This window comes from Ranitomeya variabilis, chromosome 2 (genome assembly GCF_051348905.1).
Source record: "Ranitomeya variabilis isolate aRanVar5 chromosome 2, aRanVar5.hap1, whole genome shotgun sequence".
Classification (NCBI taxonomy): Eukaryota; Metazoa; Chordata; class Amphibia; order Anura; family Dendrobatidae; genus Ranitomeya; species Ranitomeya variabilis.
In genome coordinates this window covers 1,002,284,178-1,002,406,680 of record NC_135233.1, presented here as the reverse complement: position 1 = coordinate 1,002,406,680, position 122,503 = coordinate 1,002,284,178, and the positions used below count along the sequence as shown (strand labels likewise).

The following is a 122,503-nucleotide window of genomic DNA, read 5'->3' as shown; positions in this document are numbered from 1 at the left end:
AGGTCACAGGTGAGGATGTTACATTTAGTGCCATACAAACCTTTTTTGTTAACTTCTGTGCATGTTATCAGGCCAAAATCACCAGGGTATGTGAACTTTTGATCAGGGTAATTTGGATGTTTTGGGTTGTCATTATGATTTAAAAAGAGAAAACACAAGTAGTTTGACAATAAATGGCTTCACCCAACCACTAACCATGAGTGGAGAAAAAGTTTTGGTGTTATCATTCATATTCTCTGAAAAAAAAAAAAGGCCAAGAAAGCGAAAATTCTGCTGGGGTATGTAAACTTTTGAGCACCACTGTAAGTAATAACAACAAATTAAAAGCCTTGAATAAAACAAATAAAGTGTGTTGCAAACAAAAGTGCCCCCAAACACAGTATGATACCCCCACAGTGAATTCCTCCACAAGCACAGTATGAAGACCCTACAGTACCCCCCGCCCTCAATCCGACAGACAATGGTGACCCAATCACAGTATGATTCTCTAACTGTAATCCCAACACAGCCCTCCATGCAGTATAATGGCCACTAAAAAGTGCTCCACACAGTATAATGGTCCCACATAGTGCTCCATACTGTACAATGGCCCCACATAGTGCTCCATACTGTATAATGGCCCCACATAGTGCTCCATACTGTATAATGGTGCAACATAATGCTCCTTACAGTATAATGGTGGAACTTAGTGCTCCATACAGTATAATGGCCTCAAAAAATCCTTCATACAGAATACTGACCCTACATAGTGCTCCATACAGTATAATGGCCACCAAAAGTGCTCCATACGGTATACTGGTCCCACAAGGTACTCCATACAGTATAATAGGCCCCACATAGGGCTCCATACAGTATGATGGCCTTATAAGTGCTCCATATAGTATAATGGGCCCACATAGTGCTACATACAGTATAATGACCCCACATAGCATGCCATACAGTATAATGGATCCATATAGTGCTCACCACAGTATAATAGCCCCACATAGTGGTCCATACAGTATAATGGCCCCACATTAAAAAATAAATACATACTCACCTCTGCCCATTTTCCTGCTACTTCATGATATCTTCAGATCCTCTGCACATCTCGGTACAGTGTGCGAGTTGTAATGAAGACATCGCACCCACTGCGCTGATATATCAGATGCAGAAGGGAAATGATGGGATGCCCCCTCCTCCATCTTTGCTTTCTACTGTATCAGCGTCTAGAATGCTAATATAGTTTTAAGTACAATGCCGCAATTTTTAAACTTTGAAATCTTCTGCCCTTGAACCAGACAGTTATGTCATTCAAAATAGTTAACATAACTAACATTTCCACATGTCTACTTTACATCTGCATTATTTTTTAAATATAATTTGTTAGGAAGTTAGAAGGGTTAAAATTTGATCAGCAATTTCGATCTTTTCCAACAAAATTGACAAAACCTATTTTTTAGGGACCACATCAAATTTAAAGTGAATTTGGGGGGCCAATGACAGAAAATACTCAAAAATGATACAATTCTAAAAACTGCACCCCTCAAAGTCCTCAACACCACATTCAAGAAGTTTATTAACCCTTCAAGTGCTTCACAGCAATGTGGAAGAAAAAAAAAACATTTTACTTTTTATGAACAAAAATTTTACTTTAGCCTTTTACTATTTATTTTCACAGGGGTAACTGGAGAAAATAGACCCCAAAATTTGTTGTGCAATTTCTCCAGAGTACACTAATACCCACAATAAACCATATGTGGGGGTAAACTACTGCTTGGACGCATGGCAGATCATGGAAGGAAAGGAGCACCATTTGACTTTCTCAAAGCAAAAATGGCTGGAATCGAGATGGAAAAATCCCCCACTCAAGTCACCACATTTTGGAAATTAAACCGCTTTGGGAATTAATCTACAGGTGTAGTGATGATTTGACTCCATGGGTGTTTTCCAGAAACAAGCAGCAGGTGGATATTGCGGAATGAAAATTGCCAATCTGCTATTGTGGTGCCTAGTACGTTGTAGTGACCAGTACATTGTACTGCCCTGTACTTTATGCCCAGCTTCTGGAGACATGCACCTGTAAAATAGGCGGGCTATCATTGCGGTTTAGGCACACTGTGGGGCTCAGAAGGGAGGAGGGCATTTGGATTTGGAAGAGCAGAATTCGCTGAATTTCTTTTGGAGTGTGAGGAGCCATAGCATTTTTCCAGAGCCTTTGTACTACCAGTAATTTGGGCGCCCCTTATATTTCCTTTAACAGTTGACGGACTTGAGTGTTGACTTGCTTGTTTTGTGGATTCAATTGAAGCTTTTATTGGAAACATTTTACATAATGTTTGGGATCACATTTATCCTGCGCTCTGCACTGTGTGCACTTATATTGGGGTTTTCATCTAAATCTTCAAATTACGTGATTCAGATGAAATCCTCGAGAGATCCATTCACTATAATGAGGCAGCAGAGTTACTCTAGACTCTGCCTCGCCTCTGTTCAGCGGTGTCCTTCTTTTCAGAGGTGCACAAAACTGCGGCTGACGTCACTTTTATGCACGCCTAAAAAGATGGACATCATAGGCCAGATGGTCCACAGTGCCTCCATCTGCCTCATTATAGGAAATCTTCATCGGAGTTTCCGTCTGAATCACGTACTTCAGAGATTTACACTTATTTTGGGGGGTTAAATGCCGATCCATATGTGGTAAAATTGATAAGGCAGATTTATGTTTTGGGTCAGTATGATTACAGCGATACCACATTTAAATTATTTTGTTTTTTTTCGGCGCTTTTACACAATAAAATCTATTTTATAGAAAAAATTATTATTTTTGCATTGCTTTATTCTGAGAGTTAAAACGTTTTCATTTTCCACGGATAAAGCTGTATGGCAGCTTGTTTTTTCCAGGACATGATGATGTTTTCAGCTATACCATTTTTATTTACATTCATCTTTTTGATTGCGTTTTATTCCACTTTTTGTTTGAAGGTCTGATGAAAAACCATTTTTTGCCTCGTTTCTCTTAAAGATTTTCACTGAAGGGGTTAACTAGTGGGACAGTTTTATATGTCGGGTCTTTGTGGATGTGACAATATCAATTATGTGCATTTTTTTGTTTATTTTTTGCTCATAAAAATATTTATTTCTGGGTATAATATATATATTTTTACTATTATTTTGTCATTTTTTTAAAAAAATATATTTTTACAATTTTTTTAAATTTTTTACTTAGTCCCGCTATGGGACTTTCACTTTTTGCAGTCTGATCACACTTACAAAGCATTGCAATGGTTTATAAACTGTCAGTGCTGCACTGACACAAGCTTGTGAAACCATGCACTGTGCCCTGGTGAAGATGGGTCTCTGCCATGGTGATGTCGGGACAACGTCAGGTCACCATGGCAACAATCATCATCTCGCGATAACATTGCAGAGGCGCAGATCGGAGGGAAGAGGGAGCCTCTTTAACCTATAGAATAACGTGTCCGGACCAAGGCAAAAATCCCATGAGATACAGTGGGGAAAATAACTATTTGATACACTGCTGATTTTTCAAGTTTTCCCTCCTACAAAGAATGGAGAGGTCGGTAATTTTTATCGTAGATACACTTCAACTGTGAGAGAAAAAATCTAAAAATAGAAACCAGAAAAATCACATTGTATGATTTTTACATAATTAAATTGCATTTTATTGCATGAAATAAGTATTTGATCACCTACCAACCAGCAACAATTCTGGCTCTCACAGACAGTTAGCTTTTCTTTAAGATGCCTTCCTACTCTACACCATTACCTGTTTAATTGCACCTGTTTAAATGCATTACCTGTATAAAAGACACCTGTCCACACAATCAATCAATCACCGTCCAACCTCTCCACCATGGCCAATACCAAAGAGCTGTCTCAGGACACGAGGGCCAAAATTGTAGAGCTGCACAAGGCTGGGATGGGCTACAGGACTATAGGCAAGCAGCTGGGTGAGAAGGTGACAACTAGAAAATGGAAGAAACATAAGATGACTGTCATTCTTCCCGAGTCTGAGGCTCCATGCAATATCTTGCCTTGTGGGGTAAGGATGATTCTGAGAAAGGTGAGAAATCAGCCCAGAACTACACAGGACTTGGTCAATGACCTGAAGAGAGCTGGGACCACAGTCTCAAACATTACCGTTAGTAACACACTACGCTGTAATTACAATCCTGCAGGGCACTCAAGGTCCCCCTGCTCATGACAGCACATGTCCAGGCCCGTTTGAAGTTTGTCAATGACCATCTGGATGGTCCAGAGGAGGCATGCGAGAAGGTCATGTGGTCAGAGGATACCAAAACAGAACTTTTTGGTATCAACTCCACTCATCGTGTTTGGAGGAAGAATGATGAATACAATCACAACACCGTCCCAACCATGAAGCATGATGAGGGAAACATTATACTTTGGGGACCTTTTCTGCAAAGGGGGACAGGATGAATACACCGTATTGAAGGGAGGATGGATGGGGTCATGTATAGCGAGATTTTGGCCTACAACCTCCTTCGCTCAGTAAGAGCATTGAAGATGGGTCGTGGCTGGGTCTTCCAGCATGACAATGACCCAAAACACACAGCCAGGGAAACTAGGGAGCAGCTCCATAAGAAGCATTTCAAGGTGGTGGAGTAGCCTAGCCATCTCCAGTCCTGAACCCAATAGAAAATGTTTGGAGGGAGCTGAAACTCAATGTTTCCCAGCATTAGCCTCAAAATTTGAACGATGTGGAGAAAATATGTATGGAGGAGTGGGCCAAAATCCCTGCTGCAGTGTGTGCAAACTTGGTCAAGAACTACAGGAAACATCTGACCTCTGTAATTGCAAACAAAGGTTTCTAAACCAAATATTAAGTTGTTTTTCTATTGTATCAAATACTTATTTCATGCAATGAAATGCAAATTATGTAAAGATCATACAATGTGATTTTCTGTTTTTTGGTTTTTTTTTAATAGATTTTGTCTTTCACAGTTGAAGTGTACTGACGATAAAAATTACAGACCTCTCCATTCTTTGTAGCTGGGAAAACTTGCAAAATCGGCAGTGTATCAAATACTTATTTTTCCCACTGAATGTATACTGAATACTTATTTTTCCCACTGCTGAATTGTGAAATCATATTGTTGTAACATCAGACTCCATCTAAACAATTTCCCGCTGTCCTCGACTACTCTGTTGAGCCAACTCAATGGGTTATGATCTGTGATCACGGTGAAGTTGCGCCCATAGAGGTATGGTTGCAGCTTCTGCAGAGCCCACACAATTGCCAAACATTCCTTCTCAATGGTGGCATAAGCCACTTCTCTGGGCAGGAGTTTCCTGCTTAGGTACAGAATTGGGTGCCCCTCTCCTGAGAACTGCACCTAGCCCATAGGTGCTGGCATCTCTCTGCACTACAAACCTGTGAGTGAAATCTGGGGCCTGAAGGACGGGTGAACTAACCAATGCCGACTTTAGGGCAGAAAATGATTCCTCACACTGAGGACTCCAGGAGACAATTTTGGTAAGTTTCCTCCTGGTCAAATCAGTTAACGGCTTGACGAGAGCACTGTAGTTTGGCACAAACCTCCTATAGTAGCCAGCCGTACCCAGGAAGGACAGTACCTGCTTCTTGGTTTGTGGGGTGGACCAGGCTGTAATGGCTTCTACTTTCCCTGGCTCAGGTTTTAGCAGTCCTCCCCCCACCCGGTGTCCTAGGTATTGTACTTCCCGCATGGCTACCTGACATTTCCATGGCTTAACAGTAAGACCTGCAGTTTTAAGCCTTTGCAACACCTGCGAAAGATGTACGATGTGTTCCTATCAAGAATCACTAAAAATGGCTATATCATCAAGATAAGCAACAGCAAAATCATCACATCCTTCCAATAAGTGATTGACCAACCTCTGGAAGGTGGCAGCGGCACTCTTCATGCCAAATGGCATCACCAGAAACTCAAACAGCCCGAATGGCATTATAAAGGCAGACCTCTCCTGAGCTTCTCTGGTCAGGGGTATCTGCCAGTATCCTTTACTCAGGTCCATGATGGTGAGGTACGATGCCTTAGCTAGCTGCTCTAACAGCTCGTCTATCCTCGGCATGGGGTAGACCTCACATGTAGTCAGTACATTTAATTTCCTGTAGTCTACACAGAATCGGGTAGTACGGTCCTTTTTCGGGACAAGAACCACAAGCGAGGCCCAGGCACTCTGGGATTTTTGTATTACCTTGAGGATCAGCATCTCCTCTACCTGTTCCCACATGTGTGCCTTTCCCTCTGCTGACACCTGGTATGCAGACTGCCGTACTGGGGGATCAGTACCAGTGTCCACATAGTGAGTAGCTAAGTGCGTCCTCCCAGGCTCCCCTGGGAAGACTTGGGTGAACTCGCTGAGCACCCCCATCAGTTCAGACCTCTGACTGTGGGATACCTCAGGGTTAAACTCTGCTGACTCCAGGGACTCCCTATACTGAATCCCAGCCCCCACATCTAGTAACAGATCAGCCTCCCCCTCTTCAAGCAGGCTACTGACAGGTAAGACACAGGTCTCCCTGTCATGATGAGCCTTCAACATATTTACATGAAATACTATCTGACGCTTTGCATGCTCATCTAGTGTCACCACATAATTAGCATCATTTATCCGCTTGTGTAAAGGGTATGGACCCTCCCATGCAGCCTGTACTTTATTCTGTAACACAGGGACTAACACCCAAACCTTCTGCCCCTCCTCATAGGCCCTCAGTCTGGCATTAGGGTTGTACAAGACCTTCTGGGTGATTTGGGCCTGCGTCACATTCTCATGGGCCAGGTTACTCAGTTTTTGTATTCTTTCTCTGAGCTGCAGCACATATTCAGCCACTGAGACTCCCGTAGTTTTGGGGTCGTCCTCCCAATAGTCCTTAACCCCTTTCTGACATGTGACGTACTATCCCGTCGAGGTGGGGTGCGCCCGTATGCCCACCGACGGGATAGTACGTCATAGCGATTGGCCGCACTCACAGGGGGAGCGCGGCCGATCGCGGCTGGGTGTCAGCTATCGCAGCTGACATCCGGCACTATGTGCCAGGAGCGGTCACAGACCGCCCCCGGCACAATAAACCCAAAACACTGCGATCAAACATGATCCCTGAGACCCTCGGAGCAACGCGATGTGATCGCGTTGCTCCGAGGGTCTCCTACCCTCTTCTCCCTGCAGGCCCAGATCCAAAATGGCCACGGAGCTACATCTGGGTCCTGCAGGGAGGTGGCTTACCAGCGCCTGCACAGAGCAAGCGCTGGTAAGCCTGCAGCCCTGCCTGTCAGATCGCTGATCTGACACAGTGCTGTGCAAAGTGTCAGGTCAGCGATCTTACGCTATAACATGATGCCCCCCCCCCGGGGCAATGTCATAGTGTAAAAAAAAAGTATTCAGATGTGTAAAAAAAAAAAAAAAAAAAATTCCCAAAAAAATTAAAATTATTGTTCCCATAAATACATTTCTTTATCTAAATAAAAAAAAACAATAAAAGTACACATATTTAGTATTGCCGCATCCGTAACGACCCGGCCTATGAAACTGTCCCACTAGTTAACCCCTTCAGTGAACACCGTAAAAAAAAAGAGGCAAAAAACAACGCTTTATTATCATACCGCCGAACAAAAAGTGGAATAACACGTGATCAAAAAGACAGATATAAATTAACATGGTACTGCTGAAAACGTCATTCAAAAATGAGCCACCATACAGCATCATCAGCAAAAAAATAAAAAAGTTATAGTCCTCAGAATAAAGCGATGCAAAAATAATTATTTTTTCTATAAAATAGTTTTTATCGTATAAAAGCGCCAAAACATAAAAAAAAAGATATAAATGAGGTATCGCTGTAATCGTACTGACCCGAAGAATAAAACTGCTTTATCCATTTTACCAAACGTGGAACGGTATAAATGCCTCCCCCAAAAGAAATTCACGAATAGCTGGTTTTTGGTCATCCTGCCTCACAAAAATTGGAATAAAAAGTGATCAACAAATGTCACAAGCCCGAAAATGTTACTGATAAAAACGTCAACTCGTCCCGCAAAAAAACAAGACCCTGACTCTGTGTACCAAAATATGGAAAAATTATAGCTCTCAAAATGTGGTAACGCAAAAAATATTTTTTGTAATAAAAAGAATCCTTTAGTGTGTGACGGCTGCCAATCATAAAAATCCGCTAAAAACCCGCTATAAAAGTAAATCAAACCCCCCTTCATCACCCCCTTAGTTATTGAAAAGTAAAAAAAAAAAAAAATGTATTTATTTCCATTTTCCCATTAGGGTTAGGGCTAGGGTTGGGGCTAGGGTTAGGATTACATTTACAGTTGGGATTAGGGTTAGGGGTGTGTCAGGGTTAGGGGTGTGGTTAGGGTTATGGTTGGGATTAGGGTTAGGGGTGTGTTGGAGCTAGGGGTGTGGTTAGGGTTGGGATTAGGGTTAGGGGTGTGTTGAGGTTAGGGGTGTGTTTGGGTTAGGGTTTCAGTTAGAATTGGGGGTTTCCACTGTTTAGGCACATCAGGGCTCTCCAAACGCAACATAGTGTCCCATCTCAATTCCAGTCAATTTTGCATTGAAAAGTCAAACGCCGCTCCTTCCCTTCCGAGCTCTGCCATGCGCCCAAACAGTGGTTTACCCCCACATATGGGGTATCAGCATACTCAGGACAAATTGCAACAACTTTTGGGGTCCAATTTCTTCTCTTACCTTTGGGGGAAAAAAAATTGGGGGCGAAAAGATCATTTTTGTGAAAAAATATGATTTTTTATTTTTACGGCTCTGCGTTATAAACTTCTGTGAAGCACTTGGTGGGTCAAAGTGCTCACCACACATCTGGATAAGTTCCTTAGGGGGTCTAGTTTCCAAAATGGTGTCACTTGTGGGGGGTTTCAATGTTTAGGCACATCAGGGGCTCTCCAAACGTAAGATGGCATCCCATCTCAATTCCAGTCAATTTTGCATTGGAAAAGTCAAATGGCGCTCCTTCCCTTCCGAGCTCTGCCATGCGCCCAAACAGTGGTTTACCCCCACATATGGGGTATCGGCATACTCAGGACAAATTGTACAACAACTTTTGGGGTCCAATTTCTCCTGTTACTCTTGGTAAAATAAAACAAATTGGAGCTGAATAAATTTTTTGCGAAAAAAAGTTAAATGTTCATTTTTTTTTTTAAACATTCCAAAAATGCCTCTGAAACACCTGAAGGATTAATAATCTTCTTGAATGTGGTTTTGAGCACCATGGGGGGTGCAGTTTTTAAAATGGTGTCACACTTGGTTATTTTCTATCATCTAGACCCCTCAAAATGACTTCAAATGAGATGTGGTCCCTAAAAAAAAATGGTGTTGGAAAAATGAGAAATTGCTGGTCAACTTTTAACCCTTATAACTCCGTAACAAAAAAAAATTTTGTTCCAAAATTGTGCTGATGTAAAGTAGACATGTGGGAAATGTTACTTATTAAGCATTTTGTGTGACATATCTCTGTGATTTAAGGGCATGAAAATTCAAAGTTGGAAAATTGCGAAATTTTCTAAATTTTCGCCAAATTTCCATTTTTTTCACAAATAAACGCAGGTAATATCAAATAAATTTTACCACTATCATGAAGTACAATATGTCACGAGAAAACATTGTTAGAATCATCAGGATCCGTTGAAGCGTTCCAGAGTTATAACCTCATAAAGGGACAGTGGTCAGAATTGTAAAAATTGGCCTGGTCATTAACGTGCAAACCACCCTTGGGGGTAAAGGGGTTAATCAAATCAAGTGGCCCCCTGACCCTCCTCCCATAAACCAGTTCAGAGGCAGAGAATCCTGTAGATGCCCGGGGTACCTCTCTTTACGCAAACAACAGATGGGGAGGTGCCCCTCCCAGTCTCTCCCTTCAGTCTCCACCAGCATTTTGAGCATTTGCTTTAATGTTCTGTTAAAACGCTTGCAGAGTCCGTTGGTTTGGGGATGATAGGTGCTGGCCACAACATGCTGCACTTGTATTGTCTCGTAGAGGCTTTCCATCAGATCAGACATGAACTGGGTTTCCTGATCGGTTAACATTTCCCTGGGTAAACCCACACGAGAGAACACAATAAAGCATCCGCCACTTTGTCTGTTCGGATGGAGGACAGTGCCACAGCTTCAAGGTATCGTGTAGCATAGTCCATCACTGTGAGGATGTACTTTTTGCCAGAGCTGCTAGGGATTGCAAGTGGCCCTATGATATCCACAGCCACTCGCTGGAAAGGCTCATCGATCACAGGCAGTGGTATCAATGGGGCTTTCTGTATATTCCCGGACTTTCCAACTCTCTGACAAACTACAGATGATCGACAGTAATTGGCAATATCTGTCCCCATCTTGGGCCAATAGAAGTTATGTGTCAGGCGAGCTTTAGTCTTTTGTAATCCAAGGTGTCCGGCCAGAGGAATTTCATGGGCAATTCTCAATAATTGTTCCCTAAATGGATAAGGAATCATCAGCCGCCTTTCATAGTCCCTAGATTCTGTAGTATCCGTGGGGAGTCTCTTTATACAGTCCTCTGGTCCCAGTACTCTCTGTCAGAAGCAGCAGGGGGTCGGTCTGCAAGACATCTGAGCTCCTCCAGACTGACATCTGTCCGCAGGGCCTCCTGGAAGCTCTGTCAGTCTGCAGGCCCTGACCTAGTGTGCCTTCCAGACCCTGGTCTGAAGCTGAGTCTTCAGTGTCGGTTATCAGGGACCTTGGTGGGTCTGCCATGTGAGGAGGCTCTGGGGCCACAGCTGGGGCCACCCTGACTCTGGGTCACAGCTGCCACATACGTGCAGTCCTGTGCAGTGGTACATTCTCCCTCCTCGCACGAGATCTCAGGTCGGTCACTTGCTTCCACCCTCTCTGTAGCATTTACTTGCAAGGTAGGAACATAGTGGGACACCATCCTCCCCAGGTCCGTGTCTAGCAACACATTGGTGGGAATAGTCTCTGATACTACCACTTCTCTCAATCCTTTCCATGCTCCCCAGTCCAGGTACACACGGGCCATGGGCTTGGCAGGGCTGGCCCCTCCAATCCCGGTTATAGACAGTCTTTCCTGGTATGATATCGGCAGTGTTTACCATTGCTGGACGCACCAGGGTCACCTCTGGCCCAGTGTCTCTGAGGCCAATGGTGACTTTATTGCCAACAGTGACAGATTGACAGTTTTCAATAGCCCTCGCACCAGAGCCGGCCACAAAGAGGACACACGGTGGGGACACAGACAGCTTTGTGGTTGTAGTTGGGCGTTTCTCCCTATCAGGGCAGACAGCGCTAACATGTCCCACTTTGTTGCAGGAGAAGCACCGGCGTGCATCACCTAAAGAATGTCTAGTCCCCGGGATCCCATAGGAGGTGAGCTTGGACAGCACTGGTGATCGGCCGGCAGAGGGAGAAGGGTCCCCGTTTGGCTTACCTTCCTTCCAGCTGAATCCCGATAGCTTCCGCACCTCAGGCATCCTGTTAGCCACATAGCAGTCTGCAATCTGTGCAGCCTGATCCACCGTTTGTGGCTCCCGATCACACACAAATTGTCGTACATCCGTGGGGCACATGTGAAGAAATTGATCCTTGACAATAAGATCCGTTAAGTCCTCAAAACTGTTAACAGAAAGTCCCCTGATCCATTGATGGAACGTGGTCCTCAAGGTACCTACATCTGCATAGCTGTCAGTTGATCCACATTGTAGGTTCCAGAACTTCCTCTGATACACTTCTGGTGTTAGGTTGTATTTCCTGATCAGGGCCTCTTTTATGGCCTCATAGTTCCCATCTAGTTCTGGTGGGAGGCCAGCAAAAACTTCCAGGGCTTTGCCTCTCAATTATGGGGTTAGATACTGCGCACACTGCTCTCATGGTAGATTGCATTGCCTGCAGGTTTTTTCAAACCCCCGAAGGAAAGTATCTACAGTTGTGGCCAAAAGTATTGACACGCCTGCAATTCTGTCAGATAATACTCAGTTTCTTCCTGAAAATGATTGCAAACACAAATTCTTTGGTATTATTATCTTCATTTAATTTGTCTTAAGTGAAAAAACATAAAAAAGGGGGTGGACAAAAGTATTGGCACTGTTCGAAAAATCATGTGATGCTTCTCTAATTTGTGTAAATAACAGCACCTGTAACTTACCTGTGGCACCTAACAGGTGTCGGCAATAACTAAATCACACTTGCAGCCAGTTGACATGGATTAAAGTTGACTCAACCTTTGTCCTGTGTCCTTGTGTGTACCACATTGAGCATGGAGAAAAGAAAGAAGACCAAAGAACTGTCTGAGGACTTGAGAAACCAAATTGTGAGGAAGCATGAGCAATCTCAAGGCTACAAGTCCATCTCCAAAGCCCTGAATGTTCCTGTGTCTACCGTGCGCAGTGTCATCAAGAAGTTTAAAGCCCATGGCACTGTGGCTAACCTCCCTAGATGTGGACGGAAAAGAAAAATTGAAAAGAGATTTCAACGCAAGATTGTGTGGATGTTGGATAAAGAACCTCGACTAACATCCAAACAAGTTCAAGCTGCCCTGCAGTCCGAGGGTACAACAGTGTCAACCCGTACTATCCGTCAGCGTCTGAATGAAAAGGAACTGTATGGTAGGAGACCCAGGAAGACCCCACTTCTTACCCCGAGACATAAAAAAGCCAGGCTGGAGTTTGCCAAAACTTACCTGAAAAAGCCTAAAACGTTTTGGAAGAATGTTCTCTGGTCAGATGAGACAAAAGTAGAGCTTTTTGGGCAAAGGCATCAACATAGAGTTTACAGGAGAAAAAAAGAGGCATTCAAAGAAAAGAACACAGTCCCTTCAGTCAAACATGGCGGAGGTTCTCTGATATTTTGGGGTTGCTTTGCTGCCTCTGGCACTGGACTGCTTGACTGTGGGCATGGCATTATGAAGTCTGAAGACTACCAACAAATTTTGCAGCATAATGTAGGGCCCAGTGTGAGAAAGCTGGGTCTCCCTCAGAGGTCATGGGTCTTCCAGCAGGACAATGACCCAAAACGCACTTCAAAAAGCACTAGAAAATGGTTTGAGAGAAAGCACTGGAGACTTCTAAGGTGGCCAGCAATGAGTCCAGACCTGAATCCCATAGAACACCTGTGGAGAGATCTAAAAATGGCAGTTTGGAGAAGGCACCCTTCAAATATCAGGGACCTGGAGCAGTTTGCCAAAGAAGAATGGTCTAAAATTCCAGCAGAGCATTGTAAGAAACTCATTGATGGTTACCGGAAGCGGTTGGTCGCAGTTATTTTGGCTAAAGGTTGTGCAACCAAGTATTAGGCTGAGGGTGCCAATACTTTTGTCTGGCCCATTTTTGGAGTTTTGTGTGAAATGATCAATGTTTTGCTTTTTGCTTCATTCACTTTTGTGTTTTTTCATTTAAGACAAATTAAATGAAGATAATAATACCAAAGAATGTGATTGCAATCATTTTCAGGAAGAAACTGAGTATTATCTGACAGAATTGCAGGGGTGTCAATACTTTTGGCCACAACTGTAAAGGTACCGTCACACTAAGCGACGCTGCAGCGATACAGACAATGATGCCGATCGCTGCAGCGTCGCTGTTTGGTCACTGGAGAGCTGTCACACAGACCGCTCTCCAGCAACCAACGATGCCGAGGTCCCTGGGTAACCAGGGTAAACATCGGGTTGCTAAGCGCAGGGCCGCGCTTAGTAACCCGATGTTTACCCTAGTTACCAGTGTAAAATGTAAAAAAACAAACACTACATACTCACCTTCGCGTCCCCCGGCATCCGCTTCCTGCACTGACTGAGTGCCGGCCCTAACAGCAGAGCGGTGACGTCACCGCTGTGCTGTGCTTTCACTTTATGGCCAGCACTCAGTCAGTGCAGGAAGCGGACGCCGGGGGACGCGAAGGTGAGTATGTACTGTTTGTTTTTTTAAAATTTTACACTGGTAACCAGGGTAAACATCGGGTTACTAAGCGCGGCCCTGCGCTTAGTAACCCGATATTTACCCTGGTTACCATTGTAAAACATCGCTGGTATCGTTGCTTTTGCTGTCAAACACAACGATACACGGCGATCTGACGACCAAATAAAGTTCTGAACTTTAATCAACGACCAGCGATATCACAGCAGGATCCAGATCGCTGCTGCATGTCAAACACAACGATATCGCTATCATGGACGCTGCAACGTCACGGATCGCTAGCTATATCGTTTAGTGTGACGGTACCTTAAGTCCGTATCCTTCTCCATCACAGGGAAGTTTTCCAGACGTGGTCTCCTCGGATTTATGTCCTGGGAGGGGGTTAGCTGAGGACTGATACCCCTCTCTATTTGAGCCATCTGAAGCTGGAAAGCTCTGTCCTCCTGTTGTTCTGCAGCCTCTCTCTCAGCCTGGCGTTCTGCAGCCTCTCTCTCGGCCCGGCGTTCTGCAGCCTGTCGGTACTGTAGAATAAGCTGCATGCGCAGATTGGGATCACTTATTCCCAGCTGTTGTAACTCCATTTGTAAAGTACAGTCCATAGGCTCCTCAGCACTGGCATTGCTGCCACTTCCATCAGGCATCTCCGATGCAAGAGCTGGCATTGCTCGGTTTCTCTAAGGTGGACTCTCTCCTTGGCCAGATGCTTCAGCACTTTGCTCTATGTCCTGCTCGACCAAGGCGCGTATCAGCAGCTCCCTGGATCTGTCGGCCGTCTCTATTCCTCTCTGCTCACAAAGGTCGGTCAGAGCCTCTTTGCTTTGCTTCTTGTACTGGGCTGCCTAATTGATGAACAGCCTTTGCCAAACAAAAAATAGAAAAGAAAAACGGGGAGGGGAAACTGTTTGCAAGTATGTCTAAGTAAGCACCGAGTTGAACCTTGTAGAACTGGTGCACTCCTCGCAAGGATACCAATTCTTTAGTACAGGGAATAATTGCTTAAACCATGCACTAAAGTTCTAATAGAAATAATTCTATCCCACCGCTCTGCCACCAATTGTCACGGATCCCTCTCTGTGCTGCTACCAATTTGTCACGTACCCGCTCTCAGCACGCGACTTGGGGTTGCGCCTGCAAGGGTTAATGCATCTTCCCTCTCTCAGTCCAGCATTCAATCTCTGTCCTATGCTGTAATGGGAGCATAAATCACACGCCGACCCAGGCCACACACCTGCTCATACATGCTGCCACCACTCACCGAACACACGGGCGAGGAGTCCCGGAAATATTACTATTACTGTCTGTCACTCATAAGGGTCACACACCTTAGGATATGGATTCTTTAGAACATGCAAGGTTCAACTATTAAAGTTTATGCTTTAATACAAAAAGAACAGTGCTTACAGTAAAGAGAAAGATATAAAAATATGGTAATAAGAAGACACAACTATGCAAAACAGTATAAAATAAACAGGAGAAAACTTACAGAAATAGCTAACTTGTAGTCTGCTTCTGCTCCAAGGGGGGGGGGGGGGGGGGGGTGAATATGGACTGGAACACATCAGCTTCCCAGGCTGCCCTCACATGTGAACAATTTTGAATGTATACAAGCCAAATTTATAGTCACCCTGGAGGTCATATTTCTAGACCAGACCCTCAAGTTGATATTCTAATTGCTTGTTTTTGATTGACCACGGCCGCACCCCCAATGCATATATTATTTTCTCTGAGATTTGTGTTAAGCTTCCCACAGATAGTGTCAGGCTGTAATTGACATCTCTCTTCCAAAGAGCCGAAGGTGTGAAGCGCTTCCTCTCCTTCCTTATCCTAGCTAGGCCCCCTGGCGAGATTGGAGAGAGAAGTCTGCTGTCTCGGGAAAATACATACACCTGGGTGAGACCTGCAGCCTTCAGGACATGTTAAATTATTACTAGTCACACAGTAATCCTATACATAGTTCACTGCACACATATATATTTATACATACTTCACTACAATATATACTGCTCAAAAAAATAAAGGGAACACTAAAATCCCACATCCTAGATATCACTGAATTAAATATTCCAGTTGTAAATCTTGATTCTATCTATTGATTACATAGTGGAATGTGTTCAGAATAAAACCTAAAAATGATCAACGTAAATCACAACTAATATCCCACGGAGATCTGGAGTTGGAATGATACTCAAAATCAAAGTGGAAAATGAAGTTACAGGCTGATCCAACTTCAGTGGAAATGCCTCAAGACAAGGAAATGATGCTCAGTAGTGTGTGGCCTCCACATGCCTGTATGACCTCCCTACAACGTCTGGGCATGCTACTGATGAGGCGGTGGAAGGTTTCCTGAGGGATCTCCTCCCAGACCTGGACTAAAGCATGCGCCAACTCCTGACTCCTGGACAGTCTGTGGTGCAACGTGACGTTGGTGGATGGTGCAAGACATGATGTCCCAGATGTGTTCAATCGGATTCAGATCTGGGGAACGGGCGGGCCAGTCCATAGCTTCAATGCCTTCATCTTGCAGGAACTACTGACACACTCCAGCCATATGAGGTCTGGCATTGTTCTGCATTGGGAGGAACCCAGGGCCAACCGCACCAGCATATGGTCTCACAAGGGGTCTGAGGATCTCATCTCAGTACCCAATGGCAGTCAGGCTACTTCTGGCGAGCACATGGAGGGCTGTGCGGCCCTCCAAAGAAATGCCACCCCACACCATTACTGACCCACTGCCAAACCGGTCATGCTGAAGGATGTTGCAGGCAGCAAATTGCTCTCCACGGCGTCTCCAGACTATGTCACGTGCTCAGTGTGAACCTGCTTTCATCTGTGAAGAGCATAGGGTGCCAGTGGCGACTTTGCCAATCCTAGTGTTCTGTGGCAAATGCCAAGTGTCCTGCACAGTGTTGGGCTGTGAGCACAACCCCCTTCTGTGGACGTCGGGCATTCAGACCATCCTCATGGAGTCAGTATCTAACCGTTTGTGCAGACACACATTTGTGGCCTGCTGGAGGTCATTTTGCTGGGCTCTGGCAGTGCTCCTCCTTGCACAAAGGCTGAGGTAGCAGTCCTGCTGCTGGGTTGTTACACTCCTACGGCCCCCTCCATGCCTCCTGGTGTACTGGCCTGTCTCCTGGCAGCGCCTCCAGCCTCTGGACACTACGCTGACAGACACAGCAAGCCTTCTTGCCACAGCTCGCATTGATGTGCCATCCTAGATGAGCTGCACTACCTGAGCCATTTGTGTGGGTTGTAGAGTCCATCTCATGCTACCACGAGTGTGAAAGCACAACCAACATTCAAAAGTGACCAAAACATCAGCCAGAAAGCATTGGTACTCAGAAATGGTCTGTAGTCCCCACCTGCAGAACCACTGCTTTATTGAGGGTGTCTTAATAATTGCCAATAATTTCCATCTGTTGTCTAGTCCATTTGCACAACAGCATGTGAAATTGATTGTCAAACAGTGTTGCTTCCTAAGTGGACAGTTTGATTTCCTCAGAAGTTTGATTTACTTGGAGTTATATTCTGTTGTTTAAGTGTTCCCCTTATTTTTTTGATTATATATATATATATATATATATATATATATATATACATATGCAACCATTGTTTTAGGGTTTCCATTGTACAGTAAAAATGACCTGGAAATATGATTCTGTAGGACAGAATGATTACAGCAATAAAGAGTTTGAATAACTTTTTTATATTTTAGTTAAAGCACCCCTCCAGAGTTTTTTGTGCTGTTCCATTTTCAACAAGAGCCGGAGGTCACTTTTCAATGCAAGTCTATGAGAAACTCGTTCTGGCTCCCATAGACATATTGAACGCTTGTGACCATTACTTTTGGTCAGTCAGACGCTGCAGTCACGAGATGGCGCTGGAGATGGCGCTGCAGGACCTAAGTATAAGACTAGGATCAGGGACCTTGGATTAGTAATATCACTCCAGCGCTGAAATTAAAAGACAAAAAAACAAACACTGGAGTTGGAGTGGTGCTGTAAATAAGTTCTGAAAAAAACCCACAGACAACATTCTAGAGACCCATCATTGTTTTTTATGTCGATGGAGGTGTGTGAGGGCTTGATTTTTTGCGATTTGACATTTTAACTGTTTTTCATTTCAGCAATTCTTAGCAAAACACAGTAACTGAAATCCTAAATTCCGGCTCTTTGATTTTTTTTTTATCTTTTCCACGCCTACCACACGGTTGAAAGAATGTTATATTTTAATAATTTGCACTTTCATGCATGACAAAATACTAAAACTTTATTTTCTAGTCCCTTTAGGGGTCTTGAACCAGTGATCATTCATTGCCCAGACTAAACGCTGTGATACAAAATTAGATTGAAAATCAGCAGCGATCAGAGCTACAGGTGCTTCTCACAAAATTAGAATATCTTCAAAAAGTTTCACAAAGGTTTGGGGAGCCATGTCATCTGCTGGTGTAGGTCCACTGTGTTTTATCAAGACCAAAGTCAGTGCAGCCGTCTACCAGGAAATTTTAGAGCACTTCATGCTTCCCTCTGCCGACAAGCTTTATGGAGATGGAAATGTCATTCTCCAGCAGGACTTGGCACCTGTCCACACTGCCAAAAGTACCAATACCTGGTTTACAAACAACAGTATCACTGTGCTTGATTGATCAGCAAACTAGCCTCACCTTAATCCCATAGAGAATCTATGGGGTATTGTCAAGAGGAAGAGGAGACACCAGACCCAATAATGCAGACGAGCTGAAGGCTGCTATCAAAGCAACCTGGGCTTCCATAACACCTCAGCAGTACCACAAGCTGATCGCCTCCATGCAACGCCACATTGATGCAAAAGGAGCCCGACCAAGTATTGAGTGCATTGACTGAACATACATTTCAGTAGGCCAACATTTCAGATTTTAAAATCATTTTTCAAGCTGGTGTTATAAAGTATTCTAATTTACTGAGATAATGACTTGGGGGTTTTCATTCACTGTAGGCCATGAGTTTCACTTTTTGTATTGAAGAACTGAAATAAATTTACTTTTTGATGATATTCTAATTTTGTGAGCAGCACCTATAGATCTGTTTACTAGGTATCCTATGTTATTTATATGCACCAGTGCTTTTACTTACAGCAGGTTTTATGTTCATTTTGTTTCTGAATTAGGTTTTGTCTGTTTAGTGGCCAGTGTGACCAACTTGTACTCCAGTTATTTTTTTTTTCCAATTAAGAAGCTATAGTGTGTAGCCTATCACCAGTGAGAGGGGAAGTGTATACTGATCCGTGAGTCTCAGAGCAGGTCCTATGCTGATCCATTAATCAGCCACGCTAGGCTATGGAGCTCTGTGAAGCACAGATGAAACGTGGAAGGCTTCTAATTTGCATCCATGTCTTGCGGAGCTGTTGCATAGTGATAAATTTAAGTGAAGACATGTGACCTTCTAGCCTTATAGAACAGCATGTTTAGTGACCTCAAAAATGGCAGTGAAAACTGATAAGTGTATATTTAAATAATAATAAAAAAATAATAATAATGAACATTGTACACTCCATAATTCCACAAAAAGGCAGCACAACAGGTAAGGTAACTTTAATGAACGAGGGGTACACAGGATCCCCTGCAGATACACTAGGGTATTCCACTTGCTTCCATCAGTTAGTGTCTTGTTGGATATCACCAGTCATTCACGTGGAGCAGCGAGATCTGGGCGTCAGAAATGTATAGAAGATTGCCACGTCTGGCAGACACACAGGACGAACTATTTTCCTATTCTTTGCACCACCCAGTCCTGTTGGCACAATGGGCACCGGTTGTTCTGCTTCACCCACAGGGACATGCAGCAGTTGTGGAACGAGTGATTACATTCTCCCCATACCACTGTAAGAGAACAGAGCACAGTGTGAATGAGCACGTCATTACCGATCACACACGGTGTGGGGCCTGGAGGACGGGTTTACACTTACTGTCCCTTTATGGACTTGGGGGGGAGACCGGGGGATCATATTGCTCTTTTATTACAAGCCACAAGCAGGAGAAGCAGAGTGACACTGCGGATCTGTAATGAACAAGTCTGTATCCAGGGAAATAATCTCCAACTCCAAGGAAGGAAAAAGGATGAAGAAACTAATGAGTTGTAGGGGCAGGGGGATACGACAGCTCCTGCTCATAGTCTACATCTGATTCCTGACCTGGAGATGTGCGCTCCATTTATGACTAGAAATGTGGGATCTAGCCATGTACACAGTATGCTCTTTTAAGAGACTTACCCACCAATGATAATACCTTCTTAAGAGACCAAAGAGATTAAAAGTAAAGACCCTGCTAATCCTGGCAGCGCCTGACCCTACTAACCTGACCACGCTTCTCACAGCAAAATGGCCATAGCTACAACAAAAGGCAGAGAGAAGCGTCACAATGATCTAAATCTAGCGGTTGGAGCTGAGGAGAAGATTTGAGGTGCCCTGGTCTGGGGTCCAGTCCTGCCCTCCGTGGCATCTGGACCAGAGCGTTCTTAAGGTCTGCAGGTGGTATTCTTGACCTGGGATTATTGGCAGTTCGAGCCTACTAGGCTTCCGGGCCAAGGATGCCAGGCAAGATATAAGACTGGGCGTTGGACCAGAGAGGTCATCAATTCTGTGGATGGCATCTTTTGCCCGGCAGGGCAGTAAGCGCAAGAGGCGCCAATGATCCCAGGTTGAGAACTGAAGACTCTGGTCCAGATGCCACAGAGGACAAGACTGGACCCCAGACCAGGGCAGCTCAAATCTATTTGCTCAATTCTAACCACTAGATCTAAGCACCTCCTACCAAAAATTCTGTGCCACTTTTCTATGCCTCTTGTTCTAGCTATGGCCATATGGGAGTGCAAACCTTTTTGCTCAACTCTGCAAGCTATGTTTTGTTAGTTAAAGAAGTTCTCTGAGTGTCTTTTACATTGATAGCTTATATTAAGGCTAGGTCATGAATATCTAATTAAGGAGGTGGGGTGCGACACCCGGTACCCCTGCTGATCAGCAGTTCGTGGTGCCAGCCGGAAATGCTCAGCTGTCAGCGGCCTCAGCCCAGTACTGCCCCCTACTGATTCATACAGGTGGCTGCAGCCACTATACCACCGAGAGCTGTGCAGCTCAACAACTGAGCACTCCAGCCTCCACCAGCTGATCAGCAAGGGGTCTCAGACAACCCTTATCTTGACTTTAGTAATTTCAAACTTTTCTGTATCTCACAAGCGACCAAGGCTATGGATATTATTAATAATAATAATATTATTCTCCTCACATTACCTTTCCACTGGTTTGGAGTATATATAAAAAACAAATATATATAAAACACACGATACTTCAGATTTCCAAAACTCCAAGATAAAAGGAACAATTCCTGCAGTGTTTTCGGCTTGAAAAAAAAAAAAAAAGAGTCTCGGCCTGCATTGGATGCGCTATATGCCATATACAGGTGCTTGGACGCCCAGCCTGAAATCTGTTCACTGTCTCTTGGAGCAACAGATCCCCCTCGCCCAAGGATGAACTCTAAAAATGGATTCAACTGACACCAGGTATATTGTTGACATCTGTACTTACCACCCCCCAAAATAATTATTGCTTCATATTTGGACACTTAATTTTGACCCAATACAATAAATTGATTAAGAAATGGGATCCATCACTGATGGAAAGCATAGAAACCCAGTAACATACCCACACAGTCCTCCTGCTTGTTCTCAGCTTGGCATCGCAGGCAGGCATCTAGAAATACAGATAAATAGCACTTAATACAGTTAAACAAGCACGTGGCGCAGTGGCACCTGAAACATTACATTATTAAATGGATTATATTTTGCATAAATAAATAGTACAGGTGAATATAAGAAAGTATGTCTCAGAGAAATCTGCTCCTGTCTCCACTTATGAGCCACTTCATTCACTCCGTGCCTTCTGATCTCATGAGTCACTTTGATAAACCAAACCAACTCAGTCTTGATCAGAGCCAGATGGACCGTGAGGGGTGGTTACACCTTCCATTATAATTTATGGAGGGGGTGATGGGAGGAGTAAGGAGCACAATGTGAGCCAAGGCAGACACAGACAGGCAGGTCATGCTGCAGCTTCAAGCGTCTCAAACTAGTGCTGAATTTACATCTACACAGCTCACTAATGCTATACATATACAGGTGCTTCTCATAAAATTAGAACAGCAAAAAGTTAATTTCAGTTCTTCAATACAAAGAGTGAAACTCATAGAGTCATTACAAACAGAGTGATCTATTTCAAGTATTTATTTCTGTTAATGTTGATGATTATGGCTTACAGCCAATGAAAACCCAAAAGTCATTATCTCAGTAAATTAGAATACTTTATAAACACCAGCTTGAAAAATGATTATAAAATCAGAAATGTTGGCCTACTGAAATGTATGTTCAGTAAATGCACTCAATACTTGGTCGGGGCTCCTTTTGCATCAATTACTGCATCAATGCAGCATGGCATGGAGGAGATCAGCCTGTGCCTCTGCTGAGGTGTTATGGAAGCCCAGGTTGCTCGGATATCAGCCTTCAGCTCGTCTGCATTGTTGGTTCTGGTGTCTCCTCTTCCTCTTAACAATACCCCATAGATTCTCTATAGGATTAAGGTCAGGCGAGTTTGCTGGCCAATCAAGCACAGTGATACTGTTGTTTGTAAACCAGGTATTGGTACTTTTGGCAGTGCGAACAGGTGCCAAGTCCTGCTGGAGAATGACATTTCCATCTCCAAAAAGCTTGTCGGCAGAGGGAAGCATGAGGTGCTCTAAAATTTCCTGGTAGACGGCTGCACTGACTTTGGTATTGATAAAACACAGTGGACCTACACCAGCAGATGACATGTCTCCCCAAACCATCACTGATTGTGGAAACTTCACACTAGACCTCAAGCAGCTTGGATTGTGTCCTCTCCACTCTTCCTCCAGACTCTGGGACTTTAATTTCCAAATGAAATGCAAAATTTACTTTCATCTGAAAACACCTTGGACCACTGAGCCACAGTCCAGTTCTTTTTCTCCTTGGCCCAGGTAAGACGCTTCTGGCGTTGTCTATTGGTCATGAGTGACTGACACAAGGAATGCGACACTTGTAGCCCATGTCCTGGATACGTCTGTGTGTGGTGGCTCGTGAAGCAATGACTCCATCAGCAGCCCACTCCTTGTGACTCTCCCCCAAAATTTTGAATGGCCTTTTCTTAATCCTTTCAAGGCTGCAGCTATCCCGGTTGCTTGTGCACCTTTTTCTACCACACTTTTTCCATCCACTCAACTTTCCATTAATATGCTTGGATACAGCACTCTGAACAGCCAGCTTCTTTAGCAATGACGTTTTGTGGCCTACCCTCCTTGTGGAGTGTGTCAATGACTGCCTTCTGGACATCTGTCAAGTCAGCAGTCTTCCCCATGATTGTGGAGCCTACTGAAACAGACTAAGGCTGGTCTCACACGTCCTGATATTTCCGGTACCGGAGATATCTGTGTCGGTGTGTGTGTAATACGTGTGGCAACCGTGTGCCGCATCAGTACCACACGGATGGCCGCCTGGGAAGAAGCACTACAGTAAGCGCTGTTCCCCGGCGGCTGGTGCTGAAGACGGCTGTCATCGTTCTCCCCTGTTCTGCCATGTGCGGTACGTGTTTACACGGACCCATTGACTTTAATGGATCCGTGCAGCTGCACAAAAACAGACGTGTGGGTCACTTGGACGGTCTGTGAAAAAACAGATATGTGCACAGACCCATTCATTTGAATGGGTCTACGTGTGTCAGTGTCTCCAGTACGTGTGAAAGAGGCCTAAGGAGGAACATTTTTAAATGCTTAGGAAGCCTTTGCAGGTGTTTTTTGTTAATTATTCTAATTTACTGAGATAATGACTTTTGGGTTCTCATTGGCTGTAAGCCATAATCAGCAACATTAACAGAAATAGACACTAAATACATCATTCTGTTTCTAATGACTATATAATATGAGTTTCACTTTTAATTGAAGAACTGAAATAAATTCTCTTTTTGATGATATTCTAATTTTGTGAGAAGCACTTGTACATTGCCCTCCACGCGGCGGCTGAACCTTGTGCTGCAGAGAAAGAAGAGTAGGAATCCTTCTAGTCTGTTGTGTAAAGGAGACATGGCAGCTTGTCTTCACCCACTAGCTCAGAGAACTGAACATTAGGGAAATGGTGTCTGCAGAGGGGAAAATTGGTGAAAAATACAGGATACATGTCACGCAATGGCCAGAAACAGTGTTATGCCTCATTTATACACACAGGACAGATTATTCTGAAAAGTCACCTGAAATGAGAGGTACGCTTTACAGCTACGCGCACACGTTGATTAAATGGATGCAGAAGTTTTGCAGCTGCAAAAATGTGCATGCTGAAGATTTATTTTCTGCACCAAATCTGCAAGTCAAAAATACCCATCGTATGCATGACACGTCAGATTCACTTTGCTGGCATCAGGATTGCCTCATGTTTTGCTACCAAATCTGCAACGTGTGCACAAGTCCTAATACGGAGGTGTTTAAAAAAAAAAAAAAAACAACAACTAAAGCTTTTTTTGCGGTAGAGCCACTCCAGCCTTGCGAGATTACTTTAAAACAGATACAGTGGGGGAATAAGTATTTGATCCCTTGCTGATTTTGTAAGTTTGCCCACTGACAAAGACATGAACAGTCTATAATTTTAAGGGTAGGTTAATTTTAACATTGAGAGATAGAATATCAAAAATAAAATCACATTGTATAAATTATATAAATTTGCATTATGCAGTGAGAAATAAGTATTTGACCCCCTATCAACCATTTAGAGTTCTGGCTCCTACAGACCAGTTAGACGCTCCTGATCAACTCGTTACCTGCATTAAAGGCAGCTATCTTACATTGTCACCTTTATAAAAGACTCCTGTCCACAGACTCAATTAATCCGTCAGACTCTAACCTCTACAACATGGGCAAGACCTTTATAAGGATGTCAGGGACAAGATCATAGACCTACACAAAGCTGGAAAGGGCTACAAAACCATAAGTAAGACGCTAGGTGAGAAGGAGACAACTGTTAGTACAATAGTATGAAAATGGAGACAATGCAAAATGACTGTCAATCGACATCGATCTGGGGCACAATGCAAAATCTCACCTTGTGGGGTATCCTTGATCATGAGGAAGGTGAGAGATCAGCCTAAAACTACACGGGGGGAGGGGGGGGGAACTTGTTAATTATCTCAAGGCAGCTGGGACCACAGTCACCAAGGAAACCATCGGTAACACATTTCAACATAAAGGTTTAAAATCCTGCAGTGCCCGCAAGGTCCCCCTGCTCAAGGAGGCACATGTGCAGGCCTGTCTGAAGTTTGCCAGTGAACACCTGGATGATTCTGTGAGTGATTGGGAGAAGGTGCTGTGGTCAGATGAGACAAAAATTGAGGGCTTTGGCATTAACTCAACTCACCGTGTTTGGAGGAAGAGAAATGCTGCCTATGACCCAAAGAACACTGTCCCCACTGTCAAGCATGGAGGTGGAAACATTATGTTTTGGGGGCGTTTCTCTGCTAAGGACACAGGACTACTTCACCGCATCAATGGGAGACTGGATTCAGCCATGTACCGTAAAATCCTGAATGACAACTTCCTTTCCTCCGCCAAGACATTAAAAATGGGTCGTGGCTGGGTCTTCCAGAAAGACAGTGACCCAAAACATACAGCCAAGGCAACAAAGGAGTGGCTCAAAATGCACAGGCTACATGAAACAAAATATTTTATGCACTGACATTATGTGACTTTCATGCCATTCAAGTAGAGATGAGCAAATCAATCCACAGCAGCCCAGTATTCTATGGTTACCAGATGGGAGCCCTGCAATCTGTCTAACTGCCGCCATTCATAGCACCTTTTGATTAGTTGTGAGGAGCTACAAGTCAGTATTAAATGATTTGTACTCTGCATTTTTCATCACTTAAACCCATCTCAAAATTTTCAGTTGTCTCTGAGCTGGTGGAGACTGATAACGTCTTCTATACACAGCACACAGGCGTAAGGGATTCCCTGCTCTTCTGTCTTTCTGCAGCACAAGATGCAAGGAGGACAATGTACAGTTGTACGGAGACGTGTAGCTGTGACTTCAGTGTGATAAACACAACGGGCTTTTTCAGAAATCAATGATTTTCCTGGTACATAAAGGTCCAATTTTCATCAGTGTTTGGATCAGATTTACATCTAAATCTCATTTGTTATTTTCTCATATGACAAAATTAATGGCAAAGCTTCTCCTACCCATCGCAATGTTCAAAAGCGGAGATAGAATACATGAGCTCTCTGCAATTTTCAGAGGCCTGTAGACTTGCAAGGGTCGATTTGATCCGTGATTCGGATCAAAACCGGACATATTTCTAAGATTCTCTTTTTTTTTTTTTTTTAAGAAATATATGGATAAGTGAACGGCCCCACAGATTCTAATATGTACGCGTTCAACCCACGAAAATAAAAACAGACACTTCAATGATCAATGATGGCTAAGCCTACGCTCACACTCATGGTTTGATATATTGTCTCATTTTTTGGAACAGAAAGAAGGAATCAGTTTCAAGAACAGATCCATCACATACCTGATACAACCAGAAGCGGAGGGACAGCACTGGTTTTTGGGGTTCATCTGGATTCAGTTATGTGTCAGTCTTTATAACGGTTGTGCATATTGCTTATCTGTCCTAAACACATAATGGAACCCAGAAAGATCACGCAGTACTTACTGGGGCCCCTCTGATTCCAGATCAGTTGTAAAAACGATCTGTTAACTGACATTTATTCCACTTCTCCGTTTCTAAAACATAACAGACAAACAAGATGTCAAAACACAAGAGAGTGAACATAGTTTTACAAGAAAGCTGCAAGAGCTGAGAATAGAGCTGGAGTGACAGAGGCTTCAGATCTACCCACAGCTCTTCAGCATCATTTTCACATCAATATTTTAGTAATAGTGGAACGTAACAGACCAGTCATGGAAAAGGTAAAATCTACATGCACATAAATAGTTTGGGGTGTAAATCCTGGTGACAGATTCACTATCACAAATACGTTTTACATGTAACATTGTTGCATGGTCAAATGCGGTTTTAAGTGAAACCCCTTTAAAAGTCAAATGGGCTGTCCCTCCTCTTGAGAAAGCAAAGTTTAAAGACAATCTGTCACCAGGATAAACCCCTTTCTCCCCACCCCATTTCCCCAACTTTTACATGTAGCTTTCAAAGACAAGTCCAGCAATACCTTTACATTACAGAGAAATCAGTGTTCTATATGCAAATGAGACTGAAGAACTATTTGTAGATGTGAAGCCTCTGTCACTCCAGCTCTATTCCCTACTCAGCACCGCCTTCTGCTTGACTGACAACTCTTGCCTGAAGTCACAGCATAGAACAGTCATCGGTTTAAAAAAAAAAAAAAAAAAGGAGGACCACACCACAAATGCTAGAAATTACTACGGTGTGGTTTTCCTGTTACAGCTGCTGTTTTGCATGCAGGAGAAAAAAAACCCATAAAACTGTGAACATGCTCCATTCTTATAGTCGTTCGCACTAATGTGTTCATTGGGCAGTGACCGTTTATAGGGGTGGTCTCGAATGTGTGATCAGGAGCACAGCGCTCCTCTGCCTCCCGGCTGCTGCACTTCTAGTGACCGACAGTTCAGAGCAGAGACATTGCTGCGCGGCCGTTTCAAACTAAACGCTGAATGACACTGCAGAGTTCACTTTCTCTGCAGCACAGGAACTGAAGCTAGTCGGACCCAGATTCAAAACGGTGTAAAACAGAGCATGCTCCCTGCCAGAAAAATTCACTATTCAGACAGCTGAGGTGGTCGGTAACCCAGGCAACAGGCTGTAAACTATACAAATAATCCTTTCTTCGTGAGAAAGGAGAATATCTATTTATATAATTGCCTTGTAATGTTTTAATTTCATGTTCTGTCCAGATGTCACCGTATCCCAGAATTCCAAGTGGAGGAAGTTCACAGACCGCCATATTGGGACACCCAAGTGATGGGTGTCTCAATATGGAAACTGCTGCTGGTACCAACCTATTGCGCGGTAGCAGCAGTGGAACACAGTCGCACCACACACATTCTACAAACTGTACGTTCCACACTCACCCTCTTGTGCGGTACCACCAGCGGAACATCGTCGCGAACACGCTGCCGCCGTGATCAGCCGAATGATTCACTGACTGCCGACATCTTTGTACAGGAGGAGCGCATGCGCAGTTTTAATGTGACCGCCGCTATCTGTCTGCACAAAGATGGCAGCGGTCTGATTTACTGTGCCTGCGTGAACTACACGCAGGTGCAGTGAATCATTTGGCTGATCCCAGCTGCAGATGTGCGACGTGTCTACAGGAAGAGGAAGCCGGTCACATTAGAGGGGTTTTCCCATGAACGAAAGTTCATTTTAAAAATTGTCTGTGTCTGACCGTGTACAGAAAATACCACATCTCCTGGGCAGGGGAGGAAGCAAAAGACAATACTGACATTACAGCAGGGGATCAATCACAGTGGATTCAGTTTGTGAGGTAAAATATTTCACTGACTTTTTAAAAAATATTTTACCTCACAAAATGTATCCTCTGCGATCTCCTGCTGTAATGTCAGTATTGTCTTTTGCTTCCTCCCATGCCCAGGAGCTGTGGTATATTCAGTACACGGTCAGACAGAGTTTTTAAAATTAACTTTTGTTCGTGGGAAAACCTTTTAAAAAGCAAATATCAATGCCAACATGTCTCCTCCTAAAAAGTACGCCAATGACAATGAAAGGAAAGCAGCAAAGGCACAACGTCCAAGACAACAAAGGGCAAATGAGACTCTAAGAGCAACAGCATCGCTGGGACAAAAACAATGCATATAAGCGTAGGCGTCAAGCACATGAGTCCCCTGATGCAAAAGTCATTAGATTATCACAGGATGCCACTAGGCAACAACAGCGCCGCATGCCTGCCCCCATCGTGACATTACCATGCCTCCATCTAGTTTTAATAAGATGTAAATGACAAAGTTGCTTATTTTCAAAATCATTTTCAATTCTACCCATTTAAGAACTTGACACAAAGCCTTTGAAGGGAACCGGTTATGAAAAAGAGAACGGGAAAAAAAAAAAGTGTATTAACCTGCAGATAAGGTGTTAATTAGCAAGTTAACAGCGTTCTGAAGCTACCTAGCTGCTGCACTGAAAGCTCAGATACTGGAAGGAAATTACCTCGATTCCTCCCTGCAGCCTCTGGCTTTCAGTCACTGACTAGTATACAGTAAGAGGCAGCTGTAACTACACCCCAGCACTGACTGACAGCGGGCTCATCAGTGCAGTGCTGTCAGTCAGTGATTAGTTGCAGCCGCCACTCTATGTACTGGGAAGTGACTGAAGCCACGGATCTGTGACTGAAAGCTCAAGGGAGGTATAAAGTACATTTCCTCCTGGCAGCGGGGCTCTCTGTATTCTAATCTCCCCCCCACTTGACAGGCTCCTTTTAAGAGGTATTATCCATTACTCGGACAGCCCCTTCTCAATTGCTACATAACCCCCCCCCCCGTAAAATGATAACAGCCCGTCCTCCCCTTGTTTCAGCTCCGTCAGGTCTCACATGACATTGTTCTGTCACGTAAGCCCTGCAGCCAATCACTCACTCTTCCTTTGGATGAAATTAACACCGGGAAGAAGTGATGGGCGCTGCTCTCTGACGTCCTCTGAAGGCCAGAGAAAGTGTGACGGGCCACCGACTGCCGTACACGTGAGCCCTGGGAGACCAGACGCACAGCTTTCAGGAGCAGCACAGAGGGAATAAGGAATACGGCAATTGAGATGGCGCTGTCTGACTAGTGGATGACCCCTTTAATGCTCCAAGTAGCACTTCAGAAGTTATCGGTTATACAGCCGCCGCTCACACATCCCGGACAGTGTATTTTAGGAATAAGATCTGTTGTATCAGCTGCGGGAGAGAAGCAGAAGGGGCCAATGGTTATTGCGAGGTCCATTCTTTAGGGGGAAAAAAAAAAAAAAAAGGGAAAGACTTTCATGAAATCCAATTTTATTTTATTTTTTAAACAAACTAGACCCGATAATAATGGCTGGACCCTTCTGCTTCCATTTCCACAACTGATCACTTATTCCTAACTAGATGGTGGCCCGATTCTAACGCATCGGGTATTCTAGAATATGTATGTCCACGTAGTATATTGCCCAGCCACGTAGTATATTGCACAGCCACGTAGTATATTGCACAGCCACGTAGTATATTGCACAGCCCACGTAGTATATAGCACAGCCACGTAGTATATAGCAGCCACGTAGTATATTGCCCAGCCGCGTAGTATATTGCCCACGTAGTATATTGCACAGTGACGTACTATACAGAACAGAGCCACGTAGTATATTGCACAGCCCACGTAGTATATTGCCCAGTGACGTAGTATACAGCACAGAGCCACATAGTATATTGCACAGCGACGTAGTATATTGCACAGCGACGTAGTATACAGCACAGAGCCACATAGTATATTGCACAGCCACGTAGTATATTGCACAGCCACGTAGTATATTGCACAGCCCACGTAGTATATTGCACAGCCCACGTAGTATATTGCCCAGTGACGTAGTATACAGCACAGAGCCACATAGTATATTGCACAGCGACGTAGTATATTGCCCAGCCACGTAGTATATAGCACAGCCACGTAGTATATTGCCCAGCCACGTAGTATATAGCTCAGCCACGTAGTATATTGCCCAGCCACGTAGTATATTGCCCAGCCACGTAGTATATTGCCCAGCCACGTAGTATATTGCCCAGCCACGTAGTATACAGCACAGAGCCACGTAGTATATTGCCCAGCCAGGATGTCACAGGTTAAAAAAATAAACATATACCCATCTTCCGCAGGCGCGTTGTAGTTCTGTCGCCTGTGTGCGGTGCAGGCGGCAGCTTCCAGTCCCAGGGTGTGATGACGTCGCGGTCACATGACCGTGACGTCATGGAAGGTCCGTCTCCCAGACCATCCTTGCCACCGGAACGTGCCGCTTGCATGGACCGGTCACCGGAGCATTGCAAGGAGTGGGAAAGGTGAGTATATAATGATTTTTTTTTTTTTAATTATTTTTAACATTAGATGTTTTTACTATTGACGCTGCATAGGCAGCGTCAATAGTTAAAACTTGGTCACACAGGCGGTAACGGAGTGAGTTACCCGCGGCATAACGCGGTCCGTTACCGCTGCCATTAACCCTGTGTGAGCCGTGACTGCGGGGAGTATGGACGGGCCACTGACTGCGGGGGAGTAGGGAGGGACTAATCGGACTGTGGCCATCGCTGATTGATCGCGGCAGCCATGACAGGCAGCTGGCGCGACCAATCAGCGACTTGGATTCCATGACAGACAGAGGCCGCGACCAATGAATATCCGTGACAGACAGACATAAGGACAGACAGACGGAAGTGACCCTTAGACAATTATATATATATATATATAGATGGACGGTCCGAGATCACATGAGCAGATAGCGGGGGATAGTGAGGCTGAAGCCTCATGATCGGGGGGGGGGGGGTGTATCGCTGTGATCCGGGTCTGTGCCCCCCATACTATGGATCAGTAACGAGCAGCACACATATGAATGTGGCTGTGGGGGGCTGGTATGAGGCAGGGGCACAGGTGGTGGACATCATGGCCTGGCACTGTGCACAGAGGTGCATTACCAGGGATGACATGGCCGATCCGCACCGTGTGCCCTGTGCCCACAAAGCACATGTGCGGCAGCACTGCGGTATATTGCCGGCATGTGTCCTAGGGCAGGCAGCACAGGCGCACATCTGCCGCAGCACACACGGTACGCCCACCGCCGCGTTACCGCAGGGCCGGACCCCCCGTGCTCACCCATGACCTGCACCCTGCAGATGGCGCACGTGTCGCACTCCACGTCCCAGCTCCACATCGCCACCGCGTTCCATTTCTTCAGAGAAAACATCTTGACACTCGGCCGGGTGAGCTCCGCCCGCCGATCGGCCATACCGGTAAGAGGCGTAGAGGGATCTGCCCTATTGAACGGCGAGGTCACAGATGATGACCAATCAGCGATGAGGAATGGCAAGAACCGGAAACCTTACCGGAGAGAACGACCAATCAGGTAACTGGAGCGTGCGGCATTGCCTTAAAGGTCCAATGACTGCGGGAGCTGGTGACGTCAGTGTCAGAGGAGAGCGGAGGGATGTGATTACAGGATATGACCAGCAGGGGGAGCGCAAGATAAACTGAAGATGCAGGAAAACTTCTAAAAACATCATTGTCTTGAGTCAGTGTGTCCTAGAGGGGCGGATGGGGGAGGGGCAGGGTTGTTAGGTTGTTGTTATTATTATTATTATTATTATTTATTATTTATTATTATAGCGCCGTTTATTACATGGCGCTTTACATGTGTTGTATACATTATGTCTTATAAATTGGATCTGTGTCACCTGCTATAACTTAACCCCTTCATGACCATGGGATTTTCCGTGTTCGTTTTTCGCTCCCCTCCTTCCCAGAGCCATAACTTTTTTATTTTTTCGTCAATTTGGTCATGTGAGGGCTTATTTTTTGCAGGACGAGTTGTACTTTTGAACAACATCATTGGTTTTACCATGTCGTGTACTAGAAAACGGGAAAAAAATTCCAAGTGCGGTGAAATTGCAAAGAAAAGTGCAGTCCCACACCTGTTTTTTGTTTGGCTTTTTTGCTAGGTTCACTAAATGCTAAAACTGACCTGCCATTATGATTCTCCAGGTCATTACGAGTTCATAGACACCTAACATGACTAGGTTATTTTTTACCTAAGTAATGAAAAAACGATACCCGTAGCGTCTCCATTTTTCATGATCTGGGGTCAGGTGAGGGCTTATTTTTTGCGTGCCGAGCTGGCGTTTTTAATGATAGCATTTTGGTGCAGATACGTTCTTTTGATCGCCCGTTATTACATTTTAATGCAATGTCGCGGCGACCAAAAAAACGTAATTCTGGTGTTTCTAATTTTTTTCTCGCTACGCTGTTTAGCGATCAGGTTAATGCTTGTTTATTATTGATAGATCGGGCGATTCTGAACACGGCAATACCAAATATGTGTAGGTTTGATTTTTTTATTATTGATTTATTTTGATTGGGGCGAAAGGGGGTTGATTTAAACTTTTATATTTTTTTTATTTCTTTCACATTTTTTTTTACTTTTGCCATGCTTCAATAGCCTCCATAGGAGGCTAGAAGCAGGCACAACGCGATCGGCTCTGCTACATAGCAGCGATCTGATGTTCGCTGCTATGTAGCAGAAATGCAGGTGTGCTGTGAGCGCCGACCACAGGGTGGTGCTCACAGCTGCCGGGAATCAGTAACCATAGAGGTCTCAAGGACCTCTATGGTTACACTGCTGAAGCATCGCCGACCTCCGATCATGTGACGGGGGTCGGCGATGCGATCATTTCCGGCCGCCTGGCCGGATGCGGTAGATAAATGCAGCTGTCTGCGTTTGACAGCGGCATTTAACTAGTTAATAGGAGTGGGCAGATCGCGATTCTGCCCGCGCCTATCACAGGCACATGTCAGCTGTTCAAAACAGCTGACATGTCCCGGCTTTGATGCGGGCTCACCGCCGGAGCCCGCATCAAAGCTGGGCTTCTGACCTCGGACGTACTATCCCGTCCGAGGTCAGAAAGGGGTTAATAGTGATAATGTGTGCAAACTGTAAAGCGATGCAGAATATGTTAGTGCTATATAAAAATAAAGATGATTATTATTATTATTATAGCATCAGCTCATTTCCTGGTGATGTAATAATAATAATAAATAATAATAATTTTATTTATATAGCGCCAACATATTCCGCAGCGCTTTACAACTTATAGAGGGGACTTGTACAGACAATAGACATTGCAGCATAACAGAAATCACAGTTCAAAACAGATACCAGGAGGAATGAGGGCCCTGCTCGCAAGCTTACAAACTATGAGGAAAAGGGGAGACACGAGAGGTGGATGGTAACAATTGCTTTCATTATTCTGACCAGCCATAGTGTAAGGCTCGGGTGTTCATGTAAAGCTGCATGAACCAGTTAACTGCCTAAGTATGTAGCAGTACAGACACAGAGGGCTATTAACTGCATAAAGTGTATGAGAACATGATACGAGGAACCTGATTATGTTTTGTTTTTTTTTGTTTTGTTTTTTTTATGATAGGCCACACAGGGATAGTTAGGTTAATGTGCTGAGGCGGTAGGCCAGTCTGAACAAATGCGTTTTTAGGGCACGCTTAAAACTGTGGGGATTGGGGATTAATCGTATTAAACTGGGTAGTGCATTCCAAAGAATCGGCACAGCACGGGTAAAGTCTTGGAGACGGGAGTGGGAGGTTCTGATTATTGAGGATGCTAACCTGAGGTCATTAGTGGAGCGGAGGGCACGGGTAGGGTGGTAGATTGAGACCAGAGAGGAGATGTAGGGTGGTGCTGAGCCATGGAGCGCTTTGTGAATGAGGGTAGTAGTTTTGTACTGGATTCTGGAGTGGATGGGTAGCCAGTGTAATGACTGGCACAGGGTAGAGGCATCGGTGTAACAGTTGGTGAGGAATATGATCCTGGCAGCAGCATTCAGGACAGATTGGAGCGGGGAGAGTTTGGTAAGAGGGAGGCCGATTAGTAGAGAGTTACAATAGTCCAGACGAGAATGAATATGAGGAACAGTAAGAGTTTTTGCAGAGTGGAAAGTAAGAAAAGGGCAAATTCTAGAAATGTTTTTGAGATGCAGATAAGAAGAGCGAGCCAGTGATCGGATGTGGGGGGTGAACGAAGGCTCGGAATCAAGGATGACCCCAAGGCAGCGGGCATGTTGCTTGGGAGTAATGGTGGAACCGCACACGGAGATGGCAATGTCAGACAAAGGTAGGTTAGTAGAGGGAGAGAACACGAGGAGTTCAGTTTTTGACCGGTTCAGTTTCAGATAGAGGGAGGACATGATGTTAGAGACAGCGGTAAGACAATCACTGGTGTTTTCTAAGAAGGTCGGAGTGAAAGCAGGAGAAGAAGTGTATAATTGGGTGTCGTCAGCATAGAGATGGTACTGGAAACCAAATCTACTGATTGTTTGTCCAATAGGGGCGGTATACAAAGACAAGAGTAGGGGGCCTAGGACTGACCCTTGAGGAACCCCAACAGTAAGGGGAAGGTGAGAGGAGGAGGAACCAGCAAAACATACAGTGAAGGATCGGTCAGAGAGATAGGAGGAGAACCAAGAGAGAACGGTGTCCTTGAGGCCGATGGAGCGGAGCATATTGAGGAGGAGCTGATGATCCACAGTGTCGAATGCTGCGGAGAGATCCAAGAGAATTAGCATGGAGTAGTGACAATTAGATTTAGCTGTTAGTAGGTCATTAGAGACTTTACTGAGGGCAGTTTCAGTAGAGTGTAAAGAGCGGAAGCCAGATTGAAGAGGGTCGAGAAGAGAGTTATCTGAGAGATAGCGGGTAAGACGGGAGTGGACCAGGCGTTCGAGGAGTTTAGAGATGAAGGGAAGATTAGAGACAGGTCTATAATTAGCGGCACAGTTTTGGTCGAGTGATGGTTTTTTAAGTAATGGATGTATGATGGCATGATTAAATGAGGAGGGAAAAGTACCGGAAGTGAGAGAAAGGTTGAATATTTTTGTTAGGTGAGAGGTGACAGCCGGGGAAAGGGACTGGAGGAGATGTGACGGAATGAGGTCACTGGTGCAAGTAATCGGGTGAGAAGATGCAAGGAGCCCGACTACTTCTTCTTCTGTAACTGGCTCAAAGTCAGAGAATGAACTAGATGCAGTGGGGGAGGGAGGACAGTGCATGGTATGAAGAGATTGAGAGATGATTTCCTGTCGAATGTGGTCAATTTTTTCTTTGAAGTAATTGGCCAGATCGTCAGCACGGAGATCCGTGGTTGGGGCCTTCTCTCTTGGGTTGAGTAGGGACTGGAAAGTGTCAAAGAGACGTTTAGGGTTATTTGACAGTGAGGTGATCAGGGTGTTGAAATAGGTTTGTTTGGAGAGGTGAAGGGCAGAGATGTATGTTTTTAGCATGAACTTATAATGGATGAAATCTTTGGGTAGATTAGATTTTCTCCACAGACGTACGGCGCACCTGGAGCACCGCTGCAGGAAACGTGTTTGCAGCGTGTGCCACGGTTGTCGCCGTCTGTGTCTAGTTGCTCTATGTATAGGAGGAGCAGCTTCATCCAGGGCACTTTGCAAGGTTTCATTGTAATGCTTCAGAGCAGAATCAGGACATGAGATGGAGGAGATTGGGGCCAATGAGGACTGCAAGTTCTTCATAAGTTTCTGGGTGTTAATGGCCTGTATGTTTCTATAAGTGTGAAAAGTGAGGGTGACCTGAGCGGGATGGCAGATCTTGATAGAGAATGAAAGAAGGTTGTGGTCAGAGAGCGGGAGAGGGGAGTTTGTGAACTCGTCCACTGAGCAAAGCCGGGAGAAGACCAAGTCAAGGGAGTTTCCATCTTCATGCGTTGGAGAGTTAGTATGCTGCGAGAGGCCGAAAGAGGAGGTTAGAGATAAAAGGTGAGAAGCAGATGGGGAGTGTCATGTCGGACGCTGTTCAGACCAGGTCGGTAATTCCGCTTTTGACCACTATTTACTCATTGGCGTCTGCTAGATTTTGTCTAGCTGTTCCAGGGTTAATTTACCTGATCCTCGGATTGGAAGCTGGGCCATTTCCATGGCCTTTAAATAGTTCTCCTGATCATTGAGCGTCGCCGATTATAGCTTCTGTCTTGCGTTGTTATCTCGGTCTGGAGTGGAGAGCTGGTGGTTGGAGATTCGTTGCTGGTGGTGTATATTCCTTCGTCTTATTTACTCCTTCCTATATTTGTGTTTATTTTGCCCTGCACATTTATAGTGTATTCCTGAGTGTCTGCGGCGTGGTGTATATTTTCCTTTATCCTTGTCTGTGCTAACTGTGGGTATTTAAGTATTACCTCTTCACTGGGTGGTGGGTGGAGGTTTCAGCCTAGGGCTGAGCTCAGGAGTTAGGGTGTTAGGGTGAAGTGTAAACTTCAGGTAGAGGGTCAGTCAGGATTTCCCTAGTCTTAGGGAAATTGCAGGAGCCCGGGTTATTAGCTCTCGCTCACCAAGTCTCTCCCTGACAGGGAGAAGGGAGAAGCAATGGGGATGTTGAAATCACCCATGATAAGGGTGGGGGTGTCACAGGAGAGAAAGTGTGGAAGCCAGGTGGCAAAGTGATCCAGGAACTGATGAGAGGGGCCGGGAGGACAATACACCACTGCCACTCGCATGGAGAAGGGGACGTAGAGTCTGACAGCATGGACCTCAAAGGAAGGGAATACAAGTGAGGGTACTTGGGGGATAATTTGGAAGGTACATTTTGGTGAAAGGAGCAGACCAACGCCTCCACCTGCTCTGTTGTCTGCTCTTGGGGTATGAGAAAAGTGTAGTCCACCATATGAAAGAGCTGGATCTGACTGCTGGATCCAGGTTTCAGTAAGAGCCAGGAGATTAAGAGAGTTAGAAAGGAAGAAGTCATGGATGAAGGAGAGTTTATTACACACAGAGTGAGAATTTCAAAGGGCACAATTCAAAGAGACAGAAGGCATGCAGGGAATATTAATAAGGTTAGAGGGGTTTCTGAGTATAGCAGTTGGGAGGTTTGACTGGCTATAACATGGGGGGCCGGGGTTGGGAGAAATGTCTCCAGCAACTAGGATAAGGAGGATAGAAAGAGTGAGCAGATGGTTAAGCGATTTGTGAGAGCGTCTCTTGTGTTGGATGGTGGGACTGAATGGATCTGCGCTGTTAAGCAATGTGAACAGAGCGTGAGTGCTTTACATAGGAGAGGAGAGGACAGAGGGGCCGATATGGATGGAGTGTAAAGAGTTTATGCAAGGGCGGTGAATGTGAGTGAATGCAGCAGCCAGGATATAGATTATACAAATACATATGGGGTGAGTATTTGTTCTGTTTCAAATGAATAGGGGATAGATTTAGTTTTTCTTACCTGTCTAACTGCCATGTTATAACTGCCGAGTACTTAGAAAAAAGTACTTTGAATAAATGTACACGAATAATAGTGCACGAATGCACCCCTGCACGAATGCATCCCCAAAGTATGTCTACATTTATAGAAGGCTAGCTCTTAGATCTTACTTTTTTTTTTTTTCCCCTCTCGTTACCAATCAATCTAACTCAGTTGAGACAGCAGGACACAATAAATGTAGTGATCAGATAAACAAATGTCCAGGTCTACATGGATCATAAACCGCTTTGAAACAGTTATGTGATCTCTCTGTATCAGATGTATCAGATGTTTTATAAATTAGCATTTTTAGGGTGCAGCAATTATCTTTTTTTTTCCAAGAGCCATAACATTTTTTTTATTTTTCTATTTACCTTTTCTGTTTTGTTTTTTTCCATGCCCCGTGCTTGATCTGACTAGATTTGTCGTTTACCAGCGTCTCTGTAAATATTTGTAAACATCCAACTTTTATGGAAATCGTCATCACCGATCTAAGGCTAGGTTCACACTGCGTTAGCAGCAGCCCGTTCAGCACATACGATTTACGGGCTGCTGTAACGCAAGTGCTGACGTTTACATCCCGCTAGCGCAGATAGAGCATCTGCTAGCTCTATCTGCGCTAGCAGTGACGGACCCGGAAACGCTGCAGCCCGCGTCTCAGGGTCCGTCACTCAATGACGGCATTGTGGGCGTGCGCTAGTGATGCGTCCGACATTGCAGTCAATGGCGGCGTTAATGGACTACGTTACACCGCGTTTATGCCGCGGTGTAATGTAGTCCGTTAGACGGACTGCCAGGACGCAATGTGAACCCAGCCTAAGGCTGTGATAACTCTTGTAATGCCATGTATTAATAGATGTCACTGCAGCGAATAAACACGACCGCTCAGTCATCCGATCTCTGCACTGTGACGTCCACCGGCAATACAGATACATCTTAATATTGAATATTCGCCACTTTTTATGTGCGTTGCATTGTTGGGACTGTGCAGGCATTTTCTGGCTTCAGGGTTTGGTCACATGATTAACACAGCCTGTATAAGGTATCTGGTGGGGAAATGTTTTCTCATCAGTATGAGGCTGCCGTCACACTAGCAGTATTTGGTCAGTATTTTACACTAGTATTTGTAAGCCAAAACCAGGAGTGGGTGATAAATACAGAAGTGGTGCATATGTTTCTATTATACTTTTCCTCTGATTGTTCCACTCCTGGTTTTGGTTTACAAATACTGATGTAAAATACTGACCAAATCCTGATGGTGGCTTGATAGTCCAGAGCACCATTCGCAGTTCTGCAGGTTTCAGAGGTGGAAACTTTCCGGATTCCTTAGGCTATGTGCACATTTTCAGTTTTTTGAGTGTTGTTTAACACTTTGAGTGTACAAAGATGACAAACAGTAAAAAGAAAGTGAGCCGACCGTCCTTGGGGAGCTTCCACCCTGAAGTCGTTGTGTTCTCTATAAGGGTTTGTGCCCACGATCAGTAAACGCTGCGAGTTGGACGTGGTGAATCCGCACGGTTCAGTGAAAACAAGTGGATTCACCTGCACTCAATAGACGGCAGCACAGTGGACGCCGCAGCCATGGGCCAACATGCCACCAACAGTGTGTGCCAACCTTGTGAAGACTTACAGAAAACGTTTGACCTCTCATTGCCAACACAGGATGTATAGCAAATATTGAGATGAACTTTTATTAATGACCAAATACTTATTTTCCACCATAATTTGCAAAATAAATCTTACCAAATCAGACAAGGTGATTTTCTGGATTTGTTTTCTCATTTTGACTCTCATAGTTGTGGTCTAACTATGATGTCAATTACAGGCCTCTCTTATGTTTTTTAAAGGGAACCTGTCACCTCATTTTCTCATCATTCAGGATACATTGGGGGCTTATCTACAGCATTACTGAATGCTGCATATAAGCCCCTGATGCTGGTGGGCTTAGCTCATCTTCGATTTTGGGGGTGACAGGTTCCCTTTAAGTGGGAGAACTTGCACAATTGGTGGCTGACTAAATACTTTTTTCCCCACTGTATTCAGCACATCACACATCATTTTACATATATATATATATATATATATATATATATATATATATACATACCGTATATACTCGAGTATAAGCCGAGATTTTCAGCCCAAATTTTTGGGCTGAAAGTGCCCCTCTCGGCTTATACTCGAGTCACGGTCGGCGGTGGGGTCGGCGGGTGAGGGGGAGAGGGCGCTGAGGCATACTTACCTAGTCCCGGCGATCCTGTCGCTCCCCCTGCCCGTCCCACGGTCTCCGGGTGCCGCAGCCTCTTCCCCTGTTCAGCGGTCACGTGGGACTGCTCATTAGAGAAATGAATAGGCTGCTCCACCCCCCATAGGGGCGGAGCCGCATAATTCATTTCTCTAATCAGCGGTGCCGGTGACCGCTGATAGAGGAAAAGGCTGCGGCACCGAAGACCAGCTGTCCGGGGGAAGGAGCGGGACGCCGGGAGCAGGTAAGTATCGCATATTCACCTGTCCTCGTTCCACACGCCGGGTGTCGCGCCATCTTCCCGGCGTCTCTCTCTCTCTGCACTGACTGTGCAGGTCAGAGGGCGCGATGACGCATATAGTGTGCGCGCCGCCCTCTGCCTGATCAGTCAGTGCGGAGAGACGCCGGGAAGATGGCGCCGAGGAGCTGCAAGCAAGAGAGGTGAGTATGTGTTTTATTATTTTATTGCAGCAGCACAGCTATGGGGCAATAATGGACGGTGCAGAGCACTATATAGCACAGCTATGGGGCAATGGTGCAGAGCACTATATGGCACAGCTATGGGGCAATGGTGCAGAGCACTGTATGGCACAGCTATGGGGCAATAATGGACGGTGCAGAGCACTGTATGGCACAGCTATGGGGCAATAATGGTGCAGAGCACTATATGGCACAGCTATGGGGCAATGGTGCAGAGCACTATATGGCACAGCTATGGGGCAATAACGGTGCAGAGCACTATATGGCACAGCTATGGGGCAATAACGGTGCAGAGCACTATATGGCACAGCTATGGGGCAATAACGGTGCAGAGCACTATATGGCACAGCTATGGGGCAACGGTGCAGAGCACTATATGGCACAGCTATGGGGCAACGGTGCAGAGCACTATATATATGGCACAGCTATGGGGCAACGGTGCAGAGCATTGTATATATGGCACAGCTTTATGTGGAGTATCTATGGGGCAACGGTGCAGAGCATTATATATGGCACAGCTATCTATGGAGCATCTATGGGGCCATAATGAACGGTGCAGAGCATTATATATGGCACAGCTATCTATGGAGCATCTATGGGGCCATAATGAACGGTGCAGAGCATTATATGTGGCACAGCTTTATGTGGAGCATCTATGGGGCCATAATGAACGGTGCAGAGCATTATATATGGCACAGCTTTATGTGGAGCATCTATGGGGCCATAATGAACGGTATGGAGCATCTATTTCTAATTTTGAAATTCACCGGTACCTGCTGCATTTTCCACCCTAGGCTTATACTCGAGTCAATAAGTTTTCCCAGTTTTTTGTGGCAAAATTAGGGGGGTCGGCTTATACTCGGGTCGGCTTATACTCGAGTATATACGGTATATATAGTGGTTTGCAAATGTATTCACCCCTTGGCTCTTTACCTATTTTGTTACATTACACCCTGTGTTTAAATATTTTTGTAATCCGATTTGTGTGTGATGTATCAGCACGAAATAGTCTAAGTTGGTGAAGTGAAGTGTGAAAAATATAGGCATAAATTAAATTTATGGGATCAAATAACTGAAAATTGGGAAGTGCATATTTATTCACCCCTTTTGCTATGAAGCCACGAAAAAAATTCTGATGCAACTAATTACCTTCATAAGTCCTTAGTGAAAGAAAGTCCTCCTGTGTGTTAAGTGTCACATGCTCCGGTCAAAATTGCTATTATTGTGAACTCTTAAGTTGAAGATTAAATTATCTCTAAAAGGCCTAAAGTTAACCTCCTTTGTATTTTATGCAAAAACAAAAACTATATTTTCATCTTTTATATTTTAAAAATTACGAAAAGGAAAATGGACCTATGCAAAAGTTTGGGCACCCTGCATGGTTATTACCTAGTAGCTCACTCTTTTTAAAGTATCACAGCTTGTAAATGCTTTTTGCAGCCAGACAAGAGTCTTTCAGTTCTTATTTGAGGGAGTTTCATCCAGTCTTCCTTGAAAAACTCTTCCAGTTCTGTGAGATTCCTGGGTCGTCTTGCATGCACTGCTCTATTGAGGTTTAGCCACAGATTTTTAATGATGTACGAATTAGGGGACAGTGAGGGCCATTGTAAAACCTTCAGCTTTCACCTTTTGAGGTAATCTATTGTGGATTTTGATGTGTGTTTAAGATCATTCTCCATTTGTAGAAACGATCCTCTTCTCAACTTCAGCTTTTTTACAGATGGTGTTATGTTTGCATCAAGAATTAGTTGAAATTTAATTAAATCCATTCTTCCCTCTACCTATGAAATGTTCCCTGTGCCACTGACTGCAATACAACCCCAAAGCATGACTGATCCTCCCCCATGCTTAATGGTTATGGAGATGTTCTTTTCCTGAAATTCTGTGCATTTTTGTCTGCGCACATATCTTTGATCATTGTGGCCAAAGAGTTCTACTTTAACATCATTGGTCCACATTACTTGTTTTCAAAATGCTTCAGGCCTGTTTAGATTTAATTTTGCATATTTCTGGCATTTAATTTTATGGTGAGGACACAGGAGAGGTTTTCTCCTGATGATTCTTCCATGAATGCCATATTTGTGCAGGTGTCTCTGAACAGTAAAACAATGTACCACAACTCCAGAGTGCTAAATCTTTCTGAAGGTCTTTTGCAGTCAAGCGAGGGTTCTGATTTGACTCTCTAGAAATCCTACAAGCAGCTCTCACTGAAATTTTGCTTGGTCTTCCAGACCTTATTTTGACCTCCACTGTTCCTGTTAACTGCCTTTTCTTAAGTACACTTCAAACTGAGAAAAGGGCAACTTGAAAATGCTTTGCTATCTTCTTATACCCTGCTCCTGCTTTGTGGGCCTCCACCATTTTCATTTTCAGAGTGGTAGGCAGCTGCTTAGAACTGGATCGCCCCCGTAGGGCAATGGGGTACTCGGTACCGGGTCCTTCGGTTCACGGGGGATGTCACGGTGGCTGACCCGGTCCGTGGCCCTAGGGACGTCCTTTGTAAATGGGGGAAAGGTCTTTAAAGGCGTATGTTCGTGACGCCACCTGTGGTATTCGGTCATGGTGACCGACGCTGCTTAGGGGTCCGCTGGGGTGATGTAGTGGCAGCTAGATGGTATACCTTTCCACAGGTGAAGTGTATCCCCAGGGCTTCCCAGAAGTGTAGATGGTGGATGGTGTGAGGCGCAGTGAAGAACGAGGACACAAGGTTGCAGTCTCTTTACCTTTACTGAAGGCTTCAGCATCCACAATCCAGGGTACAGACCACAGGGTAGGCAGAGTCCGGCCAGTCTGAAGGCAAATCCAGAGTCCCCTTATCCAGGTGGAAATCAGTAGCCTTCCTCTAGTGCCTGGGTGTTGTAGTACCTTACTGCTGAGCCTCTCATAAGGTCCTCACAACTGTTGTAGATGTTCTAGATGTTATGTCTTTCTCTCTGTCCCCCAGATGGATAGGAACAACCCGTATGACTGATGGCCTGAGGCTTTTTACAGGGACTCTAGCACGCCCCAGCCCCCACAAGTTGCCACCGTGCCTCCTGGGTATAGGTCGGGCAGATAACGTGGAATTATCTGTCCTGCTGGTCTCTGGAGCAAGGCTTGGAGACTGTTGCTCCCTCGGTGTTCCGGCTACCGGATCCTGTGCCTCAGAAAGGAGGCAGCCTTTTGCAGGGCAGAACTCCTTCTGGTTTCCTCTCTTTTTGCTATGACTTCGTTTCTCACCCTCTACAATACAATTCGCTGTTCGTGTCTCTTTCTAAGGATGCTACCGCACGTGGTGCAGGCGCTGCTCCGTGGCCTTCCATCTGGGCCTCTGACAGGATCCCACCCCTGTCAGGGACCACTCTGTCTGCAGCTCTTAGATGTTCCTCCTTCCCCTCTGGCTGCCTGACAGGTGCTGCCTGGGTGAAGCCCATAGCCCAGTCAGCTTCTGCCTAACTTCCTATCCAGACCACCAGTTTTACCTAATTGTGAAGAGTGCCCTAATAGATAGGAGCATAGCTCCCCCTGGTGGACTGGAGTGTGAAGTGTGTTGTGTGGTTTGTGATACCTGGTAAAGAGATCTCCTTTATTGCCTTCAGACGTAACATCACTCCCCCCTAGAGGAGAATAATATTACTGCAATGACCAGGACCCTGGGGCGCTGCCGAACCTATGGCTGATTTTTTGGCACAAGGTTAGAGGAGGTTGGGTTTTTATAAAGCTGGGAAATTTGCATCACCTGGCCTTCCCTAACGATGATAGTGAAAAGCCATAACCCTAACAGGATAATTAAGTTCTGAAACCTTGGTCAAAGTTATCTGAGCACACAAATCTCCAAAAGTGCCAAATGTTTTAAATCAGGTCATTTTCCTTTTTGTAATTTTTAAAATGTAAAAGATGAAAATATATTTTTTGGTTCTGCCGAAAATACAAAGGAAATGTGTCATCTTTAAAGGGAACCTTTTAGGTCTCCCTGCCCACCAATCCAGCAGCATTCAGCTATGTGTGATTAAACTCCCTCCCTAAGGCTGCTTTCACACTAGCGTCGGTACGGGGCCGTCGCTCTGCGTCGGCCCGACGTACCGACGCATACTGTGAAAAAAATGCCCGACGTGGGCAGCGGAAGCAGTCTTACGACGCTTCCGCTGCCCCATTGCAAGGTCCGGGGAGGAGGGGGCGGAGTTTCGGCCGCGCATGTGCGGTCGAAAATGGCGGACTAGATGCACAAAAAAAGTTACATGTCATTTTTTTTGTGGCGTTGGTTCGCCAAAACACGACGCAACCGTCGCACGACAGTTGCGACGTGTGGCAATACTTCGCAATGCGTCGGTAATGTTAGTCTATGGCGAAAAAACGCATCCTGCAGACAACTTTGCAGGATGCGTTTTTTCTCCTAAACGACGCATTGCGACGTGCAGCCAAAAACGCTAGTGTGAAAGTAGCCTTACCATCCCTGTATAATATAATTCAGTTAAATAATTATGTAAAAAATAATTTTTAACCTCTGCTTTCCCTATGCTAATGAGGTCTTTGACTACTCGATGAGGCAGTTTTTCCCCAGACTAGGTTGCCCTCTTTCCATGTTATCACACCCCAGGAGTTCAGAAGATGGCTTCCGGTCATGCGCAGTGTGCGTCTCTGAAGCTGGGAAGCGGACAATTGGCTTCAGAAAGGCAGTGACACTGCTGGAATGAGCAGCACACATGCATAAATTTGCATGAGCTGGCGATGTGGCCAGGCAGTGCAAATTATGTTATCACGCCCACAGGGGCGTGATAACATGGAAAGAGGGTTGACTAGTCTGAGGAACTAACGCCCCATCAACTACTCAAAGCCCTCATTAGCATAGAAAAAGCAAGGGTAATAAATGCTTTTTTAAAGAATTATTTAATTGAATTATGTTATACAAAAATTGTAAGGCTTGTTTTGTGTTTGCCAAAAGACATGTTGGAGACACCCCAAATGCATGGAGGAAGGTGCTGTGGTCAGATGAGACCAAAATTGAACTTTTTGGCCACCAAGGTGAGCGCTATGTCTGTCACCAAACTAACACAACACATCACCTCAAGAATACCATACCCACAGTGAAAAATGATGGCAGCATCATACTGTGGGGGTGTTTTTCAACAGCAGGGACAGGCAAAATGGTCCAAGTCGAGGGGAAGATGAAAAGTGCGAAATACAGGGATATTTTTTAGTAAAACCTATTTCAATCTGTCAATGATTTGAGACTGGGATGGAGTCAATGACCCAAAGCATACAGCTAACTCGAGTGGTTTAAGAGGAAACATGTAAATGTTTTGGAGTGGCCTTGTCAAAGCCCAGACCTTAATCCAATTGAGAACCTGTGATCAGACTTGAAGATTTTTGTTCACCAAAGGAATCCATCTAACTTGAAGGAGCTGGAGCAGTTTTTCCTTGAGGAATGGGCAAAAATCCCAGCGGCAAGACGTGGGAAGCTCATAGAGACTTATCCAAAGCGACTTGCTTCAGTAATTTTCGCAAAAGGTTGTGAGGTAGTAAAACGCAAGAAATGCCAAGGGGGGTGCGAATACTTTCGCAAGCCACTTTTCCTAAAACATTTTGTGCCCCGGTTCTGTGTGTTTGCCTATTTTGCCTCCACGTGCCGTACTGATACTGATATATTAACTATGGATCCTGTGTTATCAATATATCAGTGTTACACATCATTGTTGTCTTCCTCATATAGTAATGACCCGGGACTACTGAGATCTTTACAAAACACGAAGTGTGAGGTCTATAATGAGACATGTAGACTACTGTCTGTATATACTTCACTACATGGCTGTATTATATACTATGTGGGCTTTGCTATATAGTATGATGGCTGTGCTATATACTACATGGGCTGTTAATACTACGTGGGCTGTGTTATATACTATGTGGCTGTGCTATATACTACATAGCTGTGCTATATACTACATGGGCTGTTATATACTACGTGGGCTGCTATATACTACGTGGGCTGTTATATACTACGTGGGCTGTGCTATATACTACGTGGGCTGCTATATACTACGTGGGCTGTGCTATATTCTACGTGGGCTGTTAATCTGGCATTGTACTATACCTATATTTCTCTGCTGTATCTGTGGATCATGAATCGTGGTTTGTGTTAATAGGGGGGCCCACTGAGACTCTTTCACCCAGGGCCCTCAAAAACCTGGAGCCGGCCCTGCACCCGACTACTGAGACCTTTACAGAACACGAACTGTGAGGTCTATAATGAGAGGTCAGCGGTCAGAGTGAAAACTGCAATATTTCAAGATTTTCTTTAATATATGAAATGACACACACATAAAAAAAAAAAAACAGAACAACCAATACTTAAAATATATATTTGTCATTTAACTTAATTTAAAGAATGGGACATGTTCTGATGAAAGATTCCCAGTGGGCTCCACTTCAGACTGCAAGAATGAGCTGTATAACAAAAAAGATTGGGTAGAACTACAACGTCATCATCACTCCATGCTGGCTATGAGGGCCACCGGACGTAAGTGAGTCATGATGGTAAAGTAGACCAGTTAGGTTTGGACAGTACAGTATCATTACATATAACTTCTTATAGCCAAGTAAAAATAGTAACAATGAAAAAATGGGTGCTTGGGTAAGACCACATTGTGTGGCTAAAACCTTCGACCACCCACATTGGCCAATGGACACCTGACTTTCTCTCAAAGCGAGTTGGTCATTGGCTGCAATAGTGGATGGATTTTTAGTCACGCGTGTCCAGCCTTAGCCTCACAAATGCTTCTGGAAGGGACCCCGGTTACTCCAGTGTTACAGGGCTGGGTATCTGTTGGTATGACCGGGGCTCATGCTTCTGATGCTGGTCCTGTTGCTTCTCTCATGTTGATAGGCCTCATTTCTAGACCAGTAATTTAGCTCCATGTTTTTTTATTTCACTCTGGTTAATGATGTTCATGACATTTACTTCCCTCAGTTTTTCTGTTGAAATGATAAAATGTGATAGCAGACAAGATAAATTATTATTGCTGGATGTTTACCAGTTGGAAAGAAGCTAAACAGCTATATTTGTAAGCGCCAAAACACATAGAATGTGATTGGAGTTGCTGGGGTGTCCTCCTTTGCCCCGGTTTGGTCATCCAGGGTCATCCAGATGTCTTGCTAGTCCCTGTAGAGTTTTTGATCACGTATTATGGTCCCTTGTTGGGCACAAACTGTTCTCCACTTTATTACTCAGTGGAGACTAAATGATGACACAGTATCTCTGATTTACCTTAGAAATATGCAATTAGCAAACTTGGGAGAAGCAATTCTCTTGCTGGAAATTAGTTTGTGTACAGTTAACTCATTGAAGAGGTAGGACTAACCTACCATATATTTACCACCTTTATCTACTGTATCTATCTGATGAATCCTATGCAGTGTGCACACTCTCAGGATTCCGCTCGAGCAGGTAACAAGCGACCATCATGCGATCACGTTTGTTATTTCATTCTCATTCACTTCTACGAATAGTATACTGAGAGAAGCAGGAAATGTTGCTAGCTGGCTTGTGATTTCCAGTCTGTAAATCATACGCATGCAGTCACGTGAAAACTGCTTGTTGCCTGGTTGAGCGGAATCCTGACCATGTGCACATCGCATAGGATTTTGGTTAGGATTCAGCTACCTCCAACTGCAGAAATTTGGGATTAGCCTGAAAAACCTCTTTAATAGTCCTGTTATTGCACCTTGTGCTGAAAAAAGGGTTTATTTTAGGGTATGTTCACACAGGTCCAATTCCCAGCGGATTTTCACTCCAGAAATCCATTGTTTTACACTTACCAGCGTTGTGGATGGGATTTGGTAATGTTTAATGATGAGCTAGTATACTCATTGCTCGGGTTTTCCTGAGCATGCTCGGGTGGTCGGAGATTTAGTTTTTGTTGATGCAGCTGCATGATTTACAGCTATTAGCCAGCCTGAGTACATGTGGGGGTTGCCTGCTTGCTAGGGAATCCCCACATGTATTCAGCCTGTTTAGCAGCCGTAAATCATGCAGCTACAGCAACAAAAACTAAATCTCCGATCACTCACAAATACTCGGAGACCACCCGAGCATGCTCAGGAAAACCCAAGCAACAAGTACACTTGCTTATCACTAATAACGTCTGATCCAAATGTTACAGAGAAAATCCACAGTGTAATCTGAGACGTGTGTAAAGTTACGAATTGTGGTAGAGCGGTTCACTTGGCTGACTTGGAGGTAAGCACCGGAACACTGTCTCTTTTCAGTCCTTCATGGGTTTATTATATACATGCGGCATTAACCATGGTGATGTAAAAATAAACAGGAAAACAAAACAAAATGGTATAACACAGTCCATACATCTGCGGAAAATCGACCCACTCAGGAGAAATCACCATCCAAAGGTTAAGTTTTCCTTCACAAGACACAACGCACTGGAGCTCCACTCTCCAGAACTACCAAATTCTGAATGCCTCTGGAGGCCGACTATTTAAGCCCCAAACCACACCTTGGCATGGAGATAAGGTGGACAACCTCCCAACCGCTCTATGATTGTCTACAAAAACCCAGCCCTTAAACAAATTGGCTGCTTAACTCCTCTCAACACTTAGTGTGCTGTAGCATAACTTCTGGGTTTCAAATCATTGAAGCCAAAATGAAACCTGATCAGATACCGTAACAATCTGGGATTTAATAGTTCTGATATGAGATACGTAAAATATGTCCTACTACATAATGATAAGTAAACTCTGTTATTAATTATTTCAGCTTTATTATTAGAAAATTATAGTTACCTTTCTTCTTCTTTTCTTCTTTGAGGTCTTCATCTTCCCACTCTGTTTTAGGATGGCTTTAAATGTAACTGGTGATATCTGGGCTGTTACTTTAATTTTCAAGCGTGGTAGTTTTCCTGATGGGATGGTGGAACAGAAACCTTTATGTGTCACTTATGGTTTGTGTCATTAAACTGCAGTTTATGGAAGACATTACAGGGATTATTCGCCTTTTTTCTGTCTTCAAAAAGGGCCCAACATGGTCTAAAAAATATATACAGTTGAAACTAGAAGTTTACATACACTATATAAAAAGATACATATGCATGTTTTTCTCAATATCTTACATGAAATCAGAATAAACCTTTCCCATTTAAGGTCAATTAGAATTAACATAATTATTAATATTTTCCAAATGCCAGAATAATGAGAGAGAGAATGTTTTAAGGCATTTTTATTACATACTGCAAAGTCAAAAGTTTACATACACTAACATTACTATGCCTTAAAACAATTCTGGACTGCCTATATGACAATGTCATGTGTTTGGAAGCTTCTGATAGTTTTTTTGGCAACATCTGAGTTAATTAGAGAAACACCTGTGTATGTATTTTAATGCACACCTGAAACACACTGCTTTGTGTAATATCATGGGAAAGTCTAAAGAAATCAGCCAATATATCAGAAAGAGAATTTTGAACCTGCACAAGTCTGGCTCATCCTTGGGTATATTTTCAAGATACCTGAAGGTGCCTCGTTAATTATACTCAAGAACAAACAAGATGGGAATGTCCAGCCATCAAAAGACCTTGTGAAGATGATGGCGGAAGCTTGTAAGACTGTGCCAATATCCACAGTGAAATGAGTACTGTATCAACATGAGGTGAAAAACCACTCTGCCAGGAAGACACAATTACTCCAAAAGAAACATAAAATGCCAGATCAATGTTTGCAAATGCACACAGGAACAAACACCTTAATTTTTGGAGAAATGTCCTGAGGTCTGATGAAACTTTAACTTTTTGGCCATAATGAACGTCATTATGTTTGGAGGAAAAAGGGAGAAGCTTAGAAGCCTAAGAACATCATCCCAACTGGGAAACACACATGTTGTGGGGTTGTTTTGCTGCATGAGGGACTAGTGCACTTCACAAAATAGATGTCATCATGAGAAAAGAAGACTGTGTGGCAATACTGTAGCAGCATCTCAAGACAGCCAGGAAGTTAAAGCTTGGACAGAAATGGGTCTTCCAAATGGACAATGACCCGAAGTATACTGCCAAAATGATAACAATAATAATTTGGCTGAAGGATAACAAAGTTAATGTTTTGGAGTGGCCATCACAAAGCCGTTATCTCAATCCTATTGAAAATTTATGAGCAAAGCTGAAAAGGCCGGTGCGAGCAAGGCGACCTACAAACCTGGATCAGTTGCACCAGTTTTGTCAGGAGGAGAGGGACCCAATTCCAACCAACTATTGTGAGAAGCTTGTGGAAGGCTATCCCAAACGTTTGACCCAAGTCATTCAGTTTAAGGGCAATGGTAACAAATATTAATGAGATGTATGTAAACTTTTGACTTTTGCAGTAAGTAATAAAATGCCTTAAAACATTCTCTGTGTCTCTCATTATCCTGGCATTGGGCAAATATTAATAATTATGGTAATCCTAATTGACCTTAAACGGGAAGAGTTTATTCTGATTTCATGTCAGATATTGAGAAAAACATGCATATATGTCTTTTTATATAGTGAATGTAACCTTCTAGTTCACAAGCTGTCAGAAGTAGGACCTGCAGCCATTTAACATTTATGGTATATCTTTTTCTCTGGATTCAGAACCCGTTCTTGGGTTGCTAGGGGAAGTGGTGGTAAGTGAATCATCACGTAATTCTAGCTCCCCATACTTGAGCGCTAGTGTCAAGCTGGGAGGTTGTAGGACTGTACCCATATGCTTGGAACATCTAATGCTTAATGATAAATCCTGCATTGATCAGGAGTTTAGACACAATGACCCTGGAGGTCCCTTCCAACTCTAACATTCTATGATTCTATGGAAGCCTTACCTTGATTTCTCTCTGTTAGAGCCTCCAGTATGTCCGTGGCTGGTAGTTCTCCAAGGCAGTTGTCATCAATGTCAAGTTCAGAAAGCTGCTCAGAATAGCGAATGAGACTAGAAAATATAAATGAACTTTGTTTAGAGACTGTGATTACTGTAATATATCTTAAATCAGAGCCAATATACATGTAATTCACTAATATGATCCCATACATAACCTTTTACATTTTAGTTGTGAATGGACAGTTTTGTCTCTGCAAAGTTTTCCATGGATTCACTGATTTTGTGAACCTGTTGACTGACATTACAGATATTTAATAATTTCTCTCAGATACTTTGATTCATTTATATGTCCTTTTTGGGGTCAGTCTTGTAAATTTGATTTGATTCTATCTCACTTCACAGATAATATTTGTCTATTAGTAGAAAGAAAAAGATACAATAGTCTGGCTGAAAGAAGTTTTATTCGTTTGGTACGGAACTTTGCTAAATCTCAGAGGCATTTCTGAATGAAAGGCTTTAAAATAGGGCTGTGGCATACAGATTTTATGTAATGTCACCTCAAGGATTCAAGATGGTACAATTGTTCAGGATCATTCCTGGTAAATTACGGTGGTAGTGGAGGTACCTGTTAGGACACACCTGGTGAAGTGGAGTTGCCACGCCACAGGTCACATGAACCAAGTGTGAGGGCAACGGGCTATTCTGGATAGCAAGTAAGCAAACAAGCAGAGTAGGAAACAACAGAAGTCATGGAGTCAGGAGTGTAGTGAAGAGTTAGTGAAAAGTTAAAAGGAAGGTCTGAACCAGGATGTAAATCAAGGTTGTATAAACCACAGGACTTTTCAGGGATAATTACAGCCTAATGTGAAAAGATAGCAGTTTGTAAAGCAGCAGGCAAAGGGTTAAACAGCAGGTAGCAGTAGATGCAGATTACAAAAACCACAGTAATTCGCAGAGGTGATTGCAACATAATCTGAACAGTCTCTAAATAGCATTCCATAATGCTAAGGGTACCGTCTCACAGTGGCACTTTGGTCGCTACGACGGTACGAGTCGTGACGTTCCAGCGATATCCATACGATATCGCTGTGTCTGACACGCAGCAGCGATCAGGGACCCCGCTGAGAATCTTACGTCGTAGCAGATCGTTTGGAACTTTCTTTCGTCACTGGATCTCCCGCTGTCATCGTTGGATCGGTGTGTGTGACACCGATCCAGCGATGTGTTCGCTTGTAACCAGGGTAAACATCGGGTTACTAAGCGCAGGGCCGCGCTTAGTAACCCGATGTTTACCCTGGTTACCATCGTAAATGTAAAAAAAAAAACAACACTACATACTCACATTCCGGTGTCACGTCCCTCGCCGTCTGCTTCCCGCACTGACTGTGAGTCCCGGCCGTAAAGCACAGCACAGCGGTGACGTCACAGCGGTGACAGCTCTCCAGCGACCACACAACGACTTACCAACGATCACGGCCAGGTCGTATGGCTGGTCGTGATCGTTGGTAAATCGTTTAGTGTAACGGTACCCTTACAGCAGTTAATGAATTAACAACAGGTCTGAGGAGCAGTAAATGCAGATTGTATAAACTACAGGAATTCTCAGAGATGATTTTAGTTGAATATGAACAGTCTCTAGATAGATCGTTATGCTTACAGCAGATGATAGGTAAATCAGCAGGCCTGAGGATCATAAGATGCAAACTGCAGAGACATGGGAGCTTCTAGATAATATTGCAGCAGAAAAAAATGGATATTGGCAAACTGCAAATTAACGGTAAGGCAACTGAGTATTTAGAAAAAAATGTATGTCCCAAGTCGCCCTTAAAATACTTTGGATGATGATGTCAGTGTGGTATGCCAGGCTTGAAACCCAACATGGTGCAGCCATAGGTGGCAGCCATAGAGGAAGGGAGAGAAACCCCTGCCTTGGATTTGAGATAGGTGTGTAACGCTACCATTCAAGATAGTATGAACAGTTCAATAAAGAGTGTCTCAAACTAAAGAAAGTGGCTCATAGTGCATTGTCAATATAACCTGAAAATACTAAAAACAAATGAAAGGCAGTGGGGTAAGTGCCAGTACAGGGGTAGCACTGCTGCAGCAAGGCATGTCCTCTGAAAGCCGGAGGAGTGACTGCTACAGTAAGGAGGGAAATAGGAGAGCAGTGCAGGCCAGACAGGTTCTGGTAGTGGGGGACTCAATTATTAGGGGAGCAGATAGGGCAATCTGTCACAAAGACAGGGATTGTCGAACGGTGTGCTGCCTACCTGGCGCTCGAGTCCGACACATCGCTGATCGGGTGGACAGATTACTGTGAGGGGCTGGTGAGGACCCAGCGGTCATGGTGCACAATGGCACAAATGACAAGGTTAGAGGTAGGTGGTAGAGGTAGGTGGAAGGTCCTTAAAGATGATTTCAGGGAATTAGGTTTCAAGCTGAAAGCAAGGACCTCCAAGGTGGTATTTTCCAAAATACTGCCTGTACCACGTGCCACGCCAGAGAGGCAACAGGAGATTAGGGAGGTTAATAAGTGGCTCAAGAATTGGTGTAGGAAGGAGGGGTTTGGGTTCCTGCAGAACTGGGCCCACTACCTGGCTACAGGTTCTACGCTAGGGACGGGCTGCACCTCAATGGGGAAGGTGCAGCTGTGCTGGGGGTGAGAATGGCTAGAAGGTTGGAGGAGTGTTTAAACTAGGGAATGGGGGGGAGGGTAGTGGGTGGGGTGGCATGGGGGGTGGGGTTAGAACAATTGATAATTTAAGAAACAATAGAGGTGCAGAGAGATACATAAAGTGTATGTATACTAATGCCAGAAGCCTCGCCAACAAAATGGACAAATTAGAATTAATGTTGTTGGAGCATAATTATGTCATGGTGGGGACATCTGAGACATGGCTGGACGAGAACCATGACTGGGCTGTTAACTTGCAGGGCTATAGCCTGTTCAGAAATGACCGTACAGATAAGCGAGGGGGAGGGGTGTGTCTGTATGTAAAATCATCCTTAAAACCCATCCTGCGTGATAATATAGGTGAATCTAATGAAAATGTAGAATCCCTGTGGGTGGAGATAAGGGGAGGGGGAAAAAATAATAAATTACTGATAGGGGTTTGTTATAAGTCTCCAAAAATAATGGAAGCAATGGAGAATATCCTCATAAAGCAAATAGATGAAGCTGTGACTCAAGGAGAATTCATTATTATGGGGGACTTCAACTACCCTGAAATAGATTGGGGAACAGAAACCTGCAGTTCCAGCAAAGGTAATCGGTTTTTGACAACTATGGGAGACAATTACCTTTCACAACTGGTTCAGGACCCAACAAGGAGGGGGGCACTGCTAGACCTAATATTAACCAACAGGCCAGACCGCATAGCAAATATAAGGGTTGGGGGTCACTTGGGGAATAGTGATCACAAAATAATACGTTTTCATGTATCCTTTAATAAGATGTGTAGTAGAGAGGTTACAAGGACACTAAACTTCAGGAGGGAAAATTTCCAACGGATGAGAGATGGTCTTGGTGCAATTAACTGGGACGATATCCTGAGACATAAAAGTACACAAAGAAAATGGGAGACGTTTATTAGCATCCTGGATAGGACCTGTGCACAGTATATACCGTATGGGAATAAACACACTAGAAATAGGAGGAAACTAATATGGATAAATAGAGCTGTAAGGGGCGCATTAAGTGACAAAAAGAAAGCATTTAGAGAATTAAAGGAAGTAGGTAGTGAGGAGGCATTAAATAAATATAGAAAATTAAATAAATTCTGTAAAAAGCAAATCAAGGCAGCGAAGATTGAGTCAGAGAGACTCATTGCCAGAGAGAGTAAAAATACTCCCAAAATATTCTTTAACTACGTAAATAGTAAGAAACTAAAAAATGATAGTGTTGGCCCCTTAAAAACAGTCTGGGTGAAATGGTGGATGAGGATGAGGAAAAAACCAATATGCTAAATTACTTTTTTTCATCAGTATTTACACAAGAAAATCCCATGGCAGACAATATGACTAGTGATAACAAAAATTCCCTATTAAATGTCACCTGCTTAACCCAGCAGGAAGTACGGCGGCGTCTAAAAATCACTAAAATTGACAAATCTCCGGGCCCGGATGGGATACACCCCCAAGTACTGCAGGAACTAAGTACAGTCATTCATAGACCATTATTTGTAATCTTTAAAGACTCCATAATAACAGGGTCTGTACCACAGGACTGGCGTATAGCAAATGTGGTGCCAATATTCAAAAAAGGGGCAAAAACTGAACTCGGTAATTATAGGCCAGTAAGCTTAACCTCTACTGTGGGTAAAATCCTGAAGGGTTTTCTAAGGGATGCTATACTGGAGTATCTGAAGAGGAATAACCTCATGACCCAGTATCAGCACGGGTTTACTCTGGACCGTTCCTGTCAGACTAATCTGATCAATTTCTATGAAGAGGTAAGTTCTAGACTGGACCAAGGGAACGCAGTGGACATAGTGTATATGGACTTTTCAAAAGCTTTTGCCACACAAAAGGTTGATGCATAAAATGAGAATAATGGGGATAGGGGAAAATATGTGTAAGCGGGTTAAAGAGCTGGCTCAGGGATAGGAAATAAAGGGTGGTTATTAATGGTGCACACTCGGACTGGGTAGCGGTTAGCAGTGGGGTACCACAGGGGTCAGTATTGGGCCCTCTTTTTAAAATATTTATTAATGACCTTGTAGGGGGCATACAGAGTAGAATTTCAATATTTGCAGGCGACACTAAACTCTGCAGGGTAATCAATACAGAGGAGGACAATTTTATATTACAGGATGATTTATGTAAACTAGAAGCTTGGGCTGATAAATGGCAAATGAGCTTTAATGGGGATAAATGTAAGGTCATGCACTTGGGTAGATGTAATAAGATGTATAACTATGTGCTTAATCCTAAAACTCTGGGCAAAACCGTCACTGAAAAAGACCTGGGTGTATGGGTGGATGACAAACTCATATTCAGTGGCCAGTGTCAGGCAGCTGCTACAAAGGCAAATAAAATAATGGGATGCATTAAAAGAGGCATAGATGCTCATGAGGAGAGCATAATTTTACCTCTATACAAGTCACTTGTGCGACCACACTTAGAATACTGTGTACAGTTCTGGTCTCCGGTGTATAAGAAAAACATAGCTGATCTAGAGCGGGTGCAGAGAAGAGCGACCAAGGTTATTAGAGGACTGGGTGGTCTGCAATACCAAGACAGATTATTACACTTGGGGCTATTTAGTTTGAAAAAACGAAGACTAAGGGGTGATCTTATTTCTTATTTCAATGAGGGGACAGTACAAAGACCTTTCTGATGATCTTTTTAATCATAGACCTGAGACAGGGACAAGGGGGCATCCTCTACATCTGGAGGAAAGAAGGTTTAAGCATAATAACAGATGTGGATTCTTTACTGTAAGAGCAGTGAGACTATGGAACTCTCTGCCTTATGATGTAGTAATGAGTGATTCATTACTTAAATTTAAGAGGGGACTGGATGCCTTTCTTGAAAAGTATAATATTACAGGTTATATATACTAGATTCCTTGACAGGGTGTTGATCCAGGGAACTAGACTGACTGCCGTATGTGGAGTCGGGAAGGAGTTTTTTTCCCCAATGTGGAGCTTACTCTTTGCTACATGTTAGGGCATGTTAGGTTAGGCTATGGGTTGAACTAGATGGACTTAAAGTCTTCCTTCAATCTTAATAACCATGTAAGTGACAACACAGAAAGGGTTCAGAATGACAGTTGATTTCCTTTCTTGAAATAACAAGTAATCCTCCAAGTCTTGGTTAAAGGTCCACCGAGCATCTGAGGTTACGTTCATGGTGACCCACCATAAGGCATCATAAGCCCAAATTAATCGACCAATCCATGTCATATCAGGGCCTTTTCAACTGTGATAATCAAATAAAGTAGTAAATACACCGGCGCTCCAAGAGTTAGTAGATGTAGGAGTGGGGGAAGCTGCTGGTGCCTAGACGGCTACTGCGCCAAGCCTGTCATATATATACAAAAGGGGTAAAACAAAAAGTTAGGTCACCGCGCTACCTATCTCCCAGATATTAAATATAAAAAGCTGCAAAGTACCCACAAAGGGGTTAAAAATAAAGCACTTACCAGGTGGTTGAAGTGCCAAAAACTTGGACTACGGACGTTTAGTGGAGCGCTGGAGAGGTGAAAGCGGCTGCTCCTCCGTGGGTCCAAGATAAGGAGGTCCGGACGGCAGTGTAAGGTGGCAGGCCCGGGGGGAGCGTCCTCCCTGTGGGCGCCTAGCTGCCGCACACACGCCAGGATTGTAGACACGCGGCGTCCTGGCCAGGGACGCCGCTACACTGCAACGAGGAATAGGGGGGCGTGGTCTGGGTGACGTCACCCGGAGCTACAAAAAAATGGAGCAGGAGACAAATGCCGAACAGGGCCTCTATTGCCTACGCGTTTCGAAGGTCACCGGACCTTCTTCGTCAGGGCTAGAGGTCCCTGGCTGTCTACTGCTCTATATAGAATATAAAGGCGCCGCCCACTATTCAAAAGAAAAGCTGAATATATATATATGCATAAGAATGTTGCTAAGCTACAGGAAGAGACTGTGAGTTTATAGGTCCATGGGTCCAATAAAATATATATAGGTAGTCTGTGTTACTATGTATTAATCTTTAAAAGAATTTTTATTTTTATTTAATAAATATATTAAAAAATGTATTAAAAATCTATCTTTGGAGAGAAATAAAAGATATATATAAAAAAGAAGAAAAAAAGGAAAAAAGGGGGGGGGAGAGGGGACTTTTGTATATAATTGATACATGTAAAGGGGAGGAAAGGGCACAAATAGTAATAAAAAACATGCATATATAACTATTTAAAAGCATAAAGCTCCAATTCATGATTAAGACCCTTAGGGGCCAGGCTATCCAACGTAAAAATCCACTTTGATTCTGTGCGTGACATTAATTTTATGTAGTCACCTCCCCTCCAGTTTTTTTGGACTACTTGAATGCCGCAGAATGTTAATCCCTTAGTGGACCTACCATGGTATTCCCTAAAAGTGCCTAGAAAGGGGGTGGCCAATAAAGCCTTTCTCTATATTATTAAAATGTTCTTTCAACCGGTCCCTCAGTTTGCGTTTAGTGCGACCCACGTAGATTTTGCCGCAAGGGCATTTGATCAGATAGATCACTCCTGACGACCAGCATGAAATTTGGTCTTTAATAGTAAATTCCTGGGTGGCGTTAGAGTTGAAAAATTTAAGTTGTTTTATTTTTTTAAAATTTGTACGCACACAACAGGTACAAGTGCCGCAAGGTACAAAACCTGGATTCTTTGAGGGTATACTCTTGGCAGGGCCCTTGTTAATGGTTGGAGCTATGATGTTGCCTATTGTTTGTGATTTTCTAAAAACAAATTTGGGACGTTTTGGTAGCAGTTCCCCTATTATTTTGTCCGACTGGAGGATTGACCAGTGTTTATAGATAATTTTGGTGAATTGTTTATATCCATGGTGGAACTGCGTGATAATAGGTAACTGATAAATTTGGTTCCGAATATCAGTTGGGATAGATTTATCCCTCGTTGTTCTCTGTACTAGAGTGTCCCTCTAGTACAGAGAACAACGAGGGATAAATCTATCCCAACTGATATTCGGAACCAAATGGATATAAACAATTCACCAAAATTATCTATAAACACTGGTCAATCCTCCAGTCGGACAAAATAATAGGGGAACTGCTACCAAAACGTCCCAAATTTGTTTTTAGAAAATCACAAACAATAGGCAACATCATAGCTCCAACCATTAACAAGGGCCCTGCCAAGAGTATACCCTCAAAGAATCCAGGTTTTGTACCTTGCGGCACTTGTACCTGTTGTGTGCGTACAAATTTTAAAAAAATAAAACAACTTAAATTTTTCAACTCTAACGCCACCCAGGAATTTACTATTAAAGACCAAATTTCATGCTGGTCGTCAGGAGTGATCTATCTGATCAAATGCCCTTGCGGCAAAATCTACGTGGGTCGCACTAAACGCAAACTGAGGGACCGGTTGAAAGAACATTTTAATAATATAGAGAAAGGCTTTATTGGCCACCCCCTTTCTAGGCACTTTTAGGGAATACCATGGTAGGTCCACTAAGGGATTAACATTCTGCGGCATTCAAGTAGTCCAAAAAAACTGGAGGGGAGGTGACTACATAAAATTAATGTCACGCACAGAATCAAAGTGGATTTTTACGTTGGATAGCCTGGCCCCTAAGGGTCTTAATCATGAATTGGAGCTTTATGCTTTTAAATAGTTATATATGCATGTTTTTTATTACTATTTGTGCCCTTTCCTCCCCTTTACATGTATCAATTATATACAAAAGTCCCCTCTCCCCCCCCCCTTTTTTCCTTTTTTTCTTCTTTTTTATATATATCTTTTATTTCTCTCCAAAGATAGATTTTTAATACATTTTTTAATATATTTATTAAATAAAAATAAAAATTCTTTTAAAGATTAATACATAGTAACACAGACTACCTATATATATTTTATTGGACCCATGGACCTATAAACTCACAGTCTCTTTCTGTAGCTTAGCAACATTCTTATGCATATATATATATTCAGCTTTTCTTTTGAATAGTGGGCGGCGCCTTTATATTCTATATAGAGCAGTAGACAGCCAGGGACCTCTAGCCCTGACGAAGAAGGTCCGGTGACCTTCGAAACGCGTAGGCAATAGAGGCCCTGTTCGGCATTTGTCTCCTGCTCCATTTTTTTGTAGCTCCGGGTGACGTCACCCAGACCACGCCCCCCTATTCCTCGTTGCAGTGTAGCGGCGTCCCTGGCCAGGACGCCGCGTGTCTACAATCCTGGCGTGTGTGCGGCAGCTAGGCACCCACAGGGAGGACGCTCCCCCCGGGCCTGCCACCTTACACTGCCGTCCGGACCTCCTTATCTTGGACCCACGGAGGAGCAGCCGCTTTCACCTCTCCAGCGCTCCACTAAACGTCCGTAGTCCAAGTTTTTGGCACTTCAACCACCTGGTAAGTGCTTTATTTTTAACCCCTTTGTGGGTACTTTGCAGCTTTTTATATTTAATATCTGGGAGATAGGTAGCGCGGTGACCTAACTGTGATAATCACCCAATATTTGGTACCCAATAATTGGACAATGTAGACATGTTGATCAAATGTCGAATGATCGATAATTTGATCGTTATTTACTAATAAAATCTTTTATGATGATATAGAAATCAAACTTTGTCAACAGCAGATCCCCTCATGTCCATAGGAGATGTGCTGTAATGCAAACTGTATGAGAGGGGAATAAAACAGAATGACCATTGTATGGAAAAACTCACAATCATGGCCACATTTACAAGAAAGTCATTGAGTGCTTGCCATATGGTTGAGTAGCGCTTGTGACGCGCACACTGATAATGATCAGATGAATGGTATTTATTTAGAAGTGTTCAGTAATAGGTTCCTCACTTACCTACTCAGTAACTGAGAAAACTCCAGCACCCCAGTCTCTCCTTCCTTGCCTCCTGCATCGATACCATTGTTAGCCAGGTACAGTTTACTAACCCAGGGCCCCGGAAGTGGTACTGGTTTCTCCTTTTTCTTTCTTCCTGATCATATATAAATAACTTATGCATTCACATTATTACTAATAAGTTTAAAGGTGTATATGTGAAGAATGAAGAAAAAAAATTGAGGAGCCTTTCCATGGCCTCAGCATGGGAACATTTTGCCAGCTACATCAATCACATTTGCACTAAAGTTAGCCGTATGACTGACGACAATGGAGATGAGAGATACATGGAACATAGATAGATGCGCTATAATAAGGCTGGCACTACAGTGATGGCCACTACATCGAGTCTAGCATAATGAGGACTTCTATGAGGCTAGCCCCTTGAGCGCTACCATAAGTATTGTTTTTTTCCATAAGAGTTTGATCTTAAAGGGTTTTAGGAGTGTAAGTATTCATTGTTGTATTTTACATGTGAAGACACTTGTCAGAGGGTATTAGAGGGGCTTTCCGGTTTCGGAACATGTCTTTTTCTCAGCTGCAAGCTGTCCGAGTAGACATCACGAGCCACTGAGCTCACTTTTCGGCAGCAGACCTGTTGATGTACCGTCAACGTTGCAGACAATAACAGAGAAACCGGGACCAACAGCAGAGACTCAGTGCTGCTTTTTATTTAAACCTAGCTACAGTCAGGAGAAACTGGAAAACCCCTTTAATGAAAGTGCATGAAACCATCCCTCTTTAATATCTCTAATGTAGAGACATGATTTTTTTTTTTAACCACAGGCAGCTCAAAAGCTGAAATCACCCTATGGTCTATAAAAAAAAATTCTGACAAACACATTCACGAATGATGAAAGCATGAACTTCATGAAAATGGAGCAGCTCCAGACTCTAAAGGTTATGGCAGAAGCAGACAATTGTTTTCTCCACATCCGAGAACATCGATCCAATTATGCTAATCCTGATATGATCAGAGTGTGACCTGATATTCTCAAATCCTCCATCCTCTCCATTCTGTCAGTCCATGAAAATCGGACCCATAGAGTTGAATGGGCGAGTGCCATACGATTCTCAGAGGCAAAACGTCCATGCTGCATTTTTTTCCCGTGACTGACATGTTTACGGCCCCATAGAATAACATGAGGACGAGTGCTAGCCATCAAAATAATGGATATCACTCGTCTAAGTTATACGGTCTTCTGCATCTGCCCTTAGAGAAAAACATGGAGGCTCAGTCATATCACAGCTAGTAGTCCACGGCCATCTGGTCTAGCATCTCCATGTTGCCTGTCCTCCATGTTCTCCCTGTGCTTATGTGGATTTTGTCCATAATCAGTTTTATGTAATTGTAGACATATTTACCCCTTTTCTTGCGTTTCCTCTTGTCAGAACGTCTGTCGGGTGATGTTACGGTGTTTTCCATAGCTGCTGGCTCTCCTGAGATCATTGTATGAACACCAGATTGGTCTTGTGCTGTTCATGAAGCCCAGAACAGAAGGTTGTATTACATTAAAATGCACAATTCACTTTGTGGTTTGTTTTCAATGTGTTCTAAATACTGATTACGAATACTATAGATGACAGATGTTATCAATGTTTTGTAGAGGGGACAGTTCTTTTCTGGAAACCCCATCTATTGTGAGAAAAGTTCTGCCAAGTGAGGTAGCCCCTTGCTCGGCTGTTTATAGACTTGAATGGAAAGAACACATACAAAACTGCAAAAAGTCACATATTGTGGCTTAAAAAGAACTTATCATTGTCTGTGGCTGCACGTTTTATTCAAGAAAACAATGGACAGCAGCCAGCAAGTCATTTTACGAAATTATATTGATTAAAAAAAATGCCCAGAAGTGTCCCTAATGCAAGCCTAAAAAACCCGATTTTCTAGAAAAAGTCCAAACTTCTGGATTGTGACATCCCAGCATTAGGAGCGGGACCTCACCACCCTCTGTAGCCCCCTCACTGGAAAAGCTCAAAATTTCACTTGTTATCACAGGATCTCATGCTTTTAGCTAACCCAGCGTTGCCAAGCTAAGCAGCATCCCTGTTGTAGTTAAAAGCACAAGATTTCAGAAAAATGCACGAGATACCGTGCTTTGCCAATGGGGCACACTGTGGAGGATAATGGGATCCCGCTCTGAATCCTGGGACAAAAAAACACATCATAAAAAGCAGACTCACCAAAACCTTGTCAGATGACAAATGCACTAGGTTTTGGTGAGTCTGCTTTTTATGATGTGTTTTTTGAGTTTCTCTATGTTAGCTGTTTTGATATTAGCGTAGGACTTGCACATTTATGAGGATGAGGAGCCTTGACGTTGGGTTGCGAGCTTATCCATTTTGGCCAAAATTGTAACCAATACCTCATTTAATATATTATATGCATTCATTTTTTCATCTTTTTATTGCACTTTTTATCATTTTTGCAGGGTGTGGCAGGGCCCCTTTATGTTGGCTTGGTTTTTGTGTGGCGCATTTATATATAGTGCTGGACGGCCCGCCTGCTAATACTATGGGCGTGATCAATAGGTTGTCCAGACACTGTGCATCACACCTACCTGTGTGAACAGAGTCTTATGCAAGCCTTACCTGTGTGCATTTTTGCTACTAGGCAACCACCCCTCTATTATTTAGGTGAGCTGGTGGTTGTTCTCATCAGTAGCTTGCACCTGTGATGCTCCAGCCTTTATCAGTGGGGGGGCCTGCTGCACCCTGCTAGTGCACTTGTCATCTGACAAGGTTTTGGTGAGTCTGCTTTTTATGATGTGTTTTTTTGAGTTTCTCTATGTTAGCTGAATGCTGGGACCCCACAACTTGCAAGTTTTTGTCTGATTTTTGCTAGAAAGTTAGGTCCTCTAGGATAGCATTAGGAGCACTTCTGGGCACTTTTTCAATTTAAAGTTACTTAGTAAAAAATCAACTTTCTATGGCGGCCCACTGGTATCTTATGGGGATAGTTCCCTTTCAGAAAAATATCTGCTATAAACTACAGTAGTTATAAAAAACAAACACACTGAATATTACGTACTCATCCTCCCACCCCTCACTCTTGGTCCAGAGTTAAAGCTCTTCCTTTCCGATGGTCCTTGCTTGCAGCGTAGACATCACGTAGCCCCAAGGAGGTTAAGTTTATTTTTTTTATAACAATAGCAGCTCAAAGCAGAAAGTTTTTTTGATGAGGACAATCCATTAAATGGGTGGTAGATACTCTTCAAATATAATTTATACCAAAATTTGTGACTAACTAACCAGAGTTACACATTTTACGTTTTTCACTTGATAAAGACGCCGGTACGGTACGGCTTTGAAACGCGTTGTCAATAAAGAAATAAAACTTTTTCTCATCATCATTCCTGAAGAATTGATTTACTTCAGCAGCGCAGCCCACCTACATGTTCATCCAACTGGATCCAATGTCTCCACCAGCCATGGGGGCAGCAGCAGATGTTTTTCTTCATGCCTACATAGAAGTTGTGTCTGTCACAACTTCACCAGGTATGTGTTACCAGCACTCTCCTACTCTCCCTCCATAGGAGATCACCCTATTGTGCGCTCTGTTTCCCACTTCTACATTTACTAACAACATTGGCTAATGCTGTGCTATATTTTTGGAACATCTTGGCACATATTAGACATTTTACGCACGTGCCATTAATACATGTTACTAATTTTCGTAGTCCTCTTAGCTATGCTTTGGTCAAAACTTCAAAGTAAGGTGGAAATATTATTAACTGAATCATTCTGATGTTAAAACTCAAGATGACGCAACTCGTAATAGATGAAGAAAACTTCCATTTTACCTTCTAGAATCTGATGCGCCAGGCTGGATGCCTCTTCAGGTGACTTTTCTATTGCTTTTTTCTGGACATATTCTGCAATGGCAGTAATTAGATCCACTGCCCCAGAGCACTGCAAGTAGTTTCCAGTGAGATACAGTTCACTGCATGACAAAACATAGAGTCAACATGGAATAGATCCAATGGAATAATTTAAAACTCGAGAGTCTCGATGCAAAATTTCCAACAGGATTCCAAGCTACCATGGGTCTTTAATAATATTAGTATTTTCTTATGGTCAGGAGCCAACACAGACAGAAGAGGGCCTCTGGGCAAGAATGATATATTGTCCCTTTGCAGTTCATCATCCTAATGCTTTGGAGGTGGTAGTGGCTCCCTTACCGCTTGTGTTCCTGTATGGCTGAACAGGTTGCACCAAAGGTATGTCCGCCACCTACTTATGGGCTAGAGGAACCTTTTGGACCCTCTAATATCTGTAAAGTACTGGATAAATAAATCGCTAATAAATAATCTGAAATAGACAATAAGATTGATACATGACACAATACATCAGCAAATCTTCCATAAAAATTACCTGATGGCCGATTCTGCCAAAAGGTTCCCCAGTACTGCTCCGCTAGGAGGACCAAGGTTGCAGTAACATAGGCTCAGAGACACCAGCTTCACGTTTCCTTCAAGACCTCGGATAAGACTCTGAATCCCTTCATCTTGAAATCTAAATAAATAATATAATAATGTGTTGTTACTCAGAAATGTGTTAATGGATCCTGTATGGACCGCAGGACATGATCATCATCTTACTCATTGTGATCCAGTGTTATGGATGTTAACTGGCTGTACTGAACCGCTTTCCCCAACCTCTCCATTGACCACACGTCAATCCCACAGTCTATAGCTTCCAGTTTTATAAATGGATATGACGTTCTCCCTCTTAATTCCAGTAGTATAGCCTGAATAAAGAAGAGAAATCATATCTCATAGGTTGTTAAAAAGATCAAAACTAGCCACCATTGAGAAGATAATATAAAAGAAACCCATTGACAATTCTATCCATGTCGGACATTTCCATGAAGTCACGGCAATGGAAAATACAAGATAATAGTATACCAGAAATGTTTGATTTTCCCCAAATACATGTAACCTACAAACGCACAAGACTGGCAACATCCTGGTTACTGAGAGGAACTCCCCATAAGCACAAGTCTGTGGCAAGCATATATCGCTCATCCCGTATAGTCATCAGTAGTGGTCTTAATAAAACTGGGGAGGAACCATCGGAGGAGGTCTCAGGACACGACAAGATGATCTGCAGGAAAATAAACCACAAAAAAGCCCCATTACCAATGTCAAATATCAGTCTTCACAATTTAAAATTAATTTAGCCAATTTAATAACAAATATCTAAAAAGCAGACATTTGAAATTATTGGATTGTCTAGTGTTGGCAGATAGAATTTTACTTTGTTAATGACATTTTTTTGTTACCGTATATCTTTAAACACTATTACATCACAGTTTTAGGGTTTTTATGAAGAAATTTTCATTATTGTTCCAAATATATGATTGTTTAATTTTCAGATGAAAATGTAATTAATGTAAGTACAGTGGTTCTACAGAGATAAGACTAATAGGCATGGTTGGATGTTGACGATTACATCTGGAAAATTGCAAAATTAGATGATGTACTGTATTCTTTTATTCTTCATTATCAATGCCTCATTGTTCCAGGCTTACCTTGACATATTTGGATCCATCTTGGATACATTTTTTGACGGCACGAGTGATGGTGGGGCTGACAAATGATTGGTATTGCCCACAATGATGCTCGTATCTCTTCAGGAATTTCTTCAGAGCTGATGAATCTACTGCTTTAACTGCAGCCCCTTTCCCCTTCTTCTTGGTTTTTGAAGACATTGTGACTGGATCATGCCCTAAAACTGACCAAAATTGGAAATTTTATAACATGGGTGTAAATTTTTTGATGGTTGGCATCTGGAAGGGCTGGAGAATAGTTACATCTCATTTACATGTCACAACCATTGTCCTCTCTGGGTCCTACCTCCAGATATTTAGGGCACAAGGCACCTTTTAGACTCTGTTAATTTCTACGAGTTTCCAGGCACATTCAGCAGGGCCACTGAATTTGCAAACTCTTCAGAGAGTCTGGAAGATTTTCCTTTTTCTGGGGGGATGTTCCAAAAGAGTTGGCAAGTATGAAAAACAAATAAAACATGAATGTTTCTGGGTTTGAGCGACATGTCAACAACTCTAGGTTTCACTTAAAGATTAATTAGATTATAAGTCTATACGGTATACTTGTGACCAGGGTTGGACTGGCCCACAGGGGAACTGGAGGATTCTCCGGTGGGCCCAGGCACTTACACCTGCTGGCATACAGGGCCTGCAGCTGCCTAGGGCCCCCGCTGCTCTAGGGGCCCCAGCCAATAGTGTGTCGCTAATAGCAGCACACCCAGCTGCTATGGGGCCAGTGATTCAGGGGGGCCTGCTGGTGCCAGCGGAACAGCAGCTGGAGTCAGAAGCCTGTCCCTGCTGCCAAACAGAAATTAATATTCACACTTCCCCACGCCCCTATGGGCATGGAGAGGAGTGAATATTCATTTCACTTTAATAGCAGGCAGTGTTAGCCACAGGCTGAGGCTAACACTTCCTGCAGGGGCAGACATATCGCTTGTAAAGCTGGTGCGGCTGCATCGGGGCCCCGGAAGTGGGCCCCTGCAAGGCGGCTAACACTGAGGGAAATTGGCAGGCAGGGAGTGATCCCTGCAGCTCTGCTGCCTACAGGAGAAAATGGCAGCAGAGAGTAGCTGCAGGAATCCCATGCCGTATTGCTTCCTGCCCAGCGCAGCTGGATGACATCATCATTCAGCGCGCAGCTGTTTCAGAGAGAAAGCTGCCGGCGACAAAGATGCTGCCAGGATGTGCTGTGGCTGCAGGAAACATGCACAGAAGTGAGTGGTGCTGTGTATCTGTCTGTGTGCGTGTGTGCGAGAGTGGTGCGGTTCTGTGTGTGTGTGAGTGGTGCGGTGCTTTGTGTGTGTGTGTGGTGGTGTGTGTGGGTGAGAGTGGGGCTGTGTGTGTATTGGAGAGGGCAATGATGTGGGTGATGGAGAGAGCAGTGATGGGGTGGTGGGGAGAAGGCAATGTTGGTGGTGGTGGAAAAGATGATGGGGTGGTGGGGGAGGAGGCAATGATGGAGGTGGTGGCATGGGTAATGATGGAGTGGTGGGATAGAAGGCAATGATAGTTGTGGTGGAAAGGAATATGATGGTGGTGGTTGGGGGAGGCAATGATGGAGGTGTTGGAATGGGCAATGAAGGGGTGGTGGGGGAGAAGGCAATGATGGAGAAGATGGGGAGGGCAATAATGGGAGTGGTGGGGGAGAAAGTAATGATAGAGGTGGTGGAAAGGGCAATGATGGGGGTGGTAGGGGAGAAGGCAATGATGGGGTGGTGGGGGAGAAGGTAATGATGGTTGTGGTGGAAAGGACAATTATGGTAGTGGTGGAAAGGACAATGATGGTGGTGGGGGAGGAGGCAATGATAGAGGTGGTGGAATGGGCAATGATGGAGGTGGTGGGTGAGAAAGCATTGATGGAGGTGGTGGAAAAGGCAATGATAGGGGTAGTGGGTGAGAAGGCAATGATGGAGGTGTTGATGAGGACAATTATGGGGGTGGAGGGGGAGAAAAATGATGATGGAGGTGGGGGGCTGCATTATACCCTATGAGGGGGCTGAATTATACTATATGAGGGGTCTGCATTATTCTCTCAGGGGGCTACATTATACATTATGAAGGGGCTACATTATACTATATAAGGGGGAGCTTCATTATGCCTATGAGGGGGCTACAGTATATTCTATGGGGGGCTGCATTATACCTTATGAGGGGGTTGCATTATACTCTTAGGGGGCTACATTATATTCTGTGGAGGGGCTGCATTATACTATATGAGGGGGGCTACATTATACCCTAAGAGGGGGCTACATTATATTCTATGAGGGGGCTTCATTATATTCTATGAGGGGGCTACATTATATTCTATAAGGGGGGCTACATTATATTCTATGAGGGAGCCTACATTATATTCTATGAGGGTGGCTACTTTATATTCTATGAGGGGGCTACATTATATTATATGAGGGGGCTACCCCAACTCCTGCTACATAATTAAGATGAGTACTACCTTATATTATACCCTGATATTAGCATGTTTTACCACACAATTGGTGGTCTTGTATTTATTTCTATGTAGCTACATAGTGGGCCCCAAGAATGATTTTCTCTGGTGGGCCCAAGGTGCTCCAGTCCGACGCTGCTTGTGACATAGAAGCTATGTACAAAATGTCTACTAACTGTCTTTTACTTTATGTTTGGAATTAGCCAATCACATCTGAACTCATAATAAATAGTATTTGTACTCAGCTGCCATCATTTACAGTTATTCTGATTAATGTTTAACTGCTCTAGTAGGATTTTCCAGACATTTTTTTTTTGTTTCCTTTGACAGCAAAAGCCATGGTCCATAAACGGCTTTCAATACAGCAAAGGAATCTCATTGCTGGAAGTTATCAGTCAGTAGAAGAGTACAACATTTTTTTCAAGACATTAGATATATCATGCAAAACTGTGAAGACAGTCATCAAGAAGTGGCTTAAAGTTGGCACAACAATGATATTTGTATAGCTAAAAGTTGAAAGGGAAAAATCACAAGCAGGAGGCAGAGGAGACAGGCTGAAACTGCATCTCATTAGATGCACTGGGGATTTTGCAGTGTAGTTAGATAGCAGCTCTATGTCATTGATTTATTACTTTTTTCTATTACATAGGAGAAAGAACATTGTGATGAGATTCTACTCCCTTTGCAAAGCGACTCTTATTTTATAGGCAATGTAGTCTGCCTTAGGTCTCATTCGCATGTCCGTTTTTTTAACGGATACAACATGTACCCATTATTATTAGAGAAGAGCGAGCACTAAAATGCTCAGGTGCTCGTTGCTTGAACCGCGCACTTCCTAATGCTCCAATGCTCATTTCAAGTAACGAGTATATGGGGAGTCAATTGGAAATCTGAACATTCTTCCAGCAGACCCTATAAAGAGGTCTGGGGGCAGTGAAAATGTTGAAATGGATGGAAAAAGTGCTGAATGGAAGGAGAACAGGATGAGGAAAACCCCTGGAAGCATCTCTGACTCCCAGATCACTGCTGAGAACAATGGTGTCACACTTTTACTCCACTTTAAGGACTGACAAAAAAACATTGGAGTTTCATGGAGTTTACATGAAAAAAAATGTTAACATTCTTTCCTGTATAATGGCTTTTATATAAGGCAAAATGTAAAAAATATTTTAAAAAAATGAAAAAAATGTTAAGTAAATCAAAATTGAAATTTTGTAGTAAAAATGTTGAAATTGCAGTGTACCGTACATACTTGAGTACCGTATATACTCGAGTATAAGCCGACCCGAGTATGAGCCGACCCCCCCTAATTTTGCCACAAAAAACTGGGAAAACTTATTGACTCGAGTATAAGCCTAGGGTGGAAAATGCAGCAGCTACCGGTGAATTTCAAAAATAAAAATAGATGCTCCATACCGTTCATTATGGCCCCATAGCTGTGCCATATAGTGCTCTGCACCGTTCATTATTGCCCCATAGCTGTGCCATATAGTGCTCTGCACTGTTAATTATTGCCCCATAGCTGTGCCATATAGTGCTCTGCACCGTTCATTATTGCCCCATAGCTGTACCATAGAAAGCTGTGCCATATAGTGCTCTGCACCGTTCATTATTGCCCCATAGCTGTGCCATATAGTGCTCTGCACCGTTCATTATTGCCCCATAGCTGTACCATAGAAAGCTGTGCCATATAGTGCTCTGCACCGTTCATTATTGCCCCATAGCTGTGCCATATAGTGCTCTGCACCGTTCATTATTGCCCCATAGCTGTGCCATATAGTGCTCTGCACCGTTCATTATTGCTCCATAGCTGTGCCATATAGTGCTCTGCACCGTTCATTATTGCCCCATAGCTGTGCCATATAGTGCTCTGCACCATTCATTATTGCCCCATAGCTGTACCATAGAAAGCTGTGCCATATAGTGCTCTGCACCGTTCATTATTGCCCCATAGCTGTGCCATATAGTGCTCTGCACCGTTCATTATTGCCCCATAGCTGTACCATAGAAAGCTGTGCCATATAGTGCTCTGCACCGTTCATTATTGCCCCATAGCTGTGCCATATAGTGCTCTGCACCGTTCATTATTGCCCCATAGCTGTACCATAGAAAGCTGTGCCATATAGTGCTCTGCACCGTTCATTATTGCCCCATAGCTGTGCCATATAGTGCTCTGCACCGTTCATTATTGCCCCATAGCTGTGCCATATAGTGCTCTGCACCGTTCATTATTGCTCCATAGCTGTGCCATATAGTGCTCTGCACCATTCATTATTGCCCCATAGCTGTGCCATATAGTGCTCTGCACCATTCATTATTGCCCCATAGCTGTACCATAGAAAGCTGTGCTGTTATGGTTCTCAATGGCAAGAGAACATAGCCCAGCAAACATAAGTACTAGCTCTTGGAAGGATGGAAACTAAACTGACCATGAACTAAACCTGCCGCACAACTAACAGTAGCCGGGTAGCGTTGCCTACGTTTTTTATCCCTAGACACCCAGCGCCGGCCGGAGGACTAACTAATCCTGGCAGAGGAAAATATAGTCCTGGCTCACCTCTAGAGAAATTTCCCCGATAGGCAGACAGAGGCCCCCACATATATTGGCGGTGATTTTAGATGAAATGACAAACGTAGTATGAAAATAGGTTTAGCAAAATTGAGGTCCGCTTACTAGATAGCAGGAAGACAGAAAGGGCACTTTCATGGTCAGCTGAAAACCCTATCAAAATACCATCCTGAAATTACTTTAAGACTCTAGTATTAACTCATAACATCAGAGTGGCAATTTCAGATCACAAGAGCTTTCCAGACACAAAAACGAAACTACAGCTGTGAACTGGAACAAAATGCAAAAACAAACGAGGACTAAAGTCCAACTTAGCTGGGAGTTGTCTAGCAGCAGGAACATGCACAGAAAGGCTTCTGATTACAATGTTGACCGGCATGGAAGTGACAGAGGAGCAAGGTTAAATAGCGACTCCCACATCCTGATGGAAACAGGTGAACAGAGGGGATGATGCACACCAGTTCAATTCCACCAGTGGCCACCGGGGGAGCCCAAAATCCAATTTCACAACAGTACCCCCCCCCTCAAGGAGGGGGCACCGAACCCTCACCAGAACCACCAGGGCGATCAGGATGAGCCCTATGAAAGGCACGGACCAGATCGGAGGCATGAACATCAGAGGCAGTCACCCAAGAATTATCCTCCTGACCGTATCCCTTCCATTTGACCAGATACTGGAGTTTCCGTCTGGAAACACGGGAGTCCAAGATTTTTTCCACAACGTACTCCAACTCGCCCTCAACCAACACCGGAGCAGGAGGCTCAACGGAAGGCACAACCGGTACCTCATACCTGCGCAACAATGACCGATGAAAAACATTATGAATAGAAAAAGATGCAGGGAGGTCCAAACGGAAGGACACAGGATTAAGAATCTCCAATATCTTGTACGGGCCGATGAACCGAGGCTTAAACTTAGGAGAAGAAACCCTCATAGGGACAAAACGAGAAGACAACCACACCAAGTCCCCAACACAAAGCCGAGGACCAACCCGACGCCGGCGGTTGGCAAAAAGCTGAGTCTTCTCCTGGGACAACTTCAAATTGTCCACTACCTGCCCCCAAATCTGATGCAACCTCTCCACCACAGCATCCACTCCAGGACAATCCGAAGATTCCACCTGACCAGAAGAAAATCGAGGATGAAACCCCGAATTACAGAAAAAAGGAGACACCAAGGTGGCAGAGCTGGCCCGATTATTGAGGGCAAACTCCGCTAAAGGCAAAAAAGCAACCCAATCATCCTGATCTGCAGACACAAAACACCTCAAATATGTCTCCAAGGTCTGATTCGTCCGCTCGGTCTGGCCATTAGTCTGAGGATGGAAAGCAGACGAGAAAGACAAATCTATGCCCATCCTAGCACAGAATGCTCGCCAAAATCTAGACACGAATTGGGTTCCTCTGTCAGAAACGATATTCTCCGGAATACCATGCAAACGGACCACATTTTGAAAAAACAGAGGAACCAACTCGGAAGAAGAAGGCAACTTAGGCAGGGGAACCAAATGGACCATCTTAGAGAAACGGTCACACACCACCCAGATGACAGACATCTTCTGAGAAACAGGAAGATCCGAAATAAAATCCATAGAGATGTGCGTCCAGGGCCTCTTCGGGATAGGCAAGGGCAACAACAATCCACTAGCCCGAGAACAACAAGGCTTGGCCCGAGCACAAACGTCACAAGACTGCACAAAGCCTCGCACATCTCGAGACAGGGAAGGCCACCAGAAGGACCTTGCCACCAAATCCCTGGTACCAAAGATTCCAGGATGACCTGTCAACGCAGAAGAATGAACCTCAGAAATGACTTTACTGGTCCAATCATCAGGAACAAACAGTCTACCAGGTGGGCAACGATCAGGTCTATCCGCCTGAAACTCCTGCAAGGCCCGCCGCAGGTCTGGAGAAACGGCAGACAATATCACTCCATCCTTAAGGATACCTGTAGGTTCAGAGTTACCAGGGGAGTCAGGCTCAAAACTCCTAGAAAGGGCATCCGCCTTAACATTCTTAGAACCCGGCAGGTAGGACACCACAAAATTAAACCGAGAGAAAAACAACGACCAGCGCGCCTGTCTAGGATTCAGGCGTCTGGCGGACTCAAGATAAATTAGATTTTTGTGGTCAGTCAATACCACCACCTGATGTCTAGCCCCCTCAAGCCAATGACGCCACTCCTCAAAAGCCCACTTCATGGCCAAAAGCTCCCGATTCCCAACATCATAATTCCGCTCGGCGGGCGAAAATTTACGCGAGAAAAAGGCACAAGGTCTCATCACGGAACAATCGGAACTTCTCTGCGACAAAACTGCCCCAGCTCCGATTTCAGAAGCGTCGACCTCAACCTGAAAATTTAGAGCAACATCAGGCTGACGCAACACAGGGGCGGAAGAAAAGCGGCGCTTAAGCTCCCGAAAGGCCTCCACAGCAGCAGGGGACCAATCAGCAACATCAGCACCCTTCTTAGTCAAATCAGTCAATGGTTTAACAACATCAGAAAAACCAGCAATAAATCGACGATAAAAGTTAGCAAAGCCCAAAAATTTCTGAAGACTCTTAAGAGAAGAGGGTTGCGTCCAATCACAAATAGCCTGAACCTTGACAGGATCCATCTCGATGGAAGAAGGGGAAAAAATATATCCCAAAAAGGAAATCTTTTGTACCCCAAAAACGCACTTAGAACCCTTCACACACAAGGAATTAGACCGCAAAACCTGAAAAACCCTCCTGACCTGCTGGACATGAGAGTCCCAGTCATCCGAAAAAATCAAAATATCATCCAGATACACAATCATAAATTTATCCAAATAATCACGGAAAATGTCATGCATAAAGGACTGAAAGACTGAAGGGGCATTTGAAAGACCAAAAGGCATCACCAAATACTCAAAGTGGCCCTCGGGCGTATTAAATGCGGTCTTCCACTCATCCCCCTGCTTAATTCGCACCAAATTATACGCCCCACGGAGATCTATCTTAGAGAACCACTTGGCCCCCTTTATGCGAGCAAACAAATCAGTCAGCAGTGGCAACGGATATTGATATTTAACCGTGATTTTATTCAAAAGCCGATAATCAATACACGGTCTTAAAGAGCCATCTTTCTTAGCCACAAAGAAAAAACCGGCTCCTAAGGGAGATGACGAAGGACGAATATGTCCCTTTTCCAAGGACTCCTTTATATATTCTCGCATAGCAGCATGTTCAGGCACAGACAGATTAAATAAACGACCCTTAGGGTATTTACTACCCGGAATCAAATCTATGGCACAATCGCACTCCCGGTGCGGAGGTAATGAACCAAGCTTAGGTTCTTCAAAAACGTCACGATATTCAGTCAAGAATTCAGGAATCTCAGAGGGAATAGATGATGAAATGGAAACCACAGGTACGTCCCCATGCGTCCCCTTACATCCCCAGCTTAACACAGACATAGCTTTCCAGTCAAGGACTGGGTTATGAGATTGCAGCCATGGCAATCCAAGCACCAACACATCATGTAGGTTATACGGCACAAGAAAGCGAATAATCTCCTGGTGATCCGGATTAATCCGCATAGTTACTTGTGTCCAGTATTGTGGTTTATTACTAGCCAATGGGGTGGAGTCAATCCCCTTCAGGGGTATAGGAGTTTCAAGAGGCTCCAAATCATACCCACAGCGTTTGGCAAAGGACCAATCCATAAGACTCAAAGCGGCGCCAGAGTCGACATAGGCATCCACGGTAATAGATGATAAAGAACAAATCAGGGTCACAGATAGAATAAACTTAGACTGTAAAGTGCCAATTGAAACAGACTTATCAAGCTTCTTAGTACGCTTAGAGCATGCTGATATAACATGAGTTGAATCACCGCAATAGAAGCACAACCCATTTTTTCGTCTTAAATTCTGCCGTTCACTTCTGGACAGAATTCTATCACATTGCATATTCTCTGGCGTCTTCTCAGTAGACACCGCCAAATGGTGCACAGGTTTGCGCTCCCGCAGACGCCTATCGATCTGGATAGCCATTGTCATGGACTCATTCAGACCCGCAGGCACAGGGAATCCCACCATAACATCCATAATGGCATCAGAGAGACCCTCTCTGAAATTCGCCGCCAGGGCGCACTCATTCCACTGAGTAAGCACAGCCCATTTACGGAATTTCTGGCAGTATATTTCAGCTTCGTCTTGCCCCTGAGATAGGGACATCAAGGCCTTTTCCGCCTGAAGCTCTAACTGAGGTTCCTCATAAAGCAACCCCAAGGCCAGAAAAAACGCATCCACATTGAGCAACGCAGGATCCCCTGGAGCCAATGCAAAAGCCCAATCCTGAGGGTCGCCCCGGAGCAAGGAAATCACAATCCTGACCTGCTGAGCAGGATCTCCAGCAGAGCGAGATTTCAGGGACAAAAACAACTTGCAATTATTTTTGAAATTTTGAAAGCAAGATCTATTCCCCGAGAAAAATTCAGGCAAAGGAATTCTAGGTTCAGATATAGGAACATGAACAACAAAATCTTGTAAATTTTGAACTTTCGTGGTGAGATTATTCAAACCTGCAGCTAAACTCTGAATATCCATTTTAAACAGGTGAACACAGAGCCATTCCAGGATTAGAAGGAGAGAGAGAGAGAGAAAGGCTGCAATATAGGCAGACTTGCGAGAGATTCAATTACAAGCACACTCAGAACTGAAGGGAAGGAAAAAAAAAAAATAAATCTTCAGCAGACTTCTCTTTTCTCTGTCAATTAATTTAACCCTTTTTGGCCGGTCAAACTGTTATGGTTCTCAATGGCAAGAGAACATAGCCCAGCAAACATAAGTACTAGCTCTTGGAAGGATGGAAACTAAACTGACCATGAACTAAACCTGCCGCACAACTAACAGTAGCCGGGTAGCGTTGCCTACGTTTTTTATCCCTAGACGCCCAGCGCCGGCCGGAGGACTAACTAATCCTGGCAGAGGAAAATATAGTCCTGGCTCACCTCTAGAGAAATTTCCCCGATAGGCAGACAGAGGCCCCCACATATATTGGCGGTGATTTTAGATGAAATGACAAACGTAGTATGAAAATAGGTTTAGCAAAATTGAGGTCCGCTTACTAGATAGCAGGAAGACAGAAAGGGCACTTTCATGGTCAGCTGAAAACCCTATCAAAATACCATCCTGAAATTACTTTAAGACTCTAGTATTAACTCATAACATCAGAGTGGCAATTTCAGATCACAAGAGCTTTCCAGACACAGAAACGAAACTACAGCTGTGAACTGGAACAAAATGCAAAAACAAACGAGGACTAAAGTCCAACTTAGCTGGGAGTTGTCTAGCAGCAGGAACATGCACAGAAAGGCTTCTGATTACAATGTTGACCGGCATGGAAGTGACAGAGGAGCAAGGTTAAATAGCGACTCCCACATCCTGATGGAAACAGGTGAACAGAGGGGATGATGCACACCAGTTCAATTCCACCAGTGGCCACCGGGGGAGCCCAAAATCCAATTTCACAACACTGTGCCATATAGTGCTCTGCACCGTTCATTATTGCCCCATAGCTATGCCATATAGTGCTCTGCACCGTTCATTATTGCCCCATAGCTGTGCCATATAGTGCTCTGCACCGTTCATTATTGCTCCATAGCTGTGCCATATAGTGCTCTGCACCGTTCATTATTGCCCCATAGCTGTGCCATATAGTGCTCTGCACCATTCATTATTGCCCCATAGCTGTACCATAGAAAGCTGTGCCATATAGTGCTCTGCACCGTTCATTATTGCCCCATAGCTGTGCCATATAGTGCTCTGCACCGTTCATTATTGCCCCATAGCTGTGCCATATAGTGCTCTGCACCATTCATTATTGCCCCATAGCTGTGCCATATAGTGCTCTGCACCGTTCATTATTGCCCCATAGATGTACCATAGAAAGCTGTGCCATATAGTGCTCTGCACCGTTCATTATTGCCCCATAGATGTACCATAGAAAGCTATGCCATTGCTGCTGCTGCTGCAATAAAAAAAAAATGACATACTCACCTCTCTTGCTTGCAGCTCCTCAGCGTCCCGTCCTGGTGTCTCTCTGCACTGACTGATCAGGCAGAGGGCGGCGTGCACACTATATGCGTCATCGCGCCCTCTGACCTGCACAGTCAGTGCGGAGAGACGCCGGGAAGATGGAGCGGCGCCCGGCGTGTGGAATGCGGACAGGTGAATATGTAATACCTGCTCCCGGCATCCCGCTCCTTCCCCCGGACAGCTGGTCTCCGGGTGCCGCAGCCTCTTCCTCTGTCAGCGGTCACCGTTACCGCTCATTAGAGAAATGAATATGCGGCTCCACCCCTATGGGAGTGGAGTCCATATTCATTTCTCTAATGAGCGGTCCCACGTGACCGCTGAACAGGGGAAGAGCTGCGGCACCCAGAGACCGTGGGACTGCAGGGACAGCGCCAGGAGCCCCGGAAGCAGGTAAGTATGCCTCAGCGCCCTCTCCCCCTCACCCGCCGACCCTGCTGCCGACCGTGACTCGATTATAAGCCGAGAGGGGCACTTTCAGCCCAAAAATTTGGGCTGAAAATCTCGGCTTATACTCGAGTATATACGGTATAACCTGAGTTTTTCAGCACATTTTTTGTGCTGAAAACACCCCCCTTGGCTTATACTTGAGTGAGGGTCCCAGAAGATGGAGGGGGTGCGTTCTGCAGCTAAAGCCTGTGCCCGCTACTAAAGAGAAATGAATATTCTCTGCAGTGGCACAGTAGTCGCAGCGGCCGTGTTCCTGCAGCCACCAGGCAGTCACTCGTGGCTAGCGGTTCAAGCTGGGGAGCGAGGACCCGCCTCCCTGGATAAAGACAGGTATTTTGGATAAGTTTCAAAACGCTTTATTTTGGGAATACTTGAACCAAAAACTAAAAGAGCCACCTTGTTAGAATGCAGCATTACTACTGCACAAGGTGGCTCTTTTAGTTTATAACGACTGGAGGGGGGTGACAGTGGCCCTTTAAGAGAAATGAATATTCACTTTTCTCCTCTCCAATGATGTCCCTGTCATGTGCTGCTTACAAGCATAAATCAACTGCTTGCACCTGAACAAGACACTTCAAGGGAGCGCAGGGACGGTAAGTAGGATGGTTTTGTTTTGTTTTTAATGAGGAGCCATGCATACAAGGATAGGGATGAGGAGCCATGCAGACCAGGATAGGGATGAAGCGGCATGCATACCAGGATAGGGATGAAGCACCATGCATACAAGGATAGGGATGAGGTGGCCATGCATACAAAGATAGGGATGAGGAGCCATGCAGACCAGGATAGGGATCAGTAGCCATGCATACCAGGATATGGATGAGGAGCCATGCAGACCAGGATGAGGATGAAGCGTCATACATACAAGAATAGGGATGAAGAGCCATGCGTACGCATACCAGGATGGGGATGTGGAGCCATGCATACCAGGATGGGGATGAAGAGCCATGCATACAACAATAGGAATGAAGAGCCATGCATACGCATACCAGGATGGGTATGTGGAGCCATGCAGACCAGGATGGGGATGAAGCGTCATACATACAAGAATAGGGATGAAGAGCCATGCATACGCATACCAGGATGGGGATGTGGAGCCATGCATACCAGGATGGGGATGAAGAGCCATGCATACAAGGATAGGGATGAGGAGCCATGCAGACCAGGATAGGGATCAGTAGCCATGCATACCAGGATATGGATGAGGAGCCATGCAGACCAGGATGGGGATGAAGCGTCATACATACAAGAATAGGGATGAAGAGCCATGCATACGCATACCAGGATGGGGATGTGGAGCCATGCCGGATGGGGATGAAGAGCCATGCATACAAGGGTAGGGATGAGGAGCCATGCAGGCCAGGATAGAAATCAGGAGCCATGCAGACCAGGATAGGGATGAGGAACCATGCAGACCAGGACAGGGAAGAGGAGCCATACAGACCAGGATAGGGATGAGGGGACCATGCAGACCAGGATGGGTATGATGAGCCATGCATACCAGGATAGGGATGAGGAGTCATGCATACACCCTTCAAGGCACCAAATGTAGTGTCTCATTTAAATATTGTGAGCAAAGAAAAGTGGTACTCCTACACTTCTAAAAGTTTAAAAGTTATGCAGAGTGCAAAGTCTTCCACAAATTACAAGCAGGGTCACCTTGAAGGCAACAACTGAATGGCCTCATTAAAATATTAAGACAGTGTACACTTGTAGCAGGCTAATTTTGGTGTTTTTTTCAAACCAACAAAATTTCACAAAAAGCAGGTTGTATAGTATATATGACAATAATCAATTTTTTTGCCAACACTATTTTGTGAACTGTACCAGGCCAAGCATTTTTTAAAATTTTGAATCCGTCGTAGTTTTACACAATGCACGTTAAACTGTATGTATGAATCATTGAATCAATAAAAATTTTTGAAAGCTTTTTTTTTAGAATGTAATATACCAGCCAAATGTAATAAGAGCTCCGTTACAGTTTATGGCTGAATCATTGAATCCATAAACATTTTTGGAAGGTTTTTTTGTGAGTTTAATATACCAGCAAAACATAACAGCAACCGCGTTACAGTGTATGGATGAATCCTGGAATCCACTAAAAGTTTTGGAAGGTTTTTTTGAGAGTTTAATTTACCAGCAAAATGTAACAAGAACTGTGTTACTGTGTATAAATAACTAATTGAATCCCTAAAAAGTTTTGGAAGGGTTTTTGTGTGTTTAATATACCAGTGAAATGTAACAAGAACAACTTTAAAGTGTATGGATGAATGCTTGAATCCATAAAAAGTTTTGGAAGGTATTTTTTAAAGTTTGACAACTTGTTTTGAGGGTTATACACCATCGAAACCTACCCAATAACATGTAATACTTTAAGGAAGAGCATTATAATGCTGAAAAATTTTGAATTGTTTTTTTTTGAGGATTAGATACCACCGAAATGTACCCAAGAAAATGTAATACTCCATGAATGAGCAATATAATACCAAAAAATGTTGATTTTTTTTTGGGGGGGGTTAGATACCACCTCAATGTACCCAAGAACACGTAACAATTTATGGATGAACAATTTAATACAGATAAATTTTTTAACTATTTTTTGTAGGGTTAGATAACACCGCAATGTACCCCAGAGCATGTAATAGTATATGGATGTGTAATTGAATCCAGATAATTTTTATATGCTTTTTTGGATAGTTACGGTATATACTACTGAAATTTTCCCCAAAGCACGTAATACTCTATAGATGTTTAATTGAATCCAGAAATATTTTTCATCGCTTTTTTGTAGTTTTACATACCACCGTAATACATCAATAACCGCATTCAACTGTAGGAATAACTAATTGAATCCAGAAAAATGTATTTAATGTAAATATTTTGAAAGTCTAGCTGATGTACTTCTACACTCATAAAGGCTTTGCAGAAAGTGAAAAGCTAGGAAAAAATTATAAAAAGGATCATCCATAGACCTCTGAAAGGCAACAACTGACAGGTCTCATTCAAATATTTTTAAAGTGTAGTTGCTGTACTCCTACACTCATAAAGGTTTTACACAAAGTACAAAGCCAGGAAACAATTATAAGAGGGTCATCCATATAATCTTGAAGGCACCAAGTGCCATGCCTCATAAAAAACTAACAATTTAGTGTAGTTTATGTACTCCTACACTCATAAAGGCTTGGCACAAAATGCACAGCCAGGAAAACATTATAAGGAGGGTCATCCATACACCCTTGAAGTAAACAACTGGAGGGCCTCATTCAAATATTGAACATTAAAAACATTTTATGTGATGCTATCATCTGGTGGTGTGGAAGTGGGGCTAATCCAGGCTTTGTTAATTTTTATCAGAGTGAGCCTGTCAGCATTCTCTGTTGAAAAGTGAAAGCGCCTGTCTATTATGACCCCTCCTGGCAGCGCTAGAAACATGCTCAGACAAGACAGTAGAGGCTGGGCAGCACAACACCTCCAAGGCATAGAGAGGCAGCTCCTGCCAGGTGTCCAGCTTTGAGAACCAATAGTTGAAGGTTGCAAAGGAATTAGGGAGTATGCTGGTTTGGTTGGCCAGGTATTGCTTGACCATCTTTAAAAACTTTTCCCTCCTTGTAAAAAATACCTGGTCAGCAGGCCCTGGACGCTGGAATGGTGTCATGAAATTGGCCCAGGCCTTTGACAGTGTACTCCTGCCTCTGCTGAGTGTCTCCCTCACCTCTCCTCCTTGCTTGGGCAAGGAGAAAGCTTCTTCCCTGCTGCTAGCATTGTCTGATTTGATTTTTTTCAACATATTTTCAACAATAACCTGGTATGGCAACATTTTAGAAGACCTCTCTGCCTCAAGAAGGAGAGATACAAAGTTCTCCTTGTCGTGTGGGTCTAGCAGGGTGAATAACCAGTACTCTTTTTTGGCCAAGATAAATATTAAGCAAGGGTCACAGGAAAGGCATCGGTACAGAAAATCGGCCATATGTGCCAGGTTCTCTACAGCCAACATTTCCCGGTCCCCACCATGATGACGACTTTCCAACTCCTCCTCCTTATTGCCTTCCTCAGCCCATCCATATAGGAGAGACGGGACGAAGGTTGTGTAGCTACTAGCCTCTGTTGCACTAGCCAACAGCTACTGTTGCTCCTCCATCTCCTCAGTGTCCACCTCCTCATTGTTACCCTATCCACGCTGATCAGATGAGATGAGGTGGGCTGGGTAGCATCTTTCTGTATCATGTCTTCCTCCATCCCACCTGGTCTGCATGCATAGCTTTTCGTTTAATTGTGAGCAGCGACTGTTTTAGAACACACAGAAGCAGGATCATTGCACTGACTATGGCATCGTTGCCACTCACCATTTTTGTGGAGTCCTCAAAGTCTTGGAGAACTTCACAAATGGCAGACATCCATGCCCACTCTTCAATTGTTATACATTGTTATACAGTTATACTGTATGGGTGCGAAATTTATGCCAGCGACATTTTTAACACTTTTTGGAAGTGTTATATATATCACAGAAATATACCCCCGGCCACGGAATAGTGTATGGGTGAAAAATTTAATCCAGCAAAAAATGTTTAAGTTCTTTTGGAGCGTTATATACCATTGAAATGTATCCCAGAACACATAATATCCTATGGATGAGTAATTCAATCCAGATACATTTTTCAATCTTGTTTGGAGGGTTAGATTTCACAAAAATGTACCCCAGACTACAGAATACTGTATGGGTGAGACATTTAACCCAACAACATTTTTTAACAATTTTTGGGAGTGTTATATATCATAAAAATGTACCCCAGACCATGGAAGGGTGAATGGGTGAGAAATTTAACCCAGATAAATCTTTAAACGCTTTTTTGGAGTGACAGATATCACAGTTATGTACTGCCGACAACGCAATACTGTATGGGCGCGAAATTTAAATTCTAAATGCAGAATATATGTGATACAAACAGCAAAACAAACAATTAGCCCTTAAAGGGCTGTTAGTATGATGGCTCAGCTTCAGCTCCAGTATCAACACTACAGGTCTCAGGAATGCACAGAATGCACGGATCTATCCATTTATACTGAGTGGGATAATAAGTAACAGATCTCATGTCAATAGAAAAGTTACATGCTCATTCTATAGATAGCAGGCTGGAGGGATTTAGTAAGATTGTGTCCCCACACAAAATACCTGGTACAGAAGGAGGTCCAGGAAGCACAGGCAAAGTTTGGCATTGAGCTGCAGTTTCTATGGTACCAACAAACCTCCTTTCTGTGCTCAGCAGTCTTGTGTGTTCCTAGCACAGCCACTCCCAGACCAGCAGTGATAGTACAGCAGAGGCATGCCTGACATGTATGGTGTGATAATACAGATCACAAGATGTAATATACAGTCTTTTCAGAGGAATTTCTCAAAATATATTTAGAGTTTCACATTTATGAAAAATGGTGTTATTTTAGCCAGCGTTTAACCAGTTCAAGACAAAGATTTTTTCCCCGTTCCTGTCCAGGTACATTTTCTGTTTGCTTCTTTTCTTTTCGTACATTCGGTTTAAAGGGAACCTGTCACCCCCAAAATCGAAGGTGACCTAAGGCCACCGGCATCAGGGGCTTATCTACAGCATTCTCTAAGGCTAGTTTCACACTTGCGTTTTTGTCTGCATGCGTTTTTAAAAAAAACGCATGTGTGAAAAACGCATGTAAACGCGGTAAAACGCATGCGTTTTTTAGACGCATGCGTTTTTATAGAAAAACACAAGAAAACACAAGAAAACACAAGAAAAAACAAGAAAAAACAAGAAAACCCTAACCCTAACCCTACCCCTAACCCTAACCCTAAACGTGACTGAAATACGTGGCACTGAAATACGTGCAACTGAAATACGTGGTACTTAAATACGTGGCACTTTAATACGTGGCACGTGGCACTTAAATACGTGGCACGTGGCACTTAAATACGTGGCACGTGGCACTTAAATACGTGGCACGTGGCACTTAAATACGTGGCATGTGGCACTTAAATACGTGGCACTTAAATACGTGGCACGTGGCACTTATATATGTGGCACGTGGCACTTAAATACGTGGCACGTGGCATACGTGGCACTGAAATACGTGATACGTGGCACTTAAATACGTGGCAATATGACTGTCAGAAAATGTTCATTAAACGGTTAGGGGTGAGGTTAGGGGTAGAGTTAGGGTTAGGGTTTGGATCCCTTTATCACCTTGATGGTGGTGGGTGACTTTTTAGTGTGTTTTCTGGTTTTTTTCTATAAAAACGCATGCGTTTTTAGCGCAAACAAACGCATGTGCTTAAAAACGCATGCGTTTACATAGACAGCAATGCATTTTTTTGCCGCGAAAAAACGCATGCGTTTTTTCGCGGCAAAAAAACGCGCAAGAAAATACTGCAGGTAGCATTTTTGAAAATGAACGCATGCAGTCAAAAAACGCATGCGTTTGAAAACGCGACCAAACGCATGTGCAAAAAAACGCATGCGTTTTCAATGTTAAATATAGGAAAAAAAACGCATGCGTTTTTTGTGCAAAAAACGCTGCAGACAAAAACGCAAGTGTGAAAGCAGCCTAAGTCCCCGATGTAACCTGAAAGATGATAAAAAGAGGTTAGATTATACTCACCCAGGGGCGGTCCCACTCCGGTTCTGGTCTGATGGGAGTCGCGGTCCGGTCCGGGGCCTCCCATCTTCTTACGATGACGTCCTCTTCTTGTATTCACACTGCGGCTCCGGTGCAGGCGTATTTTTTATGCCCTGTTGAGGGCAGAGCAAAGTACTGCTGTGCGCATGTGCCGGGAAAGGTCAGAGAGGCCCAGCGCCTGCGCACTGCTGTACTTTACTCTGCCCACAACAGGACATAAAAAATACGCCTGCGCCGGAGCCGCAGCGTGGCTACAAGAAAAGGACCTACATTCCCTACACTTTGCAATCACGACTGCTGAATCTAGGGGAGGAACCACAGTTAGCCTTCCATATTACTGTGTATACAGCGCTTCAGCCCTGAATACACAGCGATCGAGACGGCAAAGACGGTAATAAACCATATCTGCCATTGCTGCAGGGAGTGGATCTGTGTCGTGATAGCTGGAATCCCGCTCCTGCAGTTGCTCAATTGCATGAGGCTGCTCTACTGTACTCTGCAGTGACGTCACTGCACAGGAGAACACGGACCAACAGAAGTTTCACATCTCTGAGAGGTCCAGAAGTAATTTAACCAAACGTGTCAATATGTTGGTTTTTTAGATATGGAAGTAGCTGTATGACTATCTAGGCTAAAAAATAACTTTTTTGTATGCAAAATCAGGATGGGAGTGTCTATGTATTTGGAACAAAAACCTCAAGGGCATTGACACATATTCAGTACATACGGCTTGAGCACTGGATTACTCATGACTGGCTGGTCTGATCTGTACAAAAAGATATATTTTTATTGGGCTATACAGCTATAACAATACAGGTATCGGCAGTAGCGACCGGTAGACCCTGTGTGTTTCATAAGCTATGGTATCCTTCATGCTTAGGATCTTTTGGTCCATGCTGCTACCTGTAGTTACACTGTGATGTCATGCAGCGGCGGACCTGGCTACTCCAGTGTGAAATGCAAGTTTTATACACAAATTAATTTATGTGAGCGCTACTGGCCGGGGATTTCATCATACAGGAGTTTCAGTACTTGCCGGAGGATTATGTGCTCCAGCTGCCCACTATCTGTACGGATACAGACTGACTGCTACCATTGAACCTTCCCCAAACTACTACGTAGGGCAAGGTAATCAGGTTGGTTGTTGAAACTCCATCACTCCCTACTTTCTAATTATTTTGTCTCTTCTTAAGATAATCTTACCTTTTCATCTATAAGCATAGGGTTTATATAATCACATGAGCACAAATAGTATACACAAACAATATATTCAATTGATCAGTATAGTTTTTAGAATGTTTTATCTGCAGCAGCTCTAGCAGTTCTCTGAATGCTGAGCTCCGTATAGCCCCACCCACAACACTGATTGGCAGCTTTCTGTGTATACTGTGCATAGGCAGAAAGCTACCAATCAGTGGTGGAGGCGGAGTTATACAAAGCTCATGAATATGGAGAACTACATGGCAACAGGTTTACTAGTCCTCTAGTGATAATCTCCTGCTGATAAAACAGTAATTTTATCAAAAATACAGCAAGCAGCCCAGTAAGTGACACATCGCTGGAATCAGGGTCTCTATGTCTACATTATGCTAATCTCAGATTAGGTGGCAACATTTTAGTGCCAGATTCCCTTTAAGGCTATGTGCCCACGTTGCAGAAATGCTGCGGAAATGTCCACAGCATTTCCGCAACTCCCTGCCGCGGGTAAAACGCATGTGGAATTCGCATGCGTTTTCTCGCAAAACACAAGCCTTTTTAGCTTGCAGAATGCTTGCATTTTCCTAGCGATTTGAAGCATCACTTGGAAAAGTGATTGACAGGTTGGTCACACTTGTCAAGCATAGCGCTTGACAAGTGTGACCAACTTTTTACTATTGATGCTGCCTATGCAGCATCAATAATAAAAGATAGAATGTTAAAAATAATAAAAAAAATAAAAAATATGTTTATTCTCACCTTCCAATGGCCCCCGATCTCCTCAGCGGCGCTCCCTGTACATTCCATTCCCAGGGATACTTTACGCGAAGGACCTTTTGTGACATCACGGTCGCGTGACCGTGACATCATCTCAGGTGATTCGCGCAATGCATCCCTGGGAACGGAAGCCGCCACGTGCACCGCTGGGAGGCGGGAGGACTCCGGGGGCTATCGGAAGGTAAGTATATCCCTATTTTTTATTTATTTATTTATTTTTTTACAGGAATATTGTACCAAGGGCCTGGAGGAGAGTCTCCTCTCCTCCAGACCCGGGTACCATCTGCACATGAATCGCTCACTTTACGCATGGTGGGCATAGCCACATGCATAAAGTGAGCGTTTCAATGCAATCCTATGGCTGTGGAATCGCCGCCATTCCGCAGAAATAATGAACATGCTGCGGATTTTCCCGCTATGTGATTCCACAGCGGGAAAATCCGCAGCTTGAGCACAGCAACCGTGGAATCCCATAGGATTGCATGGGGATGTGTTTTTTAAGCGTTTTTAAGTGTTTCCACTGCGGCAAAAAACATTGCAGAAGCGCATAAAAAAATGCAACGTGGGCATACAGCCTAAATGTTTTTTCTAATTGTGTTCACTAAATTCTTTTGGAATATATATATTTTTTAATGTCCCTAACTTCTTCTGGGATATGTATGTGCACTAACTCTGCATAGTATGATCCTGCACCTATTCCCTTTTATCACTTGGCTTTACGTACAGTATTATGAAGATATGGACAGAGAGAAGTGAGCGACTGCAGGATACGACTGCAACAGTTTGTTGTCTGTTACCATGGAGATGTATAGTTCTGTATTCGGAGCTGTAGATATAATAGTGCAAGAATTTTTAATTATGACCATTTGGAAAGCTGTTTCAATCACCTAAGAAACAGAGTTGTGTGAAAAAGTGTTTGCCCCCTTCTTTTTTTCCTATTCTTTTGCATATTTGTCACACTTAAATGTTTCAGATCACCAAATTTAAATATTAGACAAAGATAACACAAGTAAACACAAAATGCAGTATTTAAATACATGTCTTTAATATTAACCCCTTTCTGACATCTGACGTACTATCCCGTCGAGGTGGGGTGGGCCCGTATGACCACCGACGGGATAGTACGTCATACGCGATCAGCCGCGCTCACGGGGGGAGCGCGGCCGATCGCGGCCGGGTGTCAGCTGCATATCGCAGCTGACATCCGGCACTATGTGCCAGGAGCGGTCACGGACCGCCCCCGGCACATTAACCCCCGGCACACCGCGATCAAACATGATCGCGGTGTACCGGCGGTATAGGGAAGCATCGCGCAGGGAGGGGGCTCCCTGCGGGCTTCCCTGAGACCCCCGCAGCAACGCGATGTAATCGCGTTGCTCCGAGGGTCTCCTACCTCCCTCCTCGCCGCAGGTCCCGGATCCAAGATGGCCGCGGCATCCGGGTCCTGCAGGGAGGGAGGTGGCTTAGCGAGTGCCTGCTCAGAGCAGGCGCTGGTAAGCCTGCAGCCCTGCACAGCAGATCGCAGATCTGACAGAGTGCTGTGCACACTGTCAGATCAACGATCTGTGATGTCCCCCCTGGGACAAAGTAAAAATGTAAAAAAAAAATTTTTCCACATGTGTAAAAAAATAAATAAAAAATAAATTCCTAAATAAAGAAAAAAAAAAAATATTATTCCCATAAATACATTTCTTTATCTAAATAAAAAAAACACAAAACAATAAAAGTACACATATTTAGTATCGCCGCGTCCGTAACGACCCAACCTATAAAACTATATCACTAGTTAACCCCTTCAGTAAACACCGTGAGAGAAAAAAAAAAAAAACGAGGCAAAAAACGACGCTTTATTACCATACCGCCGAACAAAAAGTGGAATAACACGCGATCAAAAAGACAGATATAAATAACCATGGTACCGCTGAAAACGACATCTTGTCCCGCAAAAAATTAGCCGCCATACAGCATCATCAGCAAAAAAATAAAAAAGTTATAGTCCTGAGAATAAAGCGATACCAAAATAATAATTTTTTCTATAAAATAGCTTTTATCGTATAAAAGTGCCAAAACATAAAAAAATGATATAAATGAGATATCGCTGTAATCGAACTGACCCGACGAATAAAACTGCTTTATCAATTTTACCAAACGCGGAACGGTATAAACGCCTCCCCCAAAAGAAATTCATGAATAGCTGGTTTTTGGTCATTCTGCCTCACAAAAATCGGAATAAAAAGTGATCAAAAAATGTCATGTGCCCGAAAATGTTACTAATAAAAACGTCAACTCGTCCCGCAAAAAACAAGACCTCACATGACTCTGTGGACTCAAATATGGAAAAATTATAGCTCTCAAAATGTGGTAACGCAAAAAATATTTTTTGCAATAAAAAGCGTCTTTCAGTGTGTGACGGCTGCCAATCATAAAAATCCGCTAAATAACCCGCTATAAAAGTAAATCAAACCCCCCTTCATCACCCCCTTAGTTAGGGAAAAATAAAAAAAATGTATTTATTTCCATTTTCCCATTAGGGTTAGGGTTAGGGCTAGGGTTAAGGTTAGGGCTAGGGTTAGGGCTAGGGTTAGGGCTAGGGTTATTGCTAGGGTTAGGGTTAGGGCTAGGGTTAGGGCTAGGGTTATTGCTAGGGTTAGGGCTAGGGTTAGGGCTAGGGTTAGGGCAAGGGTTAGGGTTATTGCTAGGGTTAGGGCTAGGGTTGGGGCTAGGGTTAAGGCTACAGTTAGGGTTGGGGGTAAAGTTAGGGTTTGGATTACATTTACGGTTGGGAATAGGGTTGGGATTAGGGTTAGGGGTGTGTCAGGGTTAGGGGTGTGGTTAGGGTTACCGTTGGGATTAGGGTAAGGGGTGTGTTTGGATTAGGGTTTCAGTTATAATTGGGGGGTTTCAACTGTTTAGGCACATCAGGGGCTCTCCAAACGGGACATGGCATCCGATCTCAATTCCAGACAATTCTGCGTTGATAAAGTAAAACAGTGCTCCTTCCCTTCAGAGCTCTCCCGTGTACCCAAACAGGGGTTTACCCCAACATATGGGGTATCAGCGTACTCAGGACAAATTGGACAACATCTTTTGGGGTCCAATTTCTCCTGTTACCCTTGGGAAAATACAAAACTGGGGGCTAAAAAATAAGTTTTGTGGGAAAAAAAGATTTTTTATTTTCACGGCTCTGCGTTGTAAACTGTAGTGAAACACTTGGGGGTTCAAAGTTCTCACAACACATCTAGATAAGTTCCTTGGGGGGTCTAGTTTCCAATATGGGGTCACTTGTGGGGGGTTTGTACTGTTTGGGTACATCAGGGGCTCTGCAAATGCAACGTGACGCCTGCAGACCAATCCATTTAAGTCTGCATTCCAAATGGCGCTCCTTCCCTTCCGAGCTCTGCCATGCGCCCAAACAGTGGTTCCCCCACATATGGGGTATCAGCGTACTCAGGACAAATTGGACAACAACTTTTGGGGTCCAATTTATTATGTTACCCTTGTAAAAATACAAAGCTGGGGGCTAAAAAATCATCTCTGTGAAAAAAAAGAGGAATTTTTATTTTCACGGCTCTGCGTTATAAACTGTAGTGAAACACTTGGGGGTTCAAAGTTCTCACAACACATCTAGATAAGTTCCTTAGGGGGTCTACTTTCCAAAATGGTGTCACTTGTGGGGGGTTTTAATGTTTAGGCACATCAGGGGCTCTCCAAACGCAACATGGCGTCCCATCTTAATTCCAGTCAATTTTTCATTGAAAAGTCAAATGGCGCTCCTTCCCTTCCGAGCTCTGCCCTGCGCCCAAACAATGGTTTACACCCACATATGGGGTATCATCGTACTCAGGACAAATTGCACAACAACTTTTGTGGTCTAATTTCTTCTCTTACCCTTGGGAAAATAAAAAAATGGGGGCGAAAAGATCATTTTTGTGAAAAAATATGATTTTTTATTTTTACGGCTCTGCATTATAAACTTCTGTGAAGCACTTGTTGGGTCAAAGTGCTCACCACACATCTAGATAAGTTCCTTAGGGGGTCTACTTTCCAAAATGGTGTCACTTGTGGGGGGTTTCAATGTTTAGGCACATCAGGGGCTCTCCAAACGCAACATGGCGTCCCATGTCAATTCCAGTCAATTTTGCATTGAAAAGTCAAATGGCGCTCCTTTCCTTCTGAGCTCTGCCATGCGCCCAAACAGTGGTTTACCCCCACATATGGGGTATCAGCGTACTCAGGACAAGTTGTACAACAACTTTTGGGGTCCATTTTCTCCTGTTACCCTTGGTAAAATAAATCAAATTGGAGCTGAATAAATTTTGTGTGAAAAAAAGTTAAATGTTCATTTTTATTTAAACATTCCAAAAATTCCTGTGAAACACCTGAAGGGTTAATAAATTTATTGAATGTGGTTTTGAGCACATTGAGGGGTGCAGTTTTTAGAATGGTGTCACATTTGGGTATTTTCTGTCATATAGACCCCTCAAAATTACTTCAAATGAGATGTGGTCCCTAAAATAAAATGGTGTTGTAAAAATGAGAAATTTCTGGTCAACTTTTAACCCTTATAACTCCCTAACAAAAAAAAATTTGGTTCCAAAAGTGTGCTAATGTAAAGTAGACATGTGGGAAATGTTACTTATTAAGTATTTTGCGTGACATATGTCTGTGATTTAAGGGCATAAGAATTCAAAGTTGGAAAATTGCAAAATTTTCGCCAAATATCCATTTTTTTCACAAATAAACGCAAGTTATATTGAAGAAATTTTACCACTATCATGAAGTACAATATGTCACGAGAAAACAATGTCAGAATCGCCAAGATCCGTTGAAGCGTTCCAGAGTTATAACCTCATAAAGGGACAGTGGTCTGAATTGTAAAAATTGGCCTGGTCATTAACGTGCAAACCACCCTTGGGGGTGAAGGGGTTAAGGGAAAAAGAAATCCAAACCCACAGGGCCCTGCGTAAAAAAGTTATTGTCCTCCCCTTAAAACATAAATTAACTGTGGTTTATCACATCTTTGGGAAGCCGAGTTACTGCCACACCGGTTCTCGATCAAGAAATCACTTAAATAGGACCTGCCTGATAAAGTGAGGTAGACCAAAAGATCCTAGACATCATGCAAAAGAATAGGAAATCACGAAGGGGGCAAACACTTTTTCACACAACTGTACTTTAGGAAGAATTTCTCACAGTTTTTAAGATCTCTGCAGGAACCTCCAGATAGAAAAATCTATCCTGGTCTTGAAAACAGCAATAAACTTTTATGGAAGGTATTTCTATATGAAAAACTGTGTAACATGTTCATTACACACAGAATAGAAAATGTTGTTAAAGTGAGGGGTTAAAACATAGGCCTCATTCAGATATTAGCTTTTTAAGTATGAATTGTGTCCATGTTTTTCATGTAACTTGAAAATGTTTCCATTACAATCTATGGTACTATTCACATGTATTTTTTGTGGACCATGTATCCGCAAAAATATCACAGAGACATGTTCGTTTTTCATGTGAGTCACGGGTCAAAATCAGAAATACAAGTTTATGGGTCTGAGAAAAATCACTGACGACACACATTGTCACCCATGTGCTGTCTGATTGTAATGGGTGGTAGTGGCATTCACAGATGCAAAAGGACCCCTGTTCAAGAACACAGGTGCCCCTCTTTGTGTCTATGACAAACCCTGCTTATTGATATGAAGGCATAAATGGGCCCCCTTACCTCTTGGTCCCCTGTAAGGCAACACACGCTGCCCCAATAATGTGTACACCCCTGATGAGTGGGAGAAGCTTTGCAGTATTTTTGTTTGTGGCATATGGGAAAATCACTGAGCTCTGATGTAATTTCTTGCCGATCTTGATGATGGGGCATGTTGGAGACAGAAGCTACTGATTCATTAAGAGGCTGCTCCTAATTATTTTGACTCGTCTTATAATGATTCCGGCACATCTGACAATTGACTTGTGCCTCCATGCACCACATCACAAATCTTACTCCAGTCCCCAACTGGAGTAAGATTTCCAGCATAGAGAACTGTACAGCTCATCATGAATTAGACAAGCTGTGGTATCATGCATCCAAAGCCGGGAGAAACTGGAGTAAAAAATTCAGAAGTTGGAAAATGTTTGCACTATTCCAAGTTGCGACTTTCCATAGCCATTTATGCCAAAATTCTGGTGAAATTATTTTTACGAATCAGGGCCACTGACCGAAAAAATGATGAAACTCGTTCTGTGCCTTTTATGTAAGAGAAAAAAATCTCTGATGTCTTTTCCAGATTTGTACTCCATCTGGACCTCATTACTGATTGCATCATCAATGTAGAAATAAAGACAAATATTAATCCATGTGTAAAAAGGATTTATTTCTCATGTAGACTTCATGTGAAGGTGAAACCACAATATTAGGCTGATACATGAAATTGTACGTCTCAGTAGTGATCAATATGGAAGTTACAAAATCAGAGCAGCTCAGTATATAAAGTGTGTACCCAGAATGTGTATAACTAATAAGCATGGCACTTCCCCTTATATAATGGTGGACTTTGCTCTATTTTCTGGACCCCAAAAAGATTGATCTGGCAAACTTGGGGCTATAAAACAATTTCTAAATCCATACATTAGATTATGTTAGAATGATATATTTTCCATACACGTTGATATAGCCAAGGATCATACATTTATTGGGGTTCTTACTAAATCAAATATAAACATTATTAAAGCCCCAGAAAATATAAAGCCTTATTAAAAGACCATTTAACATTTAAACTCAGAAAATTACATGATATTAAAAAGTCATAAAACAAGAATAATCATCCTAATTGTAATTACCAACAAGTAAAAAAAAAAAAAAAAAAACTCCAATGAAGATGTCACGTTATTCCCTATATTGCCAGTGGGCAGCTGTGACTGTGGACATGAGGGTGTTTGTACTGGGCCGAGTCAAAGTCAATCGCTCTTCCTTGTAGAGTTATCTTCAGACAACCTGAGAAACGCACCCCAGGCTCAGCTTGTTCTGCAAACACAAGAGAGTATGATTAGGATGAAAATTGTCATCAATCTGGGTGCCCAAAAAGGTTTTCACAGGCCATATCAGTAGGCCTATAGCGGTATGCGCACACGCTGAGTTCTTCAAGATGAAGACACTTCAGAAAACTCTTTTTTTTTCCTTGAAGCAACTTTTTTTTTTTTTTTTAACAACTAAGCACTTTTTTTACGTTTTCATTTTACAATAAAGAAGACGTTACCAGTTTGAAGCAAAGATACTATTAAAATGTCTTGGATTGTTTTATGCCTTCCCATTACCTTCTATTAGTGCTCGTGCAGATCACCGTATTATTGGTCTGAGTACGATCCGACAAACTTTATCAGATCAGCAACTGCTTTAAGCCCTTCAAGTTCCTTAGGACTAAAAAATAAAGTAAAAAATAATCTAAATTTTTTTTTACAAAGTTTAAAGAGAATCTGTCACCCCATTTTTCGCCTATAAGCTGCTGTAGATAAACCCCTGATGTAACCTGAAAGATAAGAAAAACAAGTTAGATTATTCTCACCCAGGGGCGGTCCCGATGCGGTCTGGTCTGATGGGCGTCGCGCTCCGGGTCCAGCGCCTCCCATTTTCATGCTATGACGTCTTCTTCCTTGTTTCCTGTTGCGGCTCCTGCGCAGGCATACTTTATCTGCTCTATTGAGGGCAGAGGAATGTACTGCAGTGCACAGGCGCCGGGCCTCTCTGACCTTTCCTGGCGCCTGCGCACAACAGTACTTTGCTCTGCCCTCAACAGAGCAGATAAAGTATGCCTGCGCAGGAGCCGCAACCAGAAGCAAAAAAGAGGACGTCATCGCATGAAGATGGGAGGTGCCGGACCGCGATGCCCGCCGGACCGGACTGCACCAGATCGCCCCTGGGTGAGAATAATCTAACTTGTTTTTCTTATCTTTCAGGTTATATCGGGGGCTTATCTGCAGCATTACAGAATGCTGTAGATAAGCCCCTGATGGTGGTGGCCGCAGCCAGGGCCGTTTCTTCAACAGGGCGGGCAGGGCGGCCACACGGGGCGCCGTGGGGCCGGGGGGCGCAGGAGAGGCCTCGGGCCCCGGTGGTCCCCTGCCCGCTGCTGCTGCTGTTTAAGGGCTGTCAGGGGCGCGGATGCCGCGCTCAGTGCTGAGCGCGGGCGCGCCCTGCCCGAACTCAGCTGCAAATCTGACAGCTGAGCGGTCAGATCATCGCCTCGCGTCGCCGCGCCCCCCCCCCCCGCACCGCACATAATGGTTGCGGCCACCTCGGCGCCGCCACTCACCCATACCTCCCAACCGTCCCGATTTCAGCGGGACAGTCCCGCTTTGGCACCGGGGTCCCGCTGTCCCGCTTCGGGCATTTAAAATCCCGAATTTGCGGCCGCCGGTGAAGCCCCGCCCACTTCCGGGACGTAGAGAGAGCCTGTTTTTTTTTTTTTTTATATAAAAGCTGCCTCCTGACCGCCCGCGCAACACCCCCCCCCCCTCCCGCCCCCTGTGCGGCGCTGCCACGCTGAAGGAGAGAGCCTGCAGCAATCAAGAAGAAAGGTCAGCGATTCACTACCTCTGGCTGTGTGTGCACGGAGCTCCGGCTTCTGCTCTTAGCTGCTATCCCGGCAGAGAAGGAGAGACGGGGGAGGTGCCGGGATAGTGCAGAGCTGTGAGCAGGAGACTGAAGACTTCAGCAGAGAGCTGCACATGGACATCAGCCGCCCCTGCATCACAGAGGAGATTGTGTGTGTGTGATGTGTGTGATGGCTGCGTGTGTGTGTGTGTGATGGCTGGGTGTGTGTGTGTGATGGCTGTGTGTGTGTGATGGCTGCGTGTGTGTGTGTGTGATGGCTGCGTGTGTGTGATGGCTGCGTGTGTGTGTGTGATGGCTGTGTGTGTGTGATGGCTGCGTGTGTGTGTGTGTGATGGCTGCGTGTGTGTGTGTGTGATGGCTGCGTGTGTGTGTGTGATGGCTGCGTGTGTGTGTGATGGCTGCGTGTGTGTGTGTGATGGCTGCGTGTGTGTGTGTGATGGCTGCGTGTGTGTGTGATGGCTGCATGTGTGATGGCTGCGCGTGTGTGTGTGTGTGTGATGGCTGCGTGTGTGTGTGTGATGGCTGTGTGTGTGATGGCTGCGTGTGTGTGTGATGGCTGCGTGTGTGTGTGTGATGGCTGCGTGTGTGTGATGGCTGCGTGTGTGTGATGGCTGCGTGTGTGTGATGGCTGCGTGTGTGTGATGGCTGCGTGTGTGTGTGATGGCTGTGTGTGTGTGATGGCTGCGTGTGTGTGATGGCTGTGTGTGTGTGATGGCTGTGTGTGTGTGATGGCTGTGTGTGTGTGATGGCTGTGTGTGTGTGATGGCTGTGTGTGTGTGATGGCTGCGTGTGTGTGATGGCTGCGTGTGTGTGTGATGGCTGCGTGTGTGTGTGTGTGTGATGGCTGCGTGTGTGATGTCTGCGTGTGTGTGTGATGGCTGCATGTGTGTGTGATGGCTGCGTGTGTGTGTGTGTGTGATGGCTGCGTGTGTGTGTGTGATGGCTGCGTGTGTGTGTGTGTGATGGCTGCGTGTGTGTGTGTGTGATGGCTGCGTGTGTGTGTGATGGCTGCGTGTGTGATGCATTTGTGTCAAAGCTGCATGTGTTTGTGAGCTGCGTGCGTGTGAGCTGCGTGCCTGTGTGTGAGCTGCGTGCCTGTATGTCATTATACAGTATGGAGCATCATGTGTGGTCATTATACAATATGGAGCATCATGTGCGGTCATTATACAGTATGGAGCATCATGTGCGGTCATTATACAGTATGGAGCATTATGTGTGGCCATTATACAGTATGGAGCATCATGTGCGGTCATTATACAGTATGGAGCATCATGTGCGGTCATTATACAATATGGAGCATCATGTGCGGTCATTGTACAGTATGGAGCATCATGTGCGGTCATTATACAGTATGGAGCATCATGTGCGGTCATTATACAGTATGGAGCATCATGTGTGGCCATTATACAGTATGGAGCATCATGTGCGGCCATTATACAGTATGGAGCATCATGTGTGGCCATTATACAGTATGGAGCATCATGTGCGGCCATTATACAGTATGGAGCATCATGTGCGGTCATTATACAGTCTGGAGCATCATGTGCGGTCATTATACAGTCTGGAGCATCATGTGCGGTCATTATACAGTCTGGAGCATCATGTGCGGTCATTATACAGTCTGGAGCATCATGTGCGGTCATTATACAGTCTGGAGCATCATGTGCGGTCATTATACAGTCTGGAGCATCATGTGCGGTCATTATACAGTATGGAGCATCATTTGCGGTCATACAGTATGGAGCATCATGTGCGGTCATTATACAGTATGGAGCATCATGTGCGGTCATTATACAGTATGGAGCATCATGTGGGGTCATTATACAGTATGGAGCATCATGTGCGGTCATTATACAGTCTGGAGCATCATGTGCGGTCATTATACAGTATGGAGCATCATTTGCGGTCATACAGTATGGAGCATCATGTGTGTTCATTATACAGTATGGAGCATCATGTGCGGCCATTATACAGTATGGAGCATCATGTGGGGTCATTATACAGTATGGAGCATCATGTGCGGTCATTATACAGTATGGAGCATCATGTGCGGTCATACAGTATGGAGCATCATGTGTGTTCATTATACAGTATGGAGCATCATGTGTGGCCATTATACAGTATGGAGCGTCATGTGTGTTCATTATACAGTATGGAGCATCATGTGTGGCCATTATACAGTATGGGGCACTGTGTGGCCATATTTTTTTGTTTATAATTATTGTATATGAAACAGTGTGATCGGCAGTGCTAAATGGGTGTGGTTGGGATGTGGATATGGGTGTGACTAATTATGAATGGGTGTGGTCAGAGGCGTGGCCTAAAATTTGCCGCGGCGCGCAAAGCGCGCCGCAAACTTTGTCCCTCTTTCCCATCTTCAAAAGTTGGGAGGTATGACTCACCTCCGCTCCGCGCTGGATGAACAGCGAGAATGAACAGCCAGGATGAGGCAGCTCGGCCACTCCCACACTGATAGCAGGGGCGCCGCGCTCTCGGCTGAGCACGGGCGCTCCCTGAGACAGTGATCAAAGAGCTAAGCACACACACTATCACTGTCAGACTAGGCTGCCTGGCTGTTGCCAATTTCAATGCTGGACAGGACAGGCTGCAGTCTAGTCTGACAGTGGTAGCAGTATAGCAAAAATGCCCACCCCCTGCCTATGGATTAGTCCTTCCCTTCCCAGCAGCCCCATTTAGCAGTCTGAGCGCGCTCAGACTCAGAGGGCAGAGGGCACTGACACACTGAACAGGTGAGGGGGTCTGAGGGATGGGATGGGTTGGGCTAGCCTTTTTTTTTGGATGGGGACCCCCACACCTGCCCCCCCCCCAACCACCCTTGGGGCATGCTGATTTGGCATGCCCCACAGCATGAAACCCGGGAGGGGGCCCAGCTGACTTACCTCATCTTTGGCAGTCTGGTGGCATCCTCACCCAGGCGAGAAGTGTTGGAAAGAGTTATGGCAGTAACTGTATACCTGGCAACCAATAATTTAGCTTTTCGAGGATCGTCAAATACATTGTTTACACCAAATAATGGACATTTCCTTGGGCTTATAGAGCTTCTTGGAAAATTTGAACCAGTAATGAGAGATCATTTAAAACGAATTACTTCCCAGGAAATCCATACACATTACTGTGGAAATTTAATTCAAAATGAAATTATCTGCTTGATGGCCTCTCAGGTGAAGAAATGTATTCTAGAAAAAGCCAAAAGATCTAAGTATTTTTCAATAATGTTGGACTGCACACAAGATGCAGGTCACACTGAACAGTTGTCATACACCTTAAGATTTGTTGATATAGATGATGATCACGTAGCAATAAAGGAACATTTTATTGGCTATCGTCCTGCTACTGATACATCTGGGGAAAGTCTCGCCAATCTCCTTTTAGAAGAGATTAGTAAATGTGACCTGGAATTAGAAAATGAACTGGCAGAAAAGCTGAATTATTCGGAAGCTATTAATGCTTTTGCAGCGGCTAAATCTAGAAGAGTCAGTTTCTCATAAATCTGCAACCTACAATTTTTAGGATCTGTTTCCAAAATAATTAATAGATATTATTTACCTACAACTTTGTTCTCACCGTTAATAATTAGCATACTTGTCCCTTTTCCCCAAGTTCTATATAAGTTAAAGGCAAATTATAATTTATTAAAAAAAGGGAAGATACAAGCCTGCTCTCTATTTATTACTCAAGCCCACAAAAATAATGTTTATTATTTTCGGTGCCGGGGGGGGGGGGGGGGGGGGGGAGAAATTTCCTACTCTCGCCCTGTGTCATTTTTGGGCTAGAAACTGCCCTGGCCGCAGCTTATAGGCGAAAAATGGGGTGACAGATTCCCTTTAAATATATAAAAAAGTTGGTTGAAATCAATGTCTTTTCCAAAAATAAAAATGTAAAACAAAAAAAAAAACATATTTGGTGGTCTGTACAACTAAAATATAAAATTAATTAATCAAAACAGTAAACCACATAAAGAAAAAAAGAACTGGGAATGCTCTCTCACAGCTCTGTCGACACAAAAGAAAAAGTGCTATAAGTTTCTGAACGGGGCTGCACAAACCAATTGTTTGCTACAAAGCTTTGACGTGTTTTTTTTCTAAAATAACTAAATATGTTATAACATTTTTTTTACCCCTTTTTCGTTCTCTTACTTGCAAGCAGATCAGTGAGGGTTCAAATGCTGAGTCCAGTGGCCTACCGCCAATGGTGGCAGGCCATGTAGCTGCTACTGGGCACGTAAGCCAGGGAAGTCCGGTGTCAGCGCCAGTATTGGGCACCTTCATTGGTCATGGCACGTTCAACTGTATCTGCATTATGGATACAGTTGAAAGGAAGGATGGAGCGTCAGCTGACACTTCCTCCTCCATAATTCGTCCTCAGCATCTGACGTCTCAGCGCAGCGGGCACAATTATGTCACTACACGGTGCCCACTATGTTGAGATGTCCAGTGTTTCAGAACGCTTACTCACATGCACGAACGAACGCACACAAGGGGGAATAAGGAGGAGAGGTGAGTATTTGTTTTTAATTTTAAATCAGTGAGTACATTGTGGTGGCCATAATACTGTATGGAGGACTATAGGGGTACTTTATACTGTATGCAGAACTATGGGGGAGGACTATGGAGAGTACATTATACTATATGGAAGGCTATGGGGAGTGCATTATACTATATAGAGGACAATGGGGAGTGCATTATACTATATGGAGGACTTTGGAGTGTAGTATACTATATGGAGGATTATGGGGTGCAGTATACTATATGGTGGACTATGTGGGGGCCATTATAATATTTGAAGGGCTATGTGGGAGCCCTTATACAGGGCTATGTGGGGTCCATTATACTGTACGCACGCAATTATACAGTGTGAAGGCTTGTGTGGGGCCATTATACTGTTTTTAGGCTACTGTTGTCCATTATACAGTGTGGTGAGGTGTGGTGCCATTATACTGTATGTAGGTCAATTATACTGCATGGAGTGCTTTGTGGGGGTCACAGTTTGAGGATCATACTATGTTGGGGTCACCATACTTTGTCGGGGGAGTTGAAGAGGGATACAGTAGGTTCATCATACTGTGCATGTGCAGGGTACTGTGGAGGAATTAGCTGTGGAGTATCATACAGTTTTTGTGTGGCACCTTTGTTGGCATTATACGTTATGGGTGCAATGTAAAAGGGAATCTAGGGCTTCAGTAGGAGGAAAATTACTTTGTAAGGACTGCAAAGTTGTGAGATATGCTATTCTGTGACCCTGCTGAATATTATTTTTGTTTTGTTGGAGGGGGGCCTAATTAGATCTTCAGCTATGAGGCCCCATGATTTCTATGAAACGCCCCTGGCTGAGCCCTTAGTGATAGCTCAAAAAACCTCAGTGAACTGCGCAGCTCAGGATACAGCAGGGCACAGCTCCTGCCTGAGTGAGTGCACAGGGCGGATTACTGATTAAATCTTAAACTTTCACAGGGTATTTTTTAGCAATTGTGGCTGCTAAGGACCTGAATTCCCACCAATTTTCTTGCAATTAATAGGACGATATGAAAAAATTATATGAAAGGTTTTGTTACTCCTTATTCACAAACATAATTAAAAAAAGAAGGACTTAGAATTTTAGTATGGCTGTAATCAAGCGAACCTGAAGAATCATGTTGCCGGGGTCAATTTTATGGCACAACAAACTGCATAAAAATGAAACCCAAAAAAACAATAACAAACATGCGGTGTTTTTTTTTTTTTGCTTTTTTTATTTCGCAATGAATAAATGGCTGGTCCTGGAGGGGCTTAAATGGTTATCCAGTTCTTAAATGTTGATGGCATATTCTTAGACAGGGCAATTGTGAGGGTCCTCCAGGCTGTTTGAAGGTGCCTTTTCACTGCAGACCTAGACTACAAGCCCCAGTCCAACAATGTGTAGTTTATAAGGAACATGTGATACTGAGCCCTGGATGTGGACAGTTACCTGAAGTGCCTCCGATAGAAAGTTGAGAATCATGATCAAGCCATATGTTTTCCAAAGCCTTGAAGTCTGCTGGCAAAATTTCCATGGACGATGAGACCTCACTGGTACTCAGGACAACTTGATTGGACTGGATAACAACGTTAACTGTATGCCAGACTTTAAGACATTCACCAGGTGGGAACTTCAATGAATGTGCCAATTTTCCCAGTAAGGAAACTTCCAGAACCTGAAGACAATTACCGTACATAATATAATATATAGATAACGGAGAGGCGCTAGAACAAAAATACTATAATGACATTAATGATCGTTACCCGCTTTTCCAGATCCAAAGTTATTGTCAGTGCAGAAACGTTTCCTGCTCCGGATAGTCCGAGAAGGACCCCGCCATCTTCTAGTACTCGGAAGGAGAGCTGGAGAGTCAGTTTCCAGGAGTCTTTGTGCTTTGTTGGAAAAACTAAAATCAATAAGTAAAGATATTAAACGGGTATTTTAACAATAGATATTCATTGTGAAGGAGAAAAGCAGTGGGGACCTAGTATGGCACTTGTTACTATACTAGCCTCCATAGATGTAGCTGTGTAAGAGCTCGTCTTTTAGAACCATGTTCTAAGGAGCAATGTGGGTAATTGGACTCCCGCCAAATAGATTTTTATGATATAACCAAAGGATACTTAAAAAATGTTTGATTTAAAATAAAATAAAAAGCCCTGCCTGCCAATAATGCTTAAAGAGATTATCTCATGTAGGCACCCCCTGTCTGTAGGCCCTAATAGGTCAAATGGATGTCACAGACTTGGGTGCCATTCTCAGGATCAGCCATCTGGCTGAACAAGACTTTCACTGGTAAATAAGCTTTAAAGTAGATGCACACGACCGCTTTCTCTCCATCCGTGAAAAACAATCCTATTGTGCTGGTCAGACTCTGATCAGAGTTTGATTAGTGGGATCATTTTTTCTCAGAGGTGTCATCAGCATGTCATCAGAGTCCGGTCCGATGTTTTCCACGGATCCACCCATGTTTTGCATTACCGATTTGGTTCCAACACTCAAAATCGGTCCTGGCACCGAATTATCCCAAGAAAAAAAAATGGACATGTGCACAACCCTATATAATAACATGGGTACTAGCACTATCCGTGAAAGCCATAGATAGCACTCGTCCAATATAATCGGTCGTGTGCACAAGGGTAATGGGGAAACTCCAAATGTAAGTTCTTTAAACGGGTTCACCTTTGGATGCTTTTTTTTTTTTTTACTAACTAGTATATTTAGGACCTGATAATAGTTTTTTTGCATTATTGTTTAATTGAAAATTTTGCACCATTTGCATTTTATACCCTTTGTGTTGCACTATCTATTGCTGGCTGCAGAAAGAGTTAGCCAGAAATTGGTTAGTGAACTTGCTCTGACAAGAGAGTTAGTAACTCTGTTATGAGGCCACGTGCACACGTTGCGGAAAGGTGTGCGGATTTTTCCGCACTGATTTTGGTAAAAAAATCCGCAACGTATGCACATACCCTTAGTCTTTTTCTGAGCTCCATTCAGCGATTTATGACTGCAGAAAATATCAAAGTAGAACGTGCAGGGAAACAAAGCCTGTAAAAACCGAACAATGCGAAATAACATTTTTAATGAAATCCAATTGAAAAAAAGTATTTTTATCCTCACATAGATGTAAATATAAAAAATGTCCCCAAAGGTCAACAATCCCTTTAAATATGTGTATAAGAGGACAACTCACGAGCAGGTTTGAAGGTAGCATAGCCATGAGCAGGAAAGAAAGCTCCAGGTTCCTCATTTTCAAAGCAGCGCCGGTTCTCATCCGTCTCCATTGCATTGTCCAGGGTTTCTGTATTTTTTTTCACCCAGGCCCAGTTATGTAAACACCCGTCCAAAGCAGGAACCAGCTAGATGGAGGGAGCACAATTGTGCCATCAGCAAGGTTATGTTCACACGTTCAGTATTTTACCTCAGTATTTGAAAGCGAAAACCAGGAGTGGGAATAAATATGCAGCTGAACGTTCCGGTGCGAGTTTCTCACAAGTGTGACCCCGGCCTTACACTTTTCCGCTGATAGTTCCACTCCTGGTTTCGGCCTACAAATACTGGTGTAAAAAACTGACCAAATACTGAACGTGTGAACATGGCCTTATACTCCTCTAGATTAATGTGTTATTACCAATGTGTAGTGTAGGTTGTACGTCATTGGTTAATATGGATTTCTGTACATTTTATAGCTTAATCTGTTAGTTATGGAACATCATCTCTGTGCCACATAATGACATAGTACCGGCCTGAGAAGCTGCACATCACTGTTTGCAGGAAGGTCACCCAGGATGATGCCAAGTGTGGAGGAACTCCGAGGCATCAGCTCATTGTTCACCTGGAACGTCAACATCACCACAACCTCTCCATTCACTTTCACATCAATAGTGTCAATGGTACTGTCCACCGTCACCTGCAAGACAACACAGAAAGCAATATAGGCAGTACTGACAAGCACCATAACAAGTCCGGTGTTATAGTGTGATATATAATTTTAACACTTAGAGAGGTATTCTCAAGTTTGGAAGTTATCTCCTATCCATCAGATAGGGGATAACTTCATGATGGCGGGAGTCTGACTGCTGATTCTGAGAACCAGACGATCATTTGCAATTCATACTTATGAAAGTGCCAGAGTCCGACTGAGCACAATAGTCGGCTATCTGTCTATGTATGGCAGTCCTATTGAGTATGAATGGAGTGTCAGTGCCCATGATCAAGTTCAGCGCCATTCACATGGGTCTCTTCAAAACTCTGGTTCTTGGGATGGGTGGGTGTCGAGAAGTCATCACCTACCCAATAGGGGATAACTTCCAAACTTGAGAATACCTCTTTGAGATCTCAACAATATGGTTCACTTGTTACATACCATTAGAACCATATAGAGGCTTTATAATACATTATCTACATGGTCAACATAGAAGCTTATCAGAGCCATCAAAGATCCTAAGCTGTGCTTCATCTTACCCTTCTCCATTTTCCATCGCTCATATTTGGCCCCCACTTGGAGAGAACCATCTGTCCATTTCCATTACTCATCTGTACTTCCAGACGACGATCCCGGACCCCAAGTACAAACCAATTATCTTGTCCAACATCTCCATAAAAGATGATGCCTTCTGGATCAAATGTCCGGAAATCAAAGGAGGAGAGGTTACTGTGGAGGAGAGGACAGGCGAGACATTATGGGGACCAGAAATGCATAAATCTCTATATACAAAAATACAACTGCCAGTCTATTACATCATAGTCACGAGTCAATTGTAAGGAATACTGCCCCCTAACTGTAAATTGTCAGAAGTGTTTGTGCCTCTTGTAAATGAGTTTTCTTGAATTCCTAGTACCGTAGTCATTATCATTTACAGTCCGATTATCCTACATCCCTTCTAGGATTCTTGGGCAAAAAAGATATCAGTCAGTGACAGATACTAGTGACATAAGTAATACCTGATCGGGTTGTTTCTGACCATAATATCAAGTATTGGTGTCACAGAAAGAAATGGCATATGTGTTTGGCTTTGTTCAGATACCCCACACCCCTTATTTGTATATACAGTCAAAGAGGATGTCCACCTGTGGAGACTTTTTTTTGTACTTAAATGCATGTATTTAAGGCTAAAAATCATTTTTGCAATTTGGTTTAATTAAAAACGTTGCACAAGCGTTTTGTTTCTCTGCACGTTTAACTTTGATGTGGTCTCTGGTCTTAAATCGTGTGAGAGAAGCTCAGAAAAACACAGATAAAAGAGTTATTGACTTCCCATCAGACCATCATAGCGGGCTGACTGATGGATTCTCAGTTAACTCAGTTCTGCTACAAGGAATAATGGTAAACCCGGTGAGCAGAAGCAGAGAGTGGGATCCTGGACCCAGAGTACAATAATGTACTGTGTGTCAGCACACGTCATCGGCGGCGCATATCTCGGCGCGGGGAGCTTTCCTGGTGCTGCACGGCCATCAAAACAGAATGGCAGAGCAGCTCCAGTGGAGGTCCCTCCACCTATTCTGTGAAGTGCTGGTTATGGCGATGCGCAATATGTCATCATGCTGGCATGTACGTATGCCACTCACCAGGATACCAGAGGTGAAGATGCGCCTGCAGGGGATTGTATGAGAGATAAGTATGAAAAGCTTTTTTTTTATACAATTAAATGGGTGTGGGGTGTGGTGGGGGAGCAAATGACGATGAATTGAGGATGTGGGACTGGGGATAGTGGAAGATGATGTATTGAGGTAGGGGAGCGTAAATAATGATGAATTGGGGGTGGGGGACAGCACATGATGAATTGAAGGTGGTTGGTAGGGAGAGCAAATGATGATGAATTGAGGTGAGGGGAGTAAATCATGATGGATTGAGACTGGAGGATGCGGAAGCAAATAATGATAAATTAAGGTTGGTGGAGAACAAATGATGCTGCTTTGAGGTAGGGAGAAACCAAATGATGATGAATTGAGGGTGGGGAAAGCAGTTGATAGTGAATAGAAAGTGGGGTGGGAGAGAGAGGACATGACATAATGAATTAGGGCAGAGGGGGACACGTAAATATAATGAATTGGGGAGAAGGAGGAACAGAGTGGGGGCATTGAGGATGACGGAGTGTGACTGGTAATGAACTGGGGGAAAGTACAGGTGCTAATTCATTTATATATTTATTGGGTGGGGAAAGTGGCTATTTATAGTTAGTGGGGGCACAGTAGTGGATTACAATTTATATATTGGAATGGTGGGTTGCATAATAACTAATTATGTATTAATGGTGGGTGCACGTCTGTATTGAGCTGCGTAGTGTAGAAGTTGGGGAAAAGTGGGGAATGTGCTCTGAAAGCGGTGACCTAGATAACCGTGTGCTATTTTCTGCAGAGTCGAGTCCTTTCTGGAAGAAGTGATCGCGGTCTGCGCTGGATGAAGAAGAAAAACGAAGATGAAGGACTTCAACTAGAGACGTCACGGGCCCAGAAGTACAAGGGATCCAGTTCTCAGAGACATGGCCCAGGTAAGGAAGGCTGAAACCCAGCCACCACTGAACAAGACACATAGTTTAACATTTTTGGGTTGAAGATGTACTCAAAATCAGCTCCCAAACCTATTGCCAGTTTTTAGAAGACGCTTTCTTCAATCAGTGGTACACGAAACAGTCTGCGTCTTTCAAGAAAACCACGATTATATGCAGGACAATGCTCCATTGCAGCATTGAAGTCTCCACTGCTTGGCTGCAAGTAAAAGCATTAAAGAGGATTTCCGTGATTTAAAAAAAAAAAAGCATGCAGTTACCTATGGACCTAAGCACGAGAGCGGTGGGAAATTTTCCCACCACGCTCGCACTGACGTCAGAAAGGTGAAGTGAGTTCATTGGCTGTGAACTCACAGGACCTGTCTGATGGCACTGCGAGCAGGAGAACTTTCTCACGCACACAGTGACCTCAGACAGGGAATAGGAGTTCACAGGGAGACACTGGGAACAAGGTGCTCAGTGTCTCTACTGGATGACAGACTGTATGGTCACATCATGCAACCACGCAGCTTGCCATCTAGATGTAGCAGAGCTAGGCCCGTCGTGGGACAAATAAATTAGCAGCATCTCTGCGGAAAGGTGAGGAATATTGTTGTTTTTTATTTTTATCTCTTTTGCAGATGACAAGGGCATTGGTGGAATGGCCAAGGTCGTAAGTTTGGTTTAATGAAGATTTAAAGGAGTCTGTGTCATTCTTTCAATTAAAAGACTTTATTCTGGGTGTGTATGTTTTCATGCAATGTGACTATGGGGTTAGTGATGGGGTGTTTTATTGACGCCTCTCCATTACCAACCTCGGGGCTTGATGTCACCTGAAAATACAAAGGTGACATCAACCCCCCACTATCACCCCACTTGCCTCCGCTACAGGACAAGTGGGAAAAGCGAGGCTAAGTGCCAGAATCGGTGCATCTTAGAGATGCGCCTTTTTGGGGGGCGGCTGAGAGCTGATGTTTTTAGCCTGTGAGTAACCAGTTTCCATGGCCCCTTCATAGGCTATAAATATCAGCCTGCAACTGTCTGCATAGCCTTTGCTGGTTATTAATTATAGGGGGACCCTACATCATTTTTTTTAGGGTCCCACCGATTTAATAGCTAGTAAAGGTTAAGTATACAATTGTGAGCTGATATTAATAGCCTGGGAAGCTCCATGGCTAGTACCCCCTTCCCAGGCTGTAAACATCTGCCCCAGTCATCGGCTTTCCCTCTGCTGGTTACGAAAATTACGCAGGAGTCCACGCCATTTTTTTCAGAAAAATTATCTTTTATTAATTAAATACATGTACAGTAAGCTGCACACATTGTACTAATTGTATTTGTGACAGACATCTGTATATCTACCTATTCTATTTGTATTTACTGTATGTAATCCATCTCTTCTATCCTGTTGGCTCCTGCAGTGATTTTACAGTACACGGCAGATGAATTGCTGGCTTTTCTTCTATCTATGCATGCAATATACAGTTATATGAAAAAGTTTGGGCACCCCTATTAATCTTAAGCCTAATGTTTTCTAAAAATTGGGTTTTTTGCAACAGCTATTTCAGTTTCATATATCTAATAACTGTTGGACACAGTAATGTTTCTGCCTTGAAATGAGGTTTATTGTACTAACAGAAAATGTGCAATCTGCATTCAAACAAAATTTGACAGGTGCATAAGTATGGGCACCTCACCAGAAAAGTGACATTAATATTTAGTAGATCCTCCTTTTGCAAAAATAACAGCCTCTAGTCGCTTCCTGTAGCTTTTAATGAGTTCCTGGATCCTGGATGAAGGTATTTTTGACCATTCCTCTTTACAAAACAATTCCATTTCAGTTAAGTTTGATGGTCGCCGAGCATGGACAGCCCTCTTCAAATGATCCCACAGATGTTCAGCGATATTCAGGTCTGGGGACTGGGATGGCCATTCCAGAACAGTGTAATTGTTCCTCTGCATGAATGCCTGAGTAGATTTGGAGCGGTGTTTTGGATCATTGTCTTGCTGAAAGATCCATCCCCTGCGTAACTTCAACTTTGTCACTGATTCATGAACATTATTGTCAAGAATCTGCTGATACTGAGAGGAATCCATGCGTCCCTCAACTTTAACAAGATTCCCGGTGCCGGCATTGGCCACACAGCCCCAAAGCATACCTCCACCAAATTTTACTGTGGGTAGCAAGTGTTTTTCTTGCAATGCTGTGTTTTTTTGCCGCCATGCATAACGCCTTTTTGCATGACCAAACAACTCAATCTTGGTTTCATCAGTCCACAGGACCTTCTTCCAAAAAGAAATTGGCTTCTCCAAATGTGCTTTTGCATACCTCAGCCGACTGTTTGTGGCGTGCTTGCAGAAACGGCTTCTTTCGCATCACTCTCCCATACAGCTTCTCCTTGTGCAAAGTGCGTTGTATAGTTGACCGATGCACAGTGACACCATCTGCAGCAAGTTGATGCTGCAGCTCTCTGGAGGTGGTCTGAGGATTGCCCTTGACTGATCTCACAATTCTTCTTCTCTGTCTTTCTGATGTTTTTCTTGGCCTGCCACTTCTGGCCTAAACAAGAACTGTGCCTGTGTTCTTCCATTTCCATTTCTATGTTCCTCACAGTGGAAATTGACAGGTTAAATCTCTGAGACAGCTTTTTGTATCCTTCCCCTGAACAACTATGTTGAATAATCTTGTTTTCAGATCATTTGACAGTTGTTTTGAGGAGCCCATGATGCCACTCTTCAGAAGAGATTCAAACAGGAGAACAACTTGCAAGTGGCCACTTTAAGTAGCTTTTCTCATGATTGCATACACCTGGCTATGAAGTTCAAAGCTCAATGAGGTTACAAAACCAAAAAAAGTGCTTTAGTAAGTCAGTAAAAAGTAGGTAGGAGTATTTAACCCCTTCACCCCCAAGGGTGGTTTGCACGTTAATGACCAGGCCAATTTTTACAATTCTGACCACTGTCCCTTTATGAGGTTATAACTCTGGAAAACGGATCTTGGCGATTCTGACACTGTTTTCTCGTGACATATTGTACTTCATGTTAGTGGTAAAATTTATTCAATATAACTTGCGTTTATTTGTGAAAAAAACGGAAATTTGGCGAAAATTTAGAAAATTTCACAATTTTCCAACTTTGAATTTTTATGGCCTTAAATCACAGAGATATGTGACGCAAAATACTTAATAAGTAACATTTCCCACATGTCTACTTTACATCAGCACAATTTTGGAACCAAAATTTTTTTTTGTTAGGGAGTTATAAGGGTTAAAAGTTGACCAGCAATTTCTCATTTTTACAACACCATTTTTTTTAGGGACCACATCTCATTTGAAGTCATTTTGAGGGGTCTATATGATAGAAAATACCCAAGTGTGACACCATTCTAAAAACTGCACCCCTCAAGGTGCTCAGAACCACATTCAATAAATTTATTAACCCTTCAGGTGTTTCACAGGAATTTTTGGAATGTTTAAATAAAAATTAACATTTACATTTTTTTTTACACAAAATTTATTTCAGCTCCAATTTGTTTTATTTTACCAAGGGTAACAGGAGAAAATGGACCCCAAAAGTTGTTGTACAGTTTGTCCTGAGTACGCTGATACCCAATATGTGGGGGTAAACGACTGTTTGGGTGCATGGCAGAGCTCGGAAGGAAAGGAGCGCCATTTGACTTTTCAATGCAAAATTGACCGGAATTGAGATGGGACGCCATGTTGCATTTGGAGAGCCCCTGATGTGCCTAAACATTGAAACCCCCCACAAGTGACACCATTTTGGAAACTAGACCTCCCAAGGAACTTATCTAGATGTGTTGTGAGAACTTTGAACCCCCAAGTGTTTCACTACAGTTTATAACGCAGAGCCGTAAAAATAATTTTTTTTTTTTTTTCAGAAAAATGATTTTTTAGCCCCCAGTTTTGTATTTTCACAAGGGTAACAGGATAAATTGGACACCAAAAGTTGTTGTCCAATTTGTCCTGAGTACGCTGATACCCCATATGTGAGGGGGAACCACTGTTTGGGCGCATGGCAGAGCTTGGAAGGGAAGGAGCGCCATTTAGAATGCAGACTGAGATGGATTGGTCTGCAGGCGTCACGTTGCATTTGCAGAGCCCCTGATGTACCCAAACAGTAGAAACCCCCCACAAGTGACCCCATATTGGAAACTAGACCTCCCAAGGAACTTATCTAGATGTGTTGTGAGAACTTTGAACCCCCAAGTGTTTCACTACAGTTTACAACGCAGAGCCGTGAAAATAAAAAATCCTTTTTTTTCCCACAAAAATGATTTTTAGCCCCCCAAATTTTTATTTTCCCAAGGATAACAAGAGAACTTCGACTCCAAAAGTTGTTGTCCAATTTGTCCCGAGTACGCTGATACCCCATATGTTGGGGTAAACCCCTGTTTGGGCGCACGGTAAAGCTCGGAAGGGAAGGAGCACTGTTTTACTTTTTCAACGCAGAATTGGCTGGAATTGAGATCGGACGCCATGTCGCGTTTGGAGAGCCCCTGATGTGCCTAAACAGTGGAAACCCCCCAGTTCTACCTGAAACCCTAATCCAAACACACCCCTAACCCTAATCCCAACGGTAACCCTAACCACACCCCTAACCCTGACACACCCCTAACTCTAATCCCAACCCTAATCCCAACCGTAAATGTAATCCAAACCCTAACCCTAACTTTAGCCCCAACCCTAACCCTAACTTTAGCCCCAACCCTAACCCTAACTTTAGCCCCAACCCTAACCCTAACTTTAGCTCCAACCCTAGCCCCAACCCTAGCCCTAACCATAGCCCTAACCCTAGCTCTAACCCTAACCCTAGCCCTAACCCTAACCCTAGCCCTAATGGGAAAATGGAAATAAATACATTTTTTTTATTTTTCGCTAACTAAGGGGGTGATGAAGGGGGGTTTGATTTACTTTTATAGCGGATTTTTATGATTGGCAGCCGTCACACACTGAAAGACGCTTTTTATTGCAAAAAATATTTTTTGCGTTACAACATTTTGAGACCTATAATTTTTCCATATTTTGGTACACAGAGTCATGTGAGGTCTTGTTTTTTGCGGGACGAGTTAACGTTTTTATTGGTAACATTTTCGGACACGTGACAGTTTTTGATCACTTTTTATTCCGATTTTTGTGAGGCAGAATGACCACAAACCAGCTATTCATGAATTTCTTTTGGGGGAGGCGTTTATACCGTTCCACGTTTGGTAAAATTGATAAAGCAGTTTTATTCTTCGGGTCAGTACGATTACAGCGATATCTCATTTATATCATTTTTTTATGTTTTGGCGCTTTTATACGATAAAAGCTATTTTATAGAAAAAATAATTATTTTGGCATCGCTTTATTCTGAGGACTATAACTTTTTTATTTTTTTGCTTATGATGCTGTATCGTGGCTCTTTTTTTGCAGGACAAGATGACGTTTTCAGCGGTACCATGGTTATTTATATCCGTCTTTTTGATCGCGTTTTATTCCACTTTTTGTTCGACGGTATGATAATAAAGCGTTGTTTTTTGGCTCTTTTTTTTTTTTACGGTGTTCACTGAAGGGGTTAACTAGTGGGACAGTTTTATAGGTTGGGTCATTACGGACGCGGCGATACTAAATATGTGTACTTTTATTGTTTTTTTGGTTTTTTTTAGATAAAGAAATGTATTTATGGGAATAATATATATATTTTTTTTCTTTATTTAGGATTTTTTTTTTTGTTTTTTACACATATGGAAATTTTTTTTTTTAACTTTTTTACTTTGTCCCAGGGGGGGACATCACAGATCGCCGATCTTACAGTTTGCATAGCACTCTGTGAGATCGGCGATCTCACTCATCGCTTCAGGCTAACAGAGATGCAGCTGCAGCCTGCTCCTGACCTGGAAGTACTCCCTGCAGGACCCGGATGCAGCCCCGTGGCCATTTTGGATCTGGGGACTGCAGGGAAGAGACGCTCGGTAGAAGGTGAGTACATCACCTTGTACCGATCGTCTCAGGGAAGCACGCAGGGAGCCCCCTCCCTGCGCGATGCTTCCCTGTACGGCTGGTACACCGCGATCATGTTTGATCGCGGTGTGCCGGGGGTTAATGTGCCGGGGGTGGTCCGTGACCGCTCCTGGCACATAGTGCCGGATGTCAGCTGCGATAGGCAGCTGACACCCGGCCGCGATCCCCTGTGAGCGCGGCAGATCGTATATGACGTACTATCCCGTCGGTGGTCATACGGGGCCACCCCACCTCGACGGGATAGTACGTCAGATGTCAGAAAGGGGTTAAAACAAGAAAATGATAAGGGTGCCCATACTTATGCACCTGTCAAATTTTGTTTGAATGCAGATTGCACATTTTCTGTTAGTACAATAAACCTCATTTCAAGGCAGAAACATTACTGTGTCCAACAGTTATTAGATATATGAAACTGAAATAGCTGTTGCAAAAAAAACAATTTTTATAAAACATCAAGCTTAAGATTAATAGGGGTGCCCAAACTTTTTCATATAACTGTATATACATATATATATATGTGTGTGTCACTGACATCTATATATTCAGGTGTTCTAGGTGTATCTATTCTATGTATTACGCTGTGATTTTACTGTATGCGGCAGATGAATTGCCGGCTTCTCAAAGGACACCGATGTGTAAAAATCAGACAGCACTCGCATGGTCCGTGTGCTATGCGATTTTTTTCTCACACCCATAGGCTTGCATGGGCGAGTCTCGGCTAAGTCTTGGTGACAATCGCAGCATGCTGTGATTTTACACACACACGCCGAATACGGCTGAGAAAATAAACGGTGATGTGAGCTGCCTCATAGATTTACACTGATCCGAGTACTAAGCAAAGTTTTCTCACATAGTACTCAGCCGTATTCTACGGTACTGTGACGCCGGCCTGAGAAAGACAAACCCTCATTTTTGCCTTCTTAAACGTTAAGGGTTATTAACCTTTTGGATTGGACGACAGCTTTGTAGTTGTTCAATAATAAAATGAATCATCAAAAATCCAAGTTGCCTAATAATTCTGGACACAGTGGACATTATAATGCTCTTGGGTTAGGTGGCAAAAACCTCGTTACAGATTCACTTTAATTCATAGAAATCCTCATATGGTCAGTTCTTATAAGCAATATTCCTGATGGAAGTCTATCTACATAGCAGCCGTTGGATTGCAAAAGACATTATGAGATGGGGAATACCTTGTCAAATCGGAAAGTTGGAACTCCAGGCGCAGAACACTCTGCGGATTCCCATTACCTATGTACAGACTCTCTGAGGATCTCACCGGCTTCTCAACAGAACAAGACACCTGGAAAACATACTCCAATATAACTTAAAACTTTCATCAGTTTGTCTCAGTCCAATGGCAACCGCCATAATAAAGTCAGGTGGGAAAAATATCCTTACAAATTAAGCAGAACTGAGAGCATTAGAACATCACCTAATATATTACAGCAAGATGTCTGATAGATGTCTATCCCATATCTGGAACATGCACCAATTGTCGAGAACAGGATCAATAAAGTTTTGTCAAAGCCAAATACCAAAAAGTATCAAAATCAAAGCAACTTTATTTAAAGTAGGACTCCCGCTAACTTTTTTTAAATTCATTACATGTGTGTGTACAGGCATGTTATGTAGTGTGAGTGTATTAGCGTACTTACCAACAGATTCTTCAGTGTCCAGTGTCGTTCTTCTCCGCTTCTCTGTGACGTTACCACAATTCTGACTAGCCGCCTCATTCTATGCGCTATGCAGGAGCCAGAAGTCGCTGTTTCAATGAAAGCCTACAGGACATCGTTCTAATGCTCAATAGACTTTCATTGTAAAAGAGACTTCTGGGTCACACAGCGTGGTGAGGTCACAGAGAAGCTGAGAAGAACGATGCTGGACATCAGAGAGAGCAGCAGTAGGTGAGTATATTAATATATTAATACACTCCCACTACGTTACATACACATTTAATGAATACAAAATTAGTGGGAGTGCTTCTTTAAGACAGCAGCATCAAAAACACAATAAAAACACATTAAAAAAAAAAGATTTTCAAGTCACCTAAGTCCACGTGCACATATTGACTATTTAGTGAGTTTTTTATCTCAGTGTTTGTAAGCCAAAACCAGGAGTGGGTGATAGATACAGAAGTGGTGACGTGTTTCTATTATACTTTTCCACTGATTGTTCCACTCCTGGTTTTGGCTTACAAATATTGATGTAAAAAACTGACCAAATGCTGAACGTGTGAGCGTGGCCTAACTTAGCTAATAGATGCAGAAATGCTGCAGAAAATCTGTAACATTAATAATAATAATAATAATAATAATAATAACATTGAGGGTATGTGAGTGTATGTGTATGTGAGGGTATGTGCACACGTCAGGATTTCTTGCAGAAATTTCCTGACAAAAACCGGACATTTCTGCCAGAAATCCGCATGCGTTTTTTTTCGCGTTTTTTATGCGTTTTTTGCATTTTTTCCCAATGCATAGAATAGCGGGAAAAACACAAAAAATCTGCAAAATTAATGAACATGTTCATTTTTTTACCGCGATGCATTTTTTTAGCTGAAAAAACGCATCATGTGCACAAAAATTGCGGAATGCATTCTAAATGATAGGATGCATATGTATGCGTTTTTATAGAGTTTTTTATCACGAAAAAACGCGAAAACACGAAAATTCCTGAACGTGTGCACATACCCTAAGGCTATATGCACACGTCCAGAAAGTATGCAGAAATTTCCTGAGAAAATCCTGATGTTTTCCGCAGGAATTCTGCTCGAGTTTTTGTTGCGTATTTTGCGCATTTTTTGTGCGGATTTTTTGCGTTTTTTTCCAGAGGTTCCCAATGCTATAATATAGAGGGAAATCCACTTAAAATCAGCAAAATTAATGAACATGCTGCGCATTTTTCCGCATGATTTTTTTGTGTGGAAAAAAACGCAACATGTCCACAAAAATTGTGGAAATCATTAAAAATGATGTGATGCTTAATGTATGCGTTTTTTAAGCATTTTTGCTGCGGTAAGCCACGGAAAAAAACACGCGAAAAATCCACGAATAATCCGGAACGTGTGCAGTGCACATACCCTAAAAATGCACCAAATACTCATTGTCAGAACTTAGCTTAAGGCTACGGTTACACTGTCAGTATTCGGTCAGTTTTTTACCTCAGTATTTGTAAGCCAAAACCAGTAGTGGAACAATAAGGCTATGTCTCCACATTCAGGATGGCCGGCGGGATCGCCGCAGCGGCGAAGCAGCTCGGTGCTAAGCCCCGCCCCCTTTCTGGGACGCGATCATGCCGGATGTGTTAACTCTTCCCATCCGGGATGATCGCTCGCTCCCATAGGGCCCTGTGATATGCCTTGCGGGGTCGCTGCGTCCCCACAAGGTGTACGGACATGCTGCGATCTGAAAAGACGCGCAGCATGTCCGGAGTCGCAGGGCCGCCGCGTGCGGGTTTCCACGCATAGTGGAGACGGGATTTCATAAAATCCCCTCCACTATGCTGGAACATCTGGACGCTGCTTTTTTGACGCTGCAGCTCTGCGCAGCGTCAAAAAAGCAGCGTTTCCTGACCGTGGAAACATACCCTAAGGGTATGTGTCCACGTTCAGGATTGCATCAGGATTTGGTCAGGATTTTTCATCAGTATTTGTAAGCCAAAACAAGGAGTGGGTGATAAATGCAGAAGTGGTGCATATGTTTCTATTATACTTTTCCTCTAATTGTTCCACTCCTGGTTTTGGCTTACAAATACTGATGAAAAATCCTGACCAAATCCGTTCAGGATTGCATCAGGATTTGGTCAGGATTTTCCATCAGTATTTGTAAGCCAAAACCAGGAGTGGGTGATAAATCCAGAAGTGGAGCATATGTTTCTTTTAGGGTATGTGTCCACGTTCAGGATTGCATCAGGATTTGGTCAGGTTTTTTCATCAGTATTTGTGAGCCAAAACCAGGAGTGGAACAATTAGAGGAAAAGTATAACAGAAACATATGCACCACTTCTGTATTTATCACCCACTCCTGGTTTTGGCTTACAAATACTGATGGAAAATCCTGACCAAATCCTGATGCAATCCTGAACGTGGACACATAGAGGAAAAGTATAAGGGCTCATACTCACTTGCGCTAAACTCGAATGAGTCTTGCACGGTAATACCTGGCGCTGCTGCTGGCACTCAGATCGGAGTGTGCGGCCGCATAGGAATACATACAGCCGCACGCTCCGCTCCTCTGTGGCAGATGTAGTGCCGGGTATTGCCATGCGAGACTCATCCGAGTCTCGCGCAAGTGAGTATGAGCCCTAATAGAAACACGTCACCACTTCTGTATTTATCACCAACTCCTGTTTTGGCTTACAAATACTGACAGAAAATACTGACCAAATACTGAACGTGTGACCATAGGATAAGGCTTCAAAACAGGATTGGGTGATGATTGCAGAATTGTTGCACATGTTTCTAATATACTTTTCCTCTGAGGGTATGTGCACACGATGCGGAAAACGCTGCGCTGTGCACATGCTGCGGAAAAAACGAGCGGAAAAGCAGCGGTTTACATTCCGCAGCATGTCACTTCTTTCTGCGGATTCCGCAGCGGTTTTACAGCTGCTCCTATAGAAAACTGCAGTTGTAAAACCGCAGTGAAATCCGCAGAAAAACAGCAATAAATCTGCAGCAAAAACGCAGCGCTTTTTCCCTGCAGATTTATCAAATCCGCAGTGGACCATTATACGTGTGCACATAGCCTGATTGTTCCACTCCTGGTTTTGGCTAACAAATACTGAAGTAAAAAACTGACCAAATACTGATAGTGTGAACATGGCCTAAGGCTAAAGATCAGGAGTGGGTGTCGTGTTTCTTTTCTACTTTTAATATGACTATTAGTGATAATCGAGTATACTCATTGCTCGGGTTTTCCCGAGCACGCTAGGGTGGTCTCTGAGTATTTGTTAGTGTTCGGAGATTTAGTTTTCATCACCGCAGCTGAATGATTTACAGCCACTAGCCAGCCTGAGTACATGTGGGGGTTGCCTGGTTGCTAGGGAATCCCCACATGTAATCAAGCTGGCTAATAGCTGTAAATCATTCAGCTGCGGTGATGAAAACGAAATCTCCGAACACTAACAAATACTCGGAGACCACCCGAGCCACGAGTACACTCGCTCATCACTAATGACTATCCCACTCCTGGTTTTGTCTTACAAATGCTGAGGTAAGATTCACCAAATATTAAACGTGTGCACGTGGCCTTAGGCTGGAAACAACGTGTAGTTTCAGATTCAGTTTTTTGAGCCAAATCTAAAAATGGATGCAGCAGGAAGAAGTAGAAGTTTGTCTTTTATATTTTTCGCTCCTTCTGAATCCTATATTGGCTTTGGCATAAAAAGACAGCACTGAATATTACCTAAAAGAACCTCCATGTGTGATTCCAGCCTCACAATGCATTACTTTTCATTTTCATACTGCACAAGCTGAATGAAGCACAATAAAGCCCTAAAAGTATAAATGAAGACGATCTAAATGAATTCTGTTTATGAAACGTTCTGTCTCCTTATTCTGAGTTACAATAGTGCAGTGAGTTTACTGCGTAGCTCTGTATAAAGCCATAGCTATGCCAAACCCAGCGCTGCTACATCTTCAGATTGCTAAATGAAGAATGTGCCAAGGTTTCTTTTTGCTTTGTTGTTTTTAGAAATATAACTGATAATTATTATTTGTGTTACCTTTGCTTGGTGATCATGGTAAGGCTCTGGTAATATAGTTCCCAAAGTAAGACCTCCATAGGAAAGCAGGACTACAATGACCAGCATGGACACACTGATGAGAAGCTTCATTTTCCCAGTGCTGTGAATGATGGTTGTCGCACTATTTTCACTGACTTTTATATATCAATAGGAGGGGACTTGTTCTTCTTGTGTTCCTTATTCAAACGCCAACTTTGGCTCCGACCACAACACGTTCCAGTATCTGCCTTCTGCAGATGTTTTACAGGAACTCAGGAGACGTACGTTTAACCCTTCACCGATGTGTGACCATCTGTGCTTCTATCCGATTCCGAAAAATAATCCCATGTTCATAATAATTGGCTGAAAAATAAGGTTCCCCGGTGTAGATTTAAAATGTTTCTAAAGTTGCAACCTATGCTTGTTCTCTACCACCGAGCAGGGGCACTGCCATTAGTATGATCACAAGCTAACGATGGAAGACCCCAATGTCACAACCACATAAGTTCTTTCTGCCAGTGTACTTTGGCAGATGAAAACATTCATTGTCAGGATTCAATGACATGGCATCTTCTTTTTTTCACAGGATGCTCATTTAATTACTGTTTTCATTGCATTTTAACTAAATTTGATATAATACCACTATTCAGCTGTGATTAGCAGGTGATGTTAGGTGGGTACTAGACATCATGGTTTTATGTAGTTGAGGTTTTCACAAAGGGCATACATAGAAATTATGGGGCCCCATAGCAAAAATTGTAATTGCCCTCCCACCTTCCCCTCATACAAAAAATAGAAAAATAATATTTGGCAGGGGCACAGAAGAGCATATCTCACAACGTAGCACCCTTACAAAAGAATTTTTCTCCTATTGAAACCTCTAGATACCCATTTCATTGCGCCCAAAAAGTATGATGCCAACAAAATTGCCCCCCCAAACACAGTACCTCCACATGTTCAGCATCATGACCCTACTGTATTCCCCCGGCAAAGTATGATGCCCAACTGTGACCCCAACACAGCTCTCCACACAATATGCCGTAATTGCCCTCCATGCAGTTTAATGACCCTCACAAGCCTCCACACAGTATGATGACCCCAACACAACCATCTACACAGTATGATGGCCCCAGGATGACGATATAGTTGGAAGTGCAATGCCGGGTGTGGAGCCCTTGTGCTGACACCAGGTCCTCTCAACTTACGAGATACCTAGGGACCATGTGGTCTGCCACTATTAGTTGTACGCCACTGGATTTTACTCTTTTATGTATCTATGACTTAGTCGTATAGACTTGAAATGTGTCAGAAGATGATTTTTGGAACTATAAGACTTTTTCATCTTTTTAACCCGGCTTAAAAGCGTAAAAGTCATCCCACGCCAACAAAGTGTACCCAATCAGGATCTCTAGTAACTCATCACACTATGTGCCATCCAGGCCACAAAATAGACAAGAGCAGACCTGGATGTGGGCCTGACTGTGTTTAACACCTGCTGGTAGAAAGCGGAGGAGATCATGTAAAAAGCTCAAGGGGGAGGTCACACCCCCAAATGTACTAAGTACAAAACCAAACGGGGAAGCTCACCGATTAGTATAAGAGTAATGTGTAAGTGCCCATTGAGCAAATATAACCTAGTTTCTTGTACTCAATATATGTGGAGCTTTTCCGCTGTGGAAACACAAATACTTTTTTTCACCTGTGGAATTTACTCTTCTCATTCAAGTCTATGAGAAGAATGCACAAATAAAACGCATATTGACCGCAAGGGATATTGACATGTTGATTTCAGAAACGCATCATAGGTCAGTTTACACTGTGTAAAGAAAAAAGTACAGCGGGCGTGAGATCTCCATAAATCCCATCCACTTTCCTGGAACTGCAAGACACTGCTTTTTTTGCTCAGCGAAATCACGCAGTGTGAAAAACTCATTGTGTGAACGTAGCCTTATTAGGGTATGTGCACAAGTTGCAGATTTCCTGCAGATCCACCTGGATGCATACTGCTACCCACTGCTTCTGGATATAAGCTTCTGAACCTGGGTTCCTTTGAAATGTTTCCCTTGGATGTTTGCTACTACCCACAGCTATCTGGATATACAGTGCATTTGTGATCACCTTGCAACTTAGGTCTGGTTTTTTAGTGGCCACTACCTGTCTGGGAATTGGCACAGCTATGTCTGGAGACGTGCACTGTATGCCACCCTGCACGGTCATGCTTGGTGCGACTAATATGGCCAAGGTTTTGATGGATGTCTCAAAGTCTGTTCCTAAACGTGTTGCTTACTCAAGGGGCCGACTTCTGGAGCTGCGCAGGCTAATGTCTTCTCCTGCAGTGGGTAGACCACGTGTCCCTAGTGAGGTAAGGCGACCTTTCAGAGGCTGCAGAGCGGGCAAAAAACTAAAGGCAAGGCGAAGACGGTTTAAACCTGTAGTTCCGTCCATCATCATGGGGAATGTTCAATCACTGGGAAATAAGTCGGATGAACTGTTAGCATTAATACGGACCCAGAGGGATTACAAGGAATGCAGTTTGATGTGTTTTACTGAAACATGGTTACGCGGCGAGATCCCTGACTCGAGTGTTTCAGTACCAGGATTTCACATGGTCCGGGCTGATAGAGACACTATGAAGAGCGGCAAAAAAAAGGGCGGAGGAGTTATACTCTACATAAACAATGGATGGTGCAATCAGGGGCATGTGACTGTAAGGGAGCGCCATTGTTGTCCGAACATTGAACTGCTAGCTGTTGGCCTCAGACCTTACTATATTCCTAGAGAATTCTCGCTTGTTATTGCAATAGTGTTGTACATACCACCAACTGCAAACCATGAGGCTGCAGGTGAAGTGCTGTCAGGAGTCATTGCTCGGCTCCAGATGAAACACCCCAACTCGCTTACTGTAATCTCTGGGGATTTTAATCGGGCTAAAATTTCAACTGCTCTACCTAAATTCTATCAATTTGTTAAATGTACAACACGTGACAACATTATTTTGGACTTACTCTATGCGAATGTCAAGAATGCTTATTCATCGTCTACCCTGCCGCCCTTGGGGAAATCTGATCACAATCTTATACTATTGTCACCAGTCTACCAACCTGTTGTTAGAACACAGCCTGCTACCATTAAAACAGTTAGAATGTGGAGTCCAACAAATGAACAGGCTTTGCAGGATTGCTTTCATCTTACAGACTGGGATGTGTTGCTTGGGACAATGGATGAGTATACAAATGTTAATGAAGTGGTTGGTAGAGTGACTGACTACATTAACTTCTGCACTGATATGCTGGTGCCGGCTAAAAAGATTAGGTGTTTTGCAAACAACAAGCCATGGATAACAAAGGAATTGAAGCATTTGCTCAACAGGAAAAAAAAGGCATTTAAATTAGGCGACAAAGAGGAAATTAAAATGATACAGCATGAATTGAAGTATAAAATAAAGGAGGCCCAGAAAGCCTTCAGAATTAAACTTGAAAAGAAACTGTCCCACAATAATACCAGGGACGTTTGGTCAGGAATGAAATTACTGACTGGGCTTAAGGCAAGGTCTGATCACGGGGGAGGAAATCTGGACAAGGCTAATGAGATGAACGAGTATTTCAATAGATTTAGCAGTACATGTGTACTGCCAACTGGAAGTGGAGGGGAATTGGGTGCAAATTCTGCAACATCGATATTGGAGGAGGAGCAGACTAATTTTAGAGTATCCGAAAATGATGTGAGGAGGCAGTTTAAGTCACTTAACATTGGTAAAGCTGCTGGACCTGATGGACTCAGTCCACGTGTCCTTAAAGTGTGTGCAGACCAGCTGTGTACTGTCTTTACACTCCTATTTAATGGAAGTCTACAAACACAGAGGGTACCTGTGTTATGGAAAACTTCCTGTCTGGTGCCGGTACCCAAGACTTCTTCTCCTGCAACCCTAAATGACTATCGTCCGGTAGCCTTAACATCTCACGCTATGAAGGCCTTGGAAAGATTAGTGCTTGCTCACTTAAGACCAAGGGTCAATGCTTTTATCGATCCCCTTCAGTTTGCTTACCGACATAGATTGGGGGTGGATGATGCTATTCTTTGTCTGTTACATAGTGTACATTCATTTCTGGAGACTGACGGAACCATGGTGCGAGCGATGTTCTTTGATTTCTCGAGTGCATTTAATTCCCTGCAGCCACCTTTACTACACAAAAAGATGACTGATATGAAGGTGGAGGTGGGGATGAGAAATTGGATAACTGACTACCTATCAGATCGGCCACAGTTTGTACAGATGGGTGCAGTTGTGTCAAGCAGATTATTGAGCAGTGTAGGTGCCCCCCAGGGAACGGTGCTTGCACCCTTTCTATTCACACTGTATACATCGGACTTTCAGTATAAATCTGATCTTTGCCACCTTCAAAAATTTTCGGATGACTCCGTGGTTGTGGGATG

The 122,503-nt window shown here is 43.7% G+C and overlaps 3 protein-coding genes across 3 annotated transcripts; all 3 read right to left on the bottom strand.

The window, feature by feature from the left end:
* Nucleotides 1–19,448: 19,448 nt before the first annotated feature.
* On the bottom strand, nucleotides 19,449–31,982 carry RNF7 (ring finger protein 7). The gene is made up of 3 exons (XM_077291206.1): nucleotides 31,790–31,982; nucleotides 21,570–21,617; nucleotides 19,449–19,752 (listed from the first exon to the last, which is right to left on the bottom strand). Exons 1-3 carry the CDS (start codon nucleotides 31,920–31,922, stop codon nucleotides 19,634–19,636), a joined length of 300 nt encoding a protein of 99 aa, XP_077147321.1. The 5' UTR covers nucleotides 31,923–31,982; the 3' UTR covers nucleotides 19,449–19,633.
* A 14,951-nt stretch (nucleotides 31,983–46,933) lies between these two features.
* Nucleotides 46,934–83,319, bottom strand: LOC143808481 (uncharacterized). Its single transcript, XM_077291204.1, has 11 exons — nucleotides 83,272–83,319; nucleotides 66,557–66,759; nucleotides 65,977–66,129; nucleotides 65,625–65,773; nucleotides 65,398–65,538; nucleotides 64,827–64,966; nucleotides 62,389–62,499; nucleotides 60,985–61,120; nucleotides 51,487–51,593; nucleotides 49,443–49,558; nucleotides 46,934–47,621 (listed from the first exon to the last, which is right to left on the bottom strand). Exons 2-11 carry the CDS (start codon nucleotides 66,734–66,736, stop codon nucleotides 47,613–47,615), a joined length of 1,242 nt encoding a protein of 413 aa, XP_077147319.1. The 5' UTR covers nucleotides 66,737–66,759; nucleotides 83,272–83,319; the 3' UTR covers nucleotides 46,934–47,612.
* Nucleotides 83,320–93,058: 9,739 nt separating this feature from the next.
* Nucleotides 93,059–118,333, bottom strand: SHBG (sex hormone binding globulin). The gene is made up of 8 exons (XM_077291203.1): nucleotides 118,070–118,333; nucleotides 113,536–113,645; nucleotides 104,299–104,488; nucleotides 103,577–103,744; nucleotides 103,028–103,193; nucleotides 101,598–101,740; nucleotides 101,284–101,509; nucleotides 93,059–93,729 (listed from the first exon to the last, which is right to left on the bottom strand). The coding sequence occupies exons 1-8, from the start codon at nucleotides 118,178–118,180 to the stop codon at nucleotides 93,599–93,601; spliced, it is 1,245 nt and encodes a 414-aa protein (XP_077147318.1). The 5' UTR covers nucleotides 118,181–118,333; the 3' UTR covers nucleotides 93,059–93,598.
* Nucleotides 118,334–122,503: the final 4,170 nt, after the last annotated feature.

Bases quoted from the DNA above. Each gene is read 5' to 3' on its own strand.
- LOC143808481 (XM_077291204.1), bottom strand. From the start codon at position 66,736: ATGTCTTCAAAAACCAAGAAGAAGGGGAAAGGGGCTGCAGTTAAAGCA. The intron at 66,130-66,556 runs GTAAGCCTGGAA...ATTTTCCTGCAG, and splicing joins ATGGATCCAAATATGTCAAG to ATCATCTTGTCGTGTCCTGA. The intron at 62,500-64,826 runs GTAAAATGGAAG...CTTCATGAACAG, and splicing joins GGCGCATCAGATTCTAGAAG to CACAAGACCAATCTGGTGTT.
- SHBG (XM_077291203.1), bottom strand. From the start codon at position 118,180: ATGAAGCTTCTCATCAGTGTGTCCATGCTGGTCATTGTAGTCCTGCTT. The intron at 103,194-103,576 runs GTACTATGTCAT...CCCTCCATCTAG, and splicing joins ATGTGCAGCTTCTCAGGCCG to CTGGTTCCTGCTTTGGACGG. The intron at 93,730-101,283 runs GTAACTGTCCAC...TTGTGTTTGCAG, and splicing joins TTCTATCGGAGGCACTTCAG to AACAAGCTGAGCCTGGGGTG.
- RNF7 (XM_077291206.1), bottom strand. From the start codon at position 31,922: ATGGCCGATCGGCGGGCGGAGCTCACCCGGCCGAGTGTCAAGATGTTT. The intron at 21,618-31,789 runs GTGAGCACGGGG...CTGTATTTCTAG, and splicing joins CTGCAGGGTGCAGGTCATGG to ATGCCTGCCTGCGATGCCAA. The intron at 19,753-21,569 runs GTATGTTACTGG...GTTCTCTTACAG, and splicing joins CAAGCAGGAGGACTGTGTGG to TGGTATGGGGAGAATGTAAT.